Below are 144,179 nucleotides of genomic sequence, written 5' to 3'. Positions count from 1 at the left end.
ATACAATAAGCATAAAGATTAACATTTTTATGCTTAAAATTGCTCAATTTTGTACAATGGTGCATCATCAGAGATCTTATTATGATATTCAACATTAAAAAACTGACAAAAGAGGTACAATTTTTAAGATTTGGCTAAAAATTGAGGTAGAGACAAGATTTTACACTTTGACTTGGCACCTTTCTTAAAATCAGTTTTTGTCGCGTTTCAGTGTCAACTGCTAACCTTCATAAAATATTCATTTCTCAACCAATTTTCAAAAATAAAAGGCCAATTTACTCGTTTTAGCTAGCAGAACTCAGAAAATAATTTACAGGGAGAATTTGAAAAAAATATTTACTATTAAGGTAGCAATACACAGTTAGGAGTTTAGTTTCGCATTATGGCCCCTGTGGATTTTTCAAATAGGAAAGTTATTGTGAAATAAAATTCATTTTTAGACAGATGAGTGCTAATTTAGCCTTCAAAGGTAGTTTATAAGAGCATCAAGATTATTTTTTACATGTTTTATGGACTGTTTTCTGTTTGACAGTCCGTATTTTCATAGCTAGACCGGCCATCGGTCCAGAAATTAATGTACTGTTTACAAACACTCTTTTTCTACACGAAGTTTTTGACGCAACTTTACAAAAAAATGAGATGAAAGACATATGATTTTCATTGGATTTGCTGAATGATATATGTACACAGTTTCAGAAAAGGTATTACTGCAAGCAATTGAAATTCTACTTTTAGTCAAATTTTGGGGAAATATGTGACACCTTTCCCCCCCTTTTTGCAATATTTTATAACAAATAAATGCAGATTGTTGCCATGGATACACCAAAAAGAAATTATAATTTACTATTTTATATACTGGAAATAAAATCTCTGGAAGATTTTGATTACATACATATGCCCATATATGACAAAAACAGTAAGCTTCATATTGCAAGAAAGCAATGAAAAGGGAATGGTAAAATTCATAAGGGCAAATTTTAGTATTTTTTCCTAACTGTTTATTGCTACCTTATGGCATACTTACCAAGCTCAGAATTGTATAATTTAAGACTTTTCATGCCACAAATCTATTGATATTTAGATTCAAAATCAAGTTCTGAGTAAATTAAGTGTTTAACAATGACAGTATGTGTCAATTTTATTGTTTACAGCCCTTAGCAACCAAAATTAGACATTTTGACACTAGGCTTTTATTTGTTCTCTATCGGCTTAACGCTTGCTTCTGAAGGATTGGGCTGCATGTAGTAGCCCAAGTATTGAACGCGTTGGTTTTTTTCTTGCGAATATATCATATTATTGTTTTTTATCAAGATTTCATGTTACATTTTGGCATATATTAGATGTATAGTTAAATCAGATGTAAGAAATTGATTCCCTATCACCAAGTTTTTTAATCAAGTCTTTGGTATACAATAAGCATAAAGATTAACATTTTTATGCTTAAAATTGCTCAATTTTGTACAATGGTGCATCATCAGAGATCTTATTATGATATTCAACATTAAAAAACTGACAAAAGAGGTACAATTTTTAAGATTTGGCTAAAAATTGAGGTAGAGACAAGATTTTACACTTTGACTTGGCACCTTTCTTAAAATCAGTTTTTGTCGCGTTTCAGTGTCAACTGCTAACCTTCATAAAATATTCATTTCTCAACCAATTTTCAAAAATAAAAGGCCAATTTACTCGTTTTAGCTAGCAGAACTCAGAAAATAATTTACAGGGAGAATTTGAAAAAAATATTTACTATTAAGGTAGCAATACACAGTTAGGAGTTTAGTTTCGCATTATGGCCCCTGTGGATTTTTCAAATAGGAAAGTTATTGTGAAATAAAATTCATTTTTAGACAGATGAGTGCTAATTTAGCCTTCAAAGGTAGTTTATAAGAGCATCAAGATTATTTTTTACATGTTTTATGGACTGTTTTCTGTTTGACAGTCCGTATTTTCATAGCTAGACCGGCCATCGGTCCAGAAATTAATGTACTGTTTACAAACACTCTTTTTCTACACGAAGTTTTTGACGCAACTTTACAAAAAAATGAGATGAAAGACATATGATTTTCATTGGATTTGCTGAATGATATATGTACACAGTTTCAGAAAAGGTATTACTGCAAGCAATTGAAATTCTACTTTTAGTCAAATTTTGGGGAAATATGTGACACCTTTCCCCCCCTTTTTGCAATATTTTATAACAAATAAATGCAGATTGTTGCCATGGATACACCAAAAAGAAATTATAATTTACTATTTTATATACTGGAAATAAAATCTCTGGAAGATTTTGATTACATACATATGCCCATATATGACAAAAACAGTAAGCTTCATATTGCAAGAAAGCAATGAAAAGGGAATGGTAAAATTCATAAGGGCAAATTTTAGTATTTTTTCCTAACTGTTTATTGCTACCTTATGGCATACTTACCAAGCTCAGAATTGTATAATTTAAGACTTTTCATGCCACAAATCTATTGATATTTAGATTCAAAATCAAGTTCTGAGTAAATTAAGTGTTTAACAATGACAGTATGTGTCAATTTTATTGTTTACAGCCCTTAGCAACCAAAATTAGACATTTTGACACTAGGCTTTTATTTGTTCTCTATCGGCTTAACGCTTGCTTCTGAAGGATTGGGCTGCATGTAGTAGCCCAAGTATTGAACGCGTTGGTTTTTTTCTTGCGAATATATCATATTATTGTTTTTTATCAAGATTTCATGTTACATTTTGGCATATATTAGATGTATAGTTAAATCAGATGTAAGAAATTGATTCCCTATCACCAAGTTTTTTAATCAAGTCTTTGGTATACAATAAGCATAAAGATTAACATTTTTATGCTTAAAATTGCTCAATTTTGTACAATGGTGCATCATCAGAGATCTTATTATGATATTCAACATTAAAAAACTGACAAAAGAGGTACAATTTTTAAGATTTGGCTAAAAATTGAGGTAGAGACAAGATTTTACACTTTGACTTGGCACCTTTCTTAAAATCAGTTTTTGTCGCGTTTCAGTGTCAACTGCTAACCTTCATAAAATATTCATTTCTCAACCAATTTTCAAAAATAAAAGGCCAATTTACTCGTTTTAGCTAGCAGAACTCAGAAAATAATTTACAGGGAGAATTTGAAAAAAATATTTACTATTAATTAAGGTAGCAATACACAGTTAGGAGTTTAGTTTCGCATTATGGCCCCTGTGGATTTTTCAAATAGGAAAGTTATTGTGAAATAAAATTCATTTTTAGACAGATGAGTGCTAATTTAGCCTTCAAAGGTAGTTTATAAGAGCATCAAGATTATTTTTTACATGTTTTATGGACTGTTTTCTGTTTGACAGTCCGTATTTTCATAGCTAGACCGGCCATCGGTCCAGAAATTAATGTACTGTTTACAAACACTCTTTTTCTACACGAAGTTTTTGACGCAACTTTACAAAAAAATGAGATGAAAGACATATGATTTTCATTGGATTTGCTGAATGATATATGTACACAGTTTCAGAAAAGGTATTACTGCAAGCAATTGAAATTCTACTTTTAGTCAAATTTTGGGGAAATATGTGACACCTTTCCCCCCCTTTTTGCAATATTTTATAACAAATAAATGCAGATTGTTGCCATGGATACACCAAAAAGAAATTATAATTTACTATTTTATATACTGGAAATAAAATCTCTGGAAGATTTTGATTACATACATATGCCCATATATGACAAAAACAGTAAGCTTCATATTGCAAGAAAGCAATGAAAAGGGAATTGTAAAATTCATAAGGGCAAATTTTAGTATTTTTTCCTAACTGTTTATTGCTACCTTATGGCATACTTACCAAGCTCAGAATTGTATAATTTAAGACTTTTCATGCCACAAATCTATTGATATTTAGATTCAAAATCAAGTTCTGAGTAAATTAAGTGTTTAACAATGACAGTATGTGTCAATTTTATTGTTTACAGCCCTTAGCAACCAAAATTAGACATTTTGACACTAGGCTTTTATTTGTTCTCTATCGGCTTAACGCTTGCTTCTGAAGGATTGGGCTGCATGTAGTAGCCCAAGTATTGAACGCGTTGGTTTTTTTCTTGCGAATATATCATATTATTGTTTTTTATCAAGATTTCATGTTACATTTTGGCATATATTAGATGTATAGTTAAATCAGATGTAAGAAATTGATTCCCTATCACCAAGTTTTTTAATCAAGTCTTTGGTATACAATAAGCATAAAGATTAACATTTTTATGCTTAAAATTGCTCAATTTTGTACAATGGTGCATCATCAGAGATCTTATTATGATATTCAACATTAAAAAACTGACAAAAGAGGTACAATTTTTAAGATTTGGCTAAAAATTGAGGTAGAGACAAGATTTTACACTTTGACTTGGCACCTTTCTTAAAATCAGTTTTTGTCGCGTTTCAGTGTCAACTGCTAACCTTCATAAAATATTCATTTCTCAACCAATTTTCAAAAATAAAAGGCCAATTTACTCGTTTTAGCTAGCAGAACTCAGAAAATAATTTACAGGGAGAATTTGAAAAAAATATTTACTATTAATTAAGGTAGCAATACACAGTTAGGAGTTTAGTTTCGCATTATGGCCCCTGTGGATTTTTCAAATAGGAAAGTTATTGTGAAATAAAATTCATTTTTAGACAGATGAGTGCTAATTTAGCCTTCAAAGGTAGTTTATAAGAGCATCAAGATTATTTTTTACATGTTTTATGGACTGTTTTCTGTTTGACAGTCCGTATTTTCATAGCTAGACCGGCCATCGGTCCAGAAATTAATGTACTGTTTACAAACACTCTTTTTCTACACGAAGTTTTTGACGCAACTTTACAAAAAAATGAGATGAAAGACATATGATTTTCATTGGATTTGCTGAATGATATATGTACACAGTTTCAGAAAAGGTATTACTGCAAGCAATTGAAATTCTACTTTTAGTCAAATTTTGGGGAAATATGTGACACCTTTCCCCCCCTTTTTGCAATATTTTATAACAAATAAATGCAGATTGTTGCCATGGATACACCAAAAAGAAATTATAATTTACTATTTTATATACTGGAAATAAAATCTCTGGAAGATTTTGATTACATACATATGCCCATATATGACAAAAACAGTAAGCTTCATATTGCAAGAAAGCAATGAAAAGGGAATGGTAAAATTCATAAGGGCAAATTTTAGTATTTTTTCCTAACTGTTTATTGCTACCTTATGGCATACTTACCAAGCTCAGAATTGTATAATTTAAGACTTTTCATGCCACAAATCTATTGATATTTAGATTCAAAATCAAGTTCTGAGTAAATTAAGTGTTTAACAATGACAGTATGTGTCAATTTTATTGTTTACAGCCCTTAGCAACCAAAATTAGACATTTTGACACTAGGCTTTTATTTGTTCTCTATCGGCTTAACGCTTGCTTCTGAAGGATTGGGCTGCATGTAGTAGCCCAAGTATTGAACGCGTTGGTTTTTTTCTTGCGAATATATCATATTATTGTTTTTTATCAAGATTTCATGTTACATTTTGGCATATATTAGATGTATAGTTAAATCAGATGTAAGAAATTGATTCCCTATCACCAAGTTTTTTAATCAAGTCTTTGGTATACAATAAGCATAAAGATTAACATTTTTATGCTTAAAATTGCTCAATTTTGTACAATGGTGCATCATCAGAGATCTTATTATGATATTCAACATTAAAAAACTGACAAAAGAGGTACAATTTTTAAGATTTGGCTAAAAATTGAGGTAGAGACAAGATTTTACACTTTGACTTGGCACCTTTCTTAAAATCAGTTTTTGTCGCGTTTCAGTGTCAACTGCTAACCTTCATAAAATATTCATTTCTCAACCAATTTTCAAAAATAAAAGGCCAATTTACTCGTTTTAGCTAGCAGAACTCAGAAAATAATTTACAGGGAGAATTTGAAAAAAATATTTACTATTATGGCATACTTACCAAGCTCAGAATTGTATAATTTAAGACTTTTCATGCCACAAATCTATTGATATTTAGATTCAAAATCAAGTTCTGAGTAAATTAAGTGTTTAACAATGACAGTATGTGTCAATTTTATTGTTTACAGCCCTTAGCAACCAAAATTAGACATTTTGACACTAGGCTTTTATTTGTTCTCTATCGGCTTAACGCTTGCTTCTGAAGGATTGGGCTGCATGTAGTAGCCCAAGTATTGAACGCGTTGGTTTTTTTCTTGCGAATATATCATATTATTGTTTTTTATCAAGATTTCATGTTACATTTTGGCATATATTAGATGTATAGTTAAATCAGATGTAAGAAATTGATTCCCTATCACCAAGTTTTTTAATCAAGTCTTTGGTATACAATAAGCATAAAGATTAACATTTTTATGCTTAAAATTGCTCAATTTTGTACAATGGTGCATCATCAGAGATCTTATTATGATATTCAACATTAAAAAACTGACAAAAGAGGTACAATTTTTAAGATTTGGCTAAAAATTGAGGTAGAGACAAGATTTTACACTTTGACTTGGCACCTTTCTTAAAATCAGTTTTTGTCGCGTTTCAGTGTCAACTGCTAACCTTCATAAAATATTCATTTCTCAACCAATTTTCAAAAATAAAAGGCCAATTTACTCGTTTTAGCTAGCAGAACTCAGAAAATAATTTACAGGGAGAATTTGAAAAAAATATTTACTATTATGGCATACTTACCAAGCTCAGAATTGTATAATTTAAGACTTTTCATGCCACAAATCTATTGATATTTAGATTCAAAATCAAGTTCTGAGTAAATTAAGTGTTTAACAATGACAGTATGTGTCAATTTTATTGTTTACAGCCCTTAGCAACCAAAATTAGACATTTTGACACTAGGCTTTTATTTGTTCTCTATCGGCTTAACGCTTGCTTCTGAAGGATTGGGCTGCATGTAGTAGCCCAAGTATTGAACGCGTTGGTTTTTTTCTTGCGAATATATCATATTATTGTTTTTTATCAAGATTTCATGTTACATTTTGGCATATATTAGATGTATAGTTAAATCAGATGTAAGAAATTGATTCCCTATCACCAAGTTTTTTAATCAAGTCTTTGGTATACAATAAGCATAAAGATTAACATTTTTATGCTTAAAATTGCTCAATTTTGTACAATGGTGCATCATCAGAGATCTTATTATGATATTCAACATTAAAAAACTGACAAAAGAGGTACAATTTTTAAGATTTGGCTAAAAATTGAGGTAGAGACAAGATTTTACACTTTGACTTGGCACCTTTCTTAAAATCAGTTTTTGTCGCGTTTCAGTGTCAACTGCTAACCTTCATAAAATATTCATTTCTCAACCAATTTTCAAAAATAAAAGGCCAATTTACTCGTTTTAGCTAGCAGAACTCAGAAAATAATTTACAGGGAGAATTTGAAAAAAATATTTACTATTAAGGTAGCAATACACAGTTAGGAGTTTAGTTTCGCATTATGGCCCCTGTGGATTTTTCAAATAGGAAAGTTATTGTGAAATAAAATTCATTTTTAGACAGATGAGTGCTAATTTAGCCTTCAAAGGTAGTTTATAAGAGCATCAAGATTATTTTTTACATGTTTTATGGACTGTTTTCTGTTTGACAGTCCGTATTTTCATAGCTAGACCGGCCATCGGTCCAGAAATTAATGTACTGTTTACAAACACTCTTTTTCTACACGAAGTTTTTGACGCAACTTTACAAAAAAATGAGATGAAAGACATATGATTTTCATTGGATTTGCTGAATGATATATGTACACAGTTTCAGAAAAGGTATTACTGCAAGCAATTGAAATTCTACTTTTAGTCAAATTTTGGGGAAATATGTGACACCTTTCCCCCCCTTTTTGCAATATTTTATAACAAATAAATGCAGATTGTTGCCATGGATACACCAAAAAGAAATTATAATTTACTATTTTATATACTGGAAATAAAATCTCTGGAAGATTTTGATTACATACATATGCCCATATATGACAAAAACAGTAAGCTTCATATTGCAAGAAAGCAATGAAAAGGGAATGGTAAAATTCATAAGGGCAAATTTTAGTATTTTTTCCTAACTGTTTATTGCTACCTTATGGCATACTTACCAAGCTCAGAATTGTATAATTTAAGACTTTTCATGCCACAAATCTATTGATATTTAGATTCAAAATCAAGTTCTGAGTAAATTAAGTGTTTAACAATGACAGTATGTGTCAATTTTATTGTTTACAGCCCTTAGCAACCAAAATTAGACATTTTGACACTAGGCTTTTATTTGTTCTCTATCGGCTTAACGCTTGCTTCTGAAGGATTGGGCTGCATGTAGTAGCCCAAGTATTGAACGCGTTGGTTTTTTTCTTGCGAATATATCATATTATTGTTTTTTATCAAGATTTCATGTTACATTTTGGCATATATTAGATGTATAGTTAAATCAGATGTAAGAAATTGATTCCCTATCACCAAGTTTTTTAATCAAGTCTTTGGTATACAATAAGCATAAAGATTAACATTTTTATGCTTAAAATTGCTCAATTTTGTACAATGGTGCATCATCAGAGATCTTATTATGATATTCAACATTAAAAAACTGACAAAAGAGGTACAATTTTTAAGATTTGGCTAAAAATTGAGGTAGAGACAAGATTTTACACTTTGACTTGGCACCTTTCTTAAAATCAGTTTTTGTCGCGTTTCAGTGTCAACTGCTAACCTTCATAAAATATTCATTTCTCAACCAATTTTCAAAAATAAAAGGCCAATTTACTCGTTTTAGCTAGCAGAACTCAGAAAATAATTTACAGGGAGAATTTGAAAAAAATATTTACTATTAAGGCATACTTACCAAGCTCAGAATTGTATAATTTAAGACTTTTCATGCCACAAATCTATTGATATTTAGATTCAAAATCAAGTTCTGAGTAAATTAAGTGTTTAACAATGACAGTATGTGTCAATTTTATTGTTTACAGCCCTTAGCAACCAAAATTAGACATTTTGACACTAGGCTTTTATTTGTTCTCTATCGGCTTAACGCTTGCTTCTGAAGGATTGGGCTGCATGTAGTAGCCCAAGTATTGAACGCGTTGGTTTTTTTCTTGCGAATATATCATATTATTGTTTTTTATCAAGATTTCATGTTACATTTTGGCATATATTAGATGTATAGTTAAATCAGATGTAAGAAATTGATTCCCTATCACCAAGTTTTTTAATCAAGTCTTTGGTATACAATAAGCATAAAGATTAACATTTTTATGCTTAAAATTGCTCAATTTTGTACAATGGTGCATCATCAGAGATCTTATTATGATATTCAACATTAAAAAACTGACAAAAGAGGTACAATTTTTAAGATTTGGCTAAAAATTGAGGTAGAGACAAGATTTTACACTTTGACTTGGCACCTTTCTTAAAATCAGTTTTTGTCGCGTTTCAGTGTCAACTGCTAACCTTCATAAAATATTCATTTCTCAACCAATTTTCAAAAATAAAAGGCCAATTTACTCGTTTTAGCTAGCAGAACTCAGAAAATAATTTACAGGGAGAATTTGAAAAAAATATTTACTATTAAGGTAGCAATACACAGTTAGGAGTTTAGTTTCGCATTATGGCCCCTGTGGATTTTTCAAATAGGAAAGTTATTGTGAAATAAAATTCATTTTTAGACAGATGAGTGCTAATTTAGCCTTCAAAGGTAGTTTATAAGAGCATCAAGATTATTTTTTACATGTTTTATGGACTGTTTTCTGTTTGACAGTCCGTATTTTCATAGCTAGACCGGCCATCGGTCCAGAAATTAATGTACTGTTTACAAACACTCTTTTTCTACACGAAGTTTTTGACGCAACTTTACAAAAAAATGAGATGAAAGACATATGATTTTCATTGGATTTGCTGAATGATATATGTACACAGTTTCAGAAAAGGTATTACTGCAAGCAATTGAAATTCTACTTTTAGTCAAATTTTGGGGAAATATGTGACACCTTTCCCCCCCTTTTTGCAATATTTTATAACAAATAAATGCAGATTGTTGCCATGGATACACCAAAAAGAAATTATAATTTACTATTTTATATACTGGAAATAAAATCTCTGGAAGATTTTGATTACATACATATGCCCATATATGACAAAAACAGTAAGCTTCATATTGCAAGAAAGCAATGAAAAGGGAATGGTAAAATTCATAAGGGCAAATTTTAGTATTTTTTCCTAACTGTTTATTGCTACCATAAATTATGGCATACTTACCAAGCTCAGAATTGTATAATTTAAGACTTTTCATGCCACAAATCTATTGATATTTAGATTCAAAATCAAGTTCTGAGTAAATTAAGTGTTTAACAATGACAGTATGTGTCAATTTTATTGTTTACAGCCCTTAGCAACCAAAATTAGACATTTTGACACTAGGCTTTTATTTGTTCTCTATCGGCTTAACGCTTGCTTCTGAAGGATTGGGCTGCATGTAGTAGCCCAAGTATTGAACGCGTTGGTTTTTTTCTTGCGAATATATCATATTATTGTTTTTTATCAAGATTTCATGTTACATTTTGGCATATATTAGATGTATAGTTAAATCAGATGTAAGAAATTGATTCCCTATCACCAAGTTTTTTAATCAAGTCTTTGGTATACAATAAGCATAAAGATTAACATTTTTATGCTTAAAATTGCTCAATTTTGTACAATGGTGCATCATCAGAGATCTTATTATGATATTCAACATTAAAAAACTGACAAAAGAGGTACAATTTTTAAGATTTGGCTAAAAATTGAGGTAGAGACAAGATTTTACACTTTGACTTGGCACCTTTCTTAAAATCAGTTTTTGTCGCGTTTCAGTGTCAACTGCTAACCTTCATAAAATATTCATTTCTCAACCAATTTTCAAAAATAAAAGGCCAATTTACTCGTTTTAGCTAGCAGAACTCAGAAAATAATTTACAGGGAGAATTTGAAAAAAATATTTACTATTAAGGTAGCAATACACAGTTAGGAGTTTAGTTTCGCATTATGGCCCCTGTGGATTTTTCAAATAGGAAAGTTATTGTGAAATAAAATTCATTTTTAGACAGATGAGTGCTAATTTAGCCTTCAAAGGTAGTTTATAAGAGCATCAAGATTATTTTTTACATGTTTTATGGACTGTTTTCTGTTTGACAGTCCGTATTTTCATAGCTAGACCGGCCATCGGTCCAGAAATTAATGTACTGTTTACAAACACTCTTTTTCTACACGAAGTTTTTGACGCAACTTTACAAAAAAATGAGATGAAAGACATATGATTTTCATTGGATTTGCTGAATGATATATGTACACAGTTTCAGAAAAGGTATTACTGCAAGCAATTGAAATTCTACTTTTAGTCAAATTTTGGGGAAATATGTGACACCTTTCCCCCCCTTTTTGCAATATTTTATAACAAATAAATGCAGATTGTTGCCATGGATACACCAAAAAGAAATTATAATTTACTATTTTATATACTGGAAATAAAATCTCTGGAAGATTTTGATTACATACATATGCCCATATATGACAAAAACAGTAAGCTTCATATTGCAAGAAAGCAATGAAAAGGGAATGGTAAAATTCATAAGGGCAAATTTTAGTATTTTTTCCTAACTGTTTATTGCTACCTTATGGCATACTTACCAAGCTCAGAATTGTATAATTTAAGACTTTTCATGCCACAAATCTATTGATATTTAGATTCAAAATCAAGTTCTGAGTAAATTAAGTGTTTAACAATGACAGTATGTGTCAATTTTATTGTTTACAGCCCTTAGCAACCAAAATTAGACATTTTGACACTAGGCTTTTATTTGTTCTCTATCGGCTTAACGCTTGCTTCTGAAGGATTGGGCTGCATGTAGTAGCCCAAGTATTGAACGCGTTGGTTTTTTTCTTGCGAATATATCATATTATTGTTTTTTATCAAGATTTCATGTTACATTTTGGCATATATTAGATGTATAGTTAAATCAGATGTAAGAAATTGATTCCCTATCACCAAGTTTTTTAATCAAGTCTTTGGTATACAATAAGCATAAAGATTAACATTTTTATGCTTAAAATTGCTCAATTTTGTACAATGGTGCATCATCAGAGATCTTATTATGATATTCAACATTAAAAAACTGACAAAAGAGGTACAATTTTTAAGATTTGGCTAAAAATTGAGGTAGAGACAAGATTTTACACTTTGACTTGGCACCTTTCTTAAAATCAGTTTTTGTCGCGTTTCAGTGTCAACTGCTAACCTTCATAAAATATTCATTTCTCAACCAATTTTCAAAAATAAAAGGCCAATTTACTCGTTTTAGCTAGCAGAACTCAGAAAATAATTTACAGGGAGAATTTGAAAAAAATATTTACTATTAAGGCATACTTACCAAGCTCAGAATTGTATAATTTAAGACTTTTCATGCCACAAATCTATTGATATTTAGATTCAAAATCAAGTTCTGAGTAAATTAAGTGTTTAACAATGACAGTATGTGTCAATTTTATTGTTTACAGCCCTTAGCAACCAAAATTAGACATTTTGACACTAGGCTTTTATTTGTTCTCTATCGGCTTAACGCTTGCTTCTGAAGGATTGGGCTGCATGTAGTAGCCCAAGTATTGAACGCGTTGGTTTTTTTCTTGCGAATATATCATATTATTGTTTTTTATCAAGATTTCATGTTACATTTTGGCATATATTAGATGTATAGTTAAATCAGATGTAAGAAATTGATTCCCTATCACCAAGTTTTTTAATCAAGTCTTTGGTATACAATAAGCATAAAGATTAACATTTTTATGCTTAAAATTGCTCAATTTTGTACAATGGTGCATCATCAGAGATCTTATTATGATATTCAACATTAAAAAACTGACAAAAGAGGTACAATTTTTAAGATTTGGCTAAAAATTGAGGTAGAGACAAGATTTTACACTTTGACTTGGCACCTTTCTTAAAATCAGTTTTTGTCGCGTTTCAGTGTCAACTGCTAACCTTCATAAAATATTCATTTCTCAACCAATTTTCAACAATAAAAGGCCAATTTACTCGTTTTAGCTAGCAGAACTCAGAAAATAATTTACAGGGAGAATTTGAAAAAAATATTTACTATTATGGCATACTTACCAAGCTCAGAATTGTATAATTTAAGACTTTTCATGCCACAAATCTATTGATATTTAGATTCAAAATCAAGTTCTGAGTAAATTAAGTGTTTAACAATGACAGTATGTGTCAATTTTATTGTTTACAGCCCTTAGCAACCAAAATTAGACATTTTGACACTAGGCTTTTATTTGTTCTCTATCGGCTTAACGCTTGCTTCTGAAGGATTGGGCTGCATGTAGTAGCCCAAGTATTGAACGCGTTGGTTTTTTTCTTGCGAATATATCATATTATTGTTTTTTATCAAGATTTCATGTTACATTTTGGCATATATTAGATGTATAGTTAAATCAGATGTAAGAAATTGATTCCCTATCACCAAGTTTTTTAATCAAGTCTTTGGTATACAATAAGCATAAAGATTAACATTTTTATGCTTAAAATTGCTCAATTTTGTACAATGGTGCATCATCAGAGATCTTATTATGATATTCAACATTAAAAAACTGACAAAAGAGGTACAATTTTTAAGATTTGGCTAAAAATTGAGGTAGAGACAAGATTTTACACTTTGACTTGGCACCTTTCTTAAAATCAGTTTTTGTCGCGTTTCAGTGTCAACTGCTAACCTTCATAAAATATTCATTTCTCAACCAATTTTCAAAAATAAAAGGCCAATTTACTCGTTTTAGCTAGCAGAACTCAGAAAATAATTTACAGGGAGAATTTGAAAAAAATATTTACTATTATGGCATACTTACCAAGCTCAGAATTGTATAATTTAAGACTTTTCATGCCACAAATCTATTGATATTTAGATTCAAAATCAAGTTCTGAGTAAATTAAGTGTTTAACAATGACAGTATGTGTCAATTTTATTGTTTACAGCCCTTAGCAACCAAAATTAGACATTTTGACACTAGGCTTTTATTTGTTCTCTATCGGCTTAACGCTTGCTTCTGAAGGATTGGGCTGCATGTAGTAGCCCAAGTATTGAACGCGTTGGTTTTTTTCTTGCGAATATATCATATTATTGTTTTTTATCAAGATTTCATGTTACATTTTGGCATATATTAGATGTATAGTTAAATCAGATGTAAGAAATTGATTCCCTATCACCAAGTTTTTTAATCAAGTCTTTGGTATACAATAAGCATAAAGATTAACATTTTTATGCTTAAAATTGCTCAATTTTGTACAATGGTGCATCATCAGAGATCTTATTATGATATTCAACATTAAAAAACTGACAAAAGAGGTACAATTTTTAAGATTTGGCTAAAAATTGAGGTAGAGACAAGATTTTACACTTTGACTTGGCACCTTTCTTAAAATCAGTTTTTGTCGCGTTTCAGTGTCAACTGCTAACCTTCATAAAATATTCATTTCTCAACCAATTTTCAAAAATAAAAGGCCAATTTACTCGTTTTAGCTAGCAGAACTCAGAAAATAATTTACAGGGAGAATTTGAAAAAAATATTTACTATTATGGCATACTTACCAAGCTCAGAATTGTATAATTTAAGACTTTTCATGCCACAAATCTATTGATATTTAGATTCAAAATCAAGTTCTGAGTAAATTAAGTGTTTAACAATGACAGTATGTGTCAATTTTATTGTTTACAGCCCTTAGCAACCAAAATTAGACATTTTGACACTAGGCTTTTATTTGTTCTCTATCGGCTTAACGCTTGCTTCTGAAGGATTGGGCTGCATGTAGTAGCCCAAGTATTGAACGCGTTGGTTTTTTTCTTGCGAATATATCATATTATTGTTTTTTATCAAGATTTCATGTTACATTTTGGCATATATTAGATGTATAGTTAAATCAGATGTAAGAAATTGATTCCCTATCACCAAGTTTTTTAATCAAGTCTTTGGTATACAATAAGCATAAAGATTAACATTTTTATGCTTAAAATTGCTCAATTTTGTACAATGGTGCATCATCAGAGATCTTATTATGATATTCAACATTAAAAAACTGACAAAAGAGGTACAATTTTTAAGATTTGGCTAAAAATTGAGGTAGAGACAAGATTTTACACTTTGACTTGGCACCTTTCTTAAAATCAGTTTTTGTCGCGTTTCAGTGTCAACTGCTAACCTTCATAAAATATTCATTTCTCAACCAATTTTCAAAAATAAAAGGCCAATTTACTCGTTTTAGCTAGCAGAACTCAGAAAATAATTTACAGGGAGAATTTGAAAAAAATATTTACTATTAAGGCATACTTACCAAGCTCAGAATTGTATAATTTAAGACTTTTCATGCCACAAATCTATTGATATTTAGATTCAAAATCAAGTTCTGAGTAAATTAAGTGTTTAACAATGACAGTATGTGTCAATTTTATTGTTTACAGCCCTTAGCAACCAAAATTAGACATTTTGACACTAGGCTTTTATTTGTTCTCTATCGGCTTAACGCTTGCTTCTGAAGGATTGGGCTGCATGTAGTAGCCCAAGTATTGAACGCGTTGGTTTTTTTCTTGCGAATATATCATATTATTGTTTTTTATCAAGATTTCATGTTACATTTTGGCATATATTAGATGTATAGTTAAATCAGATGTAAGAAATTGATTCCCTATCACCAAGTTTTTTAATCAAGTCTTTGGTATACAATAAGCATAAAGATTAACATTTTTATGCTTAAAATTGCTCAATTTTGTACAATGGTGCATCATCAGAGATCTTATTATGATATTCAACATTAAAAAACTGACAAAAGAGGTACAATTTTTAAGATTTGGCTAAAAATTGAGGTAGAGACAAGATTTTACACTTTGACTTGGCACCTTTCTTAAAATCAGTTTTTGTCGCGTTTCAGTGTCAACTGCTAACCTTCATAAAATATTCATTTCTCAACCAATTTTCAAAAATAAAAGGCCAATTTACTCGTTTTAGCTAGCAGAACTCAGAAAATAATTTACAGGGAGAATTTGAAAAAAATATTTACTATTATGGCATACTTACCAAGCTCAGAATTGTATAATTTAAGACTTTTCATGCCACAAATCTATTGATATTTAGATTCAAAATCAAGTTCTGAGTAAATTAAGTGTTTAACAATGACAGTATGTGTCAATTTTATTGTTTACAGCCCTTAGCAACCAAAATTAGACATTTTGACACTAGGCTTTTATTTGTTCTCTATCGGCTTAACGCTTGCTTCTGAAGGATTGGGCTGCATGTAGTAGCCCAAGTATTGAACGCATTGGTTTTTTTCTTGCGAATATATCATATTATTGTTTTTTATCAAGATTTCATGTTACATTTTGGCATATATTAGATGTATAGTTAAATCAGATGTAAGAAATTGATTCCCTATCACCAAGTTTTTTAATCAAGTCTTTGGTATACAATAAGCATAAAGATTAACATTTTTATGCTTAAAATTGCTCAATTTTGTACAATGGTGCATCATCAGAGATCTTATTATGATATTCAACATTAAAAAACTGACAAAAGAGGTACAATTTTTAAGATTTGGCTAAAAATTGAGGTAGAGACAAGATTTTACACTTTGACTTGGCACCTTTCTTAAAATCAGTTTTTGTCGCGTTTCAGTGTCAACTGCTAACCTTCATAAAATATTCATTTCTCAACCAATTTTCAAAAATAAAAGGCCAATTTACTCGTTTTAGCTAGCAGAACTCAGAAAATAATTTACAGGGAGAATTTGAAAAAAATATTTACTATTAAGGTAGCAATACACAGTTAGGAGTTTAGTTTCGCATTATGGCCCCTGTGGATTTTTCAAATAGGAAAGTTATTGTGAAATAAAATTCATTTTTAGACAGATGAGTGCTAATTTAGCCTTCAAAGGTAGTTTATAAGAGCATCAAGATTATTTTTTACATGTTTTATGGACTGTTTTCTGTTTGACAGTCCGTATTTTCATAGCTAGACCGGCCATCGGTCCAGAAATTAATGTACTGTTTACAAACACTCTTTTTCTACACGAAGTTTTTGACGCAACTTTACAAAAAAATGAGATGAAAGACATATGATTTTCATTGGATTTGCTGAATGATATATGTACACAGTTTCAGAAAAGGTATTACTGCAAGCAATTGAAATTCTACTTTTAGTCAAATTTTGGGGAAATATGTGACACCTTTCCCCCCCTTTTTGCAATATTTTATAACAAATAAATGCAGATTGTTGCCATGGATACACCAAAAAGAAATTATAATTTACTATTTTATATACTGGAAATAAAATCTCTGGAAGATTTTGATTACATACATATGCCCATATATGACAAAAACAGTAAGCTTCATATTGCAAGAAAGCAATGAAAAGGGAATGGTAAAATTCATAAGGGCAAATTTTAGTATTTTTTCCTAACTGTTTATTGCTACCTTATGGCATACTTACCAAGCTCAGAATTGTATAATTTAAGACTTTTCATGCCACAAATCTATTGATATTTAGATTCAAAATCAAGTTCTGAGTAAATTAAGTGTTTAACAATGACAGTATGTGTCAATTTTATTGTTTACAGCCCTTAGCAACCAAAATTAGACATTTTGACACTAGGCTTTTATTTGTTCTCTATCGGCTTAACGCTTGCTTCTGAAGGATTGGGCTGCATGTAGTAGCCCAAGTATTGAACGCGTTGGTTTTTTTCTTGCGAATATATCATATTATTGTTTTTTATCAAGATTTCATGTTACATTTTGGCATATATTAGATGTATAGTTAAATCAGATGTAAGAAATTGATTCCCTATCACCAAGTTTTTTAATCAAGTCTTTGGTATACAATAAGCATAAAGATTAACATTTTTATGCTTAAAATTGCTCAATTTTGTACAATGGTGCATCATCAGAGATCTTATTATGATATTCAACATTAAAAAACTGACAAAAGAGGTACAATTTTTAAGATTTGGCTAAAAATTGAGGTAGAGACAAGATTTTACACTTTGACTTGGCACCTTTCTTAAAATCAGTTTTTGTCGCGTTTCAGTGTCAACTGCTAACCTTCATAAAATATTCATTTCTCAACCAATTTTCAAAAATAAAAGGCCAATTTACTCGTTTTAGCTAGCAGAACTCAGAAAATAATTTACAGGGAGAATTTGAAAAAAATATTTACTATTATGGCATACTTACCAAGCTCAGAATTGTATAATTTAAGACTTTTCATGCCACAAATCTATTGATATTTAGATTCAAAATCAAGTTCTGAGTAAATTAAGTGTTTAACAATGACAGTATGTGTCAATTTTATTGTTTACAGCCCTTAGCAACCAAAATTAGACATTTTGACACTAGGCTTTTATTTGTTCTCTATCGGCTTAACGCTTGCTTCTGAAGGATTGGGCTGCATGTAGTAGCCCAAGTATTGAACGCATTGGTTTTTTTCTTGCGAATATATCATATTATTGTTTTTTATCAAGATTTCATGTTACATTTTGGCATATATTAGATGTATAGTTAAATCAGATGTAAGAAATTGATTCCCTATCACCAAGTTTTTTAATCAAGTCTTTGGTATACAATAAGCATAAAGATTAACATTTTTATGCTTAAAATTGCTCAATTTTGTACAATGGTGCATCATCAGAGATCTTATTATGATATTCAACATTAAAAAACTGACAAAAGAGGTACAATTTTTAAGATTTGGCTAAAAATTGAGGTAGAGACAAGATTTTACACTTTGACTTGGCACCTTTCTTAAAATCAGTTTTTGTCGCGTTTCAGTGTCAACTGCTAACCTTCATAAAATATTCATTTCTCAACCAATTTTCAAAAATAAAAGGCCAATTTACTCGTTTTAGCTAGCAGAACTCAGAAAATAATTTACAGGGAGAATTTGAAAAAAATATTTACTATTAAGGTAGCAATACACAGTTAGGAGTTTAGTTTCGCATTATGGCCCCTGTGGATTTTTCAAATAGGAAAGTTATTGTGAAATAAAATTCATTTTTAGACAGATGAGTGCTAATTTAGCCTTCAAAGGTAGTTTATAAGAGCATCAAGATTATTTTTTACATGTTTTATGGACTGTTTTCTGTTTGACAGTCCGTATTTTCATAGCTAGACCGGCCATCGGTCCAGAAATTAATGTACTGTTTACAAACACTCTTTTTCTACACGAAGTTTTTGACGCAACTTTACAAAAAAATGAGATGAAAGACATATGATTTTCATTGGATTTGCTGAATGATATATGTACACAGTTTCAGAAAAGGTATTACTGCAAGCAATTGAAATTCTACTTTTAGTCAAATTTTGGGGAAATATGTGACACCTTTCCCCCCCTTTTTGCAATATTTTATAACAAATAAATGCAGATTGTTGCCATGGATACACCAAAAAGAAATTATAATTTACTATTTTATATACTGGAAATAAAATCTCTGGAAGATTTTGATTACATACATATGCCCATATATGACAAAAACAGTAAGCTTCATATTGCAAGAAAGCAATGAAAAGGGAATGGTAAAATTCATAAGGGCAAATTTTAGTATTTTTTCCTAACTGTTTATTGCTACCTTATGGCATACTTACCAAGCTCAGAATTGTATAATTTAAGACTTTTCATGCCACAAATCTATTGATATTTAGATTCAAAATCAAGTTCTGAGTAAATTAAGTGTTTAACAATGACAGTATGTGTCAATTTTATTGTTTACAGCCCTTAGCAACCAAAATTAGACATTTTGACACTAGGCTTTTATTTGTTCTCTATCGGCTTAACGCTTGCTTCTGAAGGATTGGGCTGCATGTAGTAGCCCAAGTATTGAACGCGTTGGTTTTTTTCTTGCGAATATATCATATTATTGTTTTTTATCAAGATTTCATGTTACATTTTGGCATATATTAGATGTATAGTTAAATCAGATGTAAGAAATTGATTCCCTATCACCAAGTTTTTTAATCAAGTCTTTGGTATACAATAAGCATAAAGATTAACATTTGTATGCTTAAAATTGCTCAATTTTGTACAATGGTGCATCATCAGAGATCTTATTATGATATTCAACATTAAAAAACTGACAAAAGAGGTACAATTTTTAAGATTTGGCTAAAAATTGAGGTAGAGACAAGATTTTACACTTTGACTTGGCACCTTTCTTAAAATCAGTTTTTGTCGCGTTTCAGTGTCAACTGCTAACCTTCATAAAATATTCATTTCTCAACCAATTTTCAAAAATAAAAGGCCAATTTACTCGTTTTAGCTAGCAGAACTCAGAAAATAATTTACAGGGAGAATTTGAAAAAAATATTTACTATTATGGCATACTTACCAAGCTCAGAATTGTATAATTTAAGACTTTTCATGCCACAAATCTATTGATATTTAGATTCAAAATCAAGTTCTGAGTAAATTAAGTGTTTAACAATGACAGTATGTGTCAATTTTATTGTTTACAGCCCTTAGCAACCAAAATTAGACATTTTGACACTAGGCTTTTATTTGTTCTCTATCGGCTTAACGCTTGCTTCTGAAGGATTGGGCTGCATGTAGTAGCCCAAGTATTGAACGCATTGGTTTTTTTCTTGCGAATATATCATATTATTGTTTTTTATCAAGATTTCATGTTACATTTTGGCATATATTAGATGTATAGTTAAATCAGATGTAAGAAATTGATTCCCTATCACCAAGTTTTTTAATCAAGTCTTTGGTATACAATAAGCATAAAGATTAACATTTTTATGCTTAAAATTGCTCAATTTTGTACAATGGTGCATCATCAGAGATCTTATTATGATATTCAACATTAAAAAACTGACAAAAGAGGTACAATTTTTAAGATTTGGCTAAAAATTGAGGTAGAGACAAGATTTTACACTTTGACTTGGCACCTTTCTTAAAATCAGTTTTTGTCGCGTTTCAGTGTCAACTGCTAACCTTCATAAAATATTCATTTCTCAACCAATTTTCAAAAATAAAAGGCCAATTTACTCGTTTTAGCTAGCAGAACTCAGAAAATAATTTACAGGGAGAATTTGAAAAAAATATTTACTATTAAGGTAGCAATACACAGTTAGGAGTTTAGTTTCGCATTATGGCCCCTGTGGATTTTTCAAATAGGAAAGTTATTGTGAAATAAAATTCATTTTTAGACAGATGAGTGCTAATTTAGCCTTCAAAGGTAGTTTATAAGAGCATCAAGATTATTTTTTACATGTTTTATGGACTGTTTTCTGTTTGACAGTCCGTATTTTCATAGCTAGACCGGCCATCGGTCCAGAAATTAATGTACTGTTTACAAACACTCTTTTTCTACACGAAGTTTTTGACGCAACTTTACAAAAAAATGAGATGAAAGACATATGATTTTCATTGGATTTGCTGAATGATATATGTACACAGTTTCAGAAAAGGTATTACTGCAAGCAATTGAAATTCTACTTTTAGTCAAATTTTGGGGAAATATGTGACACCTTTCCCCCCCTTTTTGCAATATTTTATAACAAATAAATGCAGATTGTTGCCATGGATACACCAAAAAGAAATTATAATTTACTATTTTATATACTGGAAATAAAATCTCTGGAAGATTTTGATTACATACATATGCCCATATATGACAAAAACAGTAAGCTTCATATTGCAAGAAAGCAATGAAAAGGGAATGGTAAAATTCATAAGGGCAAATTTTAGTATTTTTTCCTAACTGTTTATTGCTACCTTATGGCATACTTACCAAGCTCAGAATTGTATAATTTAAGACTTTTCATGCCACAAATCTATTGATATTTAGATTCAAAATCAAGTTCTGAGTAAATTAAGTGTTTAACAATGACAGTATGTGTCAATTTTATTGTTTACAGCCCTTAGCAACCAAAATTAGACATTTTGACACTAGGCTTTTATTTGTTCTCTATCGGCTTAACGCTTGCTTCTGAAGGATTGGGCTGCATGTAGTAGCCCAAGTATTGAACGCGTTGGTTTTTTTCTTGCGAATATATCATATTATTGTTTTTTATCAAGATTTCATGTTACATTTTGGCATATATTAGATGTATAGTTAAATCAGATGTAAGAAATTGATTCCCTATCACCAAGTTTTTTAATCAAGTCTTTGGTATACAATAAGCATAAAGATTAACATTTTTATGCTTAAAATTGCTCAATTTTGTACAATGGTGCATCATCAGAGATCTTATTATGATATTCAACATTAAAAAACTGACAAAAGAGGTACAATTTTTAAGATTTGGCTAAAAATTGAGGTAGAGACAAGATTTTACACTTTGACTTGGCACCTTTCTTAAAATCAGTTTTTGTCGCGTTTCAGTGTCAACTGCTAACCTTCATAAAATATTCATTTCTCAACCAATTTTCAAAAATAAAAGGCCAATTTACTCGTTTTAGCTAGCAGAACTCAGAAAATAATTTACAGGGAGAATTTGAAAAAAATATTTACTATTATGGCATACTTACCAAGCTCAGAATTGTATAATTTAAGACTTTTCATGCCACAAATCTATTGATATTTAGATTCAAAATCAAGTTCTGAGTAAATTAAGTGTTTAACAATGACAGTATGTGTCAATTTTATTGTTTACAGCCCTTAGCAACCAAAATTAGACATTTTGACACTAGGCTTTTATTTGTTCTCTATCGGCTTAACGCTTGCTTCTGAAGGATTGGGCTGCATGTAGTAGCCCAAGTATTGAACGCATTGGTTTTTTTCTTGCGAATATATCATATTATTGTTTTTTATCAAGATTTCATGTTACATTTTGGCATATATTAGATGTATAGTTAAATCAGATGTAAGAAATTGATTCCCTATCACCAAGTTTTTTAATCAAGTCTTTGGTATACAATAAGCATAAAGATTAACATTTTTATGCTTAAAATTGCTCAATTTTGTACAATGGTGCATCATCAGAGATCTTATTATGATATTCAACATTAAAAAACTGACAAAAGAGGTACAATTTTTAAGATTTGGCTAAAAATTGAGGTAGAGACAAGATTTTACACTTTGACTTGGCACCTTTCTTAAAATCAGTTTTTGTCGCGTTTCAGTGTCAACTGCTAACCTTCATAAAATATTCATTTCTCAACCAATTTTCAAAAATAAAAGGCCAATTTACTCGTTTTAGCTAGCAGAACTCAGAAAATAATTTACAGGGAGAATTTGAAAAAAATATTTACTATTAAGGTAGCAATACACAGTTAGGAGTTTAGTTTCGCATTATGGCCCCTGTGGATTTTTCAAATAGGAAAGTTATTGTGAAATAAAATTCATTTTTAGACAGATGAGTGCTAATTTAGCCTTCAAAGGTAGTTTATAAGAGCATCAAGATTATTTTTTACATGTTTTATGGACTGTTTTCTGTTTGACAGTCCGTATTTTCATAGCTAGACCGGCCATCGGTCCAGAAATTAATGTACTGTTTACAAACACTCTTTTTCTACACGAAGTTTTTGACGCAACTTTACAAAAAAATGAGATGAAAGACATATGATTTTCATTGGATTTGCTGAATGATATATGTACACAGTTTCAGAAAAGGTATTACTGCAAGCAATTGAAATTCTACTTTTAGTCAAATTTTGGGGAAATATGTGACACCTTTCCCCCCCTTTTTGCAATATTTTATAACAAATAAATGCAGATTGTTGCCATGGATACACCAAAAAGAAATTATAATTTACTATTTTATATACTGGAAATAAAATCTCTGGAAGATTTTGATTACATACATATGCCCATATATGACAAAAACAGTAAGCTTCATATTGCAAGAAAGCAATGAAAAGGGAATGGTAAAATTCATAAGGGCAAATTTTAGTATTTTTTCCTAACTGTTTATTGCTACCTTATGGCATACTTACCAAGCTCAGAATTGTATAATTTAAGACTTTTCATGCCACAAATCTATTGATATTTAGATTCAAAATCAAGTTCTGAGTAAATTAAGTGTTTAACAATGACAGTATGTGTCAATTTTATTGTTTACAGCCCTTAGCAACCAAAATTAGACATTTTGACACTAGGCTTTTATTTGTTCTCTATCGGCTTAACGCTTGCTTCTGAAGGATTGGGCTGCATGTAGTAGCCCAAGTATTGAACGCGTTGGTTTTTTTCTTGCGAATATATCATATTATTGTTTTTTATCAAGATTTCATGTTACATTTTGGCATATATTAGATGTATAGTTAAATCAGATGTAAGAAATTGATTCCCTATCACCAAGTTTTTTAATCAAGTCTTTGGTATACAATAAGCATAAAGATTAACATTTTTATGCTTAAAATTGCTCAATTTTGTACAATGGTGCATCATCAGAGATCTTATTATGATATTCAACATTAAAAAACTGACAAAAGAGGTACAATTTTTAAGATTTGGCTAAAAATTGAGGTAGAGACAAGATTTTACACTTTGACTTGGCACCTTTCTTAAAATCAGTTTTTGTCGCGTTTCAGTGTCAACTGCTAACCTTCATAAAATATTCATTTCTCAACCAATTTTCAAAAATAAAAGGCCAATTTACTCGTTTTAGCTAGCAGAACTCAGAAAATAATTTACAGGGAGAATTTGAAAAAAATATTTACTATTATGGCATACTTACCAAGCTCAGAATTGTATAATTTAAGACTTTTCATGCCACAAATCTATTGATATTTAGATTCAAAATCAAGTTCTGAGTAAATTAAGTGTTTAACAATGACAGTATGTGTCAATTTTATTGTTTACAGCCCTTAGCAACCAAAATTAGACATTTTGACACTAGGCTTTTATTTGTTCTCTATCGGCTTAACGCTTGCTTCTGAAGGATTGGGCTGCATGTAGTAGCCCAAGTATTGAACGCATTGGTTTTTTTCTTGCGAATATATCATATTATTGTTTTTTATCAAGATTTCATGTTACATTTTGGCATATATTAGATGTATAGTTAAATCAGATGTAAGAAATTGATTCCCTATCACCAAGTTTTTTAATCAAGTCTTTGGTATACAATAAGCATAAAGATTAACATTTTTATGCTTAAAATTGCTCAATTTTGTACAATGGTGCATCATCAGAGATCTTATTATGATATTCAACATTAAAAAACTGACAAAAGAGGTACAATTTTTAAGATTTGGCTAAAAATTGAGGTAGAGACAAGATTTTACACTTTGACTTGGCACCTTTCTTAAAATCAGTTTTTGTCGCGTTTCAGTGTCAACTGCTAACCTTCATAAAATATTCATTTCTCAACCAATTTTCAAAAATAAAAGGCCAATTTACTCGTTTTAGCTAGCAGAACTCAGAAAATAATTTACAGGGAGAATTTGAAAAAAATATTTACTATTAAGGTAGCAATACACAGTTAGGAGTTTAGTTTCGCATTATGGCCCCTGTGGATTTTTCAAATAGGAAAGTTATTGTGAAATAAAATTCATTTTTAGACAGATGAGTGCTAATTTAGCCTTCAAAGGTAGTTTATAAGAGCATCAAGATTATTTTTTACATGTTTTATGGACTGTTTTCTGTTTGACAGTCCGTATTTTCATAGCTAGACCGGCCATCGGTCCAGAAATTAATGTACTGTTTACAAACACTCTTTTTCTACACGAAGTTTTTGACGCAACTTTACAAAAAAATGAGATGAAAGACATATGATTTTCATTGGATTTGCTGAATGATATATGTACACAGTTTCAGAAAAGGTATTACTGCAAGCAATTGAAATTCTACTTTTAGTCAAATTTTGGGGAAATATGTGACACCTTTCCCCCCCTTTTTGCAATATTTTATAACAAATAAATGCAGATTGTTGCCATGGATACACCAAAAAGAAATCATAATTTACTATTTTATATACTGGAAATAAAATCTCTGGAAGATTTTGATTACATACATATGCCCATATATGACAAAAACAGTAAGCTTCATATTGCAAGAAAGCAATGAAAAGGGAATGGTAAAATTCATAAGGGCAAATTTTAGTATTTTTTCCTAACTGTTTATTGCTACCTTATGGCATACTTACCAAGCTCAGAATTGTATAATTTAAGACTTTTCATGCCACAAATCTATTGATATTTAGATTCAAAATCAAGTTCGGAGTAAATTAAGTGTTTAACAATGACAGTATGTGTCAATTTTATTGTTTACAGCCCTTAGCAACCAAAATTAGACATTTTGACACTAGGCTTTTATTTGTTCTCTATCGGCTTAACGCTTGCTTCTGAAGGATTGGGCTGCATGTAGTAGCCCAAGTATTGAACGCGTTGGTTTTTTTCTTGCGAATATATCATATTATTGTTTTTTATCAAGATTTCATGTTACATTTTGGCATATATTAGATGTATAGTTAAATCAGATGTAAGAAATTGATTCCCTATCACCAAGTTTTTTAATCAAGTCTTTGGTATACAATAAGCATAAAGATTAACATTTTTATGCTTAAAATTGCTCAATTTTGTACAATGGTGCATCATCAGAGATCTTATTATGATATTCAACATTAAAAAACTGACAAAAGAGGTACAATTTTTAAGATTTGGCTAAAAATTGAGGTAGAGACAAGATTTTACACTTTGACTTGGCACCTTTCTTAAAATCAGTTTTTGTCGCGTTTCAGTGTCAACTGCTAACCTTCATAAAATATTCATTTCTCAACCAATTTTCAAAAATAAAAGGCCAATTTACTCGTTTTAGCTAGCAGAACTCAGAAAATAATTTACAGGGAGAATTTGAAAAAAATATTTACTATTATGGCATACTTACCAAGCTCAGAATTGTATAATTTAAGACTTTTCATGCCACAAATCTATTGATATTTAGATTCAAAATCAAGTTCTGAGTAAATTAAGTGTTTAACAATGACAGTATGTGTCAATTTTATTGTTTACAGCCCTTAGCAACCAAAATTAGACATTTTGACACTAGGCTTTTATTTGTTCTCTATCGGCTTAACGCTTGCTTCTGAAGGATTGGGCTGCATGTAGTAGCCCAAGTATTGAACGCATTGGTTTTTTTCTTGCGAATATATCATATTATTGTTTTTTATCAAGATTTCATGTTACATTTTGGCATATATTAGATGTATAGTTAAATCAGATGTAAGAAATTGATTCCCTATCACCAAGTTTTTTAATCAAGTCTTTGGTATACAATAAGCATAAAGATTAACATTTTTATGCTTAAAATTGCTCAATTTTGTACAATGGTGCATCATCAGAGATCTTATTATGATATTCAACATTAAAAAACTGACAAAAGAGGTACAATTTTTAAGATTTGGCTAAAAATTGAGGTAGAGACAAGATTTTACACTTTGACTTGGCACCTTTCTTAAAATCAGTTTTTGTCGCGTTTCAGTGTCAACTGCTAACCTTCATAAAATATTCATTTCTCAACCAATTTTCAAAAATAAAAGGCCAATTTACTCGTTTTAGCTAGCAGAACTCAGAAAATAATTTACAGGGAGAATTTGAAAAAAATATTTACTATTAAGGTAGCAATACACAGTTAGGAGTTTAGTTTCGCATTATGGCCCCTGTGGATTTTTCAAATAGGAAAGTTATTGTGAAATAAAATTCATTTTTAGACAGATGAGTGCTAATTTAGCCTTCAAAGGTAGTTTATAAGAGCATCAAGATTATTTTTTACATGTTTTATGGACTGTTTTCTGTTTGACAGTCCGTATTTTCATAGCTAGACCGGCCATCGGTCCAGAAATTAATGTACTGTTTACAAACACTCTTTTTCTACACGAAGTTTTTGACGCAACTTTACAAAAAAATGAGATGAAAGACATATGATTTTCATTGGATTTGCTGAATGATATATGTACACAGTTTCAGAAAAGGTATTACTGCAAGCAATTGAAATTCTACTTTTAGTCAAATTTTGGGGAAATATGTGACACCTTTCCCCCCCTTTTTGCAATATTTTATAACAAATAAATGCAGATTGTTGCCATGGATACACCAAAAAGAAATTATAATTTACTATTTTATATACTGGAAATAAAATCTCTGGAAGATTTTGATTACATACATATGCCCATATATGACAAAAACAGTAAGCTTCATATTGCAAGAAAGCAATGAAAAGGGAATGGTAAAATTCATAAGGGCAAATTTTAGTATTTTTTCCTAACTGTTTATTGCTACCTCAAATTGTTTACCCTTTTGTAGAAATATCTCTTTTTCCATTCCGGTGACCCCATCGTTTTATTTCATGATTTTAACTAGAAATAAACAACGCATATTCTGTTGAATACTCATCGGGAAATTATTGGTCAATTTTTTTTAAACATCATTCTTTTATAGTTATTTCACAATAAATTAAGGCGGGAAAATTATTATAGCAACTTATCGCTATTATTTTCCCCTCAGAAATTGGTTATGTTATTAAAATAGTTTGTATTAACAACTTGGTTAACAGAACAAACAAGTTTTATGGGAAACCAACTTTAAAAAAAATATTACACTGCTATTGACTAGAGGTCCTGATTTCCAAATTTCATGAAAAAGACGGCGTTCTAAATCGAAAACGAGGTCGGTGACCCCATTTTTTTATTTGCTTATTTTGAAGCTTTTATCTAACCTAAAGTAAATATAAAATATAAAGAAGATATTATTGGTAGATCTGAATAGAAGGATTTGTCTTTAAACGCATTAAATGCAACTTTAACGCGTCATAAATCGCAGGCTGCTAAAATTGCATGGATGCATATCATCTGTCATTGTTAATTTTTCATATCTTGATTCAACCCTAATACAAATATATCCGACACTCTGCCAGTAAATAAAAACATATTTACCCTTGATTAATTTGAATTGAATTGTATTAAAAGTTTACTTGACACATAATCATTGAATGAAATTATTATAACACGATCTTGAAAATTATTTTCCCAGTCATTTGAAGTTTCTTGCTTTTAAAATGTACTAATCTTCTTCTAATCGTCCGTATAATACGGGGATGTATTAATTCAATGAAACTGTTTTTGTCGCCGTTTCCGATAAGTCTTTCAGTTACCTCCGTTTCTTGCACAACATGCACCGTGGGGTGGTTTTTTTTTTGACAACCCGCAACTAAAAAAGAATCTAGACTTAATGTACTTTTCGTGTATCCAACTTTTGTTTTGGTGATTTATAAATTAATTATTGAAATATCTGGTAAAAAAACCGCATTAATTGCTTGGACAAATGAAATATCAACTTGGACAAAATAGCGCTACCGCTTGAAAAACGACTGTGTAGAGATGGTTTTATAGAATCTACCATTTTTAAACTCACGAACAATGAGGCAAATGTTTGTTCTTTCGGTAGATTTTATAATTATCTCACATCTTTTAGGCATTTTTAGCTATGTCTACTTATAAAACTACCTTTCAGTCGTTAAGTCAACAAAAAACGTTTTTGGACATTTGTCTTATTCCAGCTTAATATGCAGCCACCGAATCAAACGAAATTCGACAAAATAACGGCTTTAATTTACCCGAGAACTGACACACTTCGTTGCTTCCGCCAAGTTTCGGGAAGATCAGAGAATTAGAAATAGGATCACTATACATAAGAGATAAAACAGTTGTTTAAAAATGTAACGTTGGAAATCCGTTTTTTTCACAAAGTTTTGTTGTATTAATCCTCAAATATACGAGATATTACTTAAGAATATGACCAAGAGCTATAAGAAAATAAAGGAAAACATATATATATATATATATATACTGAATTAGTTTTTATCATGGTTAGTGTTTGTTAACATTTTATTTTGTTTTGCGGAGGAAATTTCGAAGATTCTGTTTTAAAACAATGGGGTTGTGGGAACAGCGTGCATGCCGTTACAGTGAAGGCTGTAATTCATACCCGAGTGTGCTTAAATGTTATCGTCATCATTGGTGTCATCTCCTTGTGTTTGTGGTGGTATGTCACTATGTTTTCATTTGCAGCACTTGTTTTTGGTAGTATGTTGTTCAAGATACCTGTTACAAATAGGACATTAGAACTTGTATGGTTTTTAGTTTACAAACCGAGTTTCCTATTTTGAAATCTGGTTTGTTAAGGAAAATGGTTTAATCGTGAGAGGAAGACGAAATGTAATATCTTCATTATCCTCCTCGTCTGAAATGTCCTGGGTTGAAGTCATAAAACTTTGCTCAGTGCTCGGAGTACAAAAATCGTGCTCGAAACATGAAATCCAGCATTTTCATTTGTTGATTTACGAGTACGAGTACAAAAACTGACTCGCAAGGCCATACCTCACGGTCATTAAACTTTTGAGCATGATTTTTGTACTCAGACTCGAAAATCAAATGGCTGGATTTCATGTTTCTAGCATGATTTTTGTGCTTGGAGCACTGAGCAAAGTTTTATGCCTTCACTACACGCTACACCATAAATTTAATGAAAATTATTTTGTATTTATTGTTGCATCCTAAATCATGTTTTTTTCCTTTGAATTATATCACACATTTTAAAATGAAGGCCTTTGAAGCTGCCTATTATTTACAGTTGTTGCTCATTGTTGAGGGCCTTACAGCGACCTTTAACTGCTTACATTCACATTATCTTTCAATGATATTTGTTTCATTGGCAATCATACCATATCTCCCTATTCTTATAATGTAAGCTGAGATTACAATAACAGTCTTTTGGTAATTGCCTCCTATTTAGTAAGGAAGAGTGCATACCCTGAAATGTCTCACTTTCTTTACTTACACAAGGAAACATAACCTGTAGGGAGCCCAGTTATACACCTTACACAAGGAAACATAGCCTGTAGGGAGCCCAGTTATACACCTTACACAAGGAAACATAGCCTGTAGGGAGCTCAGTTATACACCTTACACAAGGAAACATAGCCTGTACGGAGCTCAGTTATACACCTTACACAAGGAAACATAGCCTGTAGGGAGCTCAGTTATACACCTTACACAAGGAAACATAGCCTGTAGGGAGCTCAGTTATACACCTTACACAAGGAAACATAGCATGTAGGGAGCTCAGTTATACACCTTACACAAGGAAACATAGCCTGTAGGGAGCTCAGTTATACACCTTACACAAGGAAACATAGCCTGTAGGGAGCTCAGTTATACACCTTACACAAAGAAACATAGCATGTAGGGAGCTCAGTTATACACCTTACACAAGGAAACATAGCCTGTAGGGAGCTCAGTTATACACCTTACACAAGGAAGCATAGCCTGTACGGAGCTCAGTTATACACCTTACACAAGGAAACATAGCCTGTAGGGAGCTCAGTTAAACACCTTACACAAGGAAACATAGCCTGTAGGGAGCTCATTTATACACCTTACACAAGGAAACATAGCCTGTAGGGAGCTCAGTTATACACCTTACACAAGGAAGCATAGCCTGTACGGAGCTCAGTTATACACCTTACACAAGGAAACATAGCCTGTAGGGAGCTCAGTTATACACCTTACACAAGGAAACATAGCCTGTAGGGAGCTCATTTATACACCTTACACAAGGAAACATAGCCTGTAGGGAGCTCAGTTATAAACCTTACACAAGGAAACATAGCCCGTAGGGAGCTCAGTTATACACCTTACACAAGGAAACATAGCCTGTAGGGAGCTCAGTTATACACCTTACACAAGGAAACATAGCCTGTAGTGAGCTCAGTTATACACCTTACACAAGGAAACATAGCCTGTAGGGAGCTCAGTTATACACCTTACACAAGGAAACATAGCCTGTAGGGAGCTCAGTTAAACACCTTACACAAGGAAACATAGCCTGTAGGGAGCTCAGTTATACACCTTACACAAGGAAACATAGCCTGTAGGGAGCTCAGTTATACACCTTACACAAGGAAACATAGCCTGTAGGGAGCTCTGTTATACACCTTACACAAGGAAACATAGCCTGTAGGGAGCTCAGTTAAACACCTTACACAAGGAAACATAGCCTTTAGGGAGCTCAGTTATACACCTTACACAAGGAAACATAGCCTGTAGGGAGCTCAGTTAAACACCTTACACAAGGAAACATAGCCTTTAGGGAGCTCAGTTATACACCTTACACAAGGAAACATAGCCTGTAGGGAGCTCAGTTATACACCTTACACAAGGAAACATAGCCTGTAGGGAGCTCAGTTATACACCTTACACAAGGAAACATAGCCTGTAGGGAGCTCAGTTATACACCTTACACAAAGAAACATAGCCTGTAGGGAGCTCAGTTATACACCTTAACCAAAGAAACATAGCCTGTAGGGAGCTCAGTTATACACCTTACACAAGGAAACATAGCCTGTAGGGAGCTCAGTTATACACCTTACACAAAGAAACATAGCCTGTAGGGAGCTCAGTTATACACCTTAACCAAAGAAACATAGCCTGTAGGGAGCTCAGTTATACACCTTACACAAGGAAACATCAGTTATACACCTTAACCAAAGAAACATTTTAGTCAGAAGCTGAAATCATAGCATGTAGGGAGCAGCTCAGTTATACACCTTAACCAAAGAAACATTTTAGTCAGAAGCTGAAATCATAGTCTGTAGGGAGCTCAGTTATACACCTTACACAAGGAAACATTTTAGTCAGAAGCTGAAATCATAGCCTGTAGGGAGCTCAGTTATACACCTTAACCAAAGAAACATTTTATAAAGAAATCCATCTATCAGGTTTTGAAAAAAAGTAAAACAGAAAGCAACATTAAAAAAAAAATGTTTTCCCTAGATGTAGCCCTTTCATCTAAATTTGGGTTTTTAATGTAAAATTAGAAAAGAAGGTGAAAAGGTCTTTGAGAGACCCCGAAATTGAAGTTATTATCATTTTTTTTTTTTATTAAAGTATTGTCAATCAATTACAAATCATCAAACAAATAATCTTGATTTGGAACTGGCTGTTATCAAAGGGAAACAATTCAATCTCAATCTCAATGTGTTTAAATCTCAGGAGAGATAAATCTTGTTACACGAGGGGGTATCTTGTCAACTATAGTCTATTTCTAAAACATATTTTGGATATTTATTTTGCTTAACCAAATTGTTTTATTATTAATTCATCACTTTGTGCTCGCAAAGTAAACTTTAATAGCAACCCTGAGTATGTATTTGTTATGCAATCTTTTGTGTTTTGTGAAAAGATAGTTTGTATTCTGTGCGTTGATGTCATATAGTTGATAATAACATATACGCATGGGAGTTAAACTAGAGGCTCCAAAGAGCCTGTGTCGCTCACCTTGGTCTATGTGAATATCAAACAAAGGAAGCAGATGGATTCATGACAAAATTGTGTTTTGGTGATGTGTTTGTAAATCTTACTTTACTAAACAGTCTTGCTGCTTACATTTATCTCTATCTATAATGAACTTGGTCCAGTTGTTTCAGTGGAAAATGTTAATAAAAATTTACAAATTTTATGAAAATTGTTAAAAATTGACTATAAAGGACAATAACTCCTTAGGGGGTCAATTGACCATTTCGGTCATATTGACTTATTTGTAAATCTTACTTTGCTGAACATAATTGCTGTTTACAGTTTATCTGTATCTATAATAATATTCAAGATAATAACCAAAAACAGCAAAATTTCCCTAAAATTACCAATTCAGGGGCAGCAACCCAACAATGGGTTGTCAGATTCATCTGAAAATTAAAGGGCAGATAGATCTTGATCTGATAAACAGTTTTACTACCTGTCAGATTTGCTCTAAATGCTTTGGTTTTTGAGGTATAAGCCAAAAACTGCCTTCTACCCCTATGTTCTATTTTAGCTGTGGCGGCCATCTTGATTTGATGGTCCGGTCACCGGACACATTTTTAAAACAAGATACCCCAAAGATGATTGTTGTCAAGTTTGGATAAATTTGGCCTAGTAGTTTCAGAGGAGAAGATTTTTGTAAAAGATAACTAAGATTTACGAAAAATGGTTAAAAATTGACTATAAAGGGCAATAACTCCTAAAGGGGTCAACTGACCATTTCGGTCATGTTGACTTATTTGTAAATCCTACTTTGCTTAACATTATTGCTGTTTACAGTTTATCTCTATCTATAATAATATTCAAGATAATAACCAAAAACAGCAAAATTTCCACAAAATTATCAATTCAGGGGCAGCAACCCAACAACGGGTTGATTGATTCATCTGAAAATTTCAGGGCAGATAGATCTTGACCTGATAAACATTTTTACCCCATGTCAGATTTCCTTTAAATGCTTTGGTTTTTGAGTTATAAGCCAAAAACTGCATTTTACCCCTATGTTCTATTTTTAGCCGTGGCGGCCATCTTGGTTGGTTGACCGGGTCACGCCACACATTTTTTAAACTAGATACCCCAATGATGATTGTGGCAAAGTTTGGTTCAATTTGGCTTAGTAGTTTCAGAGGAGAAGATTTTTGTAAAAGATAACTAAGATTTACGAAAAATGGTTAAAAATTGACTATAAAGGGCAATAACTCCTAAAGGGGTCAACTGACCATTTCGGTCATGTTGACTTATTTGTAAATCCTACTTTGCTTAACATTATTGCTGTTTACAGTTTATCTCTATCTATAATAATATTCAAGATAATAACCAAAAACAGCAAAATTTCCACAAAATTACCAATTCAGGGGCAGCAACCCAACAACGGGTTGACTGATTTATCTGAAAATTTCAGGGCAGATAGATCTTGACCTGATCAACAATTTTACCCCATGTCAGATTTCCTCTTAATGCTTTGGTTTTTGAGTTATAAGCCAAAAACTGCATTTTACCCCTATGTTCTATTTTTAGCCGTGGCGGCCATCTTGGTTGGTTGACCGGGTCACGCCACACATTTTTTAAACTAGATACCCCAATGATGATTGTGGCCAAGTTTGGTTCAATTTGGCCCAGTAGTTTCAGAGGAGAAGATTTTTGTAAAAGTTAACAACGACGACGGACGACGGACGACGGACGACAGACGACGGACGACGCCGGACGCCGGACGCAAAGTGATGGGAAAAGCTCACTTGGCCCTTCGGGCCAGGTGAGCTAAAAATTAGATGTGTGAAAAAAAAATGTCCATTCACATTAAAGCAAAAAAACCTGATAGTCCGGCGGCTTTGTGAAAAATTGTGCACATCCTGTTACAAGCATGAAATTTGGCATAGACCTTCCTCAAGCATAACACTTTTATTTCAGATAGGGAGGCATTTGAAAAAAATGTCTCACTTCCGGATAAATCCAAAATGGCGGACGTCATACTTAATGCAGCCCAATATCGAAGGCTAGCATGTGAATATATCCTATTATCATGCTACTATCATAATATTTGGTACAGACCTTTGTGTTTTACTACTTTTTGATAAATTAAATAGATTAGATGTCTTCAGAAACCCCACTTCCGCTTAAAATTCAATATGGCGGACATTGTACTTAAATAAGCTTATTTTTTAGGGAGGGTAATTGAAATGTGTTTTAACGTATTGCTACTATAATTACATTGTGTATATACCTTTCTTTGGTGCTTCTGATGGAGACAATGCATAAGACATATGTCTTAAAAACCCTAACTTCCGGAAGTATCCAAAATGGCGGATAGAGAAATATCAATTTTTTATTCAAATTTTCAACTTTTTTCAAAATGTAAAGAAAATGATTTTATTTTGTGCTGGTCATTAAACTTTTGGCTTTAAGTTATCCACAAAACCACTTATTCTAGCATGTTGTAAATGCCTAGATATAAAGTTGACACTTTCGGTAAAAATATGACGTAAATTTCAAAGATGAGTCCTCAATCTATTTCTTCGATGTAGAGTTCTGGATAGATTGATTTAAACAAAAAAAATCACTATAATACTAAAAAATATTTAAAGTTACTACTATTTGGCCAAGAATACATGCTTATTCACAGTCACCACCACATGCACACAAGGCAGTGCACGGGAGACCCGATTTTACACATTAAAAATAACCGAGGCATCCTTTCTTACATCCATAATGTACAAGCTTCTGAAAAAATGATGAGGTCTCAGAAAGAGTTTTTTTTAAAAGGTACCCTAGTTGTCCCTTCGCAATCCATTAGTGACAAGACTAGGTAGCATAAGAGGCAATATAAAGCTCGTCTCACTAAACACCTGCATTAGTATATTACACGTTTTATATGCTTGAAAAGACTAGAACAAGTCGTGGGAATAGCCTCACTTAAAATGAGTTTTCCCTTTTGTGCAAAAATTGACTTTCTTGCTTCGTTAATCATGTTAGAAGTTTGTACAGTACAACCCCGGTGATTTAGGCTGATCAATCATCATTCTTTATGTTATTTAAAGTCACATCTTCAAATACCATCAATGTCTCCACGCAGTCTTTTTTTTTCCTTTTCAAGCAAAGAGAGAACAGTAGTACAACCCGTCATAAGGTATGGGTCAGAAATAAAAGTGTGTGATCACTCATTGCCTAGTGCATTTGAAAAGGCATTGATAGAGATTAATTTTTGCCTCCCCAAATACAATCCATAGTTCGTCAGCCCCAATGTCACGGAATAGCGAAATAGTATTGACAGCATCATCAGTGACTGATAATCATGACTCGTTTAAGTGCGTGTTTCACTGCATCAGACACATGCACCATGATTTAAGTGTCAGTCTCTTTATGTAAACATGGTGCTACACTTAAAATACATCACATGGTGCAAAAGATAGAATATCCTGTTGCTACAACTACCATACTCATCAAAGACTTCATCCACTCTTGTTACAGTCTCAATGTATTTTATTAAGGTAAGGACATAATACCCAATCATCATACTCGTTAGGAAACACATTGAAACTGTAACAACAGTGGATGTAGTGTTGGATGAGAACATAGAAAATACTGGTAGTTTGAAAGCTGCTAAAAGAAGCAAGGGCAACATTTAGGGGAAAGGGAATACACAGACGAACCCAGGATTAAAAGCATCCTCAAAATTGGGAAAGTTTTCTGAGATATGACGACAGTTAGAAAGAACTTTTAAGTTTTCATTCACAGGTGGTTGCTCAATACAATTTTTAGTACAAGGTGGTTGAAGCAACAAATGCTCAGGATGTTCAGTGTCATCCACCACTTGATGATGTTTCAAGTTAAGCACCATGTTTACACGAAAAGACTGACACTAGAATCAAGATAGATGTGTCTGATGCAGTGAAACATAGACTTAACTGAGTCATGACTCAAACAGTCGATACTGATGTCATTGCTGTTCGCTATTCCATGACATAGGGGCAGACAAACTTTGGTTTGCATTTGGAAGGGGATAAGTATAAGATATATATCAAGCAATGACCTTTCAAATGCACTAGGCATTAAAAGATAACATGTTTGCTGGAAAAGGAACTGCGTTGGTGACATTAATGGAGTTTAGAGATGTGACTATAGCATTTAGAATGATGATTGACCAGCCAACATCACCATATGGATTTGATGTTTAATGTCATTGAAAACGATACGTGGTTTTGTTGGAAGATCGAAAAAGAAACAGATTAGGTTAACAAGGCAAGAAAATATGTATTTTTGCAGAATTTATGGATGTGAGAAACAATACCACAGCCTTTGTAAATGTTGGAAATCAGCTCTCCGATTGTGAATTGCGGCCTACTGAGTATGCTGATTGGGTATAATGTCATTACCTAAATAAAATACCTTGAAACTGAAATACGAGTGGATGAATATTGGATGCGTATGGGAGTTATAGCAACAAATGGTCAGGATATTCTATCTCATCCACCACGTAATGCATTTCAAGTTCGGCACCAAGTTTACATTTAGAGGCAGACACTAAAATCATGGTGCATGTGTCTGATGCAGTGAAACACGCACTTAAACGAGTCATGATTCGAACAGTCGTTAATGTTGATGCTGTCACTACTGTTTCGCTATTCCGTAACATAGGGGTAGACGAACTATGGATTGTGTTTGGGAGGGCAAAAAACTTTGGATTAATATCTATCAATGAACTTTCAAATGCACTAGGCAATGAGTGATCTGAGTGATCTGAAACACTTATTGTTATCCATGTCTTTACCTGTTGTGATATGGTTCTTTCTTTGCTTGAAAGGGGGAAAAAGACTATGTGGGAGACATTGATTGCATTTGAAGATGTGACTTTAACAAAAAGAATGATGATTAATCAGACTAAATCACCGGGGTTTTACTGTTAGATCGCACAAACTTAACAGATGGGTATACCATGGTTAACGAAGCAAGAAAATAACTGTTTGCGCAACATGGACGGCTTTTTGAGACTATTCCCTCAACTTGGTTTAGTCTTTTCTAGCATGTAAATCATGCAATATACTTAGGTAGGTGTTTAGGGAGACGAGCTTGGGATTGGCTCTTATGCTACCCACTCCAGGCGGGGACAAAGAGGATAACTTTTGAAAAACTCATTTTGTCAAAAGCTTATACATTGTGGATGTAAGAAAGGATACATGGTCACTTTTAATGCGGAAAATCGGGTATCCAGTGCACTGCCTTGTGTGCATGTCATGGTGACTGTGAATAAACATGTATTCTTGGTCAAATAGTAATAATTTTAAATAATTTTTAGTACTATAGTGATTTTATTTTGTTTTAATCAATCTATCCAAAACTCTACATCGAAGAAATAGATTGAGGACTCATCTTTGAAATTTACGTCATATTTTTATCCGGAAGTGTCAACTTTATATCTAAACATTTACAACATGCTAGAATAAGTGGTTTTGAGGATAACTTTAAGCCAAAAGTTTAATGACCAGCACAAAATAAAATCATTTTCTTTACATTTTGAAAAAAATGAAAATTTGAATAAAAAATTGATATTTCTATGTTCTGCCATTTTGGATATTACCGGAAGAAAGGGTTTTTAAGACATATGTCTTATGCATTGTATCCATCAGAAACACCAAAGAATTCATACACAATGTAATGATAGAAGCAATACGTTAAAACACATTTCAGTTACCCTCCCTAAAAAATCAGCTTATTTAAGTACAATGTCCGCCGTATTGGATTTATACCGGAAGTGGGGTTTCTGAAGACATCTAATCTATTTAATCTATCCAAAAGTAGTAAAAAAACAAAGGTCTTTACCAAATATTATGATAGTAGCATGATAACACATTTTTACACGCTAGCCTTCGATATTGGGCTGATTTTAGTATGACGTCCGCCATTTTGGATTTTACCGGAAGCGAGACATTTTTTTCAAATGCCTCCCTATCTGAAATAAAAGAGTATTAGTTGAGGAAGGTCTATGCCAAATTTCATGCTTGTAACAGGATGTGCACAATTCGTCTGAAATATGCTTGTAGCCGCCGGACTATGACTCGTAATTTTTACATATAGGAGACAAATCATGTAGTATAATATAATTTGACGAATGATGGGTTGTTAATGGGTGAGAGCCATTGTGACACTGATAAGGGGTTGGACAGAATTATGGGAACTATGGAATGAGAGGACTAGAAATAAGAATATGATGGATGAAAGCTTGAGGCAGGGTGATTTTAATCGCGAGAAAAGTGTTGTTAAAACAGAGATAATTCTTGTTGATGAAAAATGGGAGTGCAGGGGAACAGAATATGGAGGGAAGTAGGAGTTTGGGGAGGGAACTGGGAATCAATTCCGTGTGACCACCAAACTGAAAGCCATTAAAGAAATAAAGGAGTGTGGTCTGCCATGTATGTATATAAATTCATCATAAATACTAGGACTAAATTTTGTATATACGTCAGACGCGTTTCGTCTACAAAAAGACTCATCAGTGACTTTCGCGTCCAAAAAAGTTAAAAAGGCGAAAACAAGTACAAAGTTGAAGAGAATTGAGGACCAAAGTTCTAAAAAGTTTTGCCAAACCAAGCTAAGGTAATATATGCCTGAGGTAGAAAAGGATCCATTATGCAGGGGATACAGATGACAGATTGGTCTAATTTGACAACTGATAAATAAAAATACGATGGATGCCTAATAATGTAATAGCGCTATCTAAATAAAATAAATCAATCAGTTCAATTTTTATTATGTAGACCTAAAGGAGAGAAATATAGCATTGAATGACTCCAATAAGAACACAGCCAGCAGAGCGCAGCTTCCCAAAGTCGGACTCCATGGTCAGACTGTGAACGTCAGGCCACAAACATCTCAATCATTGGATGTTGTCAACAACTACATACAGTTTTACTGCTTTCAATCAACAACAACAAATGGATGTTTTTAACGACCTTGACTGGCTATACAGCCCTTGCACGGTCGGTTGCAATCAACAGCATATTTCCAAACAACTTATATAAAATGATTAAGTCTTTCAACAAGGGTTATAAATAATAAGCAACGATGCAAAAATTGAATTTTAGAACATAAATAAGTCTCTTTAAAAAATGATTTCAAAACAGTAATATCTATTCAATTTAACAAATATGTACTGAATAGTGTCATGTACCAGAAACAAACAATGGTTTGGAACAAACTATATCACTACGAACGACAACTCGACCTAGAATGTTACTCACATTTGTTGATAATGTAAACAAACATCGATTCACAAAAAAAGATAATATGTAGCAATTAACAATAATCGGATTGCTGTAGTAAATATCATCAGGAAATTAATCCGGTTTGCTGCCCGGAGATGCTGATAAGTGATATTTTACAAAGTCATGTTTTCAGTGGATGTGATGAACTGTCCTTGCCAAAATTACAAATAATTCAGGTATCAAACATTTCTAACATATAATGATACCACGATAATACATTGATAATTCTGCCTTGTTAAATATACCTTATTGTCAAAGAATACAGCAATAGTTATGTCGTCAATGGCCAAAGAAAAAATCGTGATGATCAAGCATTGAAATCCGGAAATTGACCGTCTCAAAAAATATTAAATTCTAAAATTGAGTTATCGTCCTTTTCGCGCCAGACGACTATTGAAAAGGCTACTAGATGTCTCAATAAACGAAGAAAAACATGTGGGCAACACTTAACAATGAAGAATTTTATTTGAATGCATTTAATATAATGTAATAATGATATGCTTAAACAATAATGCTTGAACAGATTTCATTTAATAAAACATATTTTTGTCTAATATATGTAAACTAAGGATATGTAAAACTCATAAATATGATATAAGTAACACATTAATAATGGTTGTATATAAATAAATAATTTAAAATTAGTGTCAACAAAAATAAACCAGATATACATAAGTGCATACATGTATTTTATAGCTTTAAATTATCTAAATCAACAGCCTTTGTATGAAAAGTTTTACTAACATATAGATAAAGTCAACTCTTGAGATTAAATCTTTTAAACAGCTGTATCTAAATTAATGTAGCTTAAGATAGTTTGGAACAACTTTTGAAAACATAACAAAATGAAATAATAAACTATTTGGCATTAACAGTTTGAATAAAGAAAGCTCTGATTTTTCTAACTTTTTAATTCAATTCAAAATGATTGGGTTTTACCCCTAAAATATTTTTCAATAGTTGTTGTCAAGACATTGTCCTTGAATTGAATTCTTCCATTAATAGCTTTTCTATAAATATTTCTGCACATATATTTTCTTGCCTTCTTACTGAGACCAAAAAAAGATAGGTACTGATCTAGACAAAAACGTTTTAAGTATTCATTGAGGTATTTCAAGAAAAGCTTAATTCAAGAAAAGGTTAATTCAAGAAAAGTTAAGACTTACTAAGACAAAGCAAAAGATAGGCATTTACTGAGACAAAAAAGACATTTTATGGACTGCAATTAAGACAAAAACACTCAGATTAACTTTATAGACAGTTTTTTGAAAGTTACTTTAAACCCATAAATTTGTGCTAGAACATCTCTGTTAATAATTTGTTTAACAAACTACACTTAAAATGAGAACAATCTACCATTATTCTTTACAGTAGAAACTTTCAGCAGGTCAAAGGAGGCATAGAGAATCAAAGCATTCAAAACTTCCATGCACAAAAAATCCAAAAATCCAAAAAAGAATTCTTCGCCACAAACTTGTTTTGATCCAACACATTCTAAATTATGTAATGATTTAGATTATGGGATATTCAATAGGTTCTATAAGTTAGGCAATTTTGTTTTTTATGCTGTGAAAGTTAACACTTCATATCTTTAGCTTCTCCACTTATTTTGTCTCAAGCACACCCGTTCATGGTTATTCCAGAAATAATTTGATCATAGATTTAATAATAAAGTCAGCTACTTCAACTAAACCTGTCATATTTTATATCTAAAATTCCAATTACTTTAATATATAAATATTACGCAATATGATGAAACTATTTTCACAGATGAAAAATACAAATATAAATTCTAGTTGGTTTTTTTACAATAAAAAGTAATACTGGCCAATATGAAATTTCATAACGGTCACAAAATTTCATCCAAAACATAACAACATAAGAACACTAACTGTTCTTCATAGCAACAAAGAAATTGAGAGAATATTGCATTATGTTTTTGTTTGTCATCCTGTCTTACTAAATATAAATGGCAAGAATTATAACTCTATTTAAGTCAAAAGTCAAATTGTAACAAAGAAAAATTATACTAAATAAATGTTAAAATTTATGTAGCTGCAACCTTGACCATTACATTTTAAAAGTGTTGCTAATTGGTTATTTTTTTTATTAATTTCAAAATTTCTCATTTAAAATCCTGATAGTAAATCAACAGTATAAGGATAAAGTTTTGCAATAGCAACAGACTTTTACAACTAAAGTTAGTAACAGTCATTCAAAAACTGACTTTGTTTATTGCATTATGCACATAGAAAGAGAGAGTAGTAAAGGTGTAATACCACCAAATCATGGTACGTCACATCCGGTTGCATACTAAAGTAGGTCTAAAAAAATATTCCCTTGTATTTGACCGTTGTAGGTAATTAATCCTACATTTTATTGCAGTAAAACTATTTCTGTGTCATAAACATATGTCTTGGGTATTTCAAAACACCAATTTTTTTTTATTTGTGATTTCAATAGAAAATTTTGTAATCTTGAGGTTACATGGGGACTAAACTTTGTACACAGATAGAATAAGGGGAGAAATTTGATTGGTTAACTTCCAATGATGGTTATTTTCTTATATGCAATGAAATGTTATGTGAAACTTTTTCTATAGAACTGGACAGGATAAAACTTTACTCATGCCAAGTAATTCTTTATTTGAAACAAAGATAAATTCTGCACAATTTTTTGAAAAGTGCAAATTTAACAAATACTAATAGGGGAAAATCAATGGTGGTATTACACCTAAATATGTAATTCTAAATTCCAACAAGAAAGAGTTTATTACAGTAACAGCGAAGTTTCTCTATATTTACACTTACAAATAACTAAGAGGTAGTAAAATGATATGAGCATATATCAATCAAGTTATTCTACATGTCTATCGTCATTCATTATACAATTGAACTCCTGTCAAATCTATATTGACCTTATAAAATTTGGTACTTGTTTAAAGAAATTAAGTTAAAAATCAATATAACAACATCTACTGTCTTAAAACTATAACACATGTAGATTATACAACCATTTATAAACAACCATGTTAAATGCCAGAAGCAGCAACCCTTTCTCAAAGCTTTCAACTTAAATACTGAAGCAGACAAATAAACAAAAAATATCTAACTTAACAAAAAAGATAATTTACCAAGGTTATCCTAGCTCATTGTTGGTAAAAAGTCAATACATATATGTAAATACTGCTATAATACATCAAAACACCTTTGATCTGATGGCAAATAAATATTATAATCTCATATACAACAGATCAATATAGTCTTATTGTTAACCTATGCCACAACATCATCTTAAAGTTGTGATAGAAATGAAAATGCAGTGCTATAAAGCAAAAATATGGATATAAATGTATACAAGAAAAAAGGTATGTAAAGCTCACAATTTTTAAAATTTGCTGCATTCAAAATTTACTAAATTGATGAGAAATGAATTGCATAATATATGTTTGCTTTCTTACAATGATGTGTATAACAGTATCAGATCTAATCTTGAATATTATTGATAAAATACAAAACATTAAAACTATATTGCTTTTTTAAATGATTATATATAACTCTAATACATATCACAATTATCACCAATCAGAGTCTGTTCTCATGTTGTTGTTCTGGTTTCCATAGAAACAGTCGTCTGCTGCCATGTATTGGTCTTGGCTAGAGATATTCGTTGCAATGTACAATTAAGTAAATAATGGTTTTTATCAGCTGTTTGATTCTTTCTGAATTACTGAGACGATTTGTTCATGGAGTTCATATAGTTCTGTAACCTTATTGCCGAGTTGTTCCTGAAGAGTTAACACTTCTGAAGTGTCTTTATCACGAATTGTTTTACAATCTTGTAATTGTCTTTGATAATCTTGTATTTTTAAAGTTAATAATTTATTTTCCTCTTCTAAACTCTGAAAGATAGAAAAATGACATTGTTTAGTAATAAATTGACTATGTACCAAACATCTACTGACATTTTGAAAACATTTTATAAGTGAAAGCACTGACGTTTACATCAACAATGAGAAAGAAGAAGTTTTCACTTTATGACAGGTCATCCATACATGATAGTGTGATTATGTCCCTTGTTAACCATACATATTTTTAATACCTAGGATGTTTTGTGTCAGAATTCAGGCACATGCAATTCTGCATAGGAGTTAAGTGTGTAATGTGTGCTGTCAGTTTACTTTCAGTAGATCTAACAATCATTACAACACAAACTGTAGTAACAGTTGATGCAAATCTTGCATCTATAATTTTCTTTATTTTCAATATCAAAATTGCTTTTTAAACACAGTTATCTCTCTTTGATAGTTTTCTATTATCAGATTCCCAAAAAAAAATAGTGGTTTGTCAATAATAAATCTCAATAGTTGGTATTTTTCTATTTAGTTTATAGTAGATAATGGAATGAATAATAATAGTTAACCACACCAATGAAGGAAAGTTACAGTAGTGTAGATAATGATAAACCATACCTGTAATTTGGATTGCATATTATTATTTTTGGTCTCTTTGGCACTAAGTTCCTCTGTTTTTCGTGTAAGCTGATTAATTTCCTGAAATATATTATTATCATTGATTAATAAGATGTTGTATGTATGACCAATCACATAAACTCTTAACTTAACATAGTTTTAGACATAAAGTCAATATGTAAATTACTACGATTTTTTCTTTACCAGAAATATTTGGATTATTGTTCGCTGATGTTTGTGGAAATTACAAAAATAATAATTTTCTGGTTTTCATATTCAAATTATTATATTTTGATTTAAAAGTACAAAATTACAAAGTAAACTGAACCCTTCCTATTTGGAACTATTCATTTCCATACTATATGTTTGATCCCATGGTGTAACATCATGTATCATGGGAGACACAGATCTAACAAGTCAAACATAATTCAGCTGGATATGTTAATTATGAGATATAGACTATAGAGTGACTGCACCATTTTCAACTCCTGTAATACGCCAAGCAAAAAATAATATTAAAATCAGCATCTTTTTGCAATGGCCTTCCTTAGATGATCAAAGACGCAATTGTTTGCATTTGGTTATTCTGGTGATCTTTGTAGTCCACATGCACACTATTTGTGCAAGGAAAAGCTAACTGACCTGGTAAATGGTGATAAAATCTGACAAAGATAATATCGAATTAATCTTGCAGTTGTTTTCACCCTTATCCTTTGGTCTTTCTGTAGTTTTTTTTTTTTATTGACATTCACAACACTTTTCCTTATTTTCCAATTGGAAATAAGGAAATGTGGTGTGATTGTCAAAAAAAAAATAATAAGGAAATGTGGTGTGAATGTCAATAAAAAAAATAATACAGAAAGACCAAAGACTTTGAAGCTTGATCATGTCCACCAATTCAAGCCTCTAGACCTAATCTTCACTTTACTATCATCAACTTAATGTAACAGCTGCTATGGCAGGGGCATAACAAATTTTTTGGGGGATGAATCAAGATCAAAAATTTCTAATTGCTATAACTAACATCTGATTTATCTTGACTTTCTATCTGTACTTTCTCTAATCGTTCTGTCAGTTGCTGTAGTTCTGTTTGTAAAGCTCCTATCTGTTCTGAGTTGTTCTGTTGTTTCTCCATTTCTACAACCTACAATATATATATATATATTATAAGTAGTTTCTTTATGTTTTGAAGAAAAGTGTTTCACCTAAACAATAGGATTACTTCTAAATAGAAAGTTCAAGAGAACATGTCTGAAAACTTAAACATCGCAATATCACTTTGTATTCAGGTCGAATCAAATGAAAATATCAGTGACTAAGTAAAAGCCCTTGTAGTAAACCAAACTAACAAAAAACTCTGAAGTACAATCAAGAAATGTCTAAAGAGTAGGACAGCACGACCAAAGGACATATATAAATAGATTAAGTACTCTGAGCTTGTTTTCTGTAACTGCAATCACTTCTTGACACTGTATCTCTAACTTTTGTTTTACATGGTATTTATTTACAAGTTATTTTCCCAGTCGGGTTATTTTCTTAACAACTAAATATTACCTTTTTCTTCATTCCAGCACTTTATTTTCAAGGTTTTTTTTTTTTACAGTTTTTTAACAACAGCGTTCATTACCTTTTTCTTCATTCTAGCACTCTCATCTTTGTAGGCTGCTAATTGTTTTTTCCATTCCTCTACATTTGCTGTGCTCTCTTGGAGTGCTGCAGTTAGTCTAGCATTGTTATTTTTCAGTGTCTGTAGTTCTATCTCCCATTTTTTGGCATTTGCTGAACTGCAAATTAAAAGAAAAATGTATTTACAAACCAAAGCACAGAAGAGTTATTGCAGAGTTATTCCTCTTTACATACTTTAAAATCATATAATAGTAGTTAGTTGAGTTTTCAGATGATACAGACATTAGATTGCTGTTAGGATAATCTATTATTGTACTTCAATCTTATTTTTTACATGGACACATTCTATATCTTTTTAACATTTTTATGTATTAATTATAATGTATATGTTCTTATGTACCATGGGTTCATTAATTTTCTTTCCTAAAGCCTTTTTATAGGAACAGGTGAATATTTTTGTGGAAACTTAATTTGTGTTTCTAACAAATTCTGCATGCAATCTTAAATAAAGTATGTATTTTATTGAAGACTTTGAGAATTGGTTCACCTAATTATTAAACCTATGGAATTGAAGAAAACTATACCAACTAACATTAAGAGGCTGTCACAACGACAGCAAACCGGATTTATTAGCATTTATTTGTGTCCTGGCAATATCACAAGAACCATTACTGATGATTGGTGAAGTGAAAATCGTCAATATCAAATTTGACCTCTATTTTGTCATTAGTATCAACATATTAAAATTTGAAAAGCTTGGATTGAATGGTTCGTGAGTAAATGCAACAACATGAATGGAAACACCATTTTACGATCTTTCAAGAACTATAACTCCTGAACGGTAAAAGTCAAAATCGTCATTATTGAACTTGACCTCCATTTTGTCATCAGTAACAACATATTAAAATTTGAAAAGCTTAGGATGAATGGTTCATGAGAAAATGCATAGACAAGACTGAAAACACCATTTTTCAATCTTTCAAGAACCATAACTCCTGAACGGTTAAAGTCAAAATCATCATTATTGAACTTGACCTCTATTTTGTCATCAGTAACAACATATTAGAATTTGAAAAGCTTTAGTTGAATGGTTCATGAGAAAATGCACAGACACGACTGGAAACACCATTTTTCAATCTTTCAAGAACCATTACTCCTGAACGGTAAAAGTCAAAATCGTCATTATTGAACTTGACCTCCATTTTGTCATCAGTAACAACATATTAAAATTTGAAAAGCTTAGGATGAATGGTTCATGAGAAAATGCATAGACAAGACTGAAAACACCATTTTTCAATCTTTCAAGAACCATAACTCCTGAACGGTTAAAGTCAAAATCATCATTATTGAACTTGACCTCTATTTTGTCATCAGTAACAACATATTAGAATTTGAAAAGCTTTAGTTGAATGGTTCATGAGAAAATGCACAGACACGACTGGAAACACCATTTTTCAATCTTTCAAGAACCATTACTCCTGAACGGTAAAAGTCAAAATCGGCATTATTGAACTTGACCCTCTATTTTGTCACCAGTAACAACATCTTAAAATTTGAAAAGCTTTGGTAGAACAGTTCATGCGTAAATGCACGGACACGACTGGAAACGCCATTTTTCAATCTTTCAAGAACCATAACTCCTGAACGGTAAAAGTCAAAATCGCCATTATTGAACTTGACCTTCATTTAGTTGTCAGTAACAACATATTAAAATTTTAAAAGCTTTGGTTGAACAGTTCATGAGTTAATGCACAGACAACATTTGATTGCCGCCCGCCCACCCGCCGAATATCCCCAAATCAATAACCGACATTTTTGTCACAAAAATCTGGTTAATAATTAATTCACATTACCAATATAACTAAAAAATAGATAAATTAAAAATATTATATTTGTAATAAATACACTCTGGCCTTTGTAAGTTTGTTACAAACCTTTGGGCTAAGGCAAGTTTAAGTCTATCATTTTCATATTTCATCTGACTTTCTGTTAGTTTGTTACAAACCTTTGGGCTAAGGCAAGTTTAAGTCTATCATTTTCATATTTCATCTGACTTTCTGTTAGTTTGTTACAAACCTTTGGGCTAAGGCAAGTTTAAGTCTATCATTTTCATATTTCATCTGACTTTCTGTAAGTGTGTTACAAACCTTTGGGCTAAGGCAAGTTTAAGTCTATCATTTTCATATTTCATCTGACTTTCTGTTAGTTTGTTACAAACCTTTGGGCTAAGGCAAGTTTAAGTCTATCATTTTCATATTTCATCTGACTTTCTGTAAGTGTGTTACAAACCTTTGGGCTAAGGCAAGTTTAAGTCTATCATTTTCATATTTCATCTGACTTTCTGTAAGTGTGTTACAAACCTTTGGGCTAAGGCAAGTTTAAGTCTATCATTTTCATATTTCATCTGACTTTCTGGACTGTTCCCAGTAGAACCAGGAGTATTAAATGAGTTTCTTCTCTCTTTCAGGTTTAAACCATCCTGAGATCCCTAAAATAGTCAAAATACACATATTACCGTATATACAAATATGAATAATTGACTAAAACAGCTTTCATCTTGTTTAAAAAAAAAGACATATGATAGTCCTTAGCTATGTTGTGTGATATTAAATAAAGTCGTTACTTATAACAAAATTTAATATTAATGCTTCTTATAGAAGACAACAGTAGAAACGACATAACAGTCTGTGCCATAAACTTTATAACCAAGAATTAATTGTTTGATTGATTGGTGTTTAACGCCACTTTCAGGACTATTGTGCTATTTTGTGGCAGCCATTTTTATTGAGAGGCAGACAAAGCGCCCAGAGAGACACACTGACCTTCAATAAACAAACTGATATGACTTTTTAATTAATATTGGAATAGAGGGCACCTGCAACATGAAGGATTTAAACTCACAACCTTGGTGTTTAACCATTGACTTCAAGAGGAGTATATTGAATTATTATAAATTTGTCTTATTAACATTTATCATGCTGCTTACTAAGCTGTGGCACAGCAATAGCAGTTTTAAGGCTGAGACTGATTTTACACAGAGAAAAAGAAAGGAAAAGCATTAAAATGCTAACACTCCAAAGAATCTTCAAAGGAAAATGCAGAAAAGCCAACTCTCAAAACAATATAAAATAGTTATAGAGAAACAAACCAACACACATTAGTTATATCATATCACACAAAGGTGTCTAAGCTGTTTGTAAGATATAGTCAAAAGATAAAGTTGTGAAATACAATTTATGTATCTAATTACAGTTGTTTGTATTATGAACAGAATCACATAATGTACTGTGTTTAAGAATTAAAGCATTGGTGCTAGACGATTGTCATTAAAATTAATTGTTTCGCCCAGTGCAGCTATATACGACCACAGAGGTCAAACCCTAAACAGTTGGCACAAAAATGGACACAATATTCGCACTTGATACAGGCCTTAATTTGGAATGCAATTAAATATTCGACACATAAAAGTTTTCTCACACAGAACAACTGTAGCCAAAAAACTTAGAATTGGTTATGCATATGATTTTTTTTTTACCCCCACTTTTCTTTTTTGCATTAAAAAAAAAAATTTGAAAAAATTGTCTTTTTAATTTCTGAAATCTTAAATATGAGAAACAATTGTCCCCCACAATTCCTCCTCCTCCCCCCTTTTTTTTCTTCATTTTCTCCCTTTCTTCCAAAATAAAAATTCATTCCCTCAAGATATGGTCATAATCTCAATTCAAATTTCATAATACATAATTTAAAAGCAGTGTAAGGGAGGTAATCCAATCTTAATGTTGTAATTGTCCATTAACCAGGACACCCTTGTTTCCCCCCTTTTTTGCCACTATTTCCAAAACGGTTTGAGCCATAACCAACCAAAAGCCAATCATAACTATCCCTTTGTGGTATGGAAACTTGTGGTATAATCTCGAGAAGATCCATACACCATTCCACAAGATTTTGTCTGGAAACTAGATAAATTTGTATTGGGGCTTTTTTTTTACCCCTAATTCCTAAACTGCTGGAACTATAACCCTCATATTCAATCCCAACCTTTTTTTTGATGTCATAAACCTTGTGATTAAATTTCACAGATTTCTATTTCCATATACTAAAGTTCTTGTCCCAAAACAAAATGTCTTTGGACAACATGGATGACAACAACAACGTGATACCAATATATGACTGCAAAATTTTTGCGGTGGTATAAAATTATTACAAAATACATATACTTATACACATACAATGCATATATTTTACTGTATTTATTTTATTCCAAAAAAGTTTTTTTTTTCTTAGAATCCAAGCATGCAACTTATTATAGAATGATTTTTATATTTCTCATCCTAAACTTCATGCAATCCATCTATAAATATACTATATATTGGCTACACCAAGTTCATTTCATGCATATGAGTTTTCTTAATATTCTCATGTACTAGTATTTACTTTTTTTTTAACCTTTAAAATTGATAAAATATCACCTTAACCAAAACCTGAAGAAAAAGTAACTCTTGTTCCACCTGACTGTGTCCTTGTCAAAGTCTTCAAAAAAGGTATTATTTCAAACAAATTCGATAAAATTATCCTCAAAATTGAGAATCAAAATTGTTTACCAATATTTGTGCACTGATGACTGAGCTTATGAATTCATTGTCTACACCAATCATTCTTTAATTAAAACATAGATGTTGTGTATTGCCTTTAGAATGAACGTTCTTATCTATAGTAAAACATGAGATTCCCTGTGAATCAATCAAACTTATATTACTAATTATAATTTACTTGTCCATTACTTGTTGGTAGTAATTGGTTTAGATATCAAATTCCTAAGCTCAAAATATCATTGCAATGCAAAAAGTGTGACAGTATCAGGTTCCCAACACTTAACTTGCATTCATTATTTCAGTATTGATTTTACTTAAAAAAATATTTTTTCAATCTAAAAATGAAATTAACATTTTTGATAGTGGTCACGATTCCCAATAATAAATGCATGCATTAAGTTCTAAATTTACAGTACTTCAGATTTCCGTAACAGTCATGATGGACAAGAGTTATTCCCAATAAAAGAAAGGAAGCTTTATCATTCAGCAAGAATTAGAAAGATGACAATACTTTGTTTTCTACTGAAGATTGTTCAGGGCTTTCTGCTGGATCTTCTGGGCTATCAGTCTACAAAATGTGGTGATAATCTCTAAGCTATTCCTCTCAATATCAATTTTCTTATTACACATGATTTATTTTTAAGAAGTATTATCGGAATGTAAATAAGACTATATATAATCCTAGAGACATAGATAAAACTGATAGCATATGAAAAATAATAATTCACAGATCATAAATCTATAGATGTTTTGACTGAAAATAAGAGTTACACAACAGATGTCTGTTAATATAGAGCAAAAATAAACATATTATTGATAAACAAATCAAAATAAAAGTCTACATTCTGTGTTGAGATGTTTTCTATCACAGTTTACTGTTTCAAAAATAACTTGTTTAGTCAAACTCAGTGTTTATTCAGAGTGGTTTGAGAGTTTTTAGTCAATGTTAGTTATTTTATAAAATCTAAAGAAAATGTTATCAATTTTGTGCATTATTATTTCTATTTAATTAATTTTTTTAACCAAAGCTTTTTAAAAATTACAACAAGTTATCTATGCTATGATTGATTTACCCTTTCCTACATAGACAAGATTACAAAAGAGACAAATAGAAGTTTTTCTAATTTCATACTTTGTTTGAATGTAATGACTAATGTAGAAGCAATAGAGGCAAATTATAAATAGCAATTGTGTAGAATTTATAAGCAATGAAACTTTCAAACTATTCAAACTCTTCCAACAGAGAAGACCATAAATGTAGATTTTTATACTTGTGTTCAAGAAATTTTATTCATGTTCCTTCTTTTCAAATTTACTGCTTTGTTCAATTAGACAGATACAAAAACAAATCAAAAACACCGATAATTTCTTCAAATTAAAAATAAACCAAGAACACCTATATTGATTTTGCAATGCTTAAATCACATTTGCTTAATTTGGAAACATCCCAACACTATACAGTTATATAAAGAACATGCAAGCACCAAACAAACCTGAACAGCAGAGAGGCTAGAGCTGCGATGGTGCAGGACCTGGCGTGCACCTGCTGGGGAGGGAGGAAGAGCAGGGGTAGACTGGCTAGCAGAGTGATTCTCGTCTACAACATTCCCGTTAATTTGAGGACTATGTTGTGGTGGAGGCGGCTGTACTTGTTGTTGAGCTACCTGTTGTCTTGTAAGATCTTTGATGTCTTTGAACTTCTCTATAAACTAAAATGAGAAAATAAATAGGAATGAAATACTTCTCAACCAAATACAGTTATTATACTGGCCTTTGTTAGTCTTGTATTATTTTAACTTTAGTTTCTTGTGTACAGTTTGGAAATTTGTATGGCGTTTATTATCACTGAACTAGTATATATTTGTTTAGGGGCCAGCTGAAGGACGCCACCGGGTGCGTGAATTTCTTGCTACATTAAAGACCTGTTAGTGACCTTCTGCTGTTGTTTTTATTTTATTTATGGTCGGGTTGTTGTCTCTTTGACACATCCCCATTTCCATTCTCAATTTTATTGTGTATCAATCTTTCAAAGACCAGATACAGTCTAGGTCCCAGTTCCATTAACATGATTCAAGATCAATTATCATATTAAAGCAGATGTCTGGCTTATAATGATTTCAAAAGGAATATTCCAGCACCTAAAACATTGTTTTGTTGTACTCTGTAAATCTATAAAAATATTAAGAAGGAACCAGACAGAACTTTGAAGTTCAAGAAAATAGGCACTTTGTGTAATGCCCTCAACATCTGGTAAAACTAGATATCATTGAGATGGTAGCCATCTCTGTGAGACCTGCTGTAAATGATGTGTGGTGAAACATTATTGTATCTTTACCATAGAACATGAAGATATCAACTGAAATCAAAGTATTTACCTTTAATCTTTGACCTAGGAAGTTGTACATATATTATGACACACCTTCTGGTTATACATGTCAAATATAAACTTTGAAATCATAATGGTTCTCAAGATATAGAGCGGACACCATCTGTACGATAGAACATGCAGTTGTCAATTAAAACCAAAGTTTTTGAACTTGAACTTTGTCCTAGCAAGTTGTTCATACATCATGACACACCCTCTGGTGTTGGTTGATATATATATGTCAAGTATAAAGGATGCAATTATAAATGTTCTCTAAACATGAGCAGACACAATTTGTAACAGACGGAGTGACAGACTGATCACTATAGTGACCCTAATAAAGAGAGAGATTAAAATCACCCAAACTAATCCAATCTTCGCAAAAGTTCCTGAAAGTGCATACAAAACATGTACTATTAATTAATCTATGAATAGCTTCTTTTCAACAAAACTAAAATTATAATTAAATCTAGATTTGTCACAAGACTGGTCTTAAATAAATTGACATAACTATATCTGATCCCTTTTACTTGCCACAACTCTGTGTCCAGTGAGGCAAAGCAAAAGATAGATATCAACATCCTAAGGTCCTGGAGTCAAAGGTCAATAAATAGAATAGAAATTGCAAATGCAATTAGCAAGTACATCTCTATTTGTTATTTTGGCAACTGTTCACATTCACTGTATACACATACTATAAAAAAGGTTGTTGAAAGAAAGAGAGCAATGACACCATTTTAACAACATGCTTTATAAACCTGTACAAACTTGTAGGACAAATTTTCCAAAATATAAATTTCTTTCAAATAATTGTATTTGTTGTTACAGCTATAATCTTGGTGAACAGAGATGACTTGTTTAACAAATGCAAATAAAATTAACATTAAAAAAAAAATTGTGAAATATTTCCTCCAAGTAATTGTATACACTTTGAAGCTGGCCATCTTGGACAACTCACTCGACTGACAGGAATTAGTAACCAAATTACAAACAATTTGTAGATATTCAGTACCTCTGTACTTTTATGGTAATAAATTAGTTAGGCCTTTGTTCTATATGCATAGTAATGATTATTGTGTCAGTTGGTCAGAGAAGTCAGCACTTAATATGATACAAGTATGGTTTAAGCTGACAGGGCACTGTCAAAAGAAAAGATTTTGTAATGAAAATGACAGATCTGTGCCAAGTGATTATGATTACTCAAATAGTGAAAAATGGGCCAACAGCTAGAATATATAAGAAGTAGACTTATTCATATTCTTTATCTTTCTTCTGATGAATCAGTGAATGAAAAAATGTTCATGAAGTTTGATGATATCAATTCATTTTATCTGATTTCTTCATTAAATTTTCTTTCATCAGATATCATGTGTACTTAAATTTATACATCAAAATTTTACCACTTTTCCATATGATATTGATTGAATTAATTACCATAGCAGAAACTTATTATAAATTTACTCTTAAAATAAACTAGTAAGTTGGACAGGTGTGATTTTATTTCAGAGTCTGGTAAAGCTGCCATTAAATACTTCCCCAGCCTGCTATTAAAATTACCTTAGTATACTCTATTATAATGAAAATCAATTTAACAGAATGTGTATTTTGTCTATACAATCATCCAAGTATTGTAGCAGAAATTGTACAATTTCAAATGTTCTATTCTGGTATAATAAAGATATAATTAGTTACATCTTCTATGTATTGCTTTCAATTACCGGTACTAAATAGTAAATTATTACATATGAATAGCATTGTCTAGGATTTCAGATATTTCATATCTCTCTCAATTTAGTGTTTCTATTTTGAGTTGTATGTTATTTTACCATTCATAAAAACAATTAACAGGATTTATTATTGTAAGACATTAGATATATTTTACCATGGCAATACTTGTTTACACCTGACTTTCTTACCAGGAAGAAGCTGCATCTATCATAGTACAGACTCACAAATACTAACTATTGACAACAGTTTTGTATTGTCCACTAAATATCTGATTCTGCACTAGTTTGTTCGTCTGTCATGCTTCAGGTTAGAAGTTTTGGTGAAGTTGAAGTCTAAACAACTTGAAACTTGGTCAACATGTTCCCTATGATATGATCTTACTAATTTGAATGCCAAATTACAGTTTTGTCTCCTATTTCACGGTCTACTGACCATAGAAAATGAAAGTGAGGGATGGGCATCTGTGTATTATGGACACATTCTTGTTTCTATAATCATTTCACACACTTTTCTCCTCAATGGTAATATTTTCATATTTAATGATACTGAGGAATGTTATTTTAAGGATGTACACCTCTGAGGAGCCAAAAATTTCTAGAATTAAACTTTTTTTCTTAACCTGATTTTTAGGTTTATAAGACTGTAACAAAACAATTGGTGAAGAAAAAATCATATGGTGGTGTGCTTCTTTTTTTGCTACAGCCCTTTGAAAATGCCCAATTTTGATGATTTTCTCACTTTTTATCGATTTTTACCTATTTTTGAGCTATTATTGTGAAAAAATCACAGTTCCACAATTAAACTTTTTTTCATACTTTCCATAAAGATGATGTGGACCAATCTGAATAAATTTAACTAACAAAAACTATAGGTAGGTGTTAATATAAGAAAGTTTTATCATATTTTGATGCTTTTTTTGTAAAATTTACCATACTGCCAATTTTGTATTTTTATGATTTTTCTCATTTTAAAGAACAAAATGCATATTAATTCAACTTTTTTGTTATAAATGATTGAAAAAATACATATCTAAGAAATTTGAAAAGACCAAAATGAGATGGGATGTATATTATTCTTGTAAAATCATTTTTTGTATCCCTCACCCATTTTCTCAAAATTTTGACTAAAAATACTGACTTGAATGGTGTAAAATTTGAAAACTGGATTATTCAAAAACCGTTCATGGTAAATACACAATTTTTTCACAGAGTTATGTTTGATTATAATATTTTTAAAATCCATTGATATTTTCCACTTCTATCATACGTTTTGGAAATAATTCAAGAACGAGATTTCAACGAGACTGAACGAGACTGAAAAGTCAGAAGAATACATCCTTAAGTGGGATACCTATTTTTTTAAGGATGATGGTGGGATTTTAAGGATAAAGGTTAACCACAATTTCAAATGTTAAGAAGAAAAAAAAATCTATAGGTTTATATGTAAACTTAAAGAAAGAATATCTGCCAAACATACTTTTGTCTCAATCCATGACAATTGGTACCCATGATAATTACTGGATCAACAATATGTAATGACAGGTTTTATTTCCTCTTTAGATTGAAATGTGCTACAAAGACCTGAACATTTACAGGACAGGAAGTTTTTGTCTTCATGCAAGGCCAACAATATAAACAAATCTGGCATAAGTATCCAACAAACCTTTGCCAAATCTGCCTCTGATGTAAATCCAAGTCCATAGACTGTGTTTGCCCTTGGATCTGACCACTGGCCAAACTTCTGGGATGTTTTAGTAAAGGTCATTCCAGGAGTGATTGTACTGTTGATGATTGCCTGTAAAATATTTAACAAATTATATATAATGTTGACTACATGCCTTGCTTTGTTTTAAATTATCTTGGGAGCTTAAGATGTGGTATGATTGCCTATGAGACAACTATTTACAGGAGACCAAGTGACACAGAAAAACTGTAGGTCACAGTACCACCTTCAACAATGAGCAAAGCCCATATCGCATAAGTCAGCTATAAAAGCCCCAAAATGAGAAATGTAAAACAATTCAAAGTAGGAAACTAACGACCTAATTTATGAACAAAATAATAATTGATTGTTGGTTGCTTAATATCCAGTGTCAATGAGCTAGTCCACAAAGATCAATATTGCAACCAAAATAACTTGTTTTAAGACTAAAGTTTGCATAATATTTGAGAGAGACATGGAATAAAATGCAAACTTAACATTGATAATGTCTCAAACTATTGCTTTCTAGACCTTCAGACCTTCGGTGGCAGCCATTTTGTATCAGAAAGGCAAATTAAGCATGCTTAGTATGAAGATCCTGCCTTTTATATCATAAAACACAACAGAATGACACAGCATTTTCATCCCCTACAGACAGTAGTATATATTTGCTTTGATAATGACATAAATAATTATGGATCCTTGATAAAAATGGAGATAACTGTTAATACTATTATGATCTTTGATGAAACTAAAGGATAACTATGATCATTTAATTAACTGATGTCATTAAAATAACATTAAACACTCACTTTGCAGATCTGTTAGGATGGATTTTATAATGTTACAAGAACATTACAGTTAGATACTTTATATCAGTCAATAGACAGATTAAAGGCACCAAAGTGTCTTTATGACTTTCTAGTTATGACTTCTCTATCAGAAACCTTTGAACAGCTCATCAGGTTTTAGTCACAAAGCTGAACAAATTATCAATAAAGGGCAACTAACAATATTTCTATGCTTATTTGTATTCTCAGTAGCATCATAAACATTTCAAGGCTTATTCATATACTCAGAAGTATCATACTGTTTCAATAACAATAAAGGTTCATTACCATTAATGCACTTTTGATCATCAGAAATAATTTCAGATATAGAAATTCAAGCACTTCATTAGTTTTAATTAGATGTTTTATTTATAAACCTCACAGAAATAAAAGCCAGATATTTACTATTATCCTGTTTCTATTATACATATGACAAAACAAGACGTTTGTTCTTTGTAGGATTCGGTTCTAAAACATACAGTCATACAGTTTTATTGGAGCATTTAATTAGTAAACCACACTGACTGATTGGTAATGTAATTGCCTTGCTTTTTTACAACATGTAAAACATAATAATAGCTTGTGATATTTTACTCCTTTTTGTTCATTTTTTCTCCTTATAACAAAACCAGCAGAAAAGTCAGCATTTATACACAAGTTGATTGCTTTCTTGTAATTGGTCTGCAATTTTTTCTAATAGTGCCATGGTTATTAATATTGTTCAGACTTATATGAACTATAGTATTAATTACAAGGATAAAGGAAGAAAAAATACAACACAGGATTAATGTAGGTCCTTGTATTTCATCTTATTGCAGTCATGATATTTATTGAGAATCCATTGCAATGTCATGATATTTATTGAGAATCAATTGCAATGTCATTATATTTATTGAGAATCAATTGCAATGTCATTATATTTATTGAGAATCAATTGCAAAGTCATTATATTTATTGAGAATTAATTGCAATGTCATGACTATCATTCTAACATGGTGTCATGACTAGGACTGTCAGCAGAGAATTGTGCAATAATTTTGTATAGTTAACATGAAGTGTTTTAATAACTATAACTGTCAGCCAAAGGATCAGCCATGTTAAGAATTGTCTGTCTTATATGTAACTATGTTCACATTGTAAATCTTAAGATGTGTCCATGATATAAATCTTTTGTCTACAAGATAAAGCAATGATTAGGACTTTCTGCCTGTTATATGATTAGGATTGTAAGTCAAAGATGTGGTCATTAAGAGATTTGTCAGCCTGATATGTAGCCATGATTTGGACTTCCAGCTTAAGATGAAGCCCATTTCAGGATATAGCAAGTGTTAAATTTTGCCAAGATTAAAATTGTCAGCATTATTATAATGTTAGCCTAGGTAATGGCCATGATAAGGACTGTAAGCCAAAGTTATGGGCACGATTAAGATTGTTAGCCTAAATTATGAAAGATAGTGAAGAAACCTACCAACAGCTCTCTGGGGAGTCCATCAACACACCCTTATTTTCCTAGTGGCAGTCAGAATATTTAAACCAATTCATTTAATTATTTTGTTCTTGTCCTTAACATTTGTGAAATATCTATTACGTCAAATCTAATGTATATTCTGTAAATATAAAGTTATTTATCTGATTAAAGCTTTCACCTAACCACTTCTCATTTCAACAAAAAGTAATTGCATCAATAGCTTTTGATAATCTAGTTTGTTTATCAATCTGACCGGTTGCAAGAAATCAGGTTATCATATATAACTGAGGGCTTAAGAATGCCAGATTTATCATGAAGAATTTCATGGTTTACTAAAACGCATTTGTCATTTGTGTTGCTGTTTCTAGGTTTTTAACAATTACTTTCCTTGACTAAACATTCACAAATCATTGAAAAATTACCTTAGATCCATCAACACTGATAATTCTGTATGTGTTTCTTGTAGAATCATAATAGTAAGAGACACTGACAGCATTCTTACTGGCAGGTATCCAGTTCTTCTTAGTTTCTGGGTCTATCTGAAACACATGGGCTTTGGTAGAAAAGATGGGCTGTTCCCTGAAAATAGAAAAGAAATCTGTTTTTAACATTATTCCAAAAGGGTTCATCTTTTATTCATGTAATCAGGCAACAAAACGTGCACTTTGTAAAAATTAGTTCTTATGCACTCTGGACTGGACACATTGAAAAAAAAACTTAATGTGTATGAAATATTCAACTGTTTGAGGACATATGAAGTGCTCAATTAGTTTTTTTAGCATATGATATTCATCAAAGATTCTCCACAAGTAAAGCAAACTAATAATTTATTTTTGCTTGCATTATCTGAGTTCTAAGACATCTTCATAGCATTCTTGCTTAAAAAGATTATATCAACAGATAGAAACCAATTCACTTCTATATCTCTGCTCAATAAAAATTCTCAACATTCAAATCTACATTACTCAACATCTTGATTACACAACACACACCCTTGATAAAAATTAATAACTGAAAAAAAAAACATTTTATACAAAAAAAATAAAAAATATATAAATATACAATATACATTATATGCTAATTATTACTTATGATTAAAATGATATATTTTATACAGGTTCAAAAATCATTATGCAATGGTACAAACATTATGGTTAATTAGCAATTATTTCATGCACTATAATGTGATACAGACCATTTCTTGGAAAAAGATCCTCTACGGCTAAGAAACTTAAACATGTATTACAACAATTCACAATCAAGCACTGTGTATAATTATCCTGATAAAACAAACAATGAGAACGATAAATCCTTCAGTATTACAGCTACTGCTGCCTTCCAAAAAAATACCAACTAATTTACCGATCACAAAAATACATTCTGCTCTTAACATACTCCAATACAATTAACAAGCCATAATAGCGGCAAAACAATCAATCATTCATAAAACCATCAAAGAAAAAATATTTCTAAAACAACAGATAAGTAATTTTCTCCTTACTCTCTTCGCACTATCAAGTGCTCTTCAAAAACATCATCGTCCGCAAAGTCGTCCCCAGCAAAGGTTGTGGAATCAATGGAGCTTGGTGTCAGAAGATACGCCATCTCTGACTTCATTGATTCTGTCAGATGGGAAGTTGTCTTTTGTTTGGTAACTTTTTGTAGTCCTTAATAATATTATCCTTTTTATGGAATTTGTAAGCTGAAGTTGTTCCTAATTGTTCATAGAACCATTTAATATCCCAATATTGATTTCTTTCTGATGAATAATACTCTAAATGTGAAAATATGCTGTATCTAACTTTCTACACTAAATTGTTCAATCTTATCAAGCAGACTTTGTAGGAATTCTAATTCCCCGATCATGTATAAATCCTATCTACACTATTTATACATCAATGTTCTTACTACATATTATCCAAAAAGCATTATGATGTTTTGAATTGTGACAACAGAAATATCAACAACTAGGAATGCTAGAAAACACATTAAAACAGTGCTAAAAACAGCAAATTGTGACCAGTTTGTCCATATTGTTACCAATCCATGACATTAAAATGACCGCAAATAAACTTGCTAATTACCAAAAAGTGATACATGACATATGTTTTACCTGGAGGACATCAAAGGGTTACCTGCAATTAATTTCCAGCATGTTTCTTCCAAGGCAAGGTCACATAAACATAAACATTCAAATTTTATCACAATATTTCATTAATCCTCTTATGTTAAAGTAGCTTATCCTGATTTAAGCCTTTTAAGGATAATTTCTCCCGATTATCTCCCCTGTAATGTTGGGACATACTCTTTTTTTCTTACTTGATTGATAAGTTCTGTCACAGTTGAAGAACTGCACTGTCAATCAAATTGTATTTTATCAAATGTGTTTATTGGCAGTATTGACCCCTCCAGCAAACAAGTAAACATAACATCAATGAAATTCAATTACAGATCTTTAATATTGATGTATAATTGAATTTACAATAAAGTCAATTACAAGTAAATAAACTGGAAACTATTTTAACTTATTAACCCATGACCATACAATAAATTATACTTTACACTACAATCTAGTTAAATATTTTTTTCATTCCTTAATTAATCCCATTAACTTATGGACCATGATAAAAAATAAATACTGTGAATCTTATATATTTCTCATAATTGAATGTCAGTGAATCCCTTTAAAAAAAAAGGTCATTTCATAATGTCAGCTTTCAAGAGACACAGCAAGCATTAAATTGTAAAAGTGAAAAAAAACATTATTTAACTTCAACGAAATAATCACAAAGGTTCAGAAAATAAATGTTAGATCTTTACTCAAGTTGCATATATAGGATCTTAATTCTTAAGTAATCTAGAATTGCTTTAGTAACATTTCATTGTTCACAGAAATATAAAATATATAATGGAGGTGGTCCTATTTAGGATGGATCTACTTAAAAGACAAGACAATAGCAAGCAACAGACTCACAAATAAATGGTAATGTTATAGGGAGGAGAATTGCATGAATCGATTTGGTTATGGACAGAATTTTAACCCTGATGTAATACAGTGAAAATATACTAATTACAACAAAGCACCTATTGTTTTAATTTCATTTTTCTCTGTTATTTGTATCTGTTAAAGACATTGAATATATTTGATTTGAACTTAGTTAACCTTTCTGTTCCTGAGTTTAGACAACTGTTTTCTCTCTGGGACATCTATAATGTTTCTGAGTACTTGGTACATATTGATTTTTTAGAAGTAATGAAGCAATGTTAATATTGCAATTCTTCAGGATCATGCACTGGATATTACTGCATGAAAAATGGTAAAGCATTTAAATCATTCAAAATGATATAAGTATGGATGTAACAGTTATCTCCCTTCATATAGCACACTCAGCTTACATGTATCAGAATATATAGATGTAACAAGACTAGTCTGTGCAAGAATGGATATAACAGTTATCTCCCTTAATTTAGCACTCAAAACCAAGTGTATCAGGATGGACATAGCAGTTAAAAAGTATCTTCCTTAATTTAGTACAAACAAAACAGTTGTCGACCTCTCTTCATTTAACACACTAAAACTAAATAGTAAATAGAGTGAACCAGGATTGCTGTAATGTTTATCTCCCTTCATGTAGGACACATAAAACTAAATTAAAGTTAATGCATGTCTCTTAGCACATGAGCAAGGGAATCAGGGCTGATTAGTGCTCATTTCCCAAATGCCATTTTTTTTAATTTTTCCACTCCACATTTTCCCCCTTTCTATTTCACATATATATCCCTCTTTTTTTACACCCCATCCCCTAAGAATAGCATGAAGGACAATGCTGACAACCAGTCTCTGATTTCTGAAATATTAATGTTGTCTGTATCACAAAACATGACATTGCACAATACACTCAGGCAAACAGGTGTCCAGTGCACATCTTCCTGTCTGTTTTACAATTTTCTCCAACATTAAATATATTCAAGGTGATATTTGACTTTTATAGAATATTATATCATGTATTTTTTGTATTTGTCTGTTCAAATGATTGACATGAAACATGTGAAATGGCTCGAAAAACATTAAAGTAAAGTAATTTGTGACAATTCATACATTACATAATGACATTTAACCATAACAGCCCATGCAAACCTCTGTTGATGAAACAGATAAACAAACTTATAGATCAAACCAATCATAAATCATTAAAATACACAAGTTTTGGATCTGCAATCAGATGTAAACATCAGATACACCCATTATTTGTGATTCAGACCTGCAAAGAACAGCATGAGATTATTCTTTAACAAATTATATATTAACAACATGTAACCATCGCCATCAAGGAGATCAAACACTACATGAATTATCAACAATATAAAACCTTAAAATATAAACTTATAAATTAAAACATACACATTTTCTAAACACTCCGCCATACTTCAACCAATTCCATAAAATTGATTCTCAGTTTTTGTTTTCAGATAAGACAAGATATTCCTATCTCATTGATAAAAACTCTAATCACTGAGGTTATTCTGGCACAGAAGAGAAAATGGCAGCAGAAACTTCTGATAGATATTAAATGTTAAGGATGTATATAAGATAGAATGTTAAATGACTGTTTTTATTAAGTAGTAAGATCTTGTCCTGTTAACAGCCAGAATACTATTGACTTTGATGTACTTCCTGTAACATACTATCTTTACTACAATAATTTATTTTTTTTCTGTGCAAGAATGAAGACTTTAACAGGATATTAAATGTAGATGGGATTGGAGGGATAAGCTATTAAATTAAATGAAACTTTCTTGTAAAGAATTTGAAGAATATGTTTATAAATGATATATACTGTAAGCTAACCCGTTTATAAATTATTTCATGAAGTACAGTTCATTATGAATATCTGATGAATGCAAGTACATGTATCTACTGGGTACAGTTATCTTTTAAGTTTTTATTGTTTCAATGATGAGAACATGCTGAGGTAAAACTAATAAGAGCAAAAATGCATTGATTGTCCACAAAAGGAAGTTTGGGGTTCCAACGGGGAATCCAACCCCCACAAACCCTCACCCTGGATATGCCACTGGCTGAGTTTTTAACTGCAAGAAGACAGTCAAGGAGAAGACTTATAACACCAAGGCTTTGAAATAAATCCCAAATGTTGAGTGATTAAAAGAGAATCTGACAATACCTATTTATTTTTGTTTGTTTGACAACATTAACATGATAAATCAAAGCTATAATTGTCTATGAACAATTAATGAACAATACAGGCTTGCTTCCTAACAATGTTTGAGGTTAGTTTACCCTATCCTTGTAGTTCTCGTGTAGGATTTGTTGTATTGCCAATTGGTGGAAATTGTATGCAAAATACAACATGTAATTAATTTAGTCTGTTGGATATACATATACACTTTTTATATATAGACAAAATAGATATATAGGGGCATTGTTTCAAACGTATATTGGAATCATGATCTAGTTTATAATTCAAAACAAAAGTAGACAATACATACAGCATTGTGTAACAGTCACAACTCTAGTAATTCAATTTAAATTATTTGACAAAACAACAAGAATAAACAAATAAACTTATCATAGACATGATAGATAATCTAGGATAAAAAATGTGTATGCCAGATGCAGAACTATTTAGTAACACTCAAATAAAAAAAGTTAACAATTCACAAAAGGCTTTGCCAAATACAATGATGGTAAAAATTTAATGGTGTAGCACCTACATCATATGGAAATAATATAAATTAACAATTATAGTAAATCAACAACTGGTGACAACCAAATATATGATATCAAAAATCAAGACTAAATGGGAAATAACAAAGCAACTACATGTACATATGTTGGTAAATTGTATAAGGGACCTAGTTTAAAAATAGTCACCTTAGTTGACATTTATCAGTCAAAAGGTCATGCATGAGGTCAGGGTCAGGTGAACCCTATAAGATTGATATGTACAGTTCATCACATTTCATTCATTCATTTAACCAAACATAACTGACTTTAACTTATACCTCAAAAACTAATTAACCCAACACATAAACTTTTAAAATGACATCAATCAAAATAAGGTGAAGGTCAGTTGACCAATGACAAAAGTACATGCATTTTTTCTTTCTTGATAAAATTGCAAATGGAAATGGGGAATGTGTCAAAGAGACAACAACTCTACCAAAATTGGACGAGCAATGCATTTGAAATGGCTGGATCCACCCCTGTTTAACCTATAACATTACAAATCTGCATGCATAAAGGAGTGCTGTCAATACAGAGCACTGACAGAAAATCAAATAAGAAATTTTGTATGGGGCATAACTGTTAAATAATAAAAGTTAAAATATAGAAAATATTACTTGCTACACTTATACAAAGTAAATCTAGCACAAAGAATCCACAAATTTTAACATTTTGAGACAATTAAAGCAGTTACTTTGAAAATTCATTCATATATTTATATACAAAATTATATAGTTTTTTATAAGTTCACTACATGCTTATTGGACTGTATATATATAAATGATATGTATGCCATAGAAAACTGAAACCTTCAATTTTATTTATTTGAGACTACAGAAGGGAAATTTTTATTTTCAAATAATAATTACACTAACGATGAAAATGGAATATGGCATACTGCTGCATGCAATGGTGGCCAGAATTGTGTGACGTTTTAAGTCTAAAACAAAATAATGTTAAAGACATCATGTTGAAACTGTTTGGTTGGTAGTCAGATAGATCATAAGAGAGATCACACAGCAAAAGCTCAGTTTTTTTCAGTGCATAAAATATGTTTGAATGGCCCTTTATTTTTGGATATTAATAGAAGTAAGAAATAGAAATAAGATAGATGAGCATGTTTTGACCATTTAGAAGTGGAGCCTTGGCAGGGAATACACAAATTTAGGCATATCATATGGAAAGATGTTTGCTATCTGTATCTGAAATGGTGGTGTCTCACAAACAATAAATACTATGTCAAAGCCAAAGGTTATAAAACATGCTGCAGCACATGCCAAACAAATTTCTTGCCTTTCATTCCATATGATAAAATGTTGTAGCCATGACAAGTCCTGTACTACCGATTCATCTGGTGTGGGTGGTCTACCAGTACCTCTGCTAAGTTGTGGACTGTCAGGCATAACCTTGACCATCCGCACAGTCCGTGGTGAAGGTGGAACACTATGCATATGTGGTTGGTTTGGAACAGTTGGAATGGTTACAGGACTTGGAGCCCTGACACGATCAGGTGTAGAAGATCTACCTCGGAATATACCAGCCCTATGACTTTTTGTTGGTGACCTTGGCATTGTCATTGTGCTGTTCTTTTTGGCCTCTATTTCCTGTTCATCAAAGTCTGAAGGTGAGACAGGAAATTCTGGAGTCGGAGGCCTCTTTCTGACATCTAGTGGTGAAAAGGAAGATAACCACGACATCTTTATAACTTTTTCGGCTAATCCTTATTAAATCGTGATCTAAGTTCCCATCAAAAGTGTGTTCATTTACAATAAGAATGCTGTCTTTATGTATCATTTGAATATTTCTTCAGAAAAGCCATTTTATATCATCACATTTGGTTAATTCATTTACCTAGAACTTTAGAGATTTCATTGAAGACTTTCCAACACAGCTGGTACCCTGTGTATATATCATCTGGTATCCATCTAAATCCAAAATATATGTTATTAATTAATTCCCTTGATACACTGAATGTAAGAATGTACTGCACACACTACTGCACAACAAAGATATCTACACCATAAACAAATGGATGTATCTTAGAGTCATGATAGTAGTGTATAAATCCTTTCAAACACTTCCATATCTAATCAAAACAAAAGTATCGGCTAAGCAGCTTGATCAGGATTATACTAATTGTAACACAACATTGATCTCTGATCACCAAAAGATACTCATTAGCTCTCACAGACTCAGGCTAGTAATGAATTTATTACCTTTATATTAGAATGTATAGCATATAATAAGTGATGGTAGCTTGTAACTACTGTCTTAATCCTGAAAATCACAAAATTTCAACCCCGATTTCAACTGCTGTTTAATTTATTCCTTAGCTTTTGTAATTTTTGCTTGGTTCACTATCTACATGAAATATTCAAATTCTTGTCAAAGACTGATTAAAGTATAGGGTTAAACTGTCAACAATACAGCAAAAATCAATACAGTGTCCAATGGCATTCATCCATGTGAATTAATTCTAGGAGTATAAAGTCATCAACTCTCTACCAATCAGAGTCCTCCTAAAAGACAGATTTTCTCATAGCTTCTGTACTATCCTCAATTACCAGAACGAAACCCTTCAAAAACCAATTTTGTTCTCCTTTTCTGTAATGGAACTTGTTTACAATCCAGACTTGAAGACCAATTAAAACAAAGAGCACTTAAGATTTAACTGCATCATAAATTGGAATGCACTCATTCAGAATTATCAAGATAATGCGTTAAGAATTTGAGATTACGTAATACACTTTTACTATCACATCTGTATAGCACAAATATAAGGAGAATCTTCCATAGACTTTACAGAAACACAGGCGACCTCATCATAGAGAAACCTTAATCATGACATCAACATTATCAAGATATTAAAATACCATCTGTTTTTGATATGTGCATCTGATGTTATTCTGAGTTACAGTAACATCACACTACCATTGTATTAATAAGAAACATTCTCGTTATCAATATTAATGAAAAAAGTATTAAGTCAAATCTTGTAAACAAGTTTCTGACATACATCTATAAAATATTAGTAAAAACTTATCTGAATGCAGACATTTTTTATTGTTTTCACGTAAGTCTAAGAGTTCTCAAGGACTCTTTTAGTTATTGTCCTAGAATTATTGTACTCATATCATAAACATAAGCTATCCAAAATATCTATAAAACTGAACAATTCAATATCTTGTTATAAAAAGCTATAGCTACTCTGGTTTGTAGTCTTAATAGAAATTTATTTCAAGTCCAAACATTAAATTTAGTTTATATTATAAGAGGGTGTATTTAAACACTAGTTCTCTGTGGTTTTATAACAGGTGGGATTTTAATTATTAGGATGTATCTGATTCTGATAAACAATTTAACTACTGACTATTGAATGTATATATGAGGGTATGAATGGCAATTATCAATTGTCAAATGCCCCTTTGTCGTTAATGTTAGACTAATAGTAATGTTAGCTGTAAATTAACTAAAATATTTTACTGTTATTCATCACATTGAAAGTATGTTTGAGCTACTGTTGGCATCAAACACAGAAAACAGTTAGCATTATTTTAAAAAGTTATAATTTCAAGTACAACATATCTCAATTGCACTTTCCCATTTCCATGTTCAGTGAACCATGGAATCTAGGTCATTGCCCTTATTTGGCACATTTTTCAAAAAGTTCACAGTGGAACATGTGTAAAGTTGATGAGTTCACAACTTAAAGGTAAATTACTATCATCATGTGGTGAGCCTCATTACAACCCTCAATTATAACATTCCAATTTGTCTAATGTGATCTTCTTAATTTACTTATTTCAAGATAAATGAAGCTATCAGCTGATTAAAGCAATTCAATTTCAATCAGTTTCCTGTCTATCTTGTTTGAATTCTCATTAAAGTGTAATAAGCAGGAGTTACAAATCTGTTAGAAATGTAAATTTACAGAAAAGTAGTCCAATCTTAAAAATTAGAAGCAGATAAAAAGTAATTAATTAAGGATTTTATGTTAAAAATAATAAGCATGAGAAGTTTTTTTACTGTGAGTCTGTGACCCTAGCTACATGTGTAGCAGAAAATGTGATGTAAACAAAAAAGTCGGCAAAGCAAATACCAGGTACTACTGTATACTGTACTAAGGATTCAGTCATTTCAGTGGATACCAATATTCGTGGATTGAGGAAAGTTTGTATTTTCTTGATATAGATAATTAATAGATAATTAATTTAATGGTTTTACTAAGGTCTGCATACAAGCCGAAAGATAATTTGTACTTTGTTGAAGATTGAAATATTTTGTTCACCTCTATTAACTAAGAAATCCATGAAAAGTGGAATCCCTAGAATCATAATGAATTCTCAGTACAGTTAAATCAATGTTCTTCCTAGGTTGTTTAAGCATCAATGTCCCAAAATATTTTCCTTTTTTTTGCTTCGATGCTTTTCAAAGATGCAATCAATGTTCTTCAGAAAATAAAATAGCAAATACATTTACTAAACAAATGAAAGTCCTTTTTTCTTTTCATTGTAGATGTTGTGTAACAAAACAGAGCCAAATTAAGATCTATGAACTATAGTGAAATTAATCTGTTACATTCTTTTCTAATTTTAACACAAATCATTTTATAAATAAGTTAGAAATATGTACATGTATTTGATAAGACAACTGATTATAAACACTGATACAGAATTCTGCCAATATCTGATGTTAACTAACCCTGTATTCTAATCAAACAATTATATAAACATATACAATTCTATCTAACTTTTCTGCGTTTTGTGCACATGTCATGCTTCCATGGTAACCAATTATTTTTGATATTTCCAAAGCAAATGACTACCATGCTGACACACTGCAATATTTCACCACTGTTTGATTATGGAGGCTATTAATGGAATGATATGTGGGAATATGTCAAGTATAGTGACAAACTACTGCGGGGGATTCTGGCAGTACCGCAGGGGGATCTTGTCAGCTTCCCCACTTCTCTATATTACACAGAATGAATGGATGACAAAACTTATTGTGACTTGTAGACTGATCATGCTTTCTAGTATTTTACAGAGGTCATTTAACTTTATCAATCATTGGGACATACCATAGCAGAAAATCTCAAATATTGTTATATTGAGTAACAAGTGGTTTTGTTGTCATGCCAGTGATGTACATGTTTGCTAGTTACATGTATTGCAGGGAACTGACTTTTGAACATATAACTAAGTCACTTTATCAACAACTGTAAGACTTAGTGAGATTTATAAATATGATTGACACACATTTTTGTCCCTATTAAATGAGGAATTTTGACATGTAACAAATCAAGCTTTATGTCCAGTGGCCAATATTTCACAAGTTCAGAAGAATGCTATAAACTGACACTGAATTCTCATTATCATTTAATTTGAGCCTTTTTAAACCTACTGGACCAAAGTTGGATTACAAATACATGACAATTCATGAAAGAATGGTATAAAAGATTTATAGATTGTCTATGATGTTTAATTCCTTTATTTATCATACAATATTAAAATTCAAATCAGTTTTTATTTTGAAGGTCCAGTGAAATAAGCCCATTACAATGCTTATTTATCCTGAATAAGTCTGACATGAATATTTATATTGCATTTCATTAATACCAAATAATTCTATTGCTCCATTATAAAAGAATTTCTTAAAGAATATCATTTGTAATTCAATAATAGTTATGCCCCTGAGTCTCATAATTAAATCTCACAAACATAAAATAAAAGTGAATTCCAATTCATATTAATATTGTTGATCAATAATGAAGAAACATACTAAGCAGCCATCATTTAAGCATCAATGTACCAAAACAAGATGGATCCCGGATTTGTGAATTTGGATCATAATTTAAAAGGTCAATCAATCAATAATCAAGAAAGGATTATAAGAAAGGTTTCATCCTTTGGTTTATTTACCTAAAATTAATCAAAATTATAAAATGCTGTGAACTATGGACTATTAAGGAGAAATTACACTGGACCCTTGTCAGAAATTTGTCATGAAGTAGAAAACAGTATGTGGATCAAAATAATCAAAAGAATTCATCTAAATTGATAATTAAATAAATCATTTAACACATAAATAATATTTTAAATGAACACCTAATAACTGTTAATAATCAGTCGTGTGTTTAACGATGGATGTAATTAGTATAGATTGACCTATCTTACACAGGTGACAACACATTAAAGTTAAAGTCTTTAACAGACATTTTATGGAAGCCTATTAGGCTGTATGTAATAAAAGGTATTTTAGTCATGGGTTATAAAGTTATAATAAGTTTAGAACAAGTTGTTAAATTCTATTTCTGGTTCGACATCAGTACAAGCAGGCTTTAAATGCAGCAAACACATGCAATGATATGCAAGAATGCACCAAATACATGTATGCATAATGCCAAATAAATACATTTGCAAAGCCTTCCACGGATCCAGCAAACAGATAAGTTATGTTACATGCAAGAATCCAGCGAATACATAAACAAAGTCCTCTCAGGATCCAGCAAACACATAAACTGTTCACAGCAGCAGTGTACATTTTCTCATGAGGGCCTTATATCAAAGGACTATGGTACCCTAATGCTATATTTTCTACCATGGTGCTATCTTGGATGATTAAGTCATAGAATGTATAGGGGCCAATGTGATGCTATATTTTTTTTTTGGAAACCAGTGCTATGTTAAGTTTATATGGTGCTATTTGAAAATTGTGAGGAGAACAATGGCAAGGATTCAGCAAACACAACTATACAAATTAAAGCCCTCCAAAGATTCGACAAACAGATAAATAATAATGCACTACAAAGATCTACAGTAGCAAAAACAAACTTAAGAAAGAAAAATCAAATATTAACTTTTAAAAAAAACATCAGACAGAATATTTTTTTCTAATTATGAACATTTATCGACATTATTGAATAAATGATCAAAATGTAACATAACATAAATATCAGTCCCTATCAATTATAAGGTTCATTTGTAGTTCTTTACTTCCAAACACCCATGTTAGGCATGTATAGACATAGTTATAGAAGAGAATAAGGTTTAACATATGTTAAATGTCCACTTTATAAAAAATTATTTGCATTTTGATACAAATTGTATTGAAATTATCAACCCAAACAAAGAAACTTGAAAGACATAGTGTAAATTAATTGACGAAATTTAAAAGACAATTGCAAACATAATATTTATATGGTACAAAAATTCTGTGAACTTACGGAAGTTTTCTTGGTCCCATCTGAACCATCCTGAAAGCTTTAATACATCCCAATCAATACAATACAATAAGTTTTATCGTTTCTTTGATCGGGTAAGTATCAAGTAACTTCAGTTCATTGAATCAAAGGATCAGTGAACCGAATACCAGTTTGACAATTATGATCCGTGATAAAAGGTCCTGTCATCAATAGGTTGTTACATGCCTCTGTAGCCCATATATAAATGTGATTAGGTCTATAATGGTCACCAAACTGACCAAACAGCTAAAGCAAAGTTTTATCCCAAGACAAAAAAAAATCTTACACAAAGCTAAATTAAATACTTGTGATAATAAAGAAAAGATTGTCGCATTTTGATTGTATGAATGGAAACTGTTTGTTTTCTTTGTTCAGAAACAATTTGATATGAATTAGAATTGATATAAAATGTAAACAGACTATTTACACCTGATCATGATATTGTTAGGATTAAGTCAGAGTTAAAATAAACATGATTAGGCTATCCTTTCTTTGGACTAATACCACCATGTAAATGATTACAAACAATTATAGGTAAAAGTCAATGGCAAAACAAATGTTATAGGAGTAAGAGAGTATAGCCGAGGAAGTACCAGTATAATAGATCTAAGTCTATACAAATATGTTGTCATTCTGTGAAAAATGTGCATTGAATGGGTCAAAAACCTTATTTGGCATGTATATAAAACGGTTAAAAAACATAATTAACCAAAACTTTGATAAGGGAAAGGCAGACATAGAGACAAATGCACAGATAGGGAAAAGAACACCCCCCTACAATAATAGGCTTGGGACAGAAATAACAGAATATGTAAGATGTACAGCAATGAAACAAATATATCATCACAATAAGTTTAAATAAACACAACTGGCGGCACCCATATATAATTTAACAACAAGAGTCCAAGAAGATGTCAAATATTTGTAAATGCATTTGATTAAGAAAACACATAGCTCACAAATGTCAAACCATGTTTACTCCTGGTTCTTTATATATGCATGCAATAAATAAACACATAGACATTGATGACCTCTAACAAGGGACACAGGGCCAGTAAATGCTGACAAATGTATAATTTGTTAGTATCAATTCAGTTTAATATTTCTTTTCAACTTTTTGAAAACTGAGATAAACTTGATACAAATATCTTCTAATGACAATCAAACCTCGACTTATTCAGAGTAAATATGTATCAATTCTAACTAAAAATATCAATAGGCCTATTGTTACGGCCAGAAATCGCCTTTAAATTGTAGCCAACAAAAGACACAAATCAATAGTAAAATTTAACAATATTTAATATACAAAAGTTTACAAAAGGTATTACACAAATATTACTGTTAACTTAACTGTCAAAATATGAGTCCAATCTGTTATCTTTATCTGTATCCGGAAATCTTTCGGAATCCAATTTGAATATTACGTTCACTACTAATGTCACACTCCAGTATGATGTTGTTTGTAGAATAAAAGTGTCAATCCAAATGCTGTGAATACTAATGTCTATCAATGTCTATGTCCAAGTTTAATTATGAGAGTTTAACTTTAGTGTCTGTATATATATAGTTGTGACGGATTATTCTAGAACACGCTAGAACGGAACATTGTGGAAAATCCTGGAAAGTTACAACGGAAGTTTCTGGAATAACGTAGAAGTTTAAATTACGCATCTTTTATTAGGATCATTCTAGAAAGTTCTAATCATTCTGTTATTGTTCCAGTGATTCCTAAACTGCACAGTTATAAGATTATTTGGTAAACAACTATCAGGCCATACAAAACAAATTAGGCCAACATAAATAAACATAATAATTACAATATCATAACACCTCCCCCCTTAAAAGAAGTTTTAGTGTAACAAAAACTTATCATGAATAATATGAACAAAAATACATAATATATACAAAGTGATTTAATAAGCTCTAGATAAAGCATCAGCTATTACATTATCTTTACCCTTAATATGTTTTACAATTACATCATATTCCTGTAACAATAAACTCCACCTAGTCAACCTCTGATTCTTGTTTCTCATTTTATGCATGAAGGTGAGAGGATTATGATCAGTATAAACAAGAATAGGATATACAGTGGGATTCAAATATACATCAAAATGTTGAAGTGCTGACAACATTGCAAAACACTCTTTTTCAATAGTTGAATAATTTTTCTGATGTTTATTTAATTTCTTAGAAAAATATGATATAGGTTTTTCAACATTATCATCTGTCTCTTGATATAAAACAGCTCCTATTCCTACATCGCTTGCATCAACGGCAAGTTTAAATTGTTTTTCAAAGTCTGGAGTAATCAGAACTGGACTATTAATTAAAAGTGATTTGCTATTTTCAAAAGCGTTTTGACAATTTTCACTCCAGATAAATTTAGAGTCTTTTCGTAAAAGATGAGTCAATGGTTGAACAACAGTAGCAAAATTTGAACAAAATTTCCTGTAAAATCCAATCATGCCTAAATATCTCATAAGTTGTTTTCTATTTGTAGGAGGAGGAAATTTGGAAATAGCTTCCACTTTAGCCATTATAGGTTTTACTTGACCTTGGCCAACTGTATGCCCTAAATAATCAACAGTGGCCTGACAAAATTCACTTTTACCAAGATTAACAGTCAAATTTGATTTTGACAATCTATCAAAAGTATCATACAAATGTGTTAAATGCTGTTCCCAGCTATCACTACATACAATTAGATCATCAATATAAGCATAACAACAGTCTAAATCTTTTATAACATTATTGATCATTCTTTGAAATGTAGCTGGAGCACTTTTCATGCCAAACGGCATTACAGTATATTGAAATAAGCCATCTGGTGTAACAAAAGCTGATATTTCACGAGCTCTCTGTGTCAATGGAACTTGCCAATAACCTTTCAATAAATCAAATTTGCTCACAAATTTTGCTTGACCAATATTGTCAATACAATCGTCTATCCTTGGAATCGGATAGGAATCAGATTTTGAGACTGAATTTACTTTTCTGAAATCAGTCACGAAACGAAAGGTTTTATCTGGTTTTGGCACAAGGAGACAAGGAGAGCTCCATTCACTGTTACTCGGCTCAATAATATCATTGTCAAGCATATATTTAATTTCTTTTCTCATAACTTCAAGTTTGAGTGGATTGAGCCTGTAAGGATGTTGCTTAATTGGAGAAGCATCTCCGACATCAACATCATGACAAACAGCAGTGGTTTTGTTTGGCACATCTGGAAAAAGATTTTTAAAAGAAAATACCAAAGTTTTTATTTCTTCTCTACGATCAAAAGACAGATGTGCAAGTTTTGAATCTAAATTTGACAAAATTTCTGAATTTTTCAATCTAACTGTCTCTTCCATAGATTTACAACTAAAAGTTGGTTCAATTACATCTGGTTTGTCATGATTGTTCTCAAATTTAACCATGCCTAAAGTGGCAACTGGTTTACTATCACATGGTACATTAGTACGCTCAAAATATGGTTTTAGCATATTAATATGACACACTCTATTTTGTTTGCGCCGACCTGGAGTTTTTACAATATAATTCAAATCATTAATTTTACTCTCTATTGTATAAGGACCACAATATTTAGCCTGTAAAGGATGTCCAGGGACTGGCAAAAACACAAGTACCTTATCACCAGGCTCAAAAACTCTGTCCCTGGCATCTTTATCATACCATATTTTCATCTTGTTTTGTACATTTTTCAAGTTTTTCTGAGCAATTTGACAAGCAGTATACAGTTTTTCTTTAAATCTAGATACATAGTCTAAAAGATTCAAGTCAGTATGTTCAGTAAGCCACTTTTCCTTAATCAATTTTAACGGTCCTCTTACAGTATGACCAAATACCAATTCAAAGGGACTAAATCCAAGGGATTCTTGAACAGCCTCTCGGACCGCAAAAAGTAGAAAATGAACTCCATCATCCCAGTCTCTGTCAAATTGAAGACAAAAAGTTCTAATCATGTTCTTCAATGTTTGATGAAAACGTTCTAAGGCACCTTGAGATTCTGGATGGTAAGCACTTGATCTGTACTGAGCAATCCCTAACTGGTACACGACTTGCTGAAATAAACCTGACATGAAATTTGATCCCTGGTCGGACTGTATAGACTTAGGAAGTCCTACTAATGTGAAAAATTTGATCAAAGCTTTGACGATAGTAGGTGTCTTGATATTTCTGAGCGGAATAGCCTCAGGAAAGCGAGTAGATGTACACATGATTGTCAATAAATACGCATTTCCGGTCTTGGTCTTTGGTAAAGGTCCAACGCAGTCAATTAAAACTCTGCTGAAAGGTTCGTCAAAGGCTGGAATAGGCAGAAGTGGTGCTGGTGGTATTTTCTGGTTAGGCTTACCAACAACCTGGCATATATGACATGATTTGCAGTATTCTGCGACATCATTTCTAAGTCTGGGCCAGTAGAAATGCTGCAAGATCTTAAGGCAAGTCTTCCTGATACCTAAGTGTCCAGCCAAGGGTGTGTCATGGGCAAGACCAATAATTTCTTGCCTATAAACTTTAGGCACCACCACTTGGTACACCACTCTCCATTCCTCCTCTGGGGTAGCATCAGGAGGCCTCCACTTCCTCATTAAAATGCCGTCCTGATGGTAATAGCATTCGGCCACTTTATCTGCTTCGTCCTGTGGTTGAGCTCTCAGGCTGAGCTGGAGAATCTCAGGGTCTTTATGTTGTTCTTCAGATAAATTCTTTCGGTCTAATGAATGGCTGTTAACGTCTGGCCATGGCATAATAACATTCTTGTTAACACTAGGTGGTTTTGTAATGGCCTTTTCTGAGCTACCAGGACCTTCAATGTCAGCTATAAAAGTGTCAGAAAGGTCCATGTAATCAAACTTGTCTTCTTGCAAATTCTCATTTTGTTGTTTTCTAGCCATCGCCCTAGTAACAACACAAGCTGGATACAATTCAGCATCATCTTCAGGTGATTTAACATCCACCACCGGTTCACTGGTAACAATTGGTTCAGCAACCACTTTGTTCCTAGCTAGATCATTTCCTAGCAATAATGTAACACCCTCAACAGGGAGATTAGGACGAACACCCACAATAACTGGTCCAGTTATCAAATCTGACTTCAGATAAATACGATGGAGAGGAACATCTATACAACCTAACTCTACACCTTGTAACAAAACGGAGGCACCAACAGAAGTCTTCTCGGACAAAGGCAACACACCTTCTAACAATAAAGACTGAGAAGCTCCAGTGTCTCGTAAAATCTTAATAGGCTGAAGAGTGGTATCATCAACAATAGCAACAAACCCATCAGACATAAAGGGTTTATATTCCTCCATATAATCACAAAAACTGGACTTAAAAGCCTGACTCGCAGGACATTCCAACGCACTGGAAATGTAAGGTGTCGTACATGCACTGGTCTTCGGCTTATTATCTCGTTCATTCTTCTTTTGGAGTCTAAAACAATCAGCCATCAGGTGACCAGTCTTCTTACAATAAGCACAAGTCAGTGACTTCTTCTCAAAAGTATCAAATTTTGAACTAGACATATTATAACTGGACTGACTCTTATTCTGTGGAACAGGCTTACTATCAGTATGATCAGTGCTTTGATTTTTGTAAGTTCCACTGGAAGTATTAACATTTTGACCCTTGAAACTTCTTTTATGTGAAAGAGTATAATTATCTGATATAACAGCTGCATCATGTATTGACTCAACAGTTTTGTCGTCTAAATGTGTTTTTAATTCTGAATGAACACATTGTTTGAACTCTTCTAATAACATCAATTGTCTTAGGTGATCAAAATTGTTATTTGTTTTCTTTGAAGTAAGCCATTTATCAAATAGATCTTCTTTTTCCCGAGCAAATTCCACATAGGTTTGCGAATCAAACTTTTTATAAGATCTAAATTTCTGTCTATATGCTTCTGGTACTAGCTCATAGGCTTTCAAAACTTCCTGTTTCACAGTGTCATAATCAGAACTTTTTTCTGATGGAAGTGCGGAGTATATTTCAGCTGCCTTACCCTCAAAAACACTTTGCAGCATCGTAGTCCAATACGGCATTGGCCATTTCAAATTATTAGCAATTTTCTCAAACTGTGGAAAATATTTGTCGACTGTTTTTTCACAAAATTTTGGTACCAAACGTATATTTTTTGCTGCATCAAAATAATCTGATTTTGGCTGGACTTTAGTGTTGCTTTCTTCTTTGACCATTTCAATTTTCAGTTTTTCCATCTCTAGCCTTTCTCTCATTTCAAGTTCTTTTAATTTAAATTCATCTTCCTTTTCTTTTTTATCCATTTCCAATCTTTCCTTCATTTCCAGTTCTTTTATTTTCTCAGTCTCCTTCATTTCCAGTTCTTTTAATTTAAGTTTATGTTCTAATTCAAGCTGTTTTAATTTAAAGGCGTCAACATTTTCGACCTTAAGATCAAGAGCCTCTTCACCTAAAATTTCTGATTCAACTAATTTGTCAATAACCAAATTTTTTATAATTTGTTTTCTCATAGATACTTTAAAAACTAATTTCAATTGTTTAGCAAGCAACACTAATTCCTCTTTCTTTAAATTATCAAAACTCTCCAGGTCTGGCGTTTTCAAAAATTTACCAGCATCAAATGCCATTTTGTAGAATTTTGTTGGCTAGTTATAATAAAAATATTTAACAAATTTTGAATAAAATATGTTCAGTATCCCGGACGAGCCCCCAATTTCTGTTACGGCCAGAAATCGCCTTTAAATTGTAGCCAACAAAAGACACAAATCAATAGTAAAATTTAACAATATTTAATATACAAAAGTTTACAAAAGGTATTACACAAATATTACTGTTAACTTAACTGTCAAAATATGAGTCCAATCTGTTATCTTTATCTGTATCCGGAAATCTTTCGGAATCCAATTTGAATATTACGTTCACTACTAATGTCACACTCCAGTATGATGTTGTTTGTAGAATAAAAGTGTCAATCCAAATGCTGTGAATACTAATGTCTATCAATGTCTATGTCCAAGTTTAATTATGAGAGTTTAACTTTAGTGTCTGTATATATATAGTTGTGACGGATTATTCTAGAACACGCTAGAACGGAACATTGTGGAAAATCCTGGAAAGTTACAACGGAAGTTTCTGGAATAACGTAGAAGTTTAAATTACGCATCTTTTATTAGGATCATTCTAGAAAGTTCTAATCATTCTGTTATTGTTCCAGTGATTCCTAAACTGCACAGTTATAAGATTATTTGGTAAACAACTATCAGGCCATACAAAACAAATTAGGCCAACATAAATAAACATAATAATTACAATATCATAACACTATAGCTTAAAACATAATGGTGTATGAAGTAGACAAAATTAAGTGTATTCAAGTAGATAACAAATAAAACAGGATGTGCATAAAATCAAACGTAAGAAATATTCAATTTAGTGGTGGAATGTTGAAATAATGAGAAAGCACTCAAACTTTTCAGTCTAAGTCCATTAAATTCAAATTCTAGAATATTAATAATGCACTATACCAGTTTTACCTTAGGATGTGCTTCCAAAATTAGGCAAATTGTCAAAGTAATACTGTTTATTATACAGACAATGGCTGTTGTTGTGTTCACCCCAACACCATTAAGTTTGATAAAGTATAAATAAAGCACCTAGTAAATTTGCAAAGTTTCTTCATGATACTCTTCATTGGGTAACCATGAGGACACTTGCAAGGTAAATTTTTAACAAGCTTTGAATTTTTACGACATTATTCCTATTTCTGGTTTTCAAACTCTGTTGAGATATTGTTCATACAAACTTTTCATACAAATTTTTATCGAAATATTACATGAACTTGATGGTTGAAAACATTATGATTATTGAAGAAAGATCATTTCCACACACTTTGCATTTGCAAGGACATTATTCCCATCGAAATCTATAATAAATAAAATTGGTTTTAAACATGATCACAAGATGCTTTTAACCTCACCTTTAAATTGTATCAAAATCCTCCACAAAGGTTAGGTTGACCATGTTTGAAATTCAAAAGCAAATGCTTAAATGCCCTGAAGGCAATATAATATTTTTTTAAAAACAGAACATTTATTAAAGTAACAAAAACAGACCACTTAATATAAATTAAATGACTTCAACGTTAACATCTTGGAATTAACTTCACTGAACAATTTGCTGTTTATAAGGACAACATCGAGCTCGTTACTTTGATCACGGCTGTATAGCAAGGCAAGGTTGTTAAAAACTTCCTTTGTTGTTGATCATGTCTATCTTAAGCCAATTCAACTGAATGTAAAATTCGTCAAGTATATGTATGCCTAAATTAGGCAACTTACAACTGTAATTCTGTTATACTTATCCTTTCTGAGTATATATATATGACTATATTTAAAAACGAACCAATGAAACATCTCAATTATCATTTAGCTTTCATGAAGATTGATCTCATGTGTTTGGTTTTATTAGATTTTAGCCTAATGCATTGCACTCATAGTCTCATTGTTGCATCAACTAATAGCATTCCATATATTATTAATAACCTGTGAAATCTTATGAAACTATCATATATAAAGATTAAACTAAATATCAATAGAACCAAAACAACTATTAAACGATCTACATCAAACCTTAAGTTCATCAAAATTATAATTCCTCTCCAAAAGGCTTATATTTTAATACCAAAACAATAATTTTTCAACCCCACTGAAATATTCACTACACAAAGAATTTAAAAATAACCACTTTAATGACACTTGAATTAAACAGTTGCTCTTTATACCTACAATGTCATTAAAATTTAAAATTTGTACCTAGCATTTAACACACTGTACAACAAATGTTTATTAGAACTCAAGCTGAAATTAGGATAGATTTATCTCCCTTACATTGAAATTCTAATTTAATATCAAGTTTAGCAGAGTTGTCTCAAGGGAATTACTTTTAATTAAGCTTTTGTACCTAAAAACCTGAATAGTAATAATATCAAAATTCAAGTCTACTTGCAATAGTTTGTCTAGATTTTTTGAATGATTGAGGATTTACATCTGACACAATAGAATTTAGAAGGATTGGAATATATATATATATATAAAATTCATAGGGAAGTTCAAATTTTTAATAATGCGAGTCTAAATAAATGCATGGTGGCCCTCTACGGAAACCCCAAATTAAAGTCAAAAGTATATAATACACAGAGCAGGATTGCTATTTGGCTTTACATATTGCTAATCTTGAGTGCTTATTAAACTAGAATGTTATTCAAAAGCTGCATTTGTTTCCACAACAAAATCACTGACTGAAATACTTGTGTGTGAATCTCTTTATCAGATAATATCAAGAGGAGTGCCATACAATTAGAGAATAAATGTGTACATTCAATTTACCATAACTGATAATGCTGACAGCAAACAACAAAATAATAGAATTTTAGAGCATAATTTTAGTAAATTGTCCTCTTCTGACACATTAGGGTTTATGTCTCAAAATCTCAAATTATATTAGTAAGAACACAATCAGCTAAAGTAAACAAGGCCATGCTATTAATCTATTTATTGAGAAGTTGTTATCAATTTCAAGTCAAATTTGTCCTCTTCAGTCCAACCTATTACTTAATTAGGTAAACATTTTAACTATGTACTTCAGAATTGTCCCATAAAACTAACAAATATTTTCTTCTTTAACCATCAGGCATCTTTCCTATTACCTTAGCTTATATCATCAAGTTAAGACTACACAAACAAGAGGATTAGGGTATTTTGACAAGTTTTAAGTCAATCCTTGCATTGACAGTTGGGTAATAGAGAGAAAACTGACAAGAGGTCTAAGTTACTCTAAATACAATTGCTGGAACAGAGCTTTCGTAACTTAATGTGTTTCAGCAGTAAAATTAAAACAAATCAAAAGCAGGTAAAGTTACATAATAATCAGAGCCCAGCAATGATTCAAAGCCTGGTCAGTTTCAGTCATTCCTGGACATTCTTTGAAGGAAAGAATTGATTATTGATGGCAGACTACTTATAGAGTGTTTGGAAATCCTCAGTTGCAAGATAACTATCCCTACAGGGTTAGATTATGCATTCAGATAAATATCCAGTGGAATTTTCGGTAAATCTTCATTCAAATAACATTTCTTAACAAGGTCCTATTATTTATTTTTTTTAATTTGAACAAATCATCAAAAATTAGTAGTTCAACAGTTGAAAACATATTAACTTTCAAGAATGATAACTTACTGGGAATAAGTTACAGTTTTAAATACATTTATTTACTTTGACTCCTAAACACTATCTATCAACCAACCTCCAAAAAGGATAAGAATTAAATAAATTCCAATTCCATTTAGTGAAGAAAAAATCCATTAATCCCATTAATTAAAGAACTGATACAACAAAAAGAATATATATAGCTAAAAAGATAAACAAAATAAGATGCCAGTTAGAATGTTTAGCATAATTAAAAAACAAAAGTTATTAAAATCCTACAAAAACAAATAAAAGTACCTCATGTGTTTGTCTACCTCTGCATTTTTATTGGATTTGATGAATTTTAACATTTCCTAAAACAATAAATAGCAAACAACGTCATTGGATAAATACTAGAAAATTTAGTTGTATTACCAAGTATATCTGTCTCCTTATGAAATAAAGATACCAAAATCTAAAGACTACAGGCAAAGGACACCTGTTTTAATAAAAATAAGCTATATATATTCTAATGTTACATGTCTCGATCTGAAAATTGGGGAAAAAAGTTTAATAAAACGGTGATGATTCATGTTAACAACTGATTCACATACATGCAACACGTTGCATCAATGAATTAAATTACTGTAACACATCACTTGCACATTATTATGCATTGTATTTCCTCCTTTTTTCCCTTTGAACCATAAATAAGTACCTAATTTTGAATTTTCTGAAGTTTCAAATCTCAACAAAAAAATCTGACTGTTGCTCTTTTCATGCTTTTGATTTCCTTTACAGTTTGATCAAGAAATTCATCACAGATTTCCCAATATATTATGTTTATCTATTTCAATAGTGATGTCCACTCTTTGGTTTTATTCCATGGTATTTGAAAGTTTTACTCCTTATTACAGTAAATACTTTAGGTTTTGATTAAAACAAAGGTCTGTAAAGCAGTATTTATTCTAATTTTGAGGTAACTTCTGAACAGTCTACATAGTAATACAAGTTTTTAAGAAAGGATAAGAAAAAGACTAATAGTCATTAGTGATTGAACTTTACAAACATAGTGTCTTAGATAATCCTTTCCTTGATAGACAGTTATACAGAATATTTTACCAACCAGATATGTTACATTTAATGATTTTAGCCCAGTACATACTTTTGTAGTAGTGTATATACTATATACATACAAATTATGAATTCCTGAATAAGCATAAAATATTTTTCACTGAGCAGTAAGAAGCCACCAGTCTATATAAGATATCTTTTTGCTTATTGAATTTAAGACAGAGAATTTGATAATCTCAAAAGTGCTGTAACTGTGAGTCAGTGGTTATACATTTTAATTGTAAATGTGAATATTTTATCAGATTATATGTTTTTATCGATTTCATCTCTGGGTAAAATAAGTGCATTGAACCCTTTAATATAATAATATTGAATTGTATAAAACATTTGGCCCAAGGGGATATTTTCATACATTCTACCAAATTACCAAATTTTAGTTATTGCCCTCACATAGTAAAACTCCTATGTTTAAAGCATGCATAAAAATACATAACTTGCTGTGAATAGCAAAAAGAAGATATGGTATGATTGCCAATGAGACAACTCTACACAGGAAACCAAATGACACAAAAATTAACAACTATAGTTGAGTCTGGTGCTATATATGCTCTTTGAGGTAGTATTGTTTTCATGACTGGTCTTTTTGCTTATGAATAATCCTCAATTCAGCATCAAAACACAGCCTTACAGATTCACATATGGCATATATGTACAAGTTAAACATGCATGGGCAAACAGAAATTTTAATCTTTTATGAAGATGTTTTAATAGACAATCTGGCTGAAGGAAAGAATGCAGCAAGTAAATTAATAAACACACACAGAAAATATAAATCATTTCAGAACATTTGCATATGAATGCTCAGTTTTTATATACAAATGTATAGGTATTTGGAATCCCTATTGGCTCATGAGGTACATGGTGATACAAGTTGCAAGATATTTAGAATACTACATTACGTATACATTTTATATATATACCAAATTTTTTGTTCACCAAATTGATTGAATGAGAAAGATATGTGGTATTTTTTGGTGAGGGGTGAAGAAATTACCTGTGTTAGGACGGTTAATTCCATGATTAAATATCACTGGACAAAGTTAGAAAATTGTATGCTTATGGTAGAATTTTATACAACTTGTTCTGTTCGAAATATGAAGCATGTAATGTACAACTATTGCACACTTCTCAGCAATAGCATAGATCGTAATTATTTGTTTCTTGATCAAAGCACCATGCAACTTGTATCATTGTATTACTGACAGGACCTTAAAATACAGTAAGATAAGGCCAATCATATTACATGACATTCCAGATGTTCAAATGTTGGGTCCCCCCCACCCAAAAAAAGCACTTCAAGTTAAATGAACACTGCAATGTAATCATGCATGTATTACTTGCTATTTCCTTTCCTTTAAACCATTACATCTATTATACCCTATTGCTCCTTGATTGTCTGAAATTCAAACTATGAATGGAAATTATCATAGTATTGCCAGTAAATCTTCACTATGCCTATTCATAAAAAAAGAAGAGAAAGTTGTCATTTACCTGTGAATGATCACAGCAACAGGTGGTGTAGAAAGTCCACTCACTTCTTTCATCTTTCACACAGTTCTAATTAAATTTCACCTTCACAAATATAAAATGGCCAAGAATTTGAGTAAATATCTTTGGCAAACTAGTTAATAATTGATGATATTTCTGTTTAAAACATCATTTCCACACCAGTAACTATAGAAGCCTATTGGGTATGGATTGTGAATAGACAACAATAGGTGATGATCAAGATAGTCTATAGGCTAATATAACTTCATTTAAAAACAATTTATACTAAGGAACATTATATATTGCTGTATCATACAGTGTCAGGTGATAAGGGAAATAACTCTGACTGACTAAATAGGACTGAAATCAATACAATAATTGGGTACATAGTATTTAAAAAATGCAATTATTTATTACATATTTTTAGTGTTCTTTTTCATTATTTAAATACCTTGGATTATCTCAATTATGTAATTTGACAGTGAAGTTTATTTAAATTATCAAATATGTATTGAATATTAACATAGATGTAATACTTATGATATTAAGTTGGAATGTTGTCTTGTGTTGATTTTAATAATACAATAAATACTTATCAAAGCAAGTCAAGACAGATTAGTAACACTTCTTAGTGAGTCAATAAAATACTATGCAAATATTGCAGCATTTTTAGCATATATATGTTAGGGCTCTCAGGGACCTGTGTCACTTTTTAATATACAAATGTTAAAATACAATTATACATTATAATTGTAATTCATTTCTTTTTTTGAAATAAAATAATTTGTTATGGCAAACTTTCTTTTATCAGATGATTATATGTAATAAATACATGTAAGTGCGTGCACAATTAATGCTTTACTTCAAATTAATAGACTAATAGTCAAAATTTAAAAAAAAAGCAAATTTAAATCTTTTTACTTTTAATGTTGATACAAAGTTTTAACGCTTTTCAAAACATGCATATGCTTAAGCTTCTACAATTTTATTCAACAGATCTTTATGAATAAAAATATTATTTCAGAAAATAGCCAGTTCATTCAAATATAAAATCTGTCGTCACTGAGGTTTGAGATTTATACAAAGACTTTATATATAATTAAGTCTGTACCCCAAAAAAATACTTGATAGTCATACTAATGCGTGTAACAACACTGTAATACATGTAATGAGCAAATGAGTTATTCTCATTTACACAAACCAGAACATGGACACTAAGAGCCTGGGTCAGAATATGACAAAAGAAGCATCTACAGGACCCAGACATACCTTCTCTTGAATTTATATCTTTTAATTAAAAAATAAGGGGACAATTATTTAATAGTATGAAAAGGAGAATTTTGAAATGAAAATTCATGCCTTGCAAGAACTAAATAACCTTGCCCAATACAGAATGAGAATGAATAATTTACCCAGCAAAATACATAAATTTTGTACAAAAGCATAAACAGATTTGCCTAAAATTAACAAGACTCACAAAATGTGCAAAAATACCTCCTGCGCTTATCTTTGAAGCAATGTAAAATGGTTATCTTCTTAACATATAATACATATATGAAGTTCAACAAATAAACTTCTATACAAAACAAATATCACATAAAGTTTATATCAAACATATTACCTATAAATATTGTGAATGTTTTGTTTTATAGACTTACAAATATTCATGGATTTGAGCCTATTTTGACTGCAATCTGTCCTTATTTAATCTATACTGAATTGATAGTGAGCCCTGGGGTGTTGCTGGGGTTCTGCTTCCCCCACGATTATCATATAATTTAACTGAAAAAATGTATGACCTTTTCATGATTTATTGTGCAAGTAAAAATGTAACCTTTTCCCATATTGGTTGGGTTTCAGGTAGTGTGTTGAAAAGTGGAATATTACTTACAGCAAGACTTTCGGATGTGGAAAGATAAATGACAGGGCTTTTCATATCACAAGAAACTTTATTGACCTTATCATACATTTCAGATAGTTTTACCCTATTCTCACATTTTCAAGCTAAAAAATGTAAATTATTCCAGCCTCACATACGCAGGGGCAGATACAAATGTACAGCCATTTTCAAAATGGGGAGGGGGGTTCAAACCCCCAGACCCCCTCAGATCTGCCCTTACCTATCATATAGTAAGTGGTCCCCACTTAGAATACATTGTTTCATCATGATGAGTAAGGATTGATTGTAGTGACACTGACATCCAACTACAGGTGAAATCAAAATTGACAATGATCGATTAAATATAAGATTTTTCATGAAAAAAAAAAAAAAAAAATTTATAGAGCACAATAGAGGTAGCCCATTAATATATATACAAAATAAAAATAAAGATTGCCAAACAACCAAGGAATATATGATCTAAAACACATTTCTTCAAGTATTTCATACTGTGCAGTTCATAAAAAAAAAATCATCAAAAAAGCATTCTTCTATTTCTAAGATGTTATAAGCTTAAGGAAACAATAGGCATATAGAACGAAAATTTTGTTACAAATAGATAATTGTTCAATCAAAAGTTGTTAGATAGTTATCAGTTATAGTACCTTGACAATTTAAAGTTAGCAGGTATTTGTCAATAAACAAAGGTATTTTAGATTTACAACATTTCATTAACTCTTAAATTGTTTTATATCCTATCAGTAGATACCAGGTTTATCACACTTCTTTATTATTTCCTTTCATTCCTTTAACATTTAGATTTACATGTCTCTTTTTCTTAAACAGACTCTCCTACAGAACCAAATTCAATAATAAAAATTTAATACAAATTTTACAACCAAGTTTCATCTAACTGTTATTAATAATAATTTTACCACTGTTTAAAAAAGTGGGGGTCTTAAATTAGGGTGTCTGTTTGTTCGATCATCCCTTTGGATCAATTTATTCAAAACCAAAACAAACAAATTTAAACAACTTTTAAACAATTTACTTGTCAATCTCCTATTTTAATTTTTGATCCACAAAATTTCTTGCATTTTCCATACTAAAATGTGGACAACTTTATTTTATATAGGGGTGAACACAGATCTTATATAATTAGACTAAGTAAATTTTGAACAGATTTCTGTTGCAGCAATTATGCAACTTTAAAATATTATATGCAAGTTTGGGCATCATGATCATTTGTTAAGCCTTAAGGAATTGAAACTTATTTCGGATGAATAGACGGATGGACAAAGGTAACACTTAATGCCCGCTCTGCTGCAGCGGGGCATAACAAGTAACACTTTATCGGGGCTGACTCATGTTAAGAGAGAGCCATATCTCTTGCACGTTAAAGACACCCTTGTAGATTTCAAAAAAGAGTAGGCTAATGCCGCTACAAGGCAGCACTCGCACCCGCAAAGTGGAAAGGGATTAATATAAGTTGTAAAACTTGTTTCCCAATCCACTATAAATAAATATGTTTAAACTAAACTAACACTTTATAAACATTTATAGCAGACAGACTCCTACATGTACATACATTACAATTACAATTATCACTGGATTAAAAGTTTGTTTGGGACAGACACAAAAAGAATAAATGCATGAAATATGGCAGTGTCAAGATTATTAAGGCAGATCTCTTACTTTCTTTTTGAGCCTTAATAGACACTTGTAATTCTAATGTTGAAGAACTAATGTTATCTTTAGCATGTTAAATAGTGCTTTGTTTGTGTTGGGATACTGTCCCTTTTATATACAATACAAATCTCCTTCAATCTTACCAGAAACATGTACTTGAACTAACAACAAAATCAAGGGAGATAACAGGCTTTAAACAGTATAATGGTAATTTTTTAATCAATAGAAACTACTGCACAAGAAGATTTCCAAAGTTTAATATGCAGAAGAAATATTCATTAATCATTTGTTTCAATTGCAAACAGCACTCAATGCCACAGTGTTCTCCCCAGAGCCTTTCAGCATCATGGTACATGTAATGTGATGGTTAATTTCTTGAATGTGGTCTTATATAAATTAGTTTTCTTGTAGATTATGTGAACACTTGGCTAGCGAAGATGGTTGATGCAGTTCAGGAGCCTAAGCATTTCCGAATATTTATCAAGTAAACATTTAACAGTATATGGTTGGGGTTCTGCTTTTTATATCACAATAGTTGATTTATCCCTGCCATTAGACTTGCTACAATTCCCTTTCTATTTTTTCTCTCTTACTAATTTATATGTTTACTGATAAGTGCCAGCCTACTGATTGCCCTTCCTCCTGCAGATGTCAGTATAATTGTAATCTCCAAGTTATAGCAGTAAAATTATTAAAGGGGCAAAATTAAAAAAAATAAAGAGACAAAACATAATTAGGAAGGGACACGTAGCAAGTCTACCCTGCCATTTATTGTCTGTTTATATGATATTGATGGAATACAAGTTTATTTTATTGTCTCCTTACATGTATATACAACTATTGGCTCCCCCTTAGGGCAATAGTTGCATTTTGGGTGACAATTAACTTACTATTCCACTCATACCCAGTCAATAAGTATACAAGATATTTACATGTATATAAGCTTGTTTGGCTGGCGAAATATAGTATTGCATATTTCTATTTAAAATCTAATAGAACTTCTCAATTGGCTTGCACTTGCTTACAATCATTAATATATATTTTTTGTCCAAATAACAGCCCAATAATGTTAGATTTGAAAAGCAAATTTTTGTTTTCTTTTGCACAGATAATCAGAACTTGCGCTACTGAGATGTTGTGGCAACAAATTGCCTTGCATTATGCACTGCAGCCCAGTTTAGGCTAGACCACTCGACCTCCAAGGTTGCATCATCAACACCTACTCAAATAAACTAACTTAGGCTAGAGATTTATATATATATATATTATAGGACATCTTTTCTAGATCTCGTCCCTCATAAAATAAATCTATGACTGATTGAGACATGTTAGACATGTTAGACAGTTTGACAATTTATGGTTGCAAAATTCCACAAATTTTACAGAACTTTTAACGATTATCTATTGATTGATTTGAATTTTGCTTTAATCATCTTACCCAAAACTCATTTTGCTCTTCGTATTAAAGCTACATTGTACATCCTTTCTTCTGTTCTGTTTACAATTTTCTAACGTCCCAACTGTTAACCGGAAACGCACTAGGCAATCAAAGTGTTAAACAGTAGCTTGTCAACGTCTGCGTTCTTCTTCTTCTTCTTCTTCCGAATACGTTTTGCCTGTAATGAATCGGAGAAGCATATATAATATTCGGAAATCTATTAAAAAAAAAAATGGACAGAATATAGTACATTATATTCAAACCTTAGGGTCCTTGTAACACTTACCAATTCAAGATTATATTTTTTTTGAATATTGGTCGAAGCAAGGATTTGTAGGCCTATAGTGTATCACTATACAAATCCTTGGCATGTCGAAGTTTTTAAAATGGCAGTGGCTATTTGACCGGCACCGCCGGCAAAATAGCAAATTTGCTATTTAGCCGGCTCTGGTTAAATTATATCTCACTGGAATTAAATGTATGAATAATAATTAAATATCAAAATTCTATATTTAAAAACTTTTGTTACTGTTACTCATATTATAAACACTTAACATTTTAACTATCAAATTAAATATATTATAAAAATCAAAATACAACAACAACACAACTCTCCTTCAGAAAAAAAACCTATCATGTACCTGTATATGGCTTAGGGCAAATTTTATGTAATTTGAAAAATATTACAAACCAAATGAGCCTTTTTCAACTGATTTTTATAGTTCGTTCTTATGTTGTACTGTTATACCACTCTCCCAGGTTAGGGGGGTGGTTGGGATCCCGCTAACATGTTTAACCCCGCCACATTATTTATCATATGTGCCTGTCCCAAGTCAGGAGGCTGTAATTCAGTGGTTGTCGTGTGTTTATGTGTTACATATTTGTTTTCGCTCATTTTTTTTTATATAAATAAGGCCGTTAGTTTTCTCGTTTGAATTGTTTTACATTGTTATATCGGGGCCTTTTATAGCTGCTGACTATATATGCGGTATGGGCTTTGCTCATTGTTGAAGTCCGTACGGTGACCTATAGTTGTTAATGTCTGTGTCATTTTGGTCTCATTTGTTCTCATTGGCAATCATACCACATCTTGTTTTTTTTTATGAATATGTGTTAGTGCTTTTCAACCTAAATAGTTGGCCAGTATATAGTGTGACAATAGATGATACAACACTTAAAAAAAATTGAGCTTAATGCACAATTCAATTTCTACAAAGAGTTTGCATTGGTTATAGAAAATTATGAAAAGTAACACATGAGGACTGCATTAAAATGATAGTTACCCAGAAGCAATATACTGGTAGATACTACTTATAAGACAAATAGTTTGAGAATGCCACTCTACTTAATAATCAATGAAGATGGGAATGGACAAAGTGAAATAGCTGCTATGTTTTTACTTACACAGGAGGAGGAATTTATACTTTCACTATAGTACTTGAACAATTCAAATTAAAGAACAAAAACTCGGAAAATATACGAGTTATATTAACTAACAAAGACATGACCGAAAGAAATGGTATTTTAGACAAGAAGTTTCAATAGAAAAATTGTGGATAACAGTTGGTGAGAAAATTAAAAGAGAAGAAAAAGAACCCTATCTTCATATGCAACATATGCACACATGATGCAGATTCAAAGGAAGTCAGTGTGATGTGTAGTTCCTGTTTGGAGAGGCATCATTTATCTTCAGTTGTGCTAGATTAAAACAACTTCCAAAGGCAAAGAATTTGTTTTGTAACAATTGCAAATGTTAAATCATGTGTCCTTTCAAAATTCGCAGCAAACAACTTTTAATATTGTATTTTTTTAGGATATAAGTAGTTTTACATAACACTGTTTTATCGCATGGCAGGATATTTAAACCATAGATTTTATACAGATTTGGACATCTTCAATATTTTGTTTTTGATTGTACTGTATTTTTAATGCTTGATATTGTGATCAAATGATTTTTAATTATTATTAAGCTTTTTTATTCTCTACTAATCACATCAATGCACAGTTGTATTCAGTGCCGGCTAAATAGCAAATTTGCTATTTTGCGAGTGTCGGTCAAATAGCAAATTTTGCTATTTAGCCGGTGCCCGTCAAATAGCAAATTTGCTATTTAGCCGGTGCCGGTCAAATAGCCACTGCCTTTTAAAATATATCAACATTCTAAATTTGGGGAAAATAAGATTTCACCAGAGACATATATACACATATGTCTCAGCTGATTTCACCAAATCTCAGAGCATCAAATAATGAAAATTTTAAAATTTGTTGAGCACAAAATATGTATGACACATGTGCACAAACTTACTGTTTGCGCGCGTAATTGTTATTTTCATATTCATCTGAATAACTTGGCCATATATAATCATAGTCTATATACTTTAGCTGCTTACGTAAAAGTTTATTAATATATATTGTTATTAAAACATCCTATATTTACCCTGCTATTAGTTTTTAAAATTATTGAATAAGTAAATGTGATTGTGATCAATTCACGGGGAGGAAGCGGGAATATCCAACATTCCTATGGTATTTTCGTATGCTTCAGGCTAAAAAAAATGTTGTAGGCTATTTGTCCTATTAGAATCGAAATAATTCCTTCATGTCTTGCTCTATGCTCATTTTAACATGGGTAAGCATTATATCTGGCCATAGTTCACACCTAGATAACGCTCAGTGTTAAATATCGACAACTATAATGCCTGCCCATGTTAAAATGTGCATAGAGCATGACATTGATTGATTGATTGTTGGTTGTTTTACGTCGCATTAGCACAAAAAGGCTATATCGCGGCGGTATATAGACCATGACATGAAGGAATTATTTCTCAAATAACGAAACGAAACAAATCTTAAACTATCACTAGAAAAGATTACTACGTGAAGACCTTAGCATATTATTATCGCTGGAGATTTCAACTGCCCAGACATCGACTGGATAAATATGGAGATAAAAACAGGAGCCATAGAAGTACAACAAGTATGTATCTCAAGTTTGTTTATTTGCAGACGACTGCCTACTCTATCGAGAAAGTAACAACACAAAAGACCATCAAATTCTCCAAGAAGATCTAAATCCTTTGGAAGTATGTGCCCTAAATTGTGGAATGAAATGTAATGCTATATATAATGAGCTTCAAACAAAAATCAACTTGACGCACACAGTCTATCAACGTAGACAATCACATACTAAAACAAGTAAAAAAAAATCTTACCTAGGTCTTAATATATTTAATGACCTAAAATGGACCAGCCACATAGGGAATACAATTCAAACAAGGCAAGCTGCACACGAGGGTTCCTGAGAAGAAACTTACGCCAGTGTCCCCATGTCGAGTGCAAAAAGCTAGCGTACTTAGCCATTGTAAGGTCCTTACTATATAGAATACGGTGCTGTGATCTGGAACCCATTCGCCATCAGGGAAATAAAAATAAATAGAAGGCATGCATCCAGAAAAGAGGAGCATGTTTTATCTTGCATGATTATAAATCCAGAGAAACTGGGTTCGTCACAAATGACTTGTTTTATGTGCTGTTTAAACTGAAACTACCACCTCTCCAAGAACAAAGGAAACATCAGAGGCTATCTTTGTTCTACAAATAGTTTGAGGGATTATGCCGGCTATTGATACAACTTACTACTTACAAGAAATCAGAAACAAACGATAAGTCAAGGCAAATTTTTTAAGTGACTTCCAATATGCAAATATAGTAGAAAGACAAGACACCAGAAATCATGCAGATCATACAAATTGATTGCATGCAAAACAGTCATTCGAAAGCACTCTTTAAAAAATAAAATAATTATGCAGTGGAACCATCTGGAAGAGAATATTGCATGTCAAAAGACATGCAGTTAAGGTTTCACGGCTGTCCTCCAACGGTTGGACTAACCAAACAGCTCTCCTTCCAGTGCGCATATATCCGCGATCAGATATCCAATGTGTAGCATTCAGATACAGGTACAGAGAAAACGAATCACGGCACATGAATCATGATATGCATATATAAATATCTGTGGTTTTAATTTTACTTTGGGGCTCATTTTCTTATTTTGTCATTTGCATATCATTAAGAATTAATAATAATCATTGTAACAAATTGCAAATTGAGAAGGCTCTACACCTTTGACTATTTGGCAAATGTCAAGGGTGTAGAATCTTCTTGTAAATTTATTTCCACGTTTATGGTATTAAAACTGGAATTCTTTGCCAGATTATGCCTACAAGTATTCATATGAATTCAAAATAAAAATTTGAAGTGAAAAACACACAAAGAGTGAAACCAGGTCAATGTATGAACGCATGCAGATTTTATTTTTTGTTTTAATTTCCTTTTTACGACGTTTAAATTGTGATTCATAGGTACAGAGACATGTAGTATATGTCTCTGATAGGTAGTACTAAATGGTGTAAAATTTGTATATGTAGGGGCCAACTCACTGGTTTGAAGCCGGAAGCCCGCCCCATTCATGCTTTAGTGATTAATTCCCTAATTTATCAACCAATTTTTCAACCATAAACGGGGACCGGTCCCCCGTTAATGGGCCACTCTCTAATGATCCACCTCTGTTTGCCGCCGATGTTTTGTGAATAAAATTGAGAATGGAAATGGAGAAACTGACTGTTTTTTGTGTCTTATTGTGAGTTCTATCGTTATTGCCTTTGAAATTGGATTTCATAAGGGTAATACCTATGACACCGTATAATATGTAATACGTTAACGTTACAGTCGTGCAAGTCGAGAAACGTAATAAAAGTAATAAAAGTGAAGCAAAGATGTCATAGGCTTTTTTTTATGTTGACAGCAGCTCGAGAAAAGACCGAAAGCCAAAACGTAGAACTTATGTTATAATTAGCATCATAAATATGTCCGTCTTTAAAATTATTGATGTAAATATAATTCACTGTCTACTACCATTACTTGAATTTAAATAATTTGTTTCCCAACCATGTGAAAATGCATATCAGAGGGAAAACTAGTATCTCAATTGTTTGTAAAACAATTGAAAGGTCTTTCCTGTAAAAGTGATGTTTTCGTTATGTACTTTGTACGACCTTTCGTTTGATATACGACAAGCATACCTTCTGAAACTTTTCAGTTTAACACTTAATGACCTCATCCGCCTACATTTTTGAGATCGGAATTATGATATATGCAACATAGAGTAGATGAGATTTCATTTGATATGCGACAACGCCATGTTTTAGAAAGTTTGAATTTTGCACTTAATAACCCTATCCAACTAATTTTGGAGGTCAGGAATTTCATATTTTAAATGTATATATCATGACCTTTCATTTGATATACAACAACCCTATCTTAAAAGGAAATTTATTATTTGCACTCAGTGACCCCATCCAACCAATTTTTGGGAGACGTCAATTTGAAATTTGAAATGTACGCTTTATGTTCTTTCATTTGATATGCGACAAGTTTATCATCTGAGAAATTTGAATGTTTGCACTAAATTACCCCACCCGTCCCCTGGGATGAAAAGGGGGTTTAAAATTTTATTTTTTAAGTAGAGTTTATTGAGACCTTCAATTTGATATATCAGATGACCCCATTTGACAAAGTGCAAAAAATGATGCAATATCAACGATATAAATAGAAGTTATGAAACTTATAAAGTCAATGCACAACTTGAAAATTTCAAATTGAATTTTGGGTGTTTTTTTTCATGGAATGTTTTTGGTATTTGGTCAAACATATAACTATGTTAACCTCTTCAATTTCTAAAACATTTTAAGTGGTAAGCTCTTGTTAATTCCGAAATACATGCCTCCGCTCGCAAAACTTCAAACTGCATTATCTCTTAAACGACAATAGATATCTCATATGTGTTAAATGATAAATGATCTACAGTTGAAGGACAACATTATAGAAAAAGAATTGAGACAATTTCAAAGTTCACCAAGGTCACAATTAATCATCAAATATGTGATGCAATACCAAACTTGAGAACCGGAAGTCGTAGGGACATGGGACTACCACCATTCAACTCAGGACCACTTGACCGTTTAAATATCATAAGGTCAAGGTCATAGTATACTGTGAAGGTCAAGGTGAAATTTCATCATGACCTGACATTGACCTCAAATTGAAGGTCTTGAATTACTGATCATATTTGCAGTTTATAGTAAGTTGATATATGTTACCTTTAAAAAGATATACACACAATACTTTACTTTTAAGAATCATCCCGTTGTAACTTTTAAACAGACAGTCGGACATTTTTGGACTTATCATATAAAATGTAGAGCTCGTCGAGAGGAACATTTTATACGTTGTATGTATGCAGCAAAGTCTTATCGTATTCCTAATATGTAAGCTTGAACGCTTTATAAAGGTCACATAAATTAAAGATTATTGGTGAAGGTCCCAAGTCTCTACGACTTCTGGTTCTCAAAATACAATTTTTCTAAAATTATGTACAATTTTTCAAGGGGAATAACTCCTTATAAGGGTTAATAACAAAATGATTGTACATGTTCATTAACATTGCCATCTGTTCCTGTACATGTTGTCGTTTTCAAATCTATTCTATCTTTTATACTTCTTGAGAAAAATGCAAAGGAAAGAAATTGTGTCAAGGGGATATAACTCTTATAGGGGACGATGAAATCCTATTCAGCCTCACATGGTAATACATCATGATGATTGAGATCTACATTATGTCAAATTAAGGTCATGATATCTTTAAAACCAACGAGGGGGGCAATATGTTGGAAGAAAAAAAGAAAAAGAAAAAAAAACATTAGAAAAACAATAAGGTCTTTCCTCACGGAGAGGAAAGACCTTAAAAACAGAAATTTAAAAAATACGGAAATGAAACAAAAAATAATAGAGCCTAAAATCTGGCGAGTCTATGGACAAATAATGAATGAAGATGCAAAGTATGTGGACGTCCCGTACAGTGATACTTTGCTGTCGAGTACTATTATCAAATCCAAATCTCGCTCTGAACGAGATATTTCGAGAGTCTTTGTTTCCTGTCAAGTCGTCAACAAATTTATATTAATTTCCATTTTAAGCAGTAAACAGATTTAGCATGGCCTCTTCAACAATATCTCCAGGACCATCAGGATCTGGTTAGTTCAGAAGTTAAAATTATAGCCAAGATAGCTTCAATTACTGATGAACAATTTTGATAATTTTCATAGATCTTGTGGTGTCCCTAACATAAATTCACGACATAAGACATCAGACATGCAAGACAAATTATACATTCTTTCATCTAAACACGATAAAAATAAATCCCTTTCACCTCTGTTTGCTGGACAATCAAACAGTTCTCAAAGTTTAAACTATATAATTTGAAAATATGTATGTTTTGAGAGTAGGTCAGTAACTGATGAAAGAAAATAAAAAATAAATAAATAAATAATAGCACTTCAAGGCACTCAACTCATATACATGTATGTCATTATTTTTATTTGCTTTTGAGTGTTCCATGTGTGTTTATCTGGTTATATAGAGATTTGTCTGTTCACATGTCTGTCACACTTACTCATTATGTATTGAAGACGAATGATTGACAATTAACAGGTACATTCATCTGTAAAAACATCAATGCAGTTTACATCAGGGTGGGAACAACCCCTCTAATGAGGTGTAACTACTCATTGTTATGACTATCCCTTATAGAGGGTGTATAGGAGGGGTCCTGATCCCGAATTCATGGGCTTAAAAACACAAGATCCAGAAATCCCAGGCCTAAAAACATGAAATCCTGAGGTCTCAATATTCGAATAAAGAATTCTGGATCAAAAAAGGGTCAATCCCAAAATTCCAAGCTTAAAAACACTCGATCCAGGAGTCTGGAGAAAGGTCCTATCCCCCCTCCTTAAATGAGGGAAACATTTCAAGTGATAACAAATAGTTTTTTGTTAAAACCATTTCTTGGAAACAAAAGACCACACATTCAGGACTATTTACCATGTATATATTATTTAAAGATTTTTTTCTTAAGAACTCTACATATCTACAGTATCCATGATTTCTGGTATTTTATAAATAGATCTTATTGTCCTGTATACATATATACATGTACCTGTAAGTATTTATATATAGCTAAGGCCATAATAAATAATAGGTTTGTTTGCCCAAACGCTACCTACCCAGAAAAAGCTGCCTACTCAAATTCTTTTATTGTCCTGATTTGAAGAAGTTTTTTTTTTAATCAAATAGGCATGAAGACTAATAAACATCTGATACTTCAATTTCTTTTTGGGAAAAAAAAAAGAAAATGCCTACCTACCTACCCACTGTCCCAACCTTGGGTAGGGTTTGGGCAAACCAAAATATTTTTAAGTGTGGCCTAATAAGACATTTAAACGAGTCTAAATTGAAAACTACGTTCAAACCTATGATTGCGTTGGATAAAAACCGCAATTTTTATACGTGTGCATGTCAAACAAATTTCGTTGTAGAAGGGTCTAAAAACAGCACAAACAACATTTTCCAAAAGACCAAAAAAGTGAAAAAGTATATTTAAACAAAACGCATTTGACTAACAGGTCGAACAACTGATGTTCTTTAACCCTGCTGACTGCCATTGGTGATTGCCAAATAAAATTGTTCACAAGATGTAACAAAATGGATCTATATATATATATTTAATATGACACAGAAAAAAAAATTGTTAACATGTGGCCACAATGTTGTGCCACAAACATTCGGTGTCAATATTTCTTTAGTACACCAGATCTATATTTCGACGATATATGTCTCTTCAGTGATGTTAGGGATCGAAATGGTATTTGGAAGGCAATATAATTTACTCTCAATTTAAGATTGACTCTTGAATTTAAGAGTTAATATAGGATGAACGGATCATATAAACCGGAGGGAAAATATGATACATGCCCAAACAAAAAATATAAACGAGTCTAAATTGAAAACTACGTTATATATATAGTTACAATGTAGGATACTATAGCTACTGGCCTATTTCTTATAAACTTTTAAATATTAATACAAAGATAAACATCTCTCCTTATTTAAACTCTTGAAATATGATATCTTTCTAAAAATCCATAGTTAACTTGTAGGAGTACATGATGAAACTTATTGGGTTCAAAATAATTTCTGTTTACTATACATGTAGTGTTTGGTAAAATTTAAAGTCCTTATACTCATGTTTCAAAGATAAAGTTTCTCATGCATTGTACAAGTTTGACAGGATTGCATCTCTTTATTAGTAGATACTTAGTCAGCTTTAAGTGGTACATGTCATGTACAGCTTACTTAGCTCTGAAAGAACTTTTTTATCTCTGAAAAAAAGCTCAGTCAGCTAAAAGCTCAGTCAGCTAACAAGCTGCCTTGTAATACAAAAGTCCTGGGTTAGAGTCTTAAAGTAGAAGATGATTTTGTAAGTTTAATCATGCTCTTCAGTTACAGTGTTAATTCAGCACCCAACTAAACAACCTGCAGTGGTAAGAGAAGAATTTTAGCTAGTTTATATGTGTGAGAGTCATGGAATGATTCACTCTGCACCAAAATCTTTTCCTAAATACTGCTAGACCAAAGACCAATATTCCAATATTTTTATGCCATGTTTATAAAAATGGGCATCTTGTTTTTCAGTTGTAACTTCCGTCTATTCATCTGTCTATTAAGGTTCAGGTTAAAGTGTTTGGTCAAGGTATTTTTGATGAAGTTGAAATCTAGTCAACTTGAAGCTTAGTACACATGCATGTTGTCACAGTCATATCTTTCTTATTTTTATATTATAATAATTAAAATTGACAACAACACAAATTGTTGTTGTCAATTTAAAAAAAAATGTGTTGTTGTCAATTTTAATTATTATTTAAGGATTGCATTCATTTGCATGATTTGACAACCCGGCATACCAAGGTATCCACTTCAGGGACTCTACCAAAACGATTTCACAGGCGTTGGTTCACCTCGCGGAATTTAATTTATTTTTATATTGTTTAATGCCAAATTAGAGATTTGACCCTAATTTCATGGTCCACTGAACATAGAAAATGATTGTTCGAATGGAGCATCCATTTACTATGGACACATTCTTGTTCTTCTGTGTCTAAAAAAAATATTTCAAAAACTTACTAGTTCTAGTAAAATTTTACTAGCCTGGGGTGAAGGACTTGTTTCTTAAGGTACAGACTGGGGTGAAGGACTTGTTTCTTAAGGTACAGACTGATGACAGGATTGCTTCTCATCATTAATAGGTACTTAATCAGCCATTAGTGGTGAAGCTTATTATAAGGAAGTACTCTTTGATGTATAGAAAGGGCAGATTTGATTATATGCCTATTACTTCCCTTAGAAAATAAGATGTAAAAAAATGATGTATTTGTTTCTAAGAAAAGACATTTATAAAATCTTGATAATAAAAAAAATGCAAATCAGGTTGATTTAATAATCTAACATTAGGTATTGATTCAAACAGTGCATTTATGCATTGCCCCTCTCTAGAAAATTTGAAATAAAAATCCAATAAAAGATATTGTAACACTTAATATACAGCATCCATCAAAAACTCCTCTCTTCTTAGTATGATTGAAATATATTTAAAAAAAAAAAAAAAAGCCTCAAAAAACGAAAATTTCTCTATCTTAGAACACCAGAATATGGCATAATATAAATTTCATGATGATATTATGGAAATGAAAATTCCCCTAGGTCATGTAGGTAACCCTTCAATATTACATGTATCTAAAATCAATAAGCAAGCCTTAATAACTGGAAGAGTGAGAGCAATAGGATTCATACATGTATATGTTTGAAATAGAAATGAGGCAAAAACAGCCATTTACAGGTAAGTTTTAAGCGACGAAGACCTTAGATTTTATTTGGTCGTTTTATATTTTGGTTCCAGAGTTACTTTTTGTTGTTATTTCTTTGGTTGATAAAATGTAAAGATAAAGAAATTTGAAACTGTGATTGAACATGATGAGTACCGTATCAAATTGCAATAAATAAGTAATTGTTTACCCAATTTATAGACCTACATGTCTGTACATAGACAAATGTGTTAAGCTCATTTTATCTGCAAAAAATATTGCTATACATGTATATATCTTCTTTGTCCCCCATCATGTTTTAATGAATGGGACACCAACAGCTGATCTCAAATTATGAATACAACTCTTCTCATCTTTCCAACAGTGATTTAATTGACTTTAATTTTTCTCAATTCCTTGCACACTTCTCTATGATCTGTTAATTTTTATACCCCAACTTGGCCAAAGGAGATTAAGTTTTACTCTGGTCTGTGTTTACATCTGTCAGTCCTCAACATACATCCCAAAATAAGTTCCTGTTATCTCACTTAAGTTCGCCTCCACAAAATGGAAGGAAATATATATACACAATATTTTTTACCACAAAAACACAGATCATAACAAATTTGGGTAGCATCACATTTACCTGCTTGAGTTATGTCCCTTTATAACCATGTAAGTACGCAGAAGCATCATCTGTGTCATGGGACACATTCCACATTTATTTTATTCATCAAACTTTAAAAAAAAATTGGCTAAAATTAGGGCTGTCATACACCATTGTACACTTACTATTTTAATGTAAGGAGAGACTGATCAGAATCTCTTTTACTAGTAAATCCAATAAAAAATTTGCATGGTCTAAAATAAGATTTTGTACTTTTCCTCCCTACTGAAACAAATTCTCATTCTTTTATAACATATTATAATGCTACTACGATTATTAAATGATTTATACAGGCCAGTTATATTGAAATGTCAGGCAAAAAAGCAAATTTTTAAACATTTGAATAGAACATAAGGTTTATGAAACATGAAAGCAGTTTCCTGTGAAAAGCCACCAGATTTATATAAAAAGGATAAAAATAATTATACAAAGAACAAACGTTCAAGTATATTTGATTAATTTTGATTTGTTACTAACTATGTTGGGCTAATAAACTAAAGAATAAGAAATGTAACACAAGTATTTTATTTTTTTGTAGTTATATTTTCTTATTCAAAATAGCCTTGAAATATTGATTGATTGATTGTTGGTGTTTTAACACCACTTTTAAGGAGTCAAGTGCACCTGCAAGGGCGGGGTGTCTTGAAATAAGAAATGGACAAAAGGGTTTACTAAAAGGTCGTACTTATACAAGATATATATATATACAAAACTATGCATGATGTAATTATAGATTATCGTTGATCATCTCAACGAGATTGATTTTTCTCGCTTGAGCTGGTACAGCGAAAGTGAGAAAAGCAAGCGAGTTGAGATGACCAATGATAATCTATTTATCGCTATTTTACCTATGACGACGTTGTCAATTTCATCATGTTCATGTCAATTTCGTTAGCAACGCCACGTGGCCTCCTTAGTTTCTAGTGATAATTATTCCATCTCAAGCGAGTAGCATGATATGAAAATTATCACAAAAAAAGATCAAACGAAAAATGCACAAAATAGCGATAATTACAAATACAAATGTATAAGTTACATATATATAGATGTCCAACATCTATCTGTATGTAAGTTACATATATCATGATATATAGAAGTCCAATATCTACATTGTACCTGTAATAATCAATGTGTTTGTGATGGATAGGTGTTATATGAGAAGTATTTCTAGACTAGTATAAATATGATAGATCATAAAATATCACCAATGCCTACTAACATGACTAATCAATAATCTTGCTGAGTGTTATAAAAATCACATTATTTCTTGTTTATATTACACAGTTTTTATTTCAATTAAAGATTGTATCCCTAAGTCACTGTTCCATAAATTTTCCAAAACTTATATAATAAAATGTATTGTGTTGATGTTGGTGTTGGCTAATTTTTGTTAGTTTGAAATATGAAATACTGTTGTTTTTACAGACAATTTGTTTCTACTTTTTGGGATATGATTGCTTTCAAGCAATCTGTAGACTTTTACTATTGACTCAGGGCAATGCCCTCTGACATGTCAACAGTTTTATTCTAAACATTAAGGAACATCTCAGATTCTTAATATTGTCCTGCTTAAAAGGGTAAAAACAAACAAAAGGATTGAATTCATACTATATTTAATCCATACCAATAATTTGTTGATTTATTTACTTATAAGTATTAATATCATCTTGTAGTTCTACACTTTTTGATATTTTTACAGATTCAGATTCAATAGTTTATTAAAGTCTCACCACATACAACATGATTAAAACAAGATACAATTATAAAATTAATTATACAGTAAACATAGTTAAAACAATTAAATACATGTATGTGCCATTCTTAAAAGAATTATGAGAGACTATTAAAATACAAATAATACTTATTCATTTTATAAAATACTAATATTACAATTGTAAGTGACTTATTTCTTCAAACAACTAATTGACAGTCAAACAAACATCAAAAGTAATGAAGTAATCAATTTAATTTTGAAAAATTCAGGTAAAATGTATTGTATGTTTGTGTATGTCATTGCAGTTCCTCTGAAATTACATGACAAAAATGTAGTAGAGAATACAGAATAACTATGTAGCATATTGATAGGACATTATTACGACTTTTTTGTTGCTAACATTACATTTGACAGACTTTTTTTTTGCTAACATAATATTTGACGGACTTTTTTTGTTGCTAACATAGATTTGACGGACATTATTGTTGCTAACATAAAATTTGACGGACAAAAAAGTGTTGCTAACATAAGATATTGACGGACTTGTTGCTAACATAAGATTGTGCTAACATAAATAAATTTGACAGACAATATACATTTGTATATTTGAGATTTTTAACCAACATTGGAGATCTTATCCTAGTTGAAAGTCATATTAAGAACTTCTGCAAAATTACGCTGCCTGAAATTTAAAAAGATTTCAACCCAGGACAGATAACTCTAATTTGTAGCACATCCAAATGTTGCTAACATAAAATGACAAGTTTGACAGAAAATATGTTAGCAACAGAATTGATAAAACTATTTATTAAATAAAGTAAATTGAAAGATCCAAAATGTGTATGTTTAATGTACATTATGAAAAACAATTTTAACAGGCTTATATAAGTACCTACAATGATGTGGCAAGATTTTATGAACCTGTTGCTATCATAACATTTATTGACAGACGAGCATCTAATAAGTAAGGTATTTGAAATTGAATAAAATATATACCACAGATGTTTTTAACAAAAGAAAAGCAAAAGATTTTGAAACAGGGATGTTTGAATAATCAAAATACACTAATAAAAACCATTATACCAGTGTCAACTTAAAGCATCGTAAAACATGAACCTTGTGTCAAAAAATGGGAAGTAATTTCCGTCTAACATTTCACATTTTTCAACTTGTTTTGATCATTTCTACTTTTATTAAAAACAATCATATCCAATAATTGGTTTTCTTGCTTTATATAACATTACTATTCAATAAGACATTCACACATTATCATTCAAATAACAGTTAGTATTATTTTTCTTAATTTGTTCTTTTTGACGGAAATTTTCATTTCTTTTTGGAATCTGCATCTCACATAAGTTTGCTGTTAGACACAAGATTTACTTGAAACCTTGACCAATATTTGTTTGCATAAATAATGACAATAAGTTCTATTTCTTTGCTATTAATAATATTCTTGAAAGTGTTAATGGATTTAAAAAAAAAAAAAAAATATTAAAAAAAAAGTGTTCATTACTTAAACTATACTAATTAATTACTTACCAAAGTCTCTGTTGTCATAATTAATTCGAAATAGAGTAGTCAAAATTAACATGTTGATTTCATGCGTTTCTATTTCCTCCATTTAAAGTAATCTAGAGGTTGTTTTTCATAGCAGCATTAGCAGCAGCTTACATGGCTTATCCAAATCTGCATTACTGTTTCAAATGTTGGCTATCAAATAATGCCATTTGTTGAATAATAAAAAAAATAATTTACATTTGCAAGGTTATGCAATAAAAATTAGATAAATTATATACATGTATGTAACACGCTTTTGGAAATTGAATATGTTTGTTCTAATGAAATGAAGATTTAATTATTTCAATGAACTTGACCCATTAATTAAACATTTGACATGACATGAGTAAATTTCCCTGACATTTATGCCATTTACTGCACACGACAAGGTAAAAAATCTTGTAGCAAAGTTAAATGTACATCATGAAATATGTTACAAACGTAAATTGTAAGGAGAAGTGCAAGCAGTAGTTAAAAATTCCTCCTTTTGGCATTATTATATTTGTAGTGTGTTCACATGTAGAAAGGATTATGAATCTTAACACCTTAGTTTGAAATTTTGTGGATTTTCATATTTCAATTGGCAAAGATCGTGATGTGTCTAATTCCTGAAGAGCATTTCCTTATAATTGTGTAGGCTGTACAGAGAGAAATTTTTATATATATTAACAGTCCCAGAGGGAATTAAAAAAATGTGTATGAGATTGGAGCAAATATGATTTATACATAATCAATACTTACTATTTTCTTCTTCTTTTTTATATGATTAGTATTATATGAAAATATGTACAACTGAAGTTAAATTTGAAAAAAAATCTATGAAAGACAAAATATAGCACTAAATGACAAAATGGAAGCTTAATGTAGATTATCTGTAACTGGATAATAATCTGATACAGCTTATGTGTTTCAATCCTAAAAACACCTAAGCTTAATCCACATATTTATGCAAACGCTAAAACACTTTGCGTTAGGTTTTGCATTTAATTAGAAATAAAAATTGATGAAAACAAGATGGATTATTCAAGAGGAAGTTACCCAGGTTACGAACAGACACCTCAAAATTCCCAGATGTACTTGCCTCAGCAATATGGACCTCCTTCCCATCCATCTTTTGGAAGAGTATTTTATGGTTTGTAAAAGATTTTTTTATATTGTCTTTTTCAATATTTTATCTATCTGTAACGAGTGATTGACTTTTACAGCTTTATTGTTTATGGTTATTTTAGGCCTGGATACTGAAAAATGTAAATATAGTGATACATGAAACAAAGATGGCTTTTATTTTTTTTTTGTTAATCCCTGTTTCATTGGCAGTTATTAAGAGTTAATTTTCCAATGTTTTTATTGAAAAAGATCACCATGGAAAATTTAAAACAAAAGTAAGAATATTTGTCGTGTATTGGAAAAGGCAAGCATAATTAGTGACTAAAAAAAATCATTTTCTACTCCAGCAGATAATTTATTTTTACTCGTCTTTGAGTGGACCAAGACAGTGGATTAATTCTTTTTCATGAATACATGTACCAATTTTCGTGCATAAATCAATATTTTGATATATTTCAAACGATTGGAAATTATTTTTTTAATGCCCCATTTATGGGCATTATGTTTTTTGGTCTGTGTGTTTGTTCGTCCGTCTGTTTGTCTGTCCGTCCGTCCTTCCCGCTTCAGGTTAAATATTTGGTCAAGGTAGTTTTTGAGAAGTTGAATTCCAATCAACTAGAAACTTAGTAAGCATGTTCCCTTTGATATGGTCTTTCTAATTTAAATGCCAAACTAGAGATTTTACCCCATTTTCACGGTCCATTGAACATAGAAATGTTACCGGAAACACAGATAATTTTTTTTAGGCCATAGGTAAAAAATATCATAAGTGGAGACCTGTTTCAAATTTATTTATATTCAATGAGTTATTTGGTCGAGAAAACTTCTGCTATCTGTCGATTGTTATATTCCTTGAATGGAACATTTCTACGAAAATTGAATCAATACAATGCTACATGTATGTTGTTTTTTTCTCTTCCACAAAAATAAACTTATTTTGATAAAAAACAATGTTTGTCTCATTTGACAAAACTGTATGTAGTAACAAGTATTTATGTTGAAAATGGTCTTTTTGTCTTGATCTTACAGTAAGATATAAATGTAGAACATGTTTAATTAGATGTTAATGACCATGTAAAATGAAATGACAATTTAATGTTATGTTATGACAAATAGCATCATGTTATATACTAAATATAATTGTCTGTAATCACACCTCCACTGGAGGACATTCAGTACACAAAACGGAATAAATATCACAAACATCAGGCTTTTGGCATCTGAGTCAGTGGAATAAATATCACAAACATCAGGCTTTTGGCATCTGAGTCAGTGGAATAAATATCACAAACATGAGATACTGTATGTCAATGAAGGGTGCAAATAAAAGACATATAGGAAATTTTCAGTCAACTTATTTAAAAGTTAACCATGAGTTATGTAATTGCACTAAAACTATGGTTGCAACTCCCTCAGGCAAAAGTTAACCTAAGACTGTTTTGGATGTACCATTTATAATAATATATTTTTATTAATGATTGGCTTTCTAAACTATGGTCTTGAGGAGACATGATAAAATATTATTCACAAAAAAATAATGTTTTTTTTTCATGTTTAAGCACCATTATTCTTAAAAGATTTGTTTTTGAATTTGTGAATTTTTTTAAACACACCAAAAAGCGTATGATGAAATAAAACTTTATTAACGTGATTAAGTAAACCTACTTATTTTCTGCAGATGTTTGAAGATTGCCTTAAAATACGAATAACGGATCTTTATATGCAGTTAATCAGAAAGTTGTTTTTTTCAAAATTCAACAACAAAAGCAGTTATTGTTTGTCTAAGTTGTCCTTCATGCAGATCTGGGATTATCAGTCCATGCTAGACTTCCTGAAAGCTATCAATAAAGGTGTACCTATAGATATAAAAGTTGACCTGTCATGTGGAAACACAAACAAATATGACATCTATTATTCAAAATGAGCCATTATGAAATTGCTAATTCGTGTGAAATTGAGAAATTTATTAAAGATTAATTAATAGATTTTTCATGTTGTATTAAATATGACATCATTTAATGTTCGATAGTAAAAACCTCACATTTATTTCTGACTTTACAATCCTTCAAATTTTTAATAACAGTGAAAATAAAATGAACGAAATATTCTTGCATGTGATTGGTGTTGTGTAATAGACCATGTATTTACTCTCTGAAAGCAGAGCTGTTTCTGTAGGCTCTCTCTGACCAGTTCAACTTAACAAAATTATCAAAAGTGTAGTACAAGTATTTAAAATGAGTGTTTCTTCATCTGAAAAGCTAATATGCTGAACATACAAACTGCTAGATAACGTCGTACATTTTGTAGTTTAATTGCCATTGGGTATTTATTCTAATGTATTGTGATACAAATCGTGTCTATGCATTTATAATTTAGGTTGCATCTTATCTATCATATAAATATACTGCATAGGAAAAGTGAATTACAAATTACATAATTATTTTTTTATGTTTTAACTTAATGTACACAATATATCATTGAACTTAATTTATTTAAAATTATGAAAAATAAAACCATAAATAGAAACCTCCTGACTGGGTTCATACTTTTACTAATGGATTTGACCACAATGACTTGCACCCATTGTAAGGGACATTGTTAAATATAAAAGGGCAGTATATATACACAGTGGAATACTAACTAACTTTTTTAGCTTTTTCACACTGTGCAATCAGGAACAAGACATTATAATCTTGTAGTTCATGTCTGAATTGTCAGAATAGCATTACCTTTATAGTATATGTTCTAAATAGATGCACTAATTCTTGAATAACACTTCACTTGTGAAATATAACAGTAATTGTTCCTCACAGAATAAAGGGTATTAAACATTTGTTTGAACAGGAACAGATATTACAGCATTGTCTTCAAGTTTTTTGATGAACTTCCTGATCTGATAACTTAAAGTCAGGATACTTCCACTCGAATTTTGACCAATATGCATTTTAATTATAATTTATTCTACTTTTAGCCCACTTATAAGCTATTGCCTTCACATTCAACAGTGTCCATGATCTTTATGCATCCATACTTCATTGTACATAAATTATTTGGGTCTTCTTTGGGTTCCACTAGTCTGACAGATTGTTAACAGCTTGGCAGAAGTATTCAAATAAGGTCCTTTTTACAACAGATGTGACCTTGAGAGGTCATATCATGTTATGGTCCTGCAGAAATTTCTATGTGCTTCTGACTGATAACTGAACATATTTCGTATAAATTAATACACAAATATTATTGAGTGCAAAATAACATTCCTTATGGATTGTTAGTAAAACTAATTTCTTCAATTAATAGTCGTGAACATTTTTTTAAGAACATAAATAAATGATATGAAAATGTTATGTTGTGAGAAATATATATAGCAGTAACAAATGATAAAAACTGAAAATTTGTGTTAACGCATGCGAAAGATATTCTCGAGAGATGATCTACTACATATATATATACAAATGTACATACATGTAGCTCAGGCATTGCAGAGGTATACAAGTAAAGGTTAACATTTGAATCAAATACAGATTGCCTTTGGAAAATGTTGGGAGAATGTTTATTTCTGAAATAGTAATTAAGATTTTTTTTTTTTAAAGGAGATGGAGGCAAGGGAGGCAACAGAAAAAGAAAAGGCGTTAATCATAAAGAGTAAGTTTTATACATTACAATGAGACACCATGTAGAATGTTAAAAAATGAGTTATGCCTCGTTCACATGTACATTTAATTCGAATTGAATGAGAATCGAATTTGTTAATTGCGTTCACACACAATTCTTTTTTTTCGATTTGAATTGATTCAAATTGGCTAATTAGAATTAATTAATTCGCATTAGAAATAAGTTTTTTGTTAATACGAATTAAAAGTTAAAGTTGTTAGGACAGTAAAGCGAATTTGACGCCCATTGTTATTCGAATTAGAATCGACATTAGGAAGTTAAACCTTTTGAATGCAAATTAAACTAATTGGAATTGGTTAAGGTCAAGGAACAGTAAATGGGCTATGTCACAGATTTCAGTAAAATTTTGCATACAACTCTGGCTCGATGAACTTCAACTGAAAATCGAAAATATAATGCATTTATCTCAATTATCGTTTGAAATATTACTGATTGAATTCTTACAAAATGGGTGAACATTTGTATAGAAAGCACATAAAATCGTCGAAAACCCTTGTAAAATTTGTCTTAAAATCGCCAAATCTCTAATTCTACTCCATAGATTTTTCTTAAAAAACTATATGTTATTGATACATAAATTTCCGTTATAATGATTCAAAATAACGATAAAGAAATCAATCTGCATTTTTTCAGATAATAAAAGAGATAAAAGTATTATTTTTTCGATTTTCAGTTGTAGTTCAACGAGCCAAGGTTGTATGCAAATTTTTAGCAAAATCTGCGACGTAGCCCATTTCCTTGACCTTAATGCAAATCAAATTCAAATTACCTGTGAACTCAGCATTACTCACTAAGATTAGCATCTCATCTTAAAGAGTAAGTTTTACACATCACAATCGAGACCCCATATATAATAAGAATGTTAAAAAATAAGTTTTACTCACGAAGAGAAGTATCTCATCATAAAGAGTAAGTTTTACACATCACAAGAAGAATAGGTTTCAAATCTAAATATCTTAATTTGGAAGAAAGGGTAACATTTTTCTATAAGTACACATGGTTTTTTAATAGTTTGCCTATTCAAGAGCTTTTAGTCTTTCCATTATCAATGTTCCTAATCTTGTTTGAATACCTTTCTCTTATCTGATCCACGGTGGTCTGTGTACGAAAGAAAGATGTAATGAAAATATGCTTTCCACCCATATACGTAAAATGATTTGTTTTATGTTCCATTTACAAGATTGGATAAATCATTGGATAAATCATGCTCTTTTTATCAGGTACTCTAGCTATAGTATAAACAAAGTTCAGCTTTTAAATATAACTTCATTAACAATATTTGCTGAAAATTGAATTTGTTTTACAGTTCTGATGATGAAGATAGCCAGCAAAGCACACCATATAACCAGGAACAAATTGACAAAGAAAAGTTTGCTAGGTTTGTTATTTTCAAACACAGAAAGTTTGGGCTTTATGTTTTACTAAAGATGCTAAACAGGAGGTCTTTTTAATACATTATACATTTCTTTTTAAGAATATAGGTTAAGTTTTTTATGCCTCACCTACTATAATAGAGGGGCATTATGTTTTCTGGTCTGTGCGTCCGTTTGTCTGTTCGTCTGTTTGTTCGTCTGTCCAGTTTCAGGTTTAAAGTTTTTGGTCGAGGTTGTTTTTGATGAATTTAAAGTCCAATCAACCTGAAACTTAGTATATATGTTACTTATGATATGATCTTTCTAATTTTAATGTCAAATTAGAGTTCTGACCCCAATTTCACGGTCCACTGAACATAGAAAATGATAGTGCGAGTGGGGCATCCGTGTACTGGGGACACATTCTTGTTTAATTTAAGATAGAATAATAGGGATAATTTTATATTCTTGTGAGATTTTGTACATGCATAACAAATTGTCCTACTTTCAAATTTATGCTTAGTGATATATGATCCATTTTATTCGAAATTTTGATAAAGAAATTTATTTTGACATGAAATTATCACCAAAAATAAATTAATAAATATAAAAGAGGGGGGAAAGTAAGAAAACAGCAACCCCAAATTAGGAAATGACTAAAGATAGGAATACCCTATTAAAGCAATTTTATAATTGTCAAAAAGGGAAGTAGAAGTTTACAAGCACTAGTAAAACTATATATAAATGTGTAAATTCATGTTTTGAGTAGGGAGAGCCATTGTGAGATTGAGAGAAGAAGAAGAAACAAGATGACCTCCTACATTAATGAACTCTGTGATATGGTACCCACATGCAGTACCTTAGCTAGGAAACCAGACAAACTAACTATTCTTAGAATGGCTGTTTCTCACATGAAAACACTGAGAGGTAAGTCTAACAATCACCTGTGATCTGGTACCCACATGCAGTACCTTAGCTAGGAAACCAGACAAACTAACTATTCTTAGAATGGCTGTTTCTCACATGAAAACACAGAGAGGTAAGTCAGAAAGTCATGCCAAACCTTCTCCTATGGCCTGTTTATTGGACTTATAAAAAAGAAGATGTGGTATGATTGTCAAATAGACAACTCTCCACAAGTGACCAAATGACTAAGAAATTAACAACTTAGGTCACTATATAGCTTTCAACAATAAGCAAAGCCCATACCACATAGTCAGCTATAAATAGCCAAGAAATGACAATTGTATTACAATTCAAAAGAGAACAGTAACGGCCTTATTTACGTACAAAAAATGAACGTAAAACAAATATGAAACACATCAACAAACAACAACCACAGAATTACTGGCTCCTGACTCTGGACAGTCACATGCATGCAAAATGTGGTGTCCCAGACATTCTGCATTCTACATCAATGAACTTGACAACAATTCAGTTGATTACAGTACATGAAAATACACTTGGCACAGCACTGAATAATTCAATTATTACTACTGTAAATTCAGAAATTATTGCATGCACTTATTATTGCAATTTTGTTATTTTAAACTTGAATGTGATTTTAATTTTAACGATTTTAAGAAAAGTCATGCTTAATTCAGTTAAAATATAACAAAATGCGAGTTTTACTTATTGCTTTCACAACTCTGTCTCATTATTCGCAATAATAAAAACCTTGCAATAATTTCTGAATTAACAGTATATGAATTAAGCTCTAAAAGTGTACGTTTTTATACGACCGCAAATTTTGAAAAAATTTTCGTCGTATATTGCTATCACGTTGGCGTCGTCGTCGTCGTCGTCGTCGTCGGCGTCGTCGTCGTCGTCGTCGTCGTCGTCCGAATACTTTTAGTTTTCGCACTCTAACTTTAGTAAAAGTGAATAGAAATCTATGAAATTTTAACACAAGGTTTATGACCATAAAAGGAAGGCTGGTATTGATTTTGGGAGTTTTGGTCCCAACATTTTAGGAATTAGGGGCCAAAAAGGGCCCAAATAAGCATTTTCTTGGTTTTCGCACTATAACTTTAGTTTAAGTTAATAGAAATCTATGAAAATTTGACACAAGGTTTATAACCACAAAATAAAGGTTGGGATTGATTTTGGGAGTTTCGGTCCCAACAGTTTAGGAATTAGGGGCCAAAAAGGGACCCAAATAAGCATTTTTCTTGGTTTTCGCACCATAGCGTTAGTATAAGTAAATAGAAATCTATGAAATTTAAACACAAGGTTTATGACAATAAAAGGAAGGTTGGTATTGATTTTGGAAGTTTTGGTCCCAACAGTTAAGGAAAAAGGGGCCCCAAAGGGTCCAAAATTAAACTTTGTTTGATTTCATCAAAATTGAATAATTGGGGTTCTTTAATATGCCGAATCTAACTGTGTATGTAGATTCTTAATTTTTGGTCCCGTTTTCAAATTGGTCTACATTAAGGTCCAAAGGGTCCAAAATTAAACTTAGTTTGATTTTAACAAAAATTGAAACCTTGGGGTTCTTTGATATGCTGAATCTAAAAATGTACTTAGATTTTAGTTATTGGCCCAGTTTTCAAGTTGGCCCAAATCGGGGTCCAAAATTAAACATTGTTTGATTTCATCAAAAATTGAATTATTGGGGTTCTTTGATATGCCAAATCTAACTGTGTATGTAGATACTTAATTTTTGGTCCCGTTTTCAAATTGGTCTAAATTAAAGTGCAAAGGGTCCAAAATTAAACTAAGTTTGATTTTAACAAAAATTAAATTCTTGGGCCTCTTTGATATGCTGAATCTAAACATGTACTTAGATTTTTGATTATGGGCCCAGTTTTCAAGTTGGTCCAAATCAGGATCTAAAATTATTATATTAAGTATTGTGCAATAGCAAGTCTTTTCAATTGCACAGTATTGTGCAATGGCAAGAAATATCTAATTTCACAATATTGTGAAATAGCAATTTTTTTTTTAATTAGGAGTTATCTTTCTTTGTCCAGTATAGTAAGCAAGAAATATCTGCAAGAATTTTTTTTAATTGGAGTTATCTTTCTTTGTCCAGAATCAACTTAAATCTTTGTTATATACAATATACAATGTATATTCACTTTTTACTACCAACTGATAAATTTAAATAATCTTTACCATTCAGTGATAACAAGCAGATTTTTTACATCATGAATTTAAATGAGTAGTAATTGTTGCAAACTCCATTAGAATATTTTAATTGAAATTAGTTTTGGAATAAGGGAAAGGGGGATGTGAATAAAAAATTGGGTTAAATTTTTCTCATTTGAAATTTCATAAATAAAAAGAAAATTTCTTCAAACATTTTTTTGAGAGGATTAATATTCAACAGCATAGTGAATTGCTCTAAGAGAAAACAAAAATTTTAAGTTCATTTGAATACATTCATTCTGTGTCAGAAACCTATGCTGTGTCAACTATTTAATCACAATCCAAATTTAGAGCGGAATCCAGCTTGAATGTTGTGTCCATACTTGCCCCAACCGTTCAGGGTTCAACCTCTGCGGTCGTATAAAGCTACGCCCTGCGGAGCATCTGGTTTATATAATAGGATAGACCTATGAGTTACTCTATAGATCAGCTGATCTTAAAATAGACTGATTTTGATTATATAAATAAAGCTGGAAAAGGTTATGTTTATTTTATAATATGAGATGTAAATTTTTACTATTTATTTGTTGACAGGTACTGGTAATACAGGAACAGATGGGTCATATAAACCTTCCTTCCTCACTGATCAGGAGTTAAAACATCTTATTCTAGAGGTAACTACACTTTATTTATTATTGTTCCCAATTCTTTTCAAACGGACAGTTTTAGTTAATTTTCTTTTGGTTATGAAATAGGAATTGTTTTTAAAAAAAACCAACATGTTATAGGCCTATTTAAATGATTGAAATGCTTAAATAAGTTCAATGAAGTTAAGAGAAAAATGTAGATTACTGCTTAAGGATTAAAAAAAATATTAAAATTATAAATAAACAATGTTGATGGCTATGTAAATGATATTATAGAAAGTCAACTTATATTTCAAATGAACAAGTTTTCTGAAGTATACGTGCAATAAACGTGAAATTAAGTCTTACAAACTTGTGACGTGGAATTGACAATGAACTTCTTTATTTCCTGAATAACAGTTTTGATTAATAAATGATATATCATGATTGTCTCACTTTCTAGGTCATTTTTTTCACGATTTTAACAATGGTATTTTATTACAAATTAGGATCATCCCTAATTTCTCTGTAATATGAATATATTAACTTCACACCTGGTTCTGTTATGGCATCACATTACTATCTATAACAGAAATAATTTCTATTAATTTATCTTTTATTACACTGTAAAGTAAGAATTATTCTAAGGTTTTTGTTAATGAGACTTGTTGAGTATTACAATAATAGAAACTGGCATCCTGAAATCACAATAATGAATTTCACATTTACACCCATTCTTCAAAAATGCTCAAATTGATAATAAAAAACTTAATTCAAATGATATTTATAGAATAACTATAAATCGAAGAATTCAATATAGAAAAAACTATTCAATGAGTGACCAAACAACACATTAAATCATGAATGCGCGTAGTGCATGAGTTAATTATCAGTGTTGTTCAGTCAGGAGTTGAATATTTTTCGATATTTGAATTCTTAAATTAGTTATTCTTTTTATTACATTGGCAAATGGCTTTTTTTAAAGATTTATAATGTAAAACATGTAAGGAACTATATCTTTTTTCTACGCATTCACAATTTGTTTTGATTTCGCGTTATCTACGTCTTGACAACGCCTATTGCTGTATGACGTCAGAGAGTGAAATAACCACGTTTATTTCACATGTGAAATTATGGGTTTTTATTTAACTGGGAAATCAACGTAACTCATTGCAACCAATGTAATTATCAGTCATAATATTCAAAGAATTAACAACCTTCCCCTTTAAAAAAAAATAATGAATAGAATCTATGTGAATTGAACATTTTTTAAATGATAAAAAAAGTGTATAATCATCTAAAATCACCTTAAAGTAGATTAAATAGGTATTCAAATACGCACACAGTTAATAAGATAAAGGTGTAAATCAATGCCATTAAAATGTAATTTAAGGTGGTACCCAACACTTTGACTTAAATTAATTTGGCTCTTTTAATTTTCATAAAATTTTGACAAAGTATTTACTTCGACCCTTTGACAAAAAAATATAAAAATTTCAAAACATTTGAAACAACCATATTATCACCTTAAATACTCATAAGGAATAGATTAGAGGGAATCAAGCCTTCTTCATACTCAGATGGTTGATGAAGAAGAACATCTTAAGTTTCAACTTTTTTAGTTGTTGTTTGGTCTATGCATATCATAATAGGATTGAGAAGGAGGAATTGTAACAAGATTATTTCTACTTCAGGCAGCAGATGGATTCCTGTTTGTTGTTCAATGTGATACGGGGAGAATAATCTATGTGTCTGACTCCGTGACACCAGTGCTTCATCAATCTATGGTAAGTTAGAGGTTGTTAGTCTTCACTTAAGAAAGTTGGCTTTTTATTTATTTTCACCTAATAATAGATTTAATTTTGATTTTATTGACCGATTTGACATTGAGAAACATTTCATTTAAAAAAAAAGTGTTTATACATCATGGATACTGCCATCAGATTTAAAGCATTATTATGCTGTGACGGACAATCTTCTCTCTCTGAATGAATACCCTTTGTCCTTTAACATCCATCATTAAAATCACAGTTCAGCAATATTTAGGTCTTCTTGAGCTACATTTTATACTTGATTGACTTTAGTAATTTGCAGCTATTTCTATGTGGTGACATTAATCAGTTCAAATTATGTGTGTCTGTCATTAAAAACAGTTTTACCAGTACAACCTCCAAGCAAGGTGAATTAATTGATGAGAAAGTAAAAAGAGAAGAAAAAAAAAGTTGAAAAATCGTATAATTCTGTGATGATGACTTGTGAATTGATGACAACGATGACGTTCCGCGTCAGTAATAATAATATTCTCATGCCTTGATAGAGTATTATTATTACTGACGCGGAACGTCATCGTTGTCATCATCACAGAATTATACGATTTTTCAAACTTTTTTTCTTTCTTCTCTTTTTACTTTCTCTCCACTTTGTTTACCTAGGAAAACTAATATTATATTGTATTATAAACTGTTTGTTTCATATGCATGTCCATTATATTATACTATTATTGAAACTTTATATTGTATTATGGAGAAGACTTCATAAGTATGATTTACTTGTGTCTAATCCATTTTGCTTTAATTCAGCAAATAAAATATATTTAAACTAAGCTAATTGGTGCAAATTGTAAATTTTAGTCATATTCATTATCACACATATGATTTTATGTGTTGCAATCGAAGGATTTTATTGCTAGTTCAATTTACACATATGAATTCTGATTGTAGTACACATTTAATCTACTTACCTGTAATTTTTAAAGGCAGTGCTTTAAGGCCTGACTTTTAAGTCATGAGGTTCATCTTTTCATACGCAATCTTTGCAGGGGGTCTTTTGGCCAGAAATAGATCCGGAAATGTTCGAATTTCTCCTCTTCTTTTTATGGTATAATATGGTTTTTGTTTCTTTCATTTACTTTGGGGACTAAAGAAACGATCAGTGTGTATTGTTCGTTTTTTAGAACTTGTTATTAGTGTGTATTTTGCATTATAAGCAGTCAACCTGACTACAAACTATCATTATGTGTATTCCGTGTGGAAAGAGGTCGGGTCAATTTCGAGTGTTATCTGACATCTAAAGATTCTTTAATTAGTTCAGACGTTGATATAACAATGAAAAGTCGACTGAACATGATTAATATTGCATCTTCTATAATTCAAAGCGGAATTCGGTTTATGAACGAGAAACCGTAAAGCGTTTTCAATTTCGGTTCTAGTTATGTATGTTGTCCACGTTTTATCCTGGTTCCCGGTACTACGTTCCGGGTATTAGCTATTTGATATATGTGATGTGTAACATTACGATCGGGTACCAGCCAATCTACGTGTGTACATGATTTCCCGCTAAAATGACACTTCCGGCAAATGACGGATAAAACCTAATCGACGATCCCGGGTCAATGGACAAAGCCAATGCAATGTTACGCGACTCGGGTTCGCATACTTATTTGATTTATTTTGGTAATCGATCTATTTCCTGTATCATGTAATATTTATCGTCATGAACATTGATGTTTTTACTTGCTGAACATTTGTTTCTCTTACATAAATTAAACATCTCTATACGTTTTGAAATTAATTTTATGTTTTTGTTGGATTTGAACTTTGTCTTGTGTATTTTTGTACTTGTCCACGGGCAACCAAGCCAAAAATAATTACTTGTCCGGTTGTTCAAATGTACGAGTCGGGCATAGCATTTCCACACCCCTGGTTATAAAACTTTTTTTTCAGGGCACAAACCCACTTTAAAGAGACTTGTCTACTGCCATACCCATCCTATTTTCATGCACCATTTGCAAGCAAGAGACTGAATGGTTTGCAAAATTAAAAATCAGGACGGTGTCCAATTAAAACAAAAGAACTAAACTGGATGAATATTGTAGTAGAAATGGGTCTACCTGGTAGGTGTCATATGACCTTGACCTCATTTTCATGGTTCAGTGGTTTAAGTTAAGTTCTTGAGTTTTGGCCTTTTTTTCTAATACTTTATGCAATAGGTCAACTATATTTGGTGTATGGAAATATTTCATAATTTACATGTCAGTCGCACAGGTTTTATTTGACCTTGATCTTATTTTTTACGGTTCATTGCTCAGTGTTAAGCTTTTGTGTTTTGGTCTGTTTTTCTTAAACTATAAGCAATTAGTCAATATTATTTGTTGTATGGAAGAATTGTAAGCTGTACATGCCTACCTGGCATGGTTTATCTGACCTTGACCTCATTTTCATGGTTCAAAGGTCAATGTTTAGTTTTCTTGGTTTATGTTAAGATTATGTGACAGTTGTAATAACGCTTTTTTATTAGGACTATCAACAGAATATCAATGATTAGTAAAGAAGGCGAGACATTCCAGTGTGTGCACTCTTGTTTTTAAAGTGGGGCGAGTTAGTGAAAAAGTGGGGCGATTGGTCATGGATTCCCTTCAAATATATTCCAATGTGGTTTTTGGCTTCTTCGTGCATTAACAAGCTCATAGCCATTGTTGAATTAATTGTTTTCCTTAAAATAGTCAACAAAATTGCTCTCACAAAATTTCCATTTGGGAGCCTTGAGCTCGATGGGGGAAATACTCTGCAAATACTGACAGTTGACAGGTATGGTCATCAAAAAAGTTGACATGTTACTATGTACATTTACCATTATGTTACTTGATGTCCTTGCTATACACACAGTACAGAGACTAGTCAATCTTTGTGAACTATTTTTTATGGGAGTCATAAAATATGTGTATACAATCAATAATTAAAAATAGTCTATTTATATTGAAAAGGAAAAGTTCTTATATGTCTAAAGAAGAGGGACGAAAGACACCAAAGGGACAGTCAAACTCATAAATTTAAAGCAAACTGACAAGGCCATGGCTAAAAATGCATTTCATGGGAGGCACAGAAAATATACTGTAAACAGTAGACTAGATATAGGTGAACTAGGTACAAAAGAACTCTAAATCTTAAATTCTACAAACCACCTCTGTTCTATGGAAGATAATGAGATAACTGGACTAGAAATACACACAACCTGTAATTAACTGCCTTTACAGCGCTTTCGCGCTTTGATTGTGTTATTCTTTAGAATATAAACAATTATCATATATATTATTTGTTTAGAATGAATGGTTTGGAAACTGTGTCTATGAATTGATCCATCCAGATGATATAGACAAAGTAAGAGAACAGCTATCCACAACAGAATCTCAAAACACAGGAAGAATTCTAGATTTAAAAAGTAGGTAGAAATTAATAAAGAAATAATTTTAAAACACATTTAACACAGAGCAGAAAAACATACCCATCTTCAGCTGAAGCCTTTATCAAACATTTAAATGTTCCTACTAAATATTGGTTACCTAATTTTCTTGGCATTAATCCTTCAAATTTCATACAGTCATTCTGTTTTACAAAAGCCTCTTTTTAAAGGTTGAACAGGGATATACCAACGTTTACCTTCTGACTATTTCTGGTCTTTGGTATATAGTTGTCTTATTTACAAGCATACTACATCTCCATATTCAGTTTTAGATACTTTTAATAATGCAGATATGTCTTGCCATTAACTGAACTATCTTTTTTGTGACTTTTATCACAGTAGGTCCAAGGACACAGTTATCTTCCTTTGGTTTTTGTTGTCTATGAATATAGTCTCTAGTGTAAACAGTGTATAACTTGCATGTTTTATTTGATACACTTTCCCAATTTATTTCTTGATATTAAATGCATGAAATATTAAGTAGGGGGATGTAATTACATGTTTAAAAAAATTGGGTGCTGAATCTTTATGTTAAGTAGTGATTTGGTCTAGTTCAAAAAGGTCAAATTTTATCACATCTGAAGCTGTTAAACTGAATTTGACACCCCCTTAACACAGAATTGTCAATATGTTGAGTTAGAGCTGGTAGAAGTTTCTATAATTTTGATATTATTTGTCTCACTGGTAGTACACTACACTGTAAAAATCTTTTTGTGAAAGAGCAGGTGCGATTTTTTATTTTAAATTTATTGTCTAAAAGAAATGCACTACAAAATAACTGTGTTCTCGGGCCATTATAAAAGGAAGTAATACATTACAGAAAAATGTGTTTTTTTGTACAGATTTATATTAGATCATTTCTTAACTGGATTTTTGAAAGAAAAATCGGTTATTAATTTGGGGATAACAAAACAGTGTCCATTCACATGAAAACGCTTTGACAAAACCTTTTCAAATTTATTTATGTTGTTCCCTGTGACTTGGGTTCAATTTTCACATGTTGAGGTTTAGAATTTTCAGTAACAAAAATATTTTTTATTTCAACTTCATACGATTGTTGATCTGTTGCATTTGAATGAAACAAAAGTTTTAGCAATATGCAGGTCAATAGAATACACATAAAAACTAACTAAAAGTGTGGTATTTTTTACACATTTTAGTTGTATATATTAGTTTTTATCCCCTCAGCATAACCTTTGTGTAATTACATCTAAGAAAAGTTGTGTTTGCTTTTCTCTATATACTAGATTTTAAACTTGAATGTAAGCTTATGATATAACTTTCTTATGTTTTTCAGCTGGAACAGTTAAAAAAGACAGTCATCAAAGTAAGTCCTTATATCTTATAATCTAATATAGTAAATACAAATTACAATCATCAAAGTTTGTCTATGTATATCTAATATATAAAAGAGACAGGTTCACCTTGTCTTGTCCTCATTACCAGGATCAATTTTCAACATAAAGTGGTTGTGATAAGATCTGTTTCTCATATTATAAGCATAAGGTCAAGCATATTTATTGAAGGAGTGATTTGATTATGTGCATGTCCAGCTGGAAAGTGTCACATAGTCTTCATTTTCATGGTTCATTGGTCAGAATTTATCTGCAGAATGTTTTTTTTGTCATTTCAGCATTCATTAATTGTGTATAGAATTCTTGTGTTCTCCCAACAAATTCTATATAACATTCTTAATATCATCTTGTTTCCATAAATTATGGCAACCCATTCATAACACAATCTATGAAAAAATAATATTACTTTTAAAAAAGCATTCAATTCAAGCAAAATGAGATTGCATTATTTTGATGCTAAAAGACTGAGAGAGGTATGATGATAGAACTAAGAATTCATTTATTATTTCAGCCTCTATTACACTATGTATGGGATCCAGGAGAGGTTTTACTGTAAAGTGTATTTATTATTTCAGGGTCTATCAGACTATGTATGGGATCCAGGAGAGGTTTTACTGTAAAGTGTATTTATTATTTCAGGGTCTATCAGACTATGTATGGTGTCCAGGAGAGGTTTTACTGTAAAGTGTATTTATTATTTCAGCGTCTATCAGACGATGTATTGGGTCCAGGAGAGGTTTTACTGTATAGTGTATTTATTATTTCAGCGTCTATCAGACTATTTATGGGATCCAGGAGAGGTTTTACTGTATTGTGTATTTATTATTTCAGCGTCTATCAGACTTTGTATGGGGTCCAGGAGAGGTTTTATATGTAGAATGAAGATGGGTAATGTCCAGGTTGATCCAATGACAGCTAATCATTCCTTACGTGTCCGTCAGCGTAACACCATTGGGCCTTCTAATGATGGGAACCATTACACTGTTGTACATGTCACTGGGTATATAAAGAACTGGCCTCCTGCAGGTAATGTACTAATGTATTAGGGAAGTCATTTGGAAATATAGATAAGAATTTTTAGATTATTGCTCAAATACTCTATACTTTTGGTTTGAAATTAATACTTGTGGTTTGTAATTTGAAAAGCTTTTATTGTTTATGACCCAAGTGTTTGATATGTAAAGGAAATCTATTTTTTACAAATATGCAAAACTCGGGGAAACCAAATATCTAGGGAGAGTAGTAGGTTCAATTTTGGCATAAATCATTATTATTATTTTTCTGAGTCAACAACAAATGGAAGTTTTTAACGACCTTAACTGGCTATACAGCCCTTGCACGGTCGGCTTTTCTGATGCAAAATTACAAAGTTTAATTTATATGGCCCTTCTACTTTTAACTAAAACAGATTAAAATTCTCCAAATGTTTACTAAAGAGAAGTGTCTTTCTTTGATAAATATATACAGTATAAGAGGAGTTGCTTACACAAAATGAATATTTCCTTTGTCTGAATATTACTGGCTATAGGTTTATAAAGTTGTCGCCAATGTTTAACAGTATTTATTTCATTTTACTAAACAGGTGTACAGATTGATAGAGATCCTGATGAGAATTCTGGTCCCGGCAGCCATTGTTGTTTGGTTGCCATTGGTAGACTGCAGGTGACTAGTGCACCTAACTGTAATGATTTAATGGGAGCTAACAATGCCACAGAGTTTGTTTCCAGGCACAGTATAGAGGGGAAATTTACTTTTGTAGATCAGAGGTAAGAGATTCAATGAGATTAATGTAATTCAGGGTTTCTGCTGGCGGTCGCCATTTTCGCAACATGCGAATAATAATTCTGACGATAAAAATTCGTCATTTGGCAAAAGAAATATATTGTTTTGGTGAAAAATATATTGTTTTGGCGAAAGAGGTGTCGAAAAAAATAATTGAGCCAGGGGAAACCCTGATGTAATTGTTTAAAAAAGAAAAAAAGAAAGTTTCACAAAATTATATGTCAATTCCTGTTATATTGAACATAATTGGTGTATGATGTGTAGTTTCATTCATTGTAAATTTTTGTGAGTCTTATAATTTTAAATGAGTGAAAAAGTTTTTGGAGAAGGATTGTTGTAAAGTGCATGAATATGTTTATTCCATTTTCTTTACTTATTTAGGCAACTTATTAATAGATATTATGCCTACGTGTTAATGGTGAGATGAACCACTTCAATTTTAATGGAAAAAGAAAAATAAACCTCTAGGCTAATGCCGCTACAAGGCAGCACTCGCACCCGCAAAGTGGAAAGGGATTAATATAAGTTGTAAAACTTGTTTCCCAATCCACTATAAACAAATATGTTTAAACTAAACCTCTTCAATTTTAAATATACACACTCAATTTAAAAATCCTGAATTTTAACTAAAAGTTATACATTATCCTTGTTTCCAGGGTTACAGCTTTACTTGGTTATCAACCACAGGAATTGCTAGGAAAATCAGCTTTTGATTTTTATCACCCAGAAGATAAAACTCACATGAAAGATACTTTTGAACAAGGTAAATTAATCTTAAATTGAGACAGACTACTTGGGTTAATTTTGAGCATATAGGAAAAACCATTTCAGATTGGTTTTATTAAACTGAAATAGATAATAGTAATCATGAGTTACTTTAAAACTCTTGGGTTATTATCATAAACTGTAAACTCTACTATTCTTCATAGAAAATGAAAGATTTGTTTATATTTTATTCCCGTATTTTTCATATACATAGAACTTAGAAATTTGTCTAATATACCCCTTTTAAAATGTAAATTTGAAAAATAAATTTCTTCAATTTGTATTCATATTCCATAAAAATATATTTTATTACAGTGCTAAAGTTGAAAGGTCAAGTAATGTCTATAATGATATTTATATTTCAGTGTTAAAGTTGAAAGGTCAAGTAATGTCTATAATGATATTTATATTACAGTGTTAAAGTTGAAAGGTCAAGTAATGTCTATAATGTACAGATTTAGGGCTGCCAATAATGACTGGGTATGGCTGAGGACCAGTAGCTTTAGTTTCCAGAACCCTTATACTGATGAAGTAGAGTACATTGTTTGTACTAATACATCAGCAAAGTAGGTTTTCTATAATGCATTCATTTATTAGTGCCAATCTTGACAACCCTTATCAATTTTATACAAAAAAAATGTCATTTCTGTATAGGTTGTAAGTTTTTCTCAAAATTATACCCCTTCTCTTAGAGAGGGGGCTATATTGCATTACAAGAAATTTCTCAATGAAAAATATACTCAGATATTCAAGCTACAAAATATATAACAATATTTTTTAAGAGAATTATATCTGTTCTAAACTGTCCATTGTGTTATTGTCAAAGTAACATGTAAAATTGGAGTTATCTTCCTTTGTCTATTTTTTTCTGTTCACAATGCTAAGAAAAACAAATTTATTCACTTAGTGCTAACACCCCCTTAAGTATATGTATTGACCAAGTTTTCTATTTGTTTAATAGGACAGCTCAACAAGGTTCAGCGGGCCCTCAGTCAGGAATACCAAATCCAGCTGATCAGGCACAAGATCCACAGATAAATACATTTAGTAATCCACCTCGTCCATTACCTACAGACAATCTGGGAATGACATCCTCATCAAAGGCTGACTACACTAATCAGTATAGTCATCCAGAGGCTGGGGGATATCCATCAGTTCTCACAAGTAAGTACACATTTCTAGCTAAATGTTCATTTCGACAACGAGATAATACAAAATTCAGAACTTACGCTTTATGAAATCATCAATGTATGTGAGCACTGACAATATGGAAAACTGTCTTTTAGGCATTTTGGTGAATTTTCAAATAGCATTTTGAAAAAACAGAACTAAGAAACTAATGTACCATAATGTGTATTTATATGAAATTCAACTCTATACTTTTAACTGGAGGTTAAGCAACCAACATCAACCTATCTAATACTAGCATCTAGACTCTTTTTCTCTAAATCAACCTCAAATAGATATAAGAAGACAACTCTCCATCCACAGTTTGTAAAAGAAAAACCATTATAGGTCAAAGTAAGGTCTTAACCACGGAGCCTTGGCTCACACCGAACAGCAAGCTATAAATGGCCTAAAAATAACTAGTGTAAAACCATTCAAACATTAAAACCAAATCTATTCAAAATTTAAGAAACAAGAAACACTTATGAACCACATCAACAAACAACAACTACTGAACATCAAATGTCCAGTTAGTTTAACTTTTTATACGACCGCAAATTTTGAAAAAATTTTCGTCGTATATTGCTATCACGTTGGCGTCGTCGTCGTCGTCGTCGTCGTCGTCGTCGTCGTCGTCCGAATACTTTTAGTTTTCGCACTCTAACTTTAGTAAAAGTGAATAGAAATCTATGAAATTTAAACACAAGGTTTATGACCATAAAAGGAAGGCTGGTATTGATTTTGGGAGTTTTGGTCCCAACATTTTAGGAATTAGGGGCCAAAAAGGGCCCAAATAAGCATTTTCTTGGTTTTCGCACTATAACTTTAGGTTAAGTTAATAGAAATCTATGAAATTTTGACACAAGGTTTATGACCACAAAAGAAAGGTTGGGATTGATTTTGGGAGTTTTGGTTTCAACAGTTTAAGAATTAGGGGCCAAAAAAGGGCCCAAATAAGCATTATTCTTGGTTTTCGCACAATAACTTTAGTTAAAGTAAATAGAAATCAATGAAATTTATACACAATGTTTATGACCACAAAAGGAAGGTTGGTATTGAATTTGGGAGTTTTGGTCCCAACAGTTTAGGAATTAGGGGCCAAAAAGGGACCAAAATAAGCATTTTTCTTGGTTTTCGCACCATAGCGTTAGTATAAGTAAATAGAAATCTATGAAATTTAAACACAAGGTTTATGACTATAAAAGGAAGGTTGGTATTGATTTTGGGAGATTTGGTCCCAACAGTTAAGGAAAAAGGGGCCCAAAGGGTCCAAAATTAAACTTTGTTTGATTTCATCAAAATTGAATAATTGGGGTTCTTTAATATGCCGAATCTAACTGTGTATGTAGATTCTTAGTTTTTGGTCCCGTTTTCAAATTGGTCTACATTAAGGTCCAAAGGGTCCAAAATTAAACTTAGTTTGATTTTAACAAAAATTGAAACCTTGGGGTTCTTTGATATGCTGAATCTAAAAATGTACTTAGATTTTTGATTATTGGCCCAGTTTTCAAGTTGGCCCAAATCGAGGTCCAAAATTAAACATTGTTTGATTTCATCAAAAATTGAATAATTGGGGTTCTTTGATATGCCAAATCTAATTGTGTATGTAGATTCTTAATTTTTGGTCCTGTTTTAAAATTGGTCTAAATTAAAGTGCAAAGGGTCCAAAATTAAACTAAGTTTGATTTTAACAAAAATTAAATTCTTGGGCCTCTTTGATATGCTGAATCTAAACATGTACTTAGATTTTTGATTATGGGCCCAGTTTTCAAGTTGGTCCAAATCAGGATCTAAAATTATTATATTAAGTATTGTGCAATAGCAAGTCTTTTCAATTGCACAGTATTGTGCAATGGCAAGAAATATCTAATTTCACAATATTGTGAAATAGCAATTTTTTTTTTAATTAAGAGTTATCTTTCTTTGTCCAGTATAGTAAGCAAGAAATATCTGCAAGAATTTTTTTTAATTGGAGTTATCTTTCTTTGTCCAGAATCAACTTAAATCTTTGTTATATACAATATACAATGTTTATTCACTTTTTACTACCAACTGATAAATTTAAATAATCTTTACCATTCAGTGATAACAAGCAGTTTTTTTACATCTTAATATTTTATGATGTATTTAAATGAGTAGTAATTGTTGCAAACTCCATTAGAATATTTTAATTGAAATTAGTTTTGGAATAAGGGAAAGGGGGATGTGATTAAAAAATTGGGTTCAATTTTTCTCATTTGAAATTTCATAAATAAAAAGAAAATTTCTTCAAACATTTTTTTGAGAGGATTCATAATCAACAGCAAAGTGAATTGCTCTAAGAGAAAACAAAAAATTTAAGTTCATTTGAATACATTCATTCTGTGTCAGAAACCTATGCTGTGTCAACTATTTAATCACAATCCAAATTTAGAGCGGAATCCAGCTTGAATGTTGTGTCCATACTTGCCCCAACCTTTCAGGGTTCAACCTCTGCGGTCGTATAAAGCTACGCCCTGCGGAGCATCTGGTTTTCCATTGATAAGCACTTGTTGTTAAGGACTGATGGTCCAAGTGAATTAGTATTCTATTTATACTCTGATAAGAAGATAATCACATGACACATTGTAATCTTTTACAGGTACCAGACAGGTTGGACAGGACATGTATGGGTTTAACTCATCTGCACAGATGAAATACCCCTCTCCTAATGTGTCTGCCTCCATGTCAATGCCACAATCTGCCTCAGGGAGAGGAGGAGGTATGTCACATCTCAGAAGAAGTCCAAACCCAGAGAGTAGATGGCAAAACCAGGCAGGATTCTCACAAAATCAGGTTTGTATACCGACACAATTAGAAATTGATTGAAAATGAGATAGGCCCTTTCTTGAATTATTCAATTTTAGATATATAAAAAAAAATTAAAAGCAAGTTTTCAAACCAATGAACTATATGTATTTCAGCAAAGCTGCTTTTAACACAATAAGACGGTATAAGTCTGGTTTATTTACAAGAATTTTTATTGTATATTTTAAGAAATGGAGATCTTTAGTTTAAAAAATTATGTTGGTTACTTTCAGGGCAGTTAGATGCTTTAGAAGATATAATCTTGAAATTGAATTCACTTTATAAAATTACATATTTTTGTTTATATCATATAAAAATATACACAATTTACTTGAATAACTTTTTACTATACATGATACAGAATTCTATATGTTACAAATATCTATAATTTAATTTATGACGTACGTTTTATAACAGGCAGCAGATTATACCAACAATTCACAGTCAGGATTTTCTCAGATAAGTCCCAACAGTTCATCTCCAGGTAAATAACATATATATCATGTTATGACAGAAATCTTCCCTAATAATAAAGAATATTATTGTTCATTGATATGCTAAAAAATAACATAAATTATAAAATGTGTCTTCATTACAAATGAAAAAAATGTTGATAGTCTTCAACTTAAAAGTATCAAGCTTGATACCCAATACATCAAATTATTTGCTTGAATAGAATCCAAAAATTGATTGACAAACTTTGTTTAATGTACAATGATTTGTAGAATCATCTAAAAAAAGAAAGAAGCCACACAGGCTCTAAATAAAATATAAAATCATTCACTTCCATAAAACTCAAGAAAAAATTGACAAAAATTTTCCTTGTACAGTGAGTGACTGTTGTCAAATTTTAAACAATATGTAAACAGTAAGTAGCTGCAAAGCAGATCTACAAATTGCGTACACACTGCAACTCAATGTTATCAAACTGCAGACCTTACATAATATCAGTTGCTTTTATAGAAACCAAGAAAACCTTGACAAAAGTCTACTACACAACGTCTTTCAAACAAATACCGGTATATATATTATTTTTAAAATTTATTGTCTCAAAACTGGCTATTTTGTTATTTCAGCTGGTGCCCCTACTTACACCCAACTAGGAAGTAACCAGACAGCACCAAATTCACAACCTAATTCTTTCTCTCATTCCTCCGCTGGTGGATCTGGACCAGTTATATGGCCACCTGCTTCTCATTGGCAGGGAGGTGGAGCAGACGTGTCACAGCAGCAGACACAACCTCAACAGCAGACGACACCACAACAGCAGCAGCAGCAGACAGAAGAATTCAGTGACATGTTACAAATGTTACAACAGCCTGGGGGACCAGAATTCAGTGACTTTACAATGTTTAATCCTCTAGGTGATTAAAATACTAAATTTTGGTCTGAATGTTTGTGTATGTGCCATTGTTGAACTACATAGATGCTTGCCTGAAAGTTTAGGGATACAGTTTCAATCACAATTCTATTAAACAAGCATTTATATTCAGTACAATGATAAGACAACTCTGTATGAGTTTATTTAATGTTTATATTGCATAGGTTTTACATGCAACTGGAAGACATACAAAATATTGTGATATTCATAATTGATTATAATGTCTTATGTCAAATGTAGTGTATTTTCTTTTACTTTTAAAAATATTGATTATAAAATACACTTATTTATCAATTACTATAGTGTCTGTATTTTTTAGGACAGTACTTGTTGTTTTCTGTTTTCACTCAAAACTCCTTGACAAAAGTTGAATTCATTCAAATGACCTACAAGAAAATATCTAGAAAATTAGAAAGATATATATTTTATGATAATATCCAATGAAAACGGAACACAGGGTAAAACTTAATACAGTAATGCTAATTTGTTTCTTAATTGTTATTCATATATGTTATTGCTTATAAGATACAATGACTTAATTGTCCTGTACAAATACTGTAAAATATTTAGCTCATATAATTTTAAGAACTGGAACAGTTATGATTGGTGTTTTAGCCCTAATTTGACCAAACTGATTCAGAATATCTGCATCATTGCATTGTAAAAAGAGATTAATTTGATAGTATTGAGAGATGACATACCTTAATAGCTAAACAGCATCTCTCATATAAGTGAATCTAACAAAGCAGTAAGCGGGATCTAGGATTGGAACCCCCCCCCCCCAAATGAGACCCCCATAAAAGAAGAAGAAGAAAAATTGTTTGAACTTCAGCTTATCATCAGGGTTATATATGTCGGAGAAGTTGAGACTTCAGGCATGGCAAAATTTATGGGAGGGTTGGATGCCACATTATATTTTTGTCTTTTGGGTGACAGTGGTAGAAGCATTTTCAGTTCATAGGAAATTAAAAATTAAGGGTGGTGGGGTATGAAAAAAGTTTTGTCCAACCCAACCTCCTCTTACATTTGCCCGGAATAGGGTTCAAAGCATGCAGTGGTTAAACATGTGAAGTATGAATGATGAGCATGCCCATAGGTTCACTTACCTTAGATCTTTTGTCCATCATTGTAAATTCAACTTTTTATATTGGTATTTATATTTATACTTGTAAAATTCCATTGCACACTTTACTTAGGATAAGATTCATATTTTGCAATTAAAAAGTCGAACATTCATCGCTACTTTCACAGTATGAGTTTAATAATGACATGTTGCAAACTGTTTATATCTTGTTATTGTCTGAAAGTTAACATTGTTTTTGATGGATGAACATTTATCATATTTTAACAAATTTTAAAGTCATAGTTTTAATCATTGAAATTATTATTTTAACTGTTTTATATCAGCTTTATTAGAACCTGTTTGTTATATGTAAATGTTTGTTGTAGTAATAAAAATATGTGCAATTAGGTTTCATAATATTATTTCATTGAAATATTTAATCATTAGTGATGTAAACATGGTATGTTACTTGCTTATCTTATCACAAAAAAAGAAAAGTTTTTATAGCAATGTTTTACTTATCTAACAAGAATATTTATATATTGTCTTGCATTCAACAAGTTCATGTCATTTCATGTACCAAGTCAGGAATATGACAGTTCTTGTGTATTCATTTTTGATGCGTTTTGTTATTTGATTTTGCCATGTGATTATATGGACTTTCCGTATTGATTTTGCTCTGAGTTCAGTATTTTTGTGATTTTACTTTTTCATATAAGACTACAGTTAAAGTTAATCTACTTTTTTCATACATGTATTTTTTCTGTATCTCAAAAACTATGGTTTAGAAGATAAACCTTCAGGACTTAGATGTTACATTTAGATTTACAATTTTTGCATATTGCAATGTATAATTTTTTAATTTTACATCTGTAAAAACTCATTTACACATCTAAATGGCTAAATGTATTTTTTGTGGTAAATGTGTTATTACAAAAACTATATATCTATGATCTGTCCATGTATAGGTTTCATTCATATGCATTAATTTCTAGAAGTATTGAACATTGCAATCTTTATTTACTATTCAAGCAATTTAGTTATCCACATATTACATAAATCATTATAATAACTAATCATACTTAATAACGCTTAGAAATTGTTAAGTGATGTTAATGAATTTTTTAGGTAAGGGCATTGGAAAAACACATTGCAATATATATTGTTTATTGTAACTTTTATGTTAAAATGAAAGCATATCAGTAAAACATGGCCCTCAATGATATAATGAAATATCTTAAAGAATTATTTAAATACAAATAAGAGGATATGTGAGATATATAGCAAAATTAAATCTTCATGTACAAAGGGAGACTATCTCATTATCTACCTTTAATAACTTCTGTTTATCATCTAAATTGTAGTCTTTTTTAGTGTCTTCTTTCAAATGAAGGTTGTAAATTACCTCCCTTTGGTAATTTAGTGCTATCATTGAAATGAATCAGCTTAGATGGGTTTTTTTTCTAGTGAAGGAAAGTTGTAGAAAAGCAGCATATCTTTTTATTCCCCCACCTACGATAGTAGAGGGGCATTATGTATTTTGGTCTGTCCATCATACTTTGGTTCGTCTGTCCTGCTTCAGGTTAAAGTGTTTGGTCATGGTAGTTTTTGATGAAGTTGAAGTTTTGAACAACTTGAGTACATATGTTCTCTTTGATATCATTTGTCTAACTTTAATGCCAAAAAAAAGAGTTTTTATACCAATTTCACAGTCCACTGTAACTTTAATGCCAAAAAAAAAGAGTTTTTATACCAATTTCACAGTCCACTGAACATAGAAAATGATAGTGTGAGTTGGGCATCCATGTGCTATGGAAACATTCTTGTTTTCTAATATTTTTTTAAGATTCTCAATTTGTGTTCTTTACAAAGTTCAAGAAAATAGAAATATAAGTAAGAGATATTTCCATTTGTACATGTACAGAATTGCTATGTCAAAACATCTTAATTTTATTTTAATCTGACTCCTTTGGATGCTTTCATTAGTTCTGTTGCCCAATAACTTAGATTATTAATATGCTTATTATAGGATCTTTTAGATTATTTATTTGAATAGAAAAGATTTGTGAAAAATAAATTTTCCAAATTAATCATTCTTGAAATTTTGTATGTAAAAGAAATAAGTTACCGTCCTTTTTAGCTCACCTGGCCCGAAAGGCCAAGTGAGCTTAAGTGAGCTTTTCTCATCACTTGGCGTCTGTCGTCCGTTGTCGTCGTCGTCCGTCGTCTGTGGTCCTTAACTTTGACAAAAATCTTCTCCTCTGAAACTACTGGGCCAAATTTAACCAAACTTGGCCACAATCATCATTGGGGTATCTAGTTTAAAAAATGTGTCCGACGACCCCGTCAACCATATAAGATGGCCGCCATGACTAAAAATAGAACATAGGGGTAAAATGCAGTTTTTGACTTATAACCCAAAAACCAAAGCATTTAGAGCAAATCTGACATGGGGTAAAATTGTTATTCAGGTCAAGATCTATTTGCCATGAAATTTTCAGACAAATCGGACAACCCGTTGTTAGGTTGCTGCCCCTGAATTGGTAACTTTAAGGAAATTTTGCTGTTTTTGGTTAATATCTTGAATATTATTATAGATAGAGATAAACTGTAAACAGCAATAATGTTCAGCAAAGTAAGATTTACAAATAAGTCAACATGACCGAAATGGTCAGTTGACACCTTTAGGAGTTATTGCCCTTTATAGTCAATTTTTAGCCATTTTTCGTAGATCTTAGTAATCTTTTAGAAAAATTTTCTCCTCTGAAACAACTGGGCCAAATTTAACCAAACTTGGCCACAATCATCATTGGGGTATCTAGTTTAAAAAATGTGTCCATTGACCGGGCCAACCATCCAAGATGGCCGCCATGGCTAAAAATAGAAAATAGGGGTAAAATGCAGTTTTGGCTTATGACTAAAAAACCAAACCATTTAGAGCAAACCTGACATTGGTTAATTGTTATTCAGTTCAAGATCTATCTGTTTCAAATTTTTCAGATGAATCGGACAACCCGTTGTAAGGTTGCTGCCCTTGAATTGGTAATTTTAAGGAAATTTTGCTGTTTTTGGTTAATATCTTGAATATTATCATAGATAGAGAGAAACTGTAAACAGCAATATTGTTCAGCTGAGTAAGATTTACAAATAAGTCAATATGACCAAAATGGTCAATTGACCTCCTAAGGAGTTATTGCCCTTTATAGTCAATTTTTTACAATTTTCATAAAATTTGTAAATTTTCACTATCATTTTCCACTGAAACTAACTGGACGTAGTTCATTATAGATACAGATAATTGTAAGCAGCAAGAAGGTTTAGTAAAGTAAGATCTACAAACACATCACTATCACCAAAACACAATTTTGTCATTAATCCATCTGTGTCCTCTGTTTAATATTCACATAGACCAAGGTGAGCGACACAGGCTTTAGAGCCTCTACTTTACTTGTAAACTTTTTTATGTATGTAAACTATGTACATGTACGTAGAAAGTTAAACTTATAATGAAAATTGGGTAAGAAACACACATTCATATGAAAGGTTGTTTTCTTTAAATATTTTTGGCAATTTTCTGGTTTTTTTGGCAAAAATGTATTTGAAGAAAACATGAAGCAAATATTGAATATTTGACATTGTTGTCTTTTCCATAAGTATACATTGTGATTTGAAGTAATTTTTAATGGTCATCTGATTTGTAGTGTTTATACATATTTATGTGCAGATCTGAATACTTTTACATAATACTTTTATAGTAAACCAAAAAATTGTTTAAGTCTTTTTTGCCAAATGGTTTAGCATTTTATAAAACTGCAAAAAATCTAATTATCATGATTCAGATTTTTCTTTTTTTTATAAGTAAAGAAAATATATCCTTTGGGGGAAATGGTTGTTGGTCACACTTGGGACCAATTATTTCAAACCATTTACACAAAATACTATTTCTTTGACTTTTGACAATGTTTTAGACACTGCATTAGTAGTAACATAGATGTTATGACGGTGCAATCATTTTATTGATAATTTATATAAGATTATGTTGATGTATGTATATTGATTGTCAAATGAATAAATCAAATCAACTCATATGAAGAACATATTTGTTTTTATTTTTTCCCTGGAGTGGCCTCAGTGGCAGAGGGTTCTTAGTAGCTCATCTATAGTACCCTTGCCTGTCCACATTGAAGTTGTGAGTTTACTCTGCCTGGAGTGGCCTCAGTGGCAGAGGGGTCTTAGTAGCTCATCTATAGTACCCTTGCCTGTCCACATTGAGGTTGTGAGTTTACTCTTCCTGGAGTGGCCTCAGTGGCAGAGGGGTCTTAGTAGTTCATCTACAGTACCCTTGCCTGTCCACATTGAGGTTGTGAGTTTACTCTTCCTGGAGTGGCCTCAGTGGCAGAGGGGTGTTAGTAGCTCATCTATAGTACCCTTGCCTGTCCACATTGAGGTTGTGAGTTTACTCTTCCTGGAGTGGCCTCAGTGGCAGAGGTGTCTTAGTAGTTCATATACAGTACCTTGCCTGTCCACATTGAGGTTGTGAGTTTACTCTTCCTGGAGTGGCCTCAGTGGCAGAGGTGTCTTAGTAGTTCATCTACAGTACCCTTGCCTGTCCACATTGAGGTTGTGAGTTTAGTCTTCCTGGAGTGGCCTCAGTGGCAGAGGGATCTTAGTAGTTCATCTACAGTACCCTTGTCTGTCCACATTGAGGTTGTGAGTTTACTCTTCCTGGAGTGGCCTCAGTGGCAGAGGGGTCTTGGTAGCTCATCTAAAGTACCCTTGCCTGTCCACATTGAGGTTGTGAGTTTACTCTTCCTGGAGTGGCCTCAGTGGCAGAGGGGTCTAAGTAGTTCATCTACAGTACCTTGCCTGTCCACATTGAGGTTGTGAGTTTACTCTTCCTAGAGTGGCCTCAGTGGCATAGGGGTCTTAGTAGCTCATCTTCAGTACCCTTGCCTGTCCACATTGATGTTGTGAGTTTACTCTTCCTGGAGTGGCCTCAGTGGCAGAGGGGTCTTAGTAGCTCATCTATAGTACCCTTGCCTGTCCACATTGAGGTTGTGAGTTTACTCTCCCTGGAGTGGCCTTGGTGGCAGAGGGGTCTTAGTAGCTCATCTATAGTACCCTTGCCTGTCCACATTGAGGTTGTGAGTTTACTCTTCCTGGAGTGGCCTCAGTGGCAGAGGGGTCTTAGTAGCTCATCTATAGTACCCTTGCCTGTCCACATTGAGGTTGTGAGTTTCCTCTTCCTGGAGTGGCCTCAGTGGCAGAGGGGTGTTAGTAGTTCATCTACAGTACCTTGCCTGTCCACATTGAGGTTGTGAGTTTACTCTTCCTGGAGTGGCCTCAGTGGCAGAGGGGTCTTAGTAGTTCATCTACAGTAACCCTACCTGTTACTTCCTGGAGTGGCCTCAGTGGCAGAGGGGCCTTAGTAGTTCATCTACAATACCCCTACCTGTTACTTCCTGGAGTGGCCTCAGTGGCAGAGGGGTCTTAGTAGCTCATCTACAGTACCTTGCCTGTCCACATTGAGGTTGTGAGTTTACTCTTCCTGGAGTGGCCTCAGTGGCAGAGGGGTCTTAGTAGTTCATCTACAGTACCCCTACCTGTTACTTCCTGGAGTGGCCTCAGTGGCAGAGGGGTCTTAGTAGCTCATCTATAGTACCCTTGCCTGTCCACATTGAGGTTGTGAGTTTACTCTCCCTGGAGTGGCCTCGGTGGCAGAGGGGTCTTAGTAGCTCATCTATAGTACCCTTGCCTGTCCACATTGAGGTTGTGAGTTTACTCTTCCTGGAGTGGCCTCAGTGGCAGAGGGGTCTTAGTAGCTCATCTATAGTACCCTTGCCTGTCCACATTGAGGTTGTGAGTTTACTCTTCCTGGAGTGGCCTCAGTGGCAGAGGGGTGTTAGTAGTTCATCTACAGTACCTTGCCTGTCCACATTGAGGTTGTGAGTTTACTCTTCCTGGAGTGGCCTCAGTGGCAGAGGGGTCTTAGTAGTTCATCAACAGTAACCCTACCTGTTACTTCCTGGAGTGGCCTCAGTGGCAGAGGGGCCTTAGTAGTTCATCTACAATACCCCTACCTGTTACTTCCTGGAGTGGCCTCAGTGGCAGAGGGGTCTTAGTAGCTCATCTACAGTACCTTGCCTGTCCACATTGAGGTTGTGAGTTTACTCTTCCTGGAGTGGCCTCAGTGGCAGAGGGGTCTTAGTAGTTCATCTACAGTACCCCTACCTGTTACTTCCTGGAGTGGCCTCAGTGGCAGAGGGGCCTTGGTAGTTCATCTACAATACCCCTACCTGTTACTTCCTGGAGTGGCCTCAGTGGCAGAGGGGTCTTAGTAGCTCATCTACAGTACCCTTGCCTGTCCACATTGATGTTGTGAGTTTACTCTTCCTGGAGTGGCCTCAGTGGCAGAGGGGTTTTAGTAGTTCCATCTACAGTACCCTTGCCTGTCCACATTGAGGATGTGAGTTTACTCTTCCTGGATTGGCCTCAATGGCAGAGGTGTCTTAGTAGTTCATCTACAGTACCCTTGCCTGTCCACATTGATGTTGTGAGTTTACTCTTCCTGGAGTGGCCTCAGTGGCAGAGGTGTCTTAGTAGTTCATCTACAGTACCCTTGCCTGTCCACATTGATGTTGTGAGTTTACTCTTCCTGGAGTGGCCTCAGTGGCAGATGTGTCTTAGTAGTTCACCTACAGTACCCTTGCCTGTCCACATTGATGTTGTGAGTTTACTCTTCCTGGAGTGGCCTCAGTGGCAGAGGGGTCTTAGTATCTCATCTACAGTACCCTTGCCTGTCCACATTGAGGATGTGAGTTTACTCTTCCTGGAGTGGCCTCAGTGGCAGAGGTGTCTTAGTAGTTCATCTACAGTACCCTTGCCTGTCCACATTGATGTTGTGAGTTTACTCTTCCTGGAGTGGCCTCAGTGGCAGAGGTGTCTTAGTAGTTCATCTACAGTACCCTTGCCTGTCCACATTGAGGTTGTGAGTTTACTCTTCCTGGAGTGGCCTCAGTAGCAGAGGGGTCTTAGTAGCTCATCTACAGTACCCTTGCCTGTCCACATTGAGGTTGTGAGTTTACTCTTCCTGGAGTGGCCTCAGTGGCAGAGGGGTCTTAGTAGCTCATCTACAGTACCCTTGCCTGTCCACATTGAGGTTGTGAGTTTACTCTTCCTGGAGTGGCCTCAGTAGCAGAGGGGTCTTAGTAGCTCATCTACAGTACCCTTGCCTGTCCACATTGAGGTTGTGAGTTTACTCTTCCTGGAGTGGCCTCAGTGGCAGAGGGGTCTTAGTAGCTCATCTACAGTACCCTTGCCTGTCCACATTGATGTTGTGATTTTACTCTTTCTGGAGTGGCCTCGGTGGCAGAGGGGTTTTAGTAGCTCATCTATAGTACCCTTGCCTGTCCACATTGATGTTGTGAGTTTACTCTTCCTGGAGTGGCCTCAGTGGCAGAGGGGTCTTAGTAGCTCATCTACAGTACCTTGCCTGTCCACATTGAGGTTGTGAATTTAAACTTTGCATTTGGCAGGAGTATTCAGCTCCAATCTTGATTAAATCGAATTGCAAAAGGTCATGGTTAACTCCAGGCACTTATTGCTTCCGCCACCAATAAAAAATGGCAGCCATGAAATAAATGATAGTGTTGACTGAGTGGCACAAAATAATCAACAATCAATCAATGTCTTCCTTAATGAAAATCTTAGAACATTCTGAGAACAAATCTGGAGAGTTCAATTTATAAATGCATTGTTTCAGTTCTCAATTGATTGGACTGAAAACATTTACAGATGGAAGATTTACAGAGAGGAAAAAGCCTACTGATTATATGTTAATAGTAATAGATCAAAGAAGGCCACTATTACAAAAATAGAAAGAAATTGTTTGCAGATGGTAACTTGATTTTCTTTTCCTAGATTTGAATGACAATTATATAGATGGAAGGGAAGAAGCCTATTTATTTTGGATTCAGTATGTTAAATGTCAAGGCTACTGATACTTGAATTGTTTACAGTTGGTTTACAGGATTGTTTACAACAAGCATTGTAACACATTTATACAGGCTAATATAGCAATAAAAGAACATGTTTATTTGTCAATAAAAGCATACTACTAGCATTTTTAGAAGACCTTTGAATTTGAAACATTTCAAACAAATGTGCAGTTCAGGGAGTGCTAGTTTTAACATTTGTAATTGCTTAGTTTTCCTAAATGGATATACAACATAAATATCATATGTTTAAGTTTCCTCAAAGACTTGCATATCCTAAAAAGAAATCTTTTGATATTTCATTTCAATGCTAGGAACCATGACACACAGAATGAAAAAGAATTTGCATAGCTTTTTATACGACCACTAAACTTTTGCGGTCCTTTGTTGCTATCACGTTGTCGTCTTCAGCGTCATCTGAAGACACTCGGTTTCCAGAGGATAACTTTAGTATAAGTAAATAGAAATCTGTAAACACAAGGTTTATAACCACAAAAAGAAGGTTTGTATTGATTGTGGGGTTTGTTGTCCTTACAGTTTGCGAATTGGGGCACAAAATGTGGCCCAAATAAGCATTTTTCTAGTTTCCAGACAAAATTTTATGGAACGTTGTATGGATCTCTCCGAATATATACAACAAGGTTCCATACCAGAAAGGGATGGTTATGAGTGGCTTTGGGGCTTTGATCTCTCCGAATATATACCACAAGGTTCCATACCAGAAAGGGATGGTTATGAGTGGCTTTGGGGCTTTGGTCCCAACAGTTTAGATATAAGGGTCCAAAAAGGGCCCAAATAAGCCTTTTTCTTGGTTTTCCCACAATAACTTTAGTATAAGTAAACAGAAATCTATGAAATTTTAAGATAAGGTCTATGACCACAAAAAGAAGGTTGGGATTGATTTTGGGAGTTTTAGTAGCGACAGTTAAGAAATTATGGGACAAAAACTGGTCCAAAATAAGCATTTTTCTTGGTTTTTGTAAAGTAACTTTAGTATCAGTTAATAGAAATCTATGAAATTTTAACACAAGGTTTATGACCACAAAAGGAAGGTTTGGTCCCAACGAATTAGGGGCCAAAAGGGGCCAAAATTAAACTTTGTTTGATTTCATAATAAAATGAATTATTGGGGTTCTTTGATATGCCAAATCTTAACGTGTATACAGATTCTGAATTTTTGGTCCTGTTTTCAAATTGGTCTACAATAAGGTCCAAAGGGTCCAAAATTAAACTAAGTTTGATTATAACAAAAATTGAATTCTTGGGCTTCTTTGATATGCTGAATCTAAATCTAATGTACTTAGATTTTTGATTATAAGCCCAGTTTTTAAGTTGGTCCAAATAGAGATCCAAAATTATTATATTAAGTATTGTGCAATAGCAAGAAATTTTCAATTGCACAATATTCCGAAATAGCAAGAAATCTTCAATTGCAAAGTATTGTGCAATAGCAAGAAATTTTCAATTGCACATTATTGCGCAGTAGCAAGAAATTTTCAATTGCACATTATTGCACAGTAGCAAGAAATCTTCAATTGCACAGTATTGTGCAATAGCAAGAAAGCTTCAATTGCACAGTATTGTTCTATTTTCAAATTGGTCTACATTAAGGTCCAAAAGGTCAAAAATTAGACTTAATTTGATTTCAACAAAAATTGGGGGTTCTTTAACATGCTGAAACTTGCCATGTATTTAGATTTTTAATATTTGTGTCCGGTTATCAAATTGGTCCACATTGAGGTCTAAAGGGTCCAAATTGAACTTTATTTGATTTCATCAAAAATTGAATTATTGGGGTTCTTTGATATGCTGAATCTAACCATGTATATAGATTTTGGATATTGGACCATAATAGGTAAATGTCCAATTTGGAATTGAAAGTTTTTAAGTTTAAGTTCTTAGACCACATTCCGATTCTGTGTCAGAAACCTGTGTTGTGTCAACTTTTTAATCACAATCCAAATTCAGAGCTGTATCAAGCTTGAATGTTGTGTCCATACTTGCCCCAATGTTCAGGGTTCAAACTCTGCGGTCGCATGATAAAGCTGCGCCCTCCAGAGCATCTGGTTTTAAACTAAAATTACATAAATTACCAGTTTTCAAGAAACAAAATGTAATAAATATCTACAAAGACATTTATTTTAAAGAAAAACATATCCCGACAATCAATTATTTGCATTTAGCCCTTTAAACAAGTCCGTGCATTTAAGGGACTCATCCGTCACCTACTTTCTTTAATATATCAAACTTTCCCAGGGATCACAATAATGATCATAAACCTGCAAATCATAGTAAACTGCATTGACATAAACGCATGTAATATGCGCCACTAGACATACATTTAAAAAAATGTCAAAACAATAAACGAAAACATTAGCATGCTTGAAGCACAAAATTGATAATTTATTATGTATTTACAGCAAAAATAAATAAGATTTATCTAAATATTTACATATAAACATTGCAGTTTTATTTCACATTCATAAATGATTTCAGATAATTTTCTGTTCGATGAAATAGAAAAATCAATCTTTTATTCACAGTATATATTTGTAACTTTTGATAAATGGGAAGCTACTAAGATGATCCAACACAGCATACATTTGCATGGACTATATTGATCTTTCTATACAATATAACAATATTAAAACGTGTCTTATGTAAAACATTTCAAAATAGTTTTCCACGTTTGCCCCATTTTGAACAATAAGACATAGTACGTGTACATTACAACTCATCTTCACCAGATGGTACAGAGATTGATTGCCCTGGTCCTTTATACTTCACGTGGTCCTTTAGAATACTTCACAAACTAAACAGCCACGTCAAAATCAGTTATAATTAATAATCAAATAAGGTTGTGAGATCGACCAAAAAAACAATAATTGAACAAATCTTGAAATACGTCCTATATTTTAAATCTGAGTGTTTATTACTTTATATCTCAAATTTTCATAAAAATTTACTAGATACAGCCAAGGATTTGTATAGTCTATAGTCTATAGTCTATACAAATTCTCAGTGATACAGCCTAAAGATTGAGATGTCATTGGTGTATTCGCTTTCTGGTCGTGGACAATGAATGGTCTCTTTTCTCTAATATACACTGTTACTGTTGCATAGGTACTATTTCTGTACTAAAAATCTGAAGTACTTGAAAATTATTTTTAATATTACGTACTACAGATTTTAAGTACAGAAATAGTACCGATGCATACGTATAGCTGCGTAAGACAGTACTAAGTCACTATTTTCAAACATATTTGTTATGCTCCCGAAATGATAGTATGAGTCGATTGCCTCTTAGTTAAACTGATTTAATTGGAATAATCTTTTTTGCATGCAAATTTGTTCAAATATCATCTTCTGTTAGTTGGCAAATATCAAAGTCAGATTAACTATATTTTTTGTTGAATTTAAATGAGGAATTTCCTTACTTGAACACGAGTCTATATAAATATATAACGTTAATATAAAAGTCTGGTTTTACAAATCCTCACCCACTGTTTAAACTAAAACAACTTCTAAATCCTGAATCTGACTGACTTTTGACAGCAGTCGGTGACTTTGTTATAGTTGCGAGCATATCAATCAAAAGATAAATCAACATTACTAAGTGTTTGTTTTATGTTTATAGTTGTATCATATAAAAAAGAAGATGTGGTATGATTGCCAATGAGACAACTATCCACAAAAGACCAAAATGACACAAACATTAACAACTATAGGTCACCGTACGGTTATAGTTATTAGTTATAATATTAGTTATATTTAGATTTATTTGCTTGACCCATAAGGGTTTAAATTGCAAACACAATTATTATAATGTCTAGTATAGTGTCTACCCTTACCACAGCAGGTCGAGTTGTCAAATTTCACCCGACAACAGGAATTGTGTAAAAAGTGACACTGGTTTTCTCTAAATAATTGTTTTGCATTTCGTTATGCTGGAGCCTGTGTGACGGTAACCTTTGGTTGTTCACACATCCTGCCTTTAGTCTCTGTTGGCTAGTTGTTTCATTTATAACCATACCTTCTTAAATTGGTAGTTGTAAGACTTGAAAAAAAAAACCCATTCTAACAGTGTTTTAATTCCGATCATTAACTTTGTTGTACAATAAACATATCCATTTAGAAGTTTCCTCTGTAATTATAATGCCAGTTTTGCAAACTATATTATCCATATTAAAGAAGGATTATGCGAACGGCCAAACAATACAGAATGTACATATAAATATATTAATAGTATAAATAGTAACCATTGAAATGAAATTGAGTGGATTCCAGAATATCAATTTGCGTCAATGAAAAACATATAAAGTAATTCTTGCTTCAAATGGGATTATAATACACAAATTTGTAATTGGGGATTACAGAAAATTTATATGATTTCTAATATTGACAAACTTATAATGATTTCCGTTTAGTAGTCTCACTATATTTGTTTCTTCTGAGACTAAATAACTTTTGACATTACTCGTTCAAACTTAAAAGTATAATTTGACAAATGGCTGGGTTAAATGAACAGTTTGCCACGTTTATTCTTTGCCACATGCATCTTTGATTTGGAACGTGTACCGATCGGATATGTTTTTATTGACTCCCCGTAACAGATGGTGGCATACTGATTCGTTGTGATGTAGTCGTTTTCGTGGCCGATTCTTTTCCTTATAAGAAGGAATCGAACATTGATGCGTTCACTTTGTCATTTAACTGTCATCTTATCTTGTCCTCAAGGATAGAAAGAAAAAAACAGGTAGGCTTAATTTTTTCTCTATGGTACTAGTAATCAAATTTCAAATGATGAAATGAATTTATTAGTAATTGGTATTCCTTTTTAATTATTTTTCCATATATAACTGAAATAAAATAATAATAAAAAGTTATCAATTTTAATTGACAATTTATTATTAATATCGTCTCTTATATACTGATAATTTTTTATATTCTACAAAATTTAACTTAAATTTTGGTTGAAAAATTACTATCATGCTATTAAATTACAAAATTGCTACCGACAACTTTTTCCGTTCTTTTCTTATGCTCTGATATACCAGTCTTGAAATTTTATTTATTTGATATTCAACAGTATTGGTATATTCTTTAAAAACGAATATAAATTACCTTAAAAAACCCTCCTCATAATGGTCTCTGTGCATTCAAGTTTTATTAACAATACACCAGAAGCCCTGGAAAAAAATGGTACAAATACTAACCATTTCCATGACTTTTTTCAGCCCGTCATGGCAGCTTGGTTAAATTTAGCATCAGTTATTGCAGTGCTCTTCTCACTTGCAAATGCTCACAAAAACTACACAATAACAGAGGAGATCTGGTTTGATGTAGAGGTTAAAGACCATGATGGATTAGGAGAGGACTATAGAGGCAGATTTGTTGTGGCTGTATTCGGAGATAAATGTCCCATGACCTCAATGAACTTCCAGTCATTAGCTAAAGGTTACAAAAGAGGAACAGTAAGTTTGTATTATATCTCATATTGGAATACTAAAATTAGGACGCTTTCGTATTCAAAATTCTAGCTGGAAATACATCTATGTTGCCTTTCAAATGTAATTTGCTTAGTAATTCAAAACGAATTACCCTCAACCAAGTTGTAAAAAAGCCAGTTAATAAACAGACCACATGCTTTTAAATGCAAACGAAAGACTAAAGTTGAAATTTTCTGCTTCTTCGCTTAACATGCGTAATTAATTAATGAGAGCAAAGACTAGTCGTCTCTAAGTCATATTGTCCGAGTAAGGTGACATTTCTTTCATCGAAATGTTACATTGTAAAAAAGATAATTATAATTTTCCGTCTCAGTGTGCCGGTTTATATCACATGTTCTCGTCCTAAATATGCATCTGATTTAGTGTTGGACGTTAAACAGT

At 31.8% G+C, this 144,179-nt stretch overlaps 3 protein-coding genes across 17 annotated transcripts in view; 2 read left to right on the top strand and 1 right to left on the bottom strand.

Moving 5' to 3' along the window:
• Positions 1-42,284: 42,284 nt before the first annotated feature.
• LOC134714799 (homer protein homolog 2-like) lies at positions 42,285-90,311 on the bottom strand. 11 transcript variants are annotated; one of them, XM_063576367.1, is made up of 11 exons: positions 90,173-90,283; positions 66,417-67,048; positions 59,800-59,956; positions 57,041-57,172; positions 52,779-52,994; positions 51,797-51,853; positions 49,054-49,181; positions 46,695-46,851; positions 46,092-46,211; positions 45,068-45,148; positions 42,285-44,497 (listed from the first exon to the last, which is right to left on the bottom strand). In XM_063576367.1, exons 2-11 carry the CDS (start codon positions 66,818-66,820, stop codon positions 44,300-44,302), a joined length of 1,650 nt encoding a protein of 549 aa, XP_063432437.1. In that variant the 5' UTR covers positions 66,821-67,048; positions 90,173-90,283; the 3' UTR covers positions 42,285-44,299. The 11 variants fall into 11 exon arrangements, with proteins under 11 accessions (XP_063432437.1, XP_063432447.1, XP_063432438.1 ...); XM_063576377.1 differs by lacking the exon at positions 66,417-67,048 and having other exon boundaries at positions 90,173-90,311; XM_063576368.1 differs by lacking the exon at positions 51,797-51,853 and having other exon boundaries at positions 90,173-90,281.
• A 6,815-nt stretch (positions 90,312-97,126) lies between these two features.
• LOC134714798 (aryl hydrocarbon receptor nuclear translocator homolog) lies at positions 97,127-130,702 on the top strand. Of its 5 annotated transcripts, none has more exons than XM_063576365.1 (16): positions 97,127-97,263; positions 109,565-109,616; positions 110,953-111,024; positions 111,768-111,925; positions 114,686-114,765; positions 116,412-116,504; positions 119,817-119,934; positions 121,253-121,282; positions 122,142-122,336; positions 122,893-123,076; positions 123,749-123,855; positions 124,273-124,423; positions 124,819-125,021; positions 127,645-127,838; positions 128,268-128,334; positions 128,927-130,702. In XM_063576365.1, the coding sequence occupies exons 1-16, from the start codon at positions 97,224-97,226 to the stop codon at positions 129,220-129,222; spliced, it is 2,040 nt and encodes a 679-aa protein (XP_063432435.1). In that variant the 5' UTR covers positions 97,127-97,223; the 3' UTR covers positions 129,223-130,702. The 5 variants fall into 5 exon arrangements, with proteins under 5 accessions (XP_063432435.1, XP_063432434.1, XP_063432432.1 ...); XM_063576364.1 differs by having other exon boundaries at positions 111,765-111,925; XM_063576362.1 differs by lacking the exon at positions 97,127-97,263 and adding an exon at positions 105,843-105,999 and having other exon boundaries at positions 111,765-111,925.
• A 12,191-nt stretch (positions 130,703-142,893) lies between these two features.
• The window catches only part of LOC134714797 (uncharacterized), a 3,802-nt gene continuing 2,516 nt past the window's right edge, over positions 142,894-144,179 (top strand). Inside the window, exons 1-2 of the mRNA XM_063576361.1 lie at positions 142,894-143,044; positions 143,526-143,762. Of these exons, the coding sequence (XP_063432431.1) occupies positions 143,532-143,762 (231 nt within the window). The 5' untranslated portion in view covers positions 142,894-143,044; positions 143,526-143,531. The remainder of the gene's footprint in view (positions 143,045-143,525; positions 143,763-144,179) is intronic.

Source organism: Mytilus trossulus, chromosome 4 (genome assembly GCF_036588685.1).
Source record: "Mytilus trossulus isolate FHL-02 chromosome 4, PNRI_Mtr1.1.1.hap1, whole genome shotgun sequence".
NCBI lineage: Eukaryota > Metazoa > Mollusca > Bivalvia > Mytilida > Mytilidae > Mytilus > Mytilus trossulus.
This window is presented reverse-complemented; position numbering and strand designations above follow the sequence as displayed.

Coding starts and splice junctions, on each gene's coding strand:
- LOC134714799 (XM_063576367.1), bottom strand. CDS start 66,820: ATGTCGTGGTTATCTTCCTTTTCACCACTAGATGTCAGAAAGAGGCCT. Junction 49,182..51,796: donor AATCTTCAGTAGAAAACAAA/GTATTGTCATCT, acceptor TGACTATTTTAG/GGATCTCAGGATGGTTTAAA. Junction 45,149..46,091: donor AAAGTCAAGATAAATCAGAT/GTTAGTTATAGC, acceptor AATATATTTCAG/GAAATTAATCAGCTTACACG.
- LOC134714798 (XM_063576362.1), top strand. CDS start 105,882: ATGGATTATTCAAGAGGAAGTTACCCAGGTTACGAACAGACACCTCAA. Junction 111,025..111,764: donor GACAAAGAAAAGTTTGCTAG/GTTTGTTATTTT, acceptor TCATGTTTTGAG/TAGGGAGAGCCATTGTGAGA. Junction 127,839..128,267: donor CAGGATTCTCACAAAATCAG/GTTTGTATACCG, acceptor GTTTTATAACAG/GCAGCAGATTATACCAACAA.